Source organism: Stegodyphus dumicola, chromosome 12 (genome assembly GCF_044657685.1).
Source record: "Stegodyphus dumicola isolate Sdum_Otavi_A_Nest chromosome 12, ASM4465768v1".
NCBI classification, from domain to species: Eukaryota; Metazoa; Arthropoda; class Arachnida; order Araneae; family Eresidae; genus Stegodyphus; species Stegodyphus dumicola.
Window position 1 is genome coordinate 4,434,138 of NC_140779.1, and position 119,520 is coordinate 4,553,657.

General features: G+C 33.1%; 1 protein-coding gene across 3 annotated transcripts; it reads left to right on the forward strand.

The window, feature by feature from the left end:
- The first annotated feature begins 31,538 nt into the window (after positions 1-31,538).
- On the forward strand, positions 31,539-117,852 carry LOC118196758 (influenza virus NS1A-binding protein homolog). 3 transcript variants are annotated; one of them, XM_085827445.1, is made up of 12 exons: positions 31,539-31,692; positions 83,172-83,364; positions 87,786-87,967; positions 88,101-88,225; positions 89,075-89,148; positions 94,504-94,686; positions 98,976-99,252; positions 101,295-101,501; positions 104,116-104,361; positions 110,150-110,275; positions 114,592-114,765; positions 116,885-117,852. In XM_085827445.1, the coding sequence occupies exons 2-12, from the start codon at positions 83,200-83,202 to the stop codon at positions 117,226-117,228; spliced, it is 2,103 nt and encodes a 700-aa protein (XP_085683571.1). In that variant the 5' UTR covers positions 31,539-31,692; positions 83,172-83,199; the 3' UTR covers positions 117,229-117,852. The 3 variants fall into 3 exon arrangements, with proteins under 3 accessions (XP_085683571.1, XP_035224106.1, XP_035224105.1); XM_035368215.2 differs by lacking the exon at positions 31,539-31,692 and adding an exon at positions 70,450-70,708; XM_035368214.2 differs by lacking the exon at positions 31,539-31,692 and adding an exon at positions 80,846-81,005.
- The last annotated feature ends 1,668 nt before the right edge of the window (positions 117,853-119,520 follow it).

A 119,520-nucleotide genomic window follows, 5' to 3' on the forward strand; every position in this document is an offset into this window, starting at 1 on the left:
GCTCAGAGGCAGAAGATGGATGAGAAGATATCCAGCCCGAAGGGACAAAATAAAGTGGTAGAAACATGTTCCATCGGAAAAAGGTATTGAGATCTTTACGGACGGCTCGAAAAACAAGGACAGAATCGAAGCAGCATTTATAGCTTATAATAATACCCAAACCATAGAGACTCATAAACTAAGATTGAACAGCACAGGCTCAGCCTCCAAGCGAAAGCCGTAGCTCTCAGAGTAGCATATATGGGCCAATGATTATCTCAAAGACAACAGAGCCATTTACGTATTCTCGAATAGGCGTTCTAAGAGCGCTTAGCAAGAACACAATGCTCATATCATAGAACTCCATGAACTAATTAACACGAAAAGTAAGCTTCACCCAAGTCAAGCTAAACTGGATAAGAGGGCACATAAGTAGTTGATGGCAATGAGCTAAAATTAATCAACGAGGCTGCCGACCAAGCACCGAAGGAAGCTGCAGGAAAGCAAAGTGTGGATTGTGAACTTCCAGTTTCAAGATTGGTGGCTGAGAATCAGATTACAAAAGACGCATTTGAGGAATGAAAAGAAAGTTGGGATGCTAGTTGTTGTTGACAGAGAAAGTTGGGACATAGCTAGGCTCACACACGAGTATTACCCAAAGGTTTCACTAAAGAGATAGAGAGCAGACTCTTCCCTTCTGATGGCTGCAGCGAATCATGGGAAATACCCTAGTTATTTCAAGCGTTTCCTCAAAAGAAAAATGAACGTGATGTGGTGTGGCAGCAGAGACAGCGAACGCCAAGCACCACTTCTGTATGACTGCCCACTACTCTCAATACTAAAGAAGGAGCACCTTCCGAGCTTCGCAACAATAATTCCGAAAGTGCACTTGCTCTATAATTCCAGATGTGCAACTGGGATAAAGATAACCATGAAATATGTATTGGACAACGAGGATAAATTAATTGTAAAAAGACGATCAGCTATCCGTGTGTGAAACTAACTCGTCCTGTATAACCAAGAAGAATTGTAATTAGGGCTCGTGATATTAAGCGTACGACCGATAGTTTATTTCGGCTTACAAATTTCAGCAAGTGGTGTTAAAAATTTTTTTCCCCGTTGTGTTCTTGATTGAACGAGGCGAAACACTCAGAATTATTTAGTTATCCCGGTATATCTCTCGGCAGTCTTTTATTGTAATGACTCGGATCTGTACCTTGGCAGTCTCGGCACCGAGGGATAAAAATACGTGCCTGGGGATTCCAGGACCTCTGTAGTTGGAGGGTCATGTGCCTGAAAACACTAGCAATTACTGGCTCACGGTAGTCACTCGCTGTATATCGTATTTTTTGTATTAATATCATGTATCTCATTATTTCTTGTAATTAATAAAATGTATTATGTATTGTACTTTTCTTATTCCCCACCTACTCGTCATGAGCAGCACTATACAAATTCAGATTATCCACTTTGTCTTCGCCTCTCATGGTCTACGGCTTTAGTCTGCTAATTCTCCACTTGTGATGTCCTGCAGTCACCTTCCTCTTCCCAATTCCAATCCTCCTGCTACCTAGTCCTGACATGTCACCGTCATGCGCCCTCCGGCCAAAGTGTCAAGAGCCGGACATATTGCGTAAAAACTGCAATATTTTTTCTGGCAATAGTGATAATGAATGAATGAAAGCATTTAGATGACTTGTCAGATCTTCAGGCTTATAGGAGCCGCTACCCATAATGGTCTCTGGTCGCCAGGAGTGATGACTCCGGTTGAACAATTCAACCATGGGGTTAGAGAGACTTCTAGATTTTGTCATCTGTAAGTTCCCCCCCCCGGGGGTTGACTCAGGCGAAAGCCTGGGAAGTAATGGTTAAGATCTGTACCTAGGCAGTCTCAACCACGGGGTATATAATTTGACTTCACAGGACTAGAGCCCGAGTATTGTACTCAGGTTGGTTCAGGCTTGGCAGGGACCGTACTGGTACTGTCGTGTCTGTTCCTCTGGCTGTGGTGGAGCTATATTAAAGATCGTCGACTAAGTCCCGGGGTTCGACCCCATTCAGTTCTCGTGGCGAGGACTGACAGAGTAAACAAAGCACCGACTAACATTGAAATTTTGCCGATGGAGTGGTGCTCGGAGGCAAGGTGACAGAGTTTTTCAATTTGCAATGTTTTAGTTCTGCCGAATGCTTTGTAAAAGCCTGGCGTGGACTGCGGGGTTTCGCCCGCGAGGACGAGGTCCCAGTGGGGCGATGGATATTCCAAACTGTAAGGGTTCCGTATAACGAGAACCTGGTTCGGAGGTCCTTCGTCTGGTGTGTCTGTCATCTGTAAGTGTGGGACGGATGGCAGCAAAGTGAATGCAATTACACTCTTGGTAGTGGCAAATTTGCCTGATAGACCCACCTCCTGCCTAATATGGAGGTCTTAAGATTTCATGTTGTATTAAACCTGAGTTTGCTTAAGCGCCTGCCTGTGCGCCTAAGCAAACTTAGGTTTAATACAACATGAAAATAAGAGATAACCGGGATTATTTAGCAAAAGAAACTTGTTTTATTAAGTGCCTAGGTGGTGGGAAAATATTACTAAGAAGCAAAATTTGTTTTAAATGGTTCACTTTGCTATGTTAATAAATTACTTATTATTAATATATCTATTTATATATAAAAGGAAGAGTCTGTCTGTCTGCGTGCCTTTCGTTCGTGCTGCGCGTAAGGTAATAGACCCAGGGCTACGAAATTTTGATACATAAGTGCATCTAGACAACAACCACTACACCTCGAAGCGATTTTTTTCAAAAATTCGAATGAAATTTTTTTTTATTTTATGTTTTTTGATGAAATCGCATCAAATCAATAATTCTCTCTAATCAGCAAAAATGGAAATTGTTGCTGATATATCACTGTTGCCACTCGTAAAAATGAGGCCGATAATTCTGCACAGTTTTTAAATTTAATGTTTCTCTTGAATGCTGGACGTTTGTCGAGAGAAGGCAACGGGAAGTTGGTTAATTTATTTATTATAATAATTAATATTTATATTAAGGGATAGTGCTTATTTCATTGTAATTTTTTTATATGTAATACATTCTTTTTGAAATTTGTGGATTTTTTTTTTTTTTTTTTTGGATAAAACTATTCTGCAAAGTAAAATGCTGTACAGTTTTTAAATTTAATGTTTGGTGTTTCTTTTAAGTATTTTTCCTGTAATTTAAAAGCCAGACGAAGGCTGGTTAATAATAAAATTAATAATGTAATCATTTCAAAAATAAATGAAGAAATCTTATTTGTACGGTTTAGTAACATTCCTATTTTGTTTGAGCAATTTTGTCAAAGCAAAAACAATCTTTGGTGTAAAATATTTTTCTTGCTGTCTCCTTTCATATCAAATATCTCGCAATTCCTATTTAACGAAGAAGTGAATGATACAGATTCTTCAGGCCACCTGAAAGCAAACCGAAACAATATTCCGTAACCTTGAATGTGTGAAGAATATGACGGTGCCGTGAAACATGAGTCAGATGATGTGAGTCACGGGTGCTTGAGTTCGGATACTTATGTCATCTTCCCTTCTGCCTTTTTCTGGCAATAATCCAAAATTCTCAATAATTTTAGTCCCAGCTGGTTTACGTGCGTGCAAGTAAAAATCTTAGAACCAGAAATATGAAATAAAGTGTTTCGCAAAAGTTTTGCAAGGCTTTTATGTACATTGTTAAAACGTAACTGACTAGTGTTACTAGTAAAAATGCTACATTCTTGTTAAAAATTCTTAAAATGTGGTTTAAAGTCATAATTAGGTACATATTAGTGTAGATGTTCATAATTTTCCATGATGAATGATCATAAAAATTTTAGATGATGAGTATGTATTTCCTGCTTTTAATGAAGAATAGCGTGCACAGAACTTAAATTACTCTTCAGATAACTATAATTCCACCAGAAAATCTTTTTGATTTCGGAAACCTTTTTTTGGTAATAAGTTAACCTTAAAAATCGATTCTTCCCCAACCCTTCTGAAATGTTCTATTTGACAGCTGAAGGGCATCCTGGTCTGAAAGTGCTACTCTTTTCCCTTTTTTCACGCCTATACATTTCCTTTAAAATTTCCTTCCGTACTATCGTACTGTTTCTAAGATGCTCTCTATTGTCCTTAGTGACGCTTTTTAAGCTTTTAAATTTTTTCATTAAGCTGGGGAAAAAATTATATTTGTTTCTATTCATTTATTAAAATAGCCCATTGTACTGTAAATGCAGAGCTTAAAATTCATCAGCACGAGTCCGAATGGGGTTTCTTAGCTTTCGAATGAAATTAAAATTGCAGCCGAAGCCCCAAATAAGATGAGGTCCAATATTTTATTTTATAATTATTCATTATTGATTTAATAATTTTTAAAATTTTTATTTATCTCCTTAGATTTTACTCAATTTTGATTAGCTATTACTTTATTACTTTAAATGTTAAATATTAGTCCAAAGAGCGTTAGCCCCAAAGGGCTGTTAGTCTCAAAACGGCATTTTGCGTCGTTTCACTCTTTGCGTTGATTCACTTTTCAAACTGTTGCCACAAAATATTATCGACATGTATTATATTTAAAGAAACTATATAATGAAGAATTTGCATGAATGTTTCTCGCATTGTGAAAAAACAACGGTACTTAGAGCCATGCAATTTTGAATAGCGTAGTCCTCCAACCGAACATGGGCAATTGGAAGCCCGAATTTTGAATTTCGAATTTGTTTTATTATCCATTTGAAATTTTGCAAAACTTTAATGATTGAGTAGCAAATTCAAATCGATTTTAAAGCGACCAATGTCAAAACTCTACGGGGGAAAAAAAAAAAAAAAAAAAATTCTCCAGCGCGCGAGACTGTGTATCGGAAATTCTAAAGATATGCTGTTTTTAAATATTCAGTGCTATTGCTGTTGAATTAAATTTTATGTGGTTTAGTTGCAAAGAACATGATATTTACTACTAAAGGTAACGGTTTGGTTTAGAGCAGTGGTTCTTAACCGGGGGTGCCCGCACTCCTGGGGGTGCGGGAGAAGCCCCTACTTAACCATAAAAATTATTAAATATCATTTATTAAATTTCTTAGAATAAAATATTTGAAATCTGTAATAGTGTCCCCAATATTGAAGCTCATAAAAATTGGTAGCACCTAGCTCACTTATCGGCAAAAGACACAAGAAAGAGCCGGTGCCGATGGGCGTATACACTACGCTACGAAAAGGCATAAAACGCTACAAACGAACGCGAACAGGCAGATAGGTGACGAAGAAAAGAAAAATACTTTGTGGGAATGCAAGCGGAGAACGTTATCCAAGCTTGCGCATGCGCTGAGTTCAATATGTGCTACTCCAATGAAATCTCGGATTCACAGTATCTGCATCTACTGCGCCTGTGTTAGGTTGAGTCAAAATGAGCCAACTATTGTGTCTGCGAAATGTGTAATGTGTATTCTGACTTCCAGAAACCTCTTGAGACTAATACATTCTTAATTGCCCGTTCAAGCCGAATAGGATTCGGTGATATTACAAACGACAATGGAACGATAAGTATGCCGGTTATGGATTTACCTGCACAACCGAAAAAGATGGCACGCAACGACCGCAATGCATCTTGTGTTCCAAAATATTTTCAAACAGCAATCTCAAACCATCAAAGTTATTAGAGCATTTCAACAATCTGCATGGTGGCGAAAAAGCGCATAGCATGAACAGCTTGAAGTGAAAGAAGGCTTGGTTTGATACCAGTGGAACTATTCTAAAATTGTGCGGACCAGCAATTCAAAAACCTTTATTAGAAGCGTCATATCAAGTGGAATATTTATGTGAAAAAAAAAAAAGAAAAGAAAAGAAAAGAAACCTCACACGATCGCTGAAGAGTTGATTAAACCTTCTGCTTTAATTATTGCTAAAACTAGATTCGGAAGCACATAAAAAAATCCAACATTCCATTATCGAATGATATTATACGATCTCGAACACAAGATCTCAGTGAAGATATTTTAATGCAAGTAATTGAAGACATAAAAATCAGTCCACTAATTAAAAGCATGCAACTGGATGAGTCAACTGATGTTGATAATTGTAGCCAACTTTTAGTATTTGTCAGGTATGTAAAAAAAGAAGAGGTGATAGAAGAATTTCTATTTTGTGAGCCACTAGATGTGAATACGAGATGAATTAATGTTTTCAATCGCATCAAAGATTTTTTTACTAAATATCAGTTACCAATGAATGTGATTGGCTCAATATGCACTGATGGTGCCCCAGCAATGTTAGGCAAAAATTCAGGATTTTATTCACACATGAAGAGAGAATTACCGGAAGTTATAATAGCGCATTGCATGTTGTATCGTCATGCACTTGCGTCGAAAGCATTGCCAGAAAGTTTAAAACAACATCTAACTACAGCAGTAAATGTAGTAAAATACATCAGAGGGCGAGCGCTTGATCATCGCATTTTGCGAAGAAATCGGTGCTGATCATGCCGTGCTACTATATCACACCGAAGTACGATGGTTATCTAAGGGTCGCATGCTTAACAGAGTTTTTGAATTGCGTGAGGAAATTATTCAGTTACTGACTGTTATTTAGTAAAAGATTTTGAAAGAAATGCTGAGGCTGGCCTACTTAGCAGACATATTTAGCCATTTAAATGAATAGAACCTATTAATGCAAAGATTTGGTATAAAAATAATAATATCTAGTGAAAGCCTTTTTACCGAAAATATTACCAAAACTCAGAGATGGATTGGATACTGGATCCATTTCTATTTAACTTTAATTTGATGGATGATAGTGATCTGAAAAAAGATCATCTTATTGAAATGCGAGAAAGTGGACATGTTCAAATGGAATTCGAACAATTAGAACTGCAGCAATTCTGGTGTTCACAGTTACAATATTATCCAGAATTGGCGAACGGAGCAGTGCATTTACTCTTACCTTTTGCTACCAACTACTTGTGCGAAATGGGATTTTCATCGCTTTTGCATATAAAAACTAAAGCGAGAAATCGCTTAAATGCAAATGAATGTCTTTCAAAGACGTGTATGTCTTTCAAAATAGGAACCTCGCTTCGCCAGTATAATAATGAACAAACAACAACAGACTAGTCATTAAAATAATATTGTTTTGTACTTATATAAAATGTACAATGTTTTTCAATAAACAATAAGTTTCGCAAAAAATGTATTTTTCTAGACTAAAAAAATTAAAACACATTTCTCAATGAGGTGCGGAGATATATTTTCAGATTCAATGGGGGTGCGACTCGCTAGAAACGTTAAGAAACACTGGTTTAGAGTATATGATTATGGCAAAGCCTGGACAGCTACTTGCCTAAGGGGAGGGATGCCTTCGTGGTGGATTTTCTGAGGAAAATTGGCTCGTATACACGTTACATGCGGAGAAAACCATGAAAACGCCCATGCATATCCAGCCCGTTCGTGGGATTCGAAACTCGGACCGAACTACCAGTGTTCAGCGATTTTACCACTGGGCCTCTGGTGTAAATAAATGTTTTTTAAAACATTTATTACGTTAAACAAAACGTATTAAACAAAACGTTAAAAAAATTTTTTTTAAGTCCCTTGGGACGTAATGTAAATTCTGAAAGTTTTTCTCTTTCACATTTATTTATTTACTTTTGTTTATCTTCCCTGACTGCTTTTTTAGGGCTTCGATGCTTCTAATTTTATAAATTAAACTCTGAGCGTACAGTGTAATAATAAGAAGAAAGATACAAAAACCTTGCTTTCTGAAGAGTTCAGATTACAGTCTAACAGCATAAGGAAGATTTTACCGTTAAATAAATGGAAAATAGTATATACTGCTATGGGCTGATAAAATTAAATTACTGTTAGGTAAGGTTGAACGTAGATTTCAATGTTCAAAACGCGGCTCTTAAGATAAAATGATGTAAATTGAAAACTATATCAGCCTATGAAAAAGAACATTACTTTAATTTTTTAATACGGTTTTAAACTTCAGATAGCTATGTAATTCCTTAAAGAAGAGTTCGCTGTTCACATTTCAAAAATACTAAAAAGTTTTAAAATTATATAAAAAAAATGAATACAATTTTCAGCTTCCAATATTACTCTCGTTACATGCCCGTATTTAAATTCCTTTTTGTGTTCCCAGAAACCTAAGTTACAGATCATGAAATCATATCAGTCACTCCCCTAATTTTAAGGGCCGGATCCTTTATTTGATAGCCATTAGCCTTGCGCCTCTACAAGGGCCGGAAGTGGTGTCCATTTCATTATGGAAGCACCTATTGCACGAGAGAAAATTTGGTGTAGCACCAGGGTTTCTGGGTCTAAGACCCCACCCCTAATTCAAAAATGGTGTAGTTTTCTACGAAAGATACAGGAAAATAATTAGTTAAAAAAATTAGTTAGAGTAATGTATGACTGTACCGCCTTAGAGGCTTAACAGGCCATACTGGTGCTATTCAAATATAGAAACATTGAAATCTAAAACAAGGCCTAAATCAGGCCCATAAGCAGCAGAATAACCACTATACTACCTGAAATAACTTTAAATAGAATTACAACTAAAATATGAACTTAAAGTCTGGAAGCTGGTGAGATAGCATGTATAAAATAACCCAGCAAAAAGTATAATTTATTTAAATTTCGAAGAATTCGATCATACTAGCTAGATTGAAATGTTTCATTATGTTAGTTACATGTGATATTTCTTGACTGAAATCACTTTTTGTGATCAGCATCATGAACTAAAAACCTGCGTTAAAAGAAATTTCTTCTTAAATTATAGTTTCGCTTTAAACAAATGTCATTTTTGCTTGAAATTTCACTGTAAATATAGACTGATTCAATCCGTTAATCACGATGTTGATTCATCTATTCCATTTTATACGACAAATTTCGAAATGCCGCACGATTTCCAATAAGCAGGTTAAACGTGACAAAGTTCCGAATTCCCATCAGGGACGTGGGGCTACATTGGGGGATTTAGCCCTCAGTGTGCTGCAGCAACAAAAGAAAAGGGAGGGAGGGCGCTCAGCTAGTGAGACGTTCACCCCATTGCGAAACACCCCTTGCGGCGCCTGCAGTGGAGGAAGAACCAGAACTTTCCAAATCGTATTTGTTCCCTGTGGCTATTCTTCGTCAAAAAGAAAACCGAGTAAGTAAATCGTTTGTCTTATAGAATATACGTCAGCATTTTCTAAAACGCTTATTAGTTATATAATGTAGCAAAACCTCCATGTTTATGGCAATTTTTATTTATTATTCGTACAAAATAATTTTTACCAGCGTAGGATTATATTTTCTACTTATGTAAATGAAAGCAATTTACTGGTAACTTCTTGAAGCGGATCAACTTTTTATCACTTGAAATAGAAAAAGTTGCAGTTTTAATGAATCGCAATTACAAATTGAATATAAAGAACAAAATATATAACGTCATGAATTGTTAGAATGTTTTAAGTATAGTTTTATTTTGAAATGTGCAACAGAAGGCAGATGAATTGATAACATAACATCGAGGATAAAAAAAAGGTATTTTCGGTCATCCCTAAGCAGCGTTCTCTTTATTTTAATGGAGCCGCAGCCCACGCATTTTACCAGACTATTTTAGGATAAATTCATTTTTTTTTTTTTTTTTTTTTTATTTTTAGCTAAGATTAATTTAGCTATAGAATCAAAGTTTGGTACGTTACGCATATAGGGCTAAAATTAGATAATGAATATGGTGAATGTAATAATTACATTTGTAGGAAAATTAACAATATGTTCGCAGTTTTAAAAAATTAAATTAAAATTTTAATTAAATTCCTTCATAAAAGTAAGGTGTCAGAGCTATACTGATATCAAATATTTTATTTCATCAAATTTTTTTAATTTTATTTATTAGCCCAAAGGGCCTCAGAAGGGCTGTTAATTTCGTTTTGGCATTTGGCGTTGAAAACTTTAAATGTTGGTTCACTTTTCAAATTGTTGCCACCAAATATTATCGCCCTGTATTATATTTAAAGAAATTAAATAATGAAGAATCTGCATAAATGTATGTATGTTTGTGATAAAACAGCGGTACCTAGAGCCATCCAATTTTGAATGACGTAATCCTCCTGCAAATATGGGCAACTGGAAGCTCAAATACGAAATTTGAAATTTGATTTATTATCTATTTTATATTTTGCAAAACTTTAAGGAATTTTTGATTAACAAATTCAAGGATTTCAAAGCGAGCAATAGCAACATTGTACGAAAAAAAAAAAAAAAAATTATCTCCAGCGCACGAGACTGTGTATTGGAAATTGCAAAGATATTCTCATTTTTAAATTATTTTGCGATATTGCTGTTGAACTGAATTTTATGGTTTAAATGGGAAGAACATGATATTTAATAAATAAAGGTAACCCACAAAACGTTAAAAACATGTCCCTTTGGGCGTAATGTAAAGTCTGAAAGCTTTCGGATTTTTTTTTAAATTGAAATCAAAGCAACTGCTATGAAATCTAAAATTCTGTACGTCATGATTAGTGCCGAGATATTAAAGATACCTCAGTGTTCAAAGCATACCCTAGATAAGAATTTAATGCAAAACTATTTGTTATTATTGCAGATGGTTATTTAAATTTTTGTTACACGAATTTAATATATCTAAATGTTCGTTGTACCCTTGGCGGAATTAACAGATCCACACCACTGAAATTTTTTCACCCGCTACAGCGAAGCAATTTTGCTTTAAATATTACGTTTGTAATTTTGAATATATATCCGATATATATATATATATATATCTTCAATTATATATATATATCCGATATATATATATATATCTTCAATTATTTATATATATATATATGTAATTGAAGAAAAAACTTTAAATAATAAAAACAGAGTGTATAAAATGTAAAAATATACTTTTAATTTAATAAGTCTAGTAACATTGTATTTTAAACAATTTTAAGACTGAACTTATTTATCATTAACAACAAAAATTAAACTGATTTCGAGCGCAAATGAAATTTAGTACTAATTTATGCAATATTAAATTTTTACAGCAATAATTTCAAAATAAAACTTACATTTCACATTTTTTTGCAAATAATCGTGCTGTGTTTACCAAAAACATGTTGCTCGAACATAGCGCAGCAAATTTGTGACGAATTTTTCAAAGGCATATCTTATCGGAGCTATTTTATTTATTTCTCTTCTATAAGGGTGATCTCTTATGTCATCCATTCTCAAACATCTCATTAGAAATAAAAAAACGTTTGTTAGACATTGTTTGATGAAAAATGTCAAGCACTGCTCCGTCAGTCACCCAAAGGTAGAGAACATTTTCGTGAGAAGCCTTGTGGAGTCCTCAAAAAATAAAGAAGACAGATAAATGCTATGATTACTGTAATATTTGTGGATCGAGCATTTCTCTATCTTCCAAATTTGACGGCAACGGTTTCGATATAAATGTTCGTACAATCTACTAGAATTTTTACTATTATTTTATCCATAAGCAGTTGCCAAGAATTCATAGGGGAGGACACAAATTTTGCTTCACAAACATTTCCGAGCAATTTTCTCACAATGTTGTGAGCAAGAGTTCTCACAGCAAGACTTGGTTCTTTTTCATTCCATTTTGTCACATTATATTTGCCAAGATAACAATTCGCTGACGGACACAAAATTACTTAATTCATCTCTTGAGTCTAATGTCTCTTCAGAATTCGATTGGGGATCACTAAACTGTTCTTCACCAACTATTTCTTCGTCCTCTTCATTAATTGTATCTTCATCAATCGACACTTCGGCTAATAGTGTCTGTAGTCTTTTCATTTCATCGTCATAACTTAATGGAATGCTTATGCTTTACTAGCCAAGAAAGCTTGGCTGTCGAAAGCTCTGCTGATGTAACGCCCTGAAGGCACTTCACATGGAAGCAAACATATGAATTCCCACAATGGGAGGATGCAATGAAGGAGAAAAAGAAGGGGAAAGCGGACCATGGTCCCTGAAGGAGTCACAAATAGACCTGACAAATGGGAGTAGGTAAATTAGCGAGGGAGGCAGTCAAGATGAAAACGTGTAATGTGAAATACTAGAACGGTCAGAAAACTCAATAACGTATGAACAGATACATGAAAAGTATATACAGGAATATGTTACAGACAATATATACTACAAATAAACAAATGCAAGCTCATGTATTCAAGAACGCATGCCAATTACGCATGAGAGATGAAGCAGCTTAGGTCACGAAATTATGGTCGCGCAATCTGTGCGCAGTAAATGGACGGATGGTTAAGTCCCTTCGGATCTATGCAGCAATTCAGTGTGGCACTAAAGTTTCCTGCGTCAGTAAGGAGTCCTTTTTTGAAAAATGGCTAATCTTTCGAATATGGTAACAGGTACTTTGGCGACATTTTGGTAAGGCGATAAAGGTTACTAGCTAGGACTTTAGCAGTGTACATAGATAAGTCAAGAGTGTGCGCAATGCCATTTTTGTGCAATTCTGGGATGTTTTTTTAAGTGAAAATAGGTCGACGTGTACATGAATGATACCGTGTATGTGCAATTCTTAAAAACGCGGCAAGCAGTGGGCTATCCTGCACTTTCTCTCAATTTCGCACCTAATCTTCGTCATGATTAAGCACTTTTGTTCCATAAAAGTTCTAGCATAAGCGTAATTTAAAAAAAAAAAAAAAAAACATGCCTTTACTTCGTGAAAACAAAATGGCGTCCAAAAAAAAAAAAAAGAACTAGCAGGTTGCTGAGCAGAGTTGGTCGCCAAATTTTCGCAAAAATATCGCCAAGTTACCATAATCCGAAGATAAGCCTGAAACATTTATCATTGAGTCTATGCAGATCTTCATAACTCAAATAGCAAGACCTTTTTGTAACTGCCTGATATCTTTCACAATGTTAAATGACAATGCGAGCGCGCGCCTCGGGCCTGGGAAGCCCGGTTATTCAGTTTCTGAGATAAGATGAAGGGTTAAATTCAGGAAATGCTTGTGAATGACAAGTACATGACCTAAACGCAGCTACTGAGATGGTCGAAAAATTTCACCAAGGGAGAGATTTTTGTATTACGTTTTTGTAACTACCGAGCCTCGCAGGCCCGACGCGCCTTCTCGCGGGTTAAATATGCATTTTACTACTTTTATTAAATACTTGTAATTCGACCATCATTCTACTACATCTGGAAGTGAAATCACATGCGTGAATAAGCAAATCGTTTGCAATTTGGAATTTGCAAATATTAAAATTATTAGACGCGAAAACAATTACAACTGAAATCTCATTGCCAGGTATTAAGTATTTAATAAGGGAGTTTATATTTTTAAAAATTCCCAGCATGTAGTATTTAATTTTCTGCCTTTCCCATTTTCTTGTTAGGAGTTTTCGGTGTAGTAACCGCGTGAAAATAAGAGTTTTTTTTTTACTTTTGAGATTAAGAAATCAATGAACCTTTAAATTTGGTTTGGGTTATTGAGATTACGGCAAAGCACACTAGAGCTATTTGCCTGAGAGATGACTTCCTGGAGGACTTTCTAAGAGAACTGGCTTGTATAAGTTACCGTGAAAGACCGAGATTGGAGAATGTCGACTTTCACCAGAGAATATCAACATTCACCAAATACGTCGGTGAAAGATCGAATATTGCATTACATTCTTCTACATTCGGACCCTCACCGGTGTGTGTCGACAATCGCAGATATGCTCTGGTGTAGGTCGAAAAGAGAGGTCATAAAGTGTCATAATAGTTTAAGTTGTTGCAATAAATAAGATTTGAATCACATAATTTAATAAGTTTTTTATTACTGTTATTTTATTTTCTCATTTAGAACATACTGTATAATTAAGTAAGTTTTTGACTTCTATTATTTTCCTTTCTTTGTTTGAATGTACTGTGTGTTTTAAGTTCTTATATTCTTAAGTTCTTATTTTAAGTTTCAAGTGCGTTTTTTCGCGACTGAGTTACGGAGAAGAAAATATAATATTCTTATATGTTCAACTTTCACCATTAGTACATGGTGAATGTCGACATTGACCGGTGTAAGTCAGAAATAAGAGTATTTGGAAAATATTTCGGACATACACCAAGTGACTATGTGAATGTTGACATTCACCGGTGAATGTCGACATTCTCCAGATTTCGGTGTTTCACCGTAACATATACACATTATACATGGGAAAAGCTCAAAAACGCCCATGCAGCCAGCAGGGCGGACTGAACAGCGTTTTAACACCAGCGGCTCGGCCGCTGGTGGGCAGCTTTGAGAGCTAAGAATTTCGAGTGAACTTCATTAGGGATATCCAAGGTTATTGTTGTTATCGTTTTGTCCACATTACATGGAACAATGGTTGCCAGAGACTACTCAAAATGAGGTTGGACTTCTATTTTTCACCCCCCCCCAATTTTGAGGGAAAGCAGCCCGGAAATACTACCAAAATGACCATCGACCCTAGGACCTAACGAGTCTCGGTGTAATTATCGCCGTAATGTGTAATTATCATGTTGGCAGATGCCATCTAATACCTGTTATCCGTGGTTACAGCTAGCAGGCAGGATGGCATTTTTAACAATTCTCCAAAGGGTTGCAGTGCCACATATACATACAGTTTTGCATAAACATTTTTACGTATAAAACTATACATTTTCGATGCTAGGATGTTAAATACAGTTGTTTGTTACGACTTACTTAGCTTAGCAGTTAAATTTCCTATTTATTGGGTATTACTAAAGATTCATTTTACTCAACAATTTCAAGAGGTAACTTTGCAAAAGGTTTACAGAGCACATTACTAATTAAATGCAAAATTTAAAGTTGCACAAGGTTAATAGATCCCGTTATGAAATAAATACTAGATTCACACTTTTATACAAACAAATAGTTATAACAGAATCGATTAAAATTAGTATACTCAAATGACCAAAGTAAATGCACTTATTACATGCACCTCTTCCCTACCCCAATCCACACGAGAGGGCTTACGGCTCGTAGTATATTTAGAGTGCCGCCATGCCGCACCGACACTATACATTTACAAATACCCATGTCTTCTCCGGGATCCCACAGAGATTACATCAGGTGAGAAAATGGCTAGCGTCAGCCCTGTATATAATACATTAAGACATATTAGATGTTGTTGTAGACGCGAGTTGGCCATCCCTGATATATTAGATATATCAGGGATGGTCAACTCGCGGCAGGCAGTGAAACTTATTGAAAAATTAATAATATCGTCTGTATCAACTCCTTCGATAGATACACACATAAACACGTTATAATAAATCTACGAACTCTTTGAATTTCAATTTAGGTTTATTTCACTATGGTGCTGTTTTCCAACTAAACTGTTCAATTAAACTGAATAACAGAATTTAAGGAAGTGTGTTTAAAATATCTGGAAGAAAACAATGAGTGACTGCCCAGTAACAACTGCCCTGTGAGTGCCTGCTGCTCGAAAATGAAGATTGGCTATGGGATTTAGCTTTCCTCACCGATATTACGAGACATATAAATAATTTAAATTTAGGATTACAGGGAGAAGATTGTACATTTTATACCCTAGTTAGTCATACATTTTCTTTGTGAACTTTTGCTTTTTTGTCTCGATTTCGGAGAAAAAAGATTAACACGTTTCACATTAATGCAGGAACTAGCTATTAAAGTCAATAACGCTCCGAACTATGATAGATTTAAGAATTTAATATCCATTTTGCAGGATTCGCAGTGGTAGGTTTGGTGATTTTCAAGATGATACAAAATTCCTGATCTTCTCACAAATCCTTTTCCACTTTCTCTGCAAGACGTTAACTGTTACCCAACTGAAATCCAAATCGAAGTTATTGATCTACAGAAACATACTACACTGAAAATCAAATGTAAGGAACTTGTTAACTTGTTTCAACTGCGAGTGATCCATATTATATTGAATTTTAGAAATTTGTACAAATAAGTAATTTTCTAAATTTACACGATTTGGTTCTCAGATATTGTAGTAGGTTTGGATAAACATAGATGTTTGTGAACAAATATTTACCATTATGAGCATAATAAAATCAAAATATCGTTCAAGGTTAACTGATATGCACCTAAAACACCTGATTTTGTTAGCTTCTTCAAGAACTAATCCTGTTATAGACGACTTGGGGTAAAAAAACTACTGACCCAACCTTTAAAAATGTTTATTAACAATAAAACCCTAGTTGTACGTTTGTTTTATTTATTATATTAATTTTTAAATGTCCACTACTCAGACTTACCTTTGAAAAAATTCCCATAATCAAAATAGCATTTTTTCATCTTTTCGTGTTTTTTACTATGTTGGAAAAGATGGGAGGTGGCGTGCATAACCTTTTTTTTTTTTTTTTTTTTTTTTTTTCAGCTCGTGGCATTCTTCCCAAAATATTTGGCCACCCCTGATGTAATGCATCGAGGATATTTTTTTTTTTTTTTTTTTTTTTTTTTTTTTTTTTTTTTTTTTTTCCCATGACCCACGCTATACTCACACTACTGGGTCATTGACAGTTCGCTACAATTGTGAATAGCGTCACTAAGCGCTTCTCATAGTTTCTCAACTTTTTTACTTATCAGCCCTTTTTCGAAGTTTTTTTTTTCTCAACGCCCACCTTCGTGTTTGTTCTGCCCCCTATCTTTGCAGTTGTTGTATACCTATTAGATGTCTTTTGAATGCCATCAGTAGACGTTGAACGTGCATTGAAATTTTTAGATTTCACTGCACTTAGCACTACATAGCTTATCACGCAATTTTAAAGGCGACTGGTAATAATTAAATGCTTTTTTTCAAATCCTTCTCCATAATTAATGTAATAACTTATGCATAGATTCCGACCATGTGACGATAAAAGATAGCAAACTTTGCTTACCTTTTGTTCCTGGGTCCGGCAGTACATGTTTAAACTCCGAATAAAATCTTATAGTCAGGATGTTTCATCATGTATCAATCATCTTGTTTCATCATGCACAAATCATACCTATTCAAATTTTGATTAAAATCGTAAGAAGCGACGATTGCATTAAAGATATATACAAGCACACAAGTGAGAACAATAAAAATTAAGGATAGAAAAAATGGCTCATGGGATATCGTTTTTAGCCGCGGTTGGAGCGTTTCCTGGCGCTGTTTGGGTTACTAGAAAAATGAGTTACAAAGATATTTTTCAAAATGCTCGATTAATTTACAACAATCACCCCTTTAATCATGCACTTGGGAAAAGGGTGGAAATTAGATTTAGCTCACTTTTTAATTTCAGGGATTTGGGTTTGGGTAATGGCTTGGTAAAAATATCTGCCATCATGGAATTTGTATTGCCAATATATTATCTCGAATATTTTATTCTCTTCCATTTCTCTAAAAATGAAATATTTAACATTAATATGTTTTAGCTTGGTATTTATTTTTCGATGTTGGATAAGCGTCATTGTGTACTTATTGCCCTCAGATATCTTAATGGGTAGTTTCTGGGCAGTCCAAAATCTTTAAGGAGGTATAATATCCATCTAAGTTCTTTAGTAGGAGTAGCTGCAGAAATAAGCTCGGACTCGATAGATAATCGCAATTTTGTCTCCTTGTGAACCAAAATATTGAGCGGTTTCCTAAGAAAAATAGATTTCTCCCAGTTCATCGTCTAGTGGTTAAATCAGATGCATAATCAGCATCCGTTATAACAGAAAAGTGTTGGCGGGCTACCAGAGTCAGTATGAAGATAAATGTCCTTTGTAAATTTCAGATATTTGATGACTTTTATAACTATTTTCCAGTCCTAGGCGTTGTGGTGTTTCCCTTCGTTTTCCTTTTTGATTGTCTTGGCTCTTTTTCGGATTATAATTTAAGCTTTCTTCTGAGTTTCTTCGTCGTTTTCATTGTCTTCAAAGATCGACTTTGGGACAGCAGGCATCCGGTCATCTCAGTGACGCTTCTATTTTTTTCACTCACATCGTTCTGTGGAGGTGAAAACGGAACGGTAAGTTGATGTTTGATGCCGTTACTCGATAGAAATTCTTCCAATTCTTTACTGATATATTCACCGCCGTTGTCGGTTCAGAGAAACTGTATGGTTCTTCCAAATTTGTTTCTTGGTATACAGGTAAAGTCTTTTAATTTAATAATAGTGAACGAATTAAAGTAGTGAACGTGCGGGACATACATTGTCCGACCAAAAATATTTGAACATTTCCCTAAAGAAACGGATCTGGCAGGTGACGTAATTTGATGTCTAACCGAAAGTTATAAAAGTGTTTATAGTGGTTAAACACGTTTACACATTTGGAAGACACATGCAGCCACCCCTTTCGCGGGATTCGAACCTCAGGTCGAACTACCAGTTATCAGCGACTTTACCGCTCTGCCGCTGGTGGTCCCTCTAAAGTAAATGTGAGCAACAAAAATTAAAGTAATATGTGGTGTCAACGTGTTAATGATGGTGAATGTAAACAACTTTCGTTTTCTTGAAACAGTGACATCTTCACACAATTAACAAGCAACATTTTTTTTCCCTTTAATCAATGATGATGTGTTTTATTCAGCTAATCTGCAATATTATTTGCCAGTGTTGATAATGTCTACTAGTGTTTACAATTATATTTTCACCAGTCGATGAGGCCAACCAAATGATTTTATCAACAGAGATGTATTGATATCATTTATTGTAAAACTATTTACGACAAATTCAGCATTCTTGCATCGAATTTTCAATTAGCGTTGTGCGAATTATCCGTATGTCATTGTAATCAATCAATTACTGTTGATCACGTTATCAGAATCCATTGGCAAATGCAGGTTCTATTATAATCATAAATTTTGTTAGAAAACAAAAAAAATTAATTACTTTTACCTTGTTGACAGAGACTGTTTAATAAACTGTGGTGTTCTCTTAGCTGGAAAAAAAAAGTCTTGTTTTAAACGAAACACAGTTTATTTCTGCCGTTACGGGCACATCATGTAGCAGCACTGAAAGAAAAACAAATATTTAAATATTGTTTCGTGAGTACCACAGCAGTAATAATTGTGCTAGTTCCCGTCGGAATGCCGTTGATTTGTTTAAAAAAAGCTTTATTAAATGCAATGTAGTTATTAAAAAGAATAATTTTTAAATACAGCTGCCATTCTTCTTTGGTAATAATAGTAAGAATTTTATATATACTTTTGGCGCTGTCGGTTTGAACCAAAAAGTAAGGTTCACAGCTACATGTTATAGCAATCCTATATACTAAATTTCAACTTTCTAAGGCTACTCGCTTTTGAGTTATGGGAGATACATACTTACATAAGTACAGATGTCACGAAAAAAATCTCTTTTGAATCCATTTTATAATCCGTTTTGGGAAAAAGAGTCCTTTATTCTGTCCTTATGTACAGATGTCACGCAAAAACATTGTTAAATTGCAATCGATATTGGTCAAAATGGATTTTTTTAAAAAATTATTATTTTTAGTCCAAAGGGATTTGAATCCCGAAGGACTATTAGTTTCGTTTTGGCATTTTGCGTCGGACTCATAAATGTCGGTTCACTTTTCAAACTGTTGCCACAAAATGTTAGAGTCCTGCATTATATTTGAAGAAATTAAATAGTGAAAAATCTGCATAAATGTATGTATATTTTTCGTATTGTGATAAAACAACGGTACATAGAGTCATCGAATTTTGAATAACGTAATCCTCCAACGAATATGAGCATGTGGAAGACCAAATTTGAAATCTGAAATTTGTTTTATGATCGATTTCCTATTTTTTAAAACTTTGACGAATTTTTGATTAACAAACTCAAGGATTTCAAAGCGAGCAATGGCAACGTTGTGCAGAAAAAACATTTTTATCTCCAGCGCGTGAGTCTCTGTATCGGAAATTCTAAAGATATACTCGTTTTAAAACTATTTTGCGATATTGCTGTTGCACTGGATCTTATGGTTTAAGTGCGAGGAACATGATATTTAATAAAGAAAGGTAACACACAAAATGTTAAACACAAAATGTTAAAAAACGCCCCTTTGGACGTAATTTAAAATCTGAAGCATTTCAGATTTTTTTTTTTTTTTTTAAATTTTTATTTATTTATTTATTTATTTATTTTTTTTAAGTATGGCACCCGAAATTTTTCGTGATTACAATACAAGGAGGTAAAAATGAATTTTTATCAGCTAATCACATGCCGGTAAACATTTAGTTTCAATTTCACTTGTTATTCTTAAATAAAGCAAATTCAGTTTTTGATGAAATTTAAGCCAAATATTCTGTAGAATATTTTTCTTGTTTAAAGAAGGAGAAAACTTAAATTTGTTGAAATACATGGAAGATTTATCTAAAATTAATACCAGTCTCAGTTTTAGAAGCCTGCTTTGAATGCTCGGTTTATTTTAATCTAAAGCCACTGATTGCATCTTAAGAGGATTAAAAATGCAAAAACATAAATGGCTTGTAATCCATACAGGTTAATGGACTATAAAAACTGCGATTTTCCTAGCTCTACCTATAAATAACCGGTTGTTACTTACTACGTAAGAAACTACTCTGAATTCTGGGCTGTCTTCCGTTTTCTGACACGTGACGAGATGCAACACGTGCTTTCTAAAGCAGTCATGCAACTCGGTAATGATTTCAGGTACGAGAAGTTTTCTGGAGTATTGAAAATAAGAGTTTTAATGCAGCAATTTTACTCCATCACAGTCAACTTCTAGTAGCAGAAAGGGCATTGACATAACAAAAGAGGGGGGGGGGCAAAAATATAATAATTAACAAGATTTTAAAATTTTTACATAAAATCAGATATTTGATAATTCAAAGCATATTTACTGTTGTGGAAAGCAATCCAACCCATCTAAGGAAATCTGTCCATCTTAACAGAAGTTTGGACAAAAGATTTTGATTTAATAACTATATTATCTCGTTTTAAAATTTATCGAAAATTTCGAGATTTTTCCATTTATTGAATTTATGTCATGTCTAGTGTTTAACTTTTTCTGATTTTATTAAGAAGAAAATTAAAAAAATTAGCTACTAACGAAAATGTCATTTTTTTTAATACTGCCTAGTTTGATACTTTTGCATCCAAAAGTTAAGCATGCGACGGTAAAATCAGTAAAAAATGGAAAAGTAAAGCTATGATGATCGACACCAAATTGCACATGAAGGTGGCAAATGTGTTTATGCATGATCGAAAACAAGCATTACTCAGAAATATGAAAACAATGTTAAATTTTCATATATAATATGATGACGTCACATTTAGGTTATTATTAAATTGATGTTTAATCTAAAAATAAGCAAACACAATTTTCATTAATAAAGTGAGTGACCATTCCGGCCTTCGTACAAACTTTACAGTGGTGTCCCGTTCTTTAAATGAGGTGATGCCCCATTTCAGATGCTAACAAATATAATTCTTTTATTAGGGTAGTTTCCAACTGTTTGAGATTAGCTGAAGGAGGTAAACGTGCAGAGACAGCACGACCGAGGACATCCCGAAGATTTTCAATGGGATTAAGGTTGGGGGAAAATGGCAGCCACTTCATGCAAGAAATACCCTTACTCTCCAGGTATTCATTAACGATGTTGGCTCGGTGGGATTTGCTTTATCATCCATTAGGAGGAAATCAGGACCAACTGCTGCAGCGTAGAGTCTCAAAATGGAGTTAAGACCCCATCACGATACAGCGCTGCCATCACAGAACCGTTATCAAAGATTAACTATTCCGTTCAAATGGATATTCCTGGGTCCAATGTCTCACTGAAATTCCAAACCACACTATAATGCCTTCACTTCAGAATGCGTTATGTTCGAGGATTCTCTGAGACTAATTCCATGCGCCTCGTTCTCTTCAGAACCTCCGCGCTTGTCACCTGATTTTATGATAAATCAGGACTTATCCGTGAAAAGGACATTTCGGTAGTTGTTAAGTGAGATGTTGACGATGCTACTTTAATCTTGTCCTCCAGAGTGAACGGTTAGTGAACATACAGCCCCTTTATGTAAAGTCTTCGGCGCACAGTAATAGCAGATAGCTTGTTACCAAGTGACGCGGCAGGTCAGGTGACGAAGTCACAGTATCAGCAATATCTTCTTAGAGAATCTCCTTAGAGATTCTTTGGTATCAGGTTCCTGGATATCGCTTACCCTGTGTGAAAGAATTTTGAGCATATCTTTTTGTGAGCATAGCATAGTCCAGGTATGTGAATTGAATGCGAAGCATTCGAAGAAAATCAGTAGTATATAAGTCGAAATATGTAGGACAGTAGTTAGCAATTATTCGTCGGTGTTGATAGCAATAGTGAAGCAATTAATGGCAAAATAGGGATAATCTGAATGAAGGAAGGTCGAACTTGAAACTAAATGACGCTACAGTCAGAGCTGTTATTAGGTGTAGAAGTCACTCATTGATTCTACTTGGCTACTGTAGCAATATACAGATGTTTAGGAGGTTCTCTGATTGACTGTCCTGTTTCAGTGCATCTGATGCACGTACTAGAGCTCAGTATCTGGCTCACTATCATTCGTCATTCAGCCATAGAAACGCGAATGTCATCAAAATTTATCCTCCGAAAGTTACAAACACTTCGTATCACCATTTAAATGAACCTTTTCAGACCCTTCAAAATGCTGGTGACTGCTTAATTTGCATACGTTAGGACATTCAATCGTGATTGACTGTAACATACGTTATTTGCACACAGTCATCTGCATTCGCAGTAACTTTTAGCCACGCAAATCCAACTGCGCTCTTGAAAATTGCTAATTTGTATTTTGTGCTTAACTTTTGGTAGCCAGCTGACTTCTAAAATGAGTTTGCGTTTATATTAAACGGAACATATGTTCCGTTTATTACGAACGTTTATATTCCGTTTATATTTATATTTATATTACGAACCTATTGCGTTTATATTAAACGAACAAAAATTAAAAAAATATTCCTTCATTTATCTTTTTTTCTGGGAGCACGGCGATCGTTAGCAAATTTCGAGTGAAATTATCACATTTAATGAATTAGATAATCGTTACGGTATTATATTGCACAGTACATCTGATTTTCACATATGAATTGAAAATCTGAAGGAATTCATTGCGCAAAAATTGAGATTAAAGAAGTAATTAAGACACAATAACACGCCGAATAAATACTAATTCAAAAGTCAAACAACAAAAATCAGCGTTATACCTACAAAATTTTCACAGGACTAGTTTCGATGGTTTTACCGAACCATCATCTTCAGCTGCAAAACCGCAAATGAACAAGATAGGAAATAATGATTAGATAAGATAAGAAAGTCTGGACAAGAATAAGCAAGTGGCGCCATCTGTTGGCGAAACCAGAACTAAAACATAATTTCTCTAAAAGCCGAAGGCAAATTTGGATTGGAATTAGGATCGTTAACTAGAACAGAAAGATTTTTATGAATGTGAAATGCCTCTAGAAAATCCAGTTCTCCAATGGAAGATGTTTTTTGAATAATTTTGGCAGCAGAAAAATTGAAAGTGTGATTTTCGGACCAACAATGTTGAGCAACAGAAGACCTCTGTGTTTCCTTTTTTCTAACATATGCCTCATGTTCTTTGACGCGAAATTTTAAGGCTCTCTTAGATTGGCCAATATAAATTAAACCACACTGGCAAGGAATCCTATAAATACCCCAGGAATTCATATCCGGAATGGGGTCCTTGAGTATAGAAGTTGGAATTTTATTGATGGGAGAAAAAACAACCCGAAAGTTAAATTTCTGCAAAATATGTGCAACTTTATAGCTAATTGATGGAAAGAAGGGAATGACAACAGAATTTTTATAATCTCCTAAAATAAAAGTGTGGCTTTTAGTGTGTTGAGATGAGAATTTTTTAACTGCTTGATTAATAATGTTGGGTGAAAAGCCCCTGTCAATAGCTATTGCTTTTAAATAATTTAGTTCTTCATCAAGGGCTAGTTTGCAGGAGCAAACTTGAAGAGCACGGAAAACATAGGAATAAAATGAAGCTAACTTTTGTTTAGTCGGATGACACGATTTAAAGTGTGGTGGAAGGCAAACCGATGAATGTTTACGGTAAACTGTAGTACTGAAGTTGGATGTGTTACGTGTGACCAGAATGTCGAGAAACGGAAGAGAATTGCAAGTCTCAAGTTCAAAAGTGAACTGAATAGCAGGATCAATAGAATTCATTGTTGAAAGAACTTTATTTAAATCATCTTTATTACCTTCAAACAGGGTAAAAGTATCGTCTACGTAGCGGAACCATGCCGGGAAGTTTAAAGTTTCAAACAATTTTGATTCATAATAATGCATGTAGATATCAGCCAGGATGGGACTGAGGGGACTTCCCATGGCTAATCCCTCAGTTTGCTTGTAATATTTATTTTGGAAAACAAAATGTTTGTTTCAAACAGAGTTGAGTGAGAGAAATTAGCTCATCAATTTCGATGCAAGAGAAATGAAATTCGCGAAGTCTGGTTTCTAGACATCTTAATGCCTATCTTGTTCATTTGCGGTTTTGCAGCTGAAGATGATGGTTCGGTAAAACCATCGAAACTAGTCCTGTGAAAATTTTGTAGGTATAACGCTGATTTTTGTTGTTTGACTTCTGAATTAAAGAAGTAGTTTGGAATTTCCCGCTTTGTAAGGGATTAATAAGAGATGCCAAAGGATATTACGGCTAAATACCTAAGGGGTGCGATGATTTCGTGGGAAATATTTTTAAGGGAAATTGGCAGGTATTTACGTTACACATAGGAAAACCACGACAGCTCCTATGTAGTCAGGACTTAACCCAACTTTTACAGGATTGGGTAAATGTGATTAGTGTGATTGCTATTTGCTTAAAAGAAGAATTCCTCCGTGGCGAGCTTTTGAAGGGAAACTGGCTTGCATTCACTATACACATGGAGAATACTACGCAAATTATAAGAGAAAGAAAGGCATGCTGTTCGCAGCACAAGTTTCAGCTTTGGTGTTAAAAAAAATTGGTAATCTTACTTTGACTCTACAAAGGAGGACCACTGATCTGAATTTTTCTCGAAAAGACTTTCAGTCTGGCAGAAACTATTTAGACTCCTCTAAAAGAAGGATTAGCTAGACACAATCAAGAGAAGTGTTAGCAGACTAGATGGCATTCATTTCAGTTTTCAAAATACATATATTTACAGCCACATTAGTTTATAACATATGTCAAATATCGTACATCGTACATACTTTCACATCATACATACATAATTAACATAGTATATAAATCTATGATACTTAAGTCTGTGAAATGTTCATGATATGTAAGTATTTTCCAACAAGCATTTTTATAATATTCATAGAGTCTATTAACATCTAAGTTCTATGATTTACATCTAATAAATTGTAGTCAGATGATTTCATTATATTCTTGTATTCTATTTATATTTTATATTGCATTCTATTTATATCTCACAAACATAAATTTATCCAATCAGAGGTAGATCTTACGGTGACTAGTACAGTTCTGCATAATATTGTAAGAAAAGACTTACACTTTTACATACTACTATATATTCTGTTTTAACATACTATACACATTTCCTCATAAATACCCGAATTTTTTTTATATATTGTACATACCGTTATTATTTACAAAGTTCTACATAGCATTCTCATTAAACAGAATCTGTTAATGTCAAATGCATATTCTTGCATAATCCAAAGTTACATTGTCTTTTACTATACAGTTACAATGTATTAATACTATATGCAATTAACTGAACATCAAATATTACATTAAGGTTAACTCAAATCACTAAATATAAAACATTGTACATTAATTTACGATTTGTGAGCGACAACATGCTAAAAAATTGCTTTCGGTGGGGCTAAAAATAAAATGATCCGCAGAACATTCTTATTTATAAAAGTGGTCCCCACTTGGGAAAAGTTTGAGAAACGCTGCCATAGAAAAATAGATATGTTCAGCTTTGAAATGTTTCAAATTTATTACCAAGAAATGCATAAAAAGTGATTTATGCTTGATCTAAAAAAAAGGGTTGAAATACAACAAAATATACCATTTTAATTCATTCTTTTCAAATAATCGTGAATTTATTAGTCAGAACATTATACTAATTCAGAAGTCAAACAACAAAAATCAGCGTTATACCTACAAAATTTTCACAGGACTAGTTTCGATGGTTTTACCGAACCATCATCTTCAGCTGCAAAACCGCAAATGAACAAGATAGGAAATAATGATTAGATAAGATAAGAAAGTCTGGACAAGAATAAGCAAGTGGCGCCATCTGTTGGCGAAACCAGAACTAAAACATAATTTCTCTAAAAGCCGAAGGCAAATTTGGATTGGAATTAGGATCGTTAACTAGAACAGAAAGATTTTTATGAATGTGAAATGCCTCTAGAAAATCCAGTTCTCCAATGGAAGATGTTTTTTGAATAATTTTGGCAGCAGAAAAATTGAAAGTGTGATTTTCGGACCAACAATGTTGAGCAACAGAAGACCTCTGTGTTTCCTTTTTTCTAACATATGCCTCATGTTCTTTGACGCGAAATTTTAAGGCTTTCTTAGTTTGGCCAATATAAATTAAACCACACTGGCAAGGAATCCTATAAATACCCCAGGAATTCATATCCGGAATGGGGTCCTTGAGTATAGAAGTTGGAATTTTATTGATGGGAGAAAAAACAACCCGAAAGTTAAATTTCTGCAAAATATGTGCAACTTTATAGCTAATTGATGGAAAGAAGGGAATGACAACAGAATTTTTATAATCTCCTAAAATAAGAGTGTGGCTTTTAGTGTGTTGAGATGAGAATTTTTTAACTGCTTGATTAATAATGTTGGGTGAAAAGTCCCTGTCAATAGCTATTGCTTTTAAATAATTTAGTTCTTCATCAAGGGCTAGTTTGCAGGAGCAAACTTGAAGAGCACGGAAAACATAGGAATAAAATGAAGCTAACTTTTGTTTAGTCGGATGACACGATTTAAAGTGTGGTGGAAGGCAAACCGATGAATGTTTACGGTAAACTGTAGTACTGAAGTTGGATGTGTTACGTGTGACCAGAATGTCGAGAAACGGAAGAGAATTGCAAGTCTCAAGTTCAAAAGTGAACTGAATAGCAGGATCAATAGAATTCATTGTTAAAAGAACTTTATTTAAATCATCTTTATTACCTTCAAACAGGGTAAAAGTATCGTCTACGTAGCGGAACCATGCCGGGAAGTTTAAAGTTTCAAACAATTTTGATTCATAATAATGCATGTAGATATCAGCCAGGATGGGACTGAGGGGACCTTCCCATGGCTAATCCCTCAGTTTGCTTGTAATATTTATTTTGGAAAACAAAATGTGTTTGTTTCAAACAGAGTTGAGTGAGAGAAATTAGCTCATCAATTTCGATGCAAGAGAAATGAAATTCGCGAAGTCTGGTTTCTAGACATCTTAATGCACCCTCCATTATAATTTTATAGACGTTTGCTTTACCGCAAGCCCAAAAAGTTCGAATGCTAATCTTAAGTTTAAAAAAAAAAAAAAAAAAAAAAAAAATCGAATCCTTTATAAAAAAATTAATAAATAAAATGTGTTTGATAAATAAAAAAACTCTGAAAAGTTTCAGATTTTATGATCGCGCAAAAGGGTTTGTTACGGTTTTTTTACGTTCTCGCTGAACTCGTAGTTTACCAATGTGCTTGCTGCACTTACTCCTGCTAAGGCTCTCCTTTTTATTTTTATTTTTATTTATTTATTTATTCATTTGTCTTTTAGGTTTATTATTAAGCATCGTTTTCAAACAAACAAAACGATCAAAACAGCAAAATCATAAAAATTTTAAAACCAACATAAGCAGTATATGTTTAGAGTTCATGCAGCGTTAAGTGTGGCATGTACTTTTCTGGTTTTTTCAATCTTTTCTCAATTTATCATATCAATGTTTAGTTTTCTTACTAAGATGGCTGTACAAAACTTTCTTTTTATAACTAACGTTTCATGTGCTAACTTTTTTCATTTAAATACCAGGTTCTTCGCATTTATGCCACATAAAATTCAATTCAACTGCAAAATCCCGAAATATTTAAAAACAGCACATCTTTAAAATTTCTGATAGACAGTCTCAGGTGTTGGATATAAAAATGTTTTATTCCGTACAGTGTTTGCACTGTTCACTTTCAGGTCGTTAAGTTTCTTAGTCAAAAATTCATTAAAGGTTTACAAAACATGAAATAAATAATTGAAAAATATATAACGTCATTTTGTGAAATTAATGAATCAGGTCAGAACACCAGTGTTCAGCGACTAGCTGGTAAGCCTCGAATGAAAAAGTGAAGGGACGCATTGCTAGTGATTTTACGCCAAAATCCCACTTCGTGCCCCTTTTATTTCTTTGAAAAAAATTCATGAAATTCTAAATATTTTTGGAAAATCTGAGCAGTTCGTATTAAATATACAACTTGCAATTTTTAAATAATATTGTCGTGTTTCTACGCGTTCGTGTAATTCAGTGATTAACGACAACACTTGATGAAAAATGAAAACACAATTTATTCATTCAGGACAGCTCCAACAACATGTTTACAGTTGTCGAAAAACTACGACAAACACAGCAACACAGCCTTCAGGCTATCAGGCTATAACGGTGAAGACAGCTTCCCGGCAAAAAAACTGAAGTACAGCTTCGGACTCGGTCGATCGCTCTCGAAGCTCAACACGCTTAATATAAAACTCGACCATACACTGACGAGACACTCGATAGCCTCAACGACGCACTAACTCGCGGTACACTGACGAGACACCTGGACACTAGATTGCTACTCCACGTACAGGCAGGGTTTATACAGCTTTTTGGCCTGCCTTGGAGAACATTCTGGGCCAACCCATTCTATCCCATTCTATATTGATCATTGTAAATAGAATTCAGTAAAGATGTTGGTGAGGGCAACAACATCTTCCAGTCAGAAGACTTCAAAATTATATGCTAGGGTTCAAAAAATTTAATAATAGTTTTTCTTTAGCGTTTCGTCTGAATTATAAGATTTATAACTTAGCTTATGGCTCCGATGATACCTCTGCTCTGAGGTGAGGATTGGAAAATTAATTTTTATGTTGTTTTTAAATTGATTCAGATCGCTTCGAAAGCTGCAGTTGGGTCCTACGAAGTGCCGGCAAGTGTAGGTATCAATATGTATGTTTATCTGGGGGACGAAATTAGGGGCCGGAGCAAAATTTATTACAAAACCTTCCTCGTATAATTTTTTTATACGCAGCAGATAATATTGATGCGGATTAGTCTTATAATAATAAAAGCAAGTGTAATGTGTCTGTCTGTCTGTCTGACCGAGCTCTCCAGCCAAATCTATCGCACGCAGGGACCTGGAATTTTTTATACGGAAGCACAAAGGGGCTGGCCACCAGACCTCGAAGCCCGATTTTCGATTTTTGAATTAGAAAAATTTTAAAAAAATTATTTATAATTAATTAATCACGGTTTTTTTTGACTCACTGATATTATTATTTGTTTTCAAATAACGTTCGATTGTAACAATTGATTTCTTTATTCTAGCGTTAGTTTGCTGTTTTGACGATACATTAAATCGATTAATTACAATTCATTTCTTTTTTGTAGCTTGTGGGGGGGGGAAGAGAGAGAGACAGTCTACATGTCCTACACTACTATTCCTGCGCTATTCACTTATCTGCATTTTCTAAATGCACGGGCAACGCCGGGCGGGTACACCTAGTATTTCATAAAATAATAATATAATTAATAATAAATATTAAGTATTTCATAAAATATTCTATTACTTCAGCGTAATTCCATTTTAAGCTATTTTAAACGAAAAAAATGTTTAACTTTTTGTTCTTTTTGTGTGGTTTGTATGTTTTGTGTTGTATAAGATAAAAGCGTATACATTTTTAATCAGGCATTTTTTAGGGGGGTGATGATGAGAAAAACTGGAAAAGAAAAGAACAAAATAATTATTATTGATTTTATAACAAACCTTAATTAATTTAAACACAGAGATAAGATCAAAAAAGCAATTGGTTAAAAAATTCATGATAAAGTGTATGAATTAATTGTAGAATTAAAAAATTCCCTTTCGTTCCATACTGGCAAAAATAATTTCTTTTGATGGTCCCTCCTTCCAGTCCCAATTGAGGAAGAAAAATTCACCATTGTACTTTAAAAATTATGAAAATACGTAGTAACTTAAACATGAACAATTGATTAAACTCCTCATAGTAGCATTAGATCACCTGAATTTTAATAATCTACTATCAAATCATTAACCTCCCCCCCAAAAAAAAACTGAGCTAACGACCTTTATGTACTCTCCTGCAAAGTTTTCTCTTTACAAAATCATTTATTACGTCGACGTAATTTAATTTGGATATTATATTTCATTCCAATGATAATTAAGGTGGAAGGAAAGTTTATGAAAGCAGAATTTCCATTACACTAAACGTGTTGCATATTTTTAAGGTGTCCAACTGCTTCCCCCCCCCATATTTTTAGCCCAAAGGGCGTTAGATCAGAAGGGCTATTAATTTCAAAACGTCATTTTGCGTCGATTCACTTTTCAAACTGTTGCCACCAAATATTATAACCATGTATTATATTTAAAGAAACTAAATAATGAAGAATCTGCATGAATGCATAAATGTTTCTGGCATTGTGAAAAAACAACGCTACCTAGAATCGTTACATTCTGAATAACGTAGTCCTCCAGCCGAACAGGGACACTCGGAAGCACGAATTTTGAATTTCAAATTTGTTTTATTATCAATTTAATATTTTGTAACATTTTAGCAAATTTTTCATTAACAAACTCAACGATTTCCCAGCTAGCAGTGGCAACACTGTACGAAAAAAAAAAAAAAAAAAAAAAAACATTTTTGTCTCCAGAGCGCGAGGCTTTGTATCGGAAATTCTAGTTATGCTGTTTTGCAATATTTCGTGATATTGCTGTTGAACTGAACTTTATGTTTTAAGTGCGAAGAACATGATATTTAATAAATAAAGGTAATACACAAAACGTTAAAAATTGTCCCTTTGAGTTTAATATAAAATCTCTTTCAGATTTTTTTTTTTTTTTTTTTAGTAGGAATGAAAATTCATGCACAAAATCATCACCTAGATACGACAAATGGGATTTGGTGACTCCCTTGGAAATGAAGCCCGAGGTAGATGTCGCATGTGCTCTTATGTAAATGAGACTTTTGTCATGTCCCTAATTTTCTGCATCTAGTGTTCTTATCAAAAAATCACTCTTTTTCCTGTTTGCAATTTTTGCCATAGCTCACAAGTAGCGAAAATGTGCCTCAAGAAGATTACTGCGAGAAAAGTAAACTGAGAGGAAATCCTGATCGAAAGGGACAATACCAGAGTATCCGTGAATGAAAGTACTGCATAGAATTCAAAGAAATCACCTTGCATAGGCCAACCACAAAATAATAAAACTGTTTATTTATTTATAGATAGTCCTCTTTCTTTGAGCAGAATTCATTCTTGAATGATAGCAATCTGTTCCGGGACAATATTCTACATTTTCCGTCCATTTACCCTGCACCCTTTTATCATAAATAGCTGGTAAGACGCTGATATGCAATGAAATCATCTCTTATCTCTGTTATCCTGTCCCAACATGCGTAGGTCAAGTGCCAGGCTCTGCTGCTAACTTTCCATAAACGTTCATTTCAGATACAAGAGGCCTTCGTAATAGGTTGTACTTCGGCGAGCCAAGTAGCTGCTGCAAAGGTATGTTGAAAATTTTTCGTTTATTGGCCAACATTAAACATAAATTTAATTCATTCATTTAATACACTTCCGTAGCTTTTCATGTTAATAGGATAATAAGATGCATTAAATGTGTCTGCATTTAGATTACGTTCAGAGCTATCAAGAGCGTCAACAAGCTCTTTTATTTCGCAGTGGTTAATTTTCGATTTGTTTAGCTAATTGCTTTTAAATATATCTCTAGAAATTGTTATATGGTATAGAACTGGCTGCAATCGAAGTTTTTTAATGTTAATTTTCTATGACATAAGCATCTTTGCTTATGAAATCCGAGAACAATCTAGTGGTAAAGTCGGGATTTATGCTATAGCTGATGCAACTTAATTGTCTCATGTTTTATGGTGCAAATGAAGTGTTTCTAACTCCGTTGCATTCGCGCGTTATTAATTTGGGTACTAATGAAAGTTTAGCTGCATGGAATTTTGTTATTTAAAAATATCATTTCATGATTTCATCAGACGGCTCTTGAAGAGGAGGTATCTCGCTTTTTGAAATGTTTTACTAGAGTACAAAATGTAATCAAAATAAAATGTAAGAAACAGAAGAAAAACTGAAACTGTACTTACTAAATATAAATCTGAGTCATTTAATATAGAAAGAATTTCTAGATGAAATAGTTATCATAGTTTTAAAAATTTCTAATGTAAAATTAAAATATTTCTGCTGATTAAATAACAGATTGTTCTTTGAATACGAAGATAACTGTTGATCATATATTAGGAATTTTTAACTAGGCTAAATTCTTGATTACGTATACTAATACACGAATATGAAGTCATAATTTTTTTAAATCAACCTCAAGTAGTTTTAGTTCGGAATAATAAAAATAAAAAAAAAAGTAATTAGTCTTTTTACTTTCGTCCTGAAATACTTCAAAAATTTATGTTTTATGAATTATTGTTTAATGCCTCTTCGTAGCTATTTTTCAAAGTGAGTTTAATTGAAGAATATGTAAATAAGGTGGAAATTTTCAGGCATGTATTTTATTTGATTTTATCTCAAGAAATTCAACCAATTTTTCTTTACCAAAAATAATTTGTAAATTCCCTAACATTTTAATGATAAATCTTTCGAGTTCTATAGAATATGTTTTGTTTAAAGAATTATTATTAATCGGATTCTTAATGTTATATTAATAATTCTTAATATGATGAACTAATTGAATATTTATGTTTCTTTTCGTTTCCTTTAAAGAATGCTGAGATTGAGAAATGTACTTTATTTAACTTGTAACGATTTGGTTTAAAAAAAAAAAAGTATCGAATTGAAAGGAAAAGAATAATGTTAATTGTTAAAAGGTAATAGTTCTAAATAGTATGAACAGTTTTGAAAATTATTACTTAAATTTTATTTTATTGTTCCAGATTTGTTAGTGCTGCAAATGAGTATATCGTAAAATTACACGTTTTACCATCATTTTTAGGATAAACTAAGCTCTTTATCACAATGAAAGAAATTTCACCAGGATATATATGTCATTATTTTCTTTAGTTTCATGTATAATGCTTCTAAAGCCAGCTAAGTCACGATACAAAAAAGAATTTCTTCTTTTCCCATTCTTATCTTGTGGGTTGAAGACAACCTTCAGAACTTACAACACAATGCGTGGCCATAGCAACCGTCTCTTGGTCTCTCAGTTCCTACATTATGACCTTGAGAACCTCTGCACAGATCGGCTACTTTGGAACAATCAATACAGTCAGGATAATAAAAACGTATGCTCCTAGAGCCAGATTTTTATTGTAATTGGGAAAGTATTTCAAGAACTGGGATGTTCTTGGTTTGGAATAGCCGATAATGAAAAAAAAAGAACTTATCATTAAACTTTCAGTTATGACCTGTGTTAACAAAAAGAAATAAGTACTGTATCTGAATACAATCATCTAAACAATACAGACTCAGCTTTTGACTGTGCGCCTGAATTTTAGAGTAGCTTTTGTCGCGTATAGTGCATAATTGTAAATGCAGATATTTCTTCCCAGTTTAAGAATTGACCATTCTTTTGGTGTATTATTATTTCAGAAAGTCATTATCTTAATTAGATACAGGGCCGTTCGCAGGCCAATGGCTGCCCGCGTACTTTCCTAAGATTGCTGCCACCAAATTAAAAAAAAAAGAGCTTAGTGGTTAATATAATTTTTATTTCATACTCAAGTACTTACGTATGACAAATTATATAAAATGTACTTGCAATGAATTTAAAATATTTAGGTGTGGTATCGCGAGAATTCGGCCGCCCGCGTACTTAATAAGCGCTGCACCCCTGCTAAGAACGGCCCTCATTAGATACCATGTGCATAAAAGTCCTACGCTGCACCCCCGCTAAGAACGGCCCACATTAGATACCATGTGCATAAAAGTCCTTGTTTTTGCATGAACTTTTATTTTTTGAGCCGGTAGTTGCAGGCATATACTTTCAATTGAAATATTTAAAATGACACAAATATTTATGTTCTGGCATTTTTAAAGTTTAAAACGTCAATTCTGTAAAAACCGTTGTTGTTTCAAATGGCCGGAACTTGCAACTTAATGCATTCGTCTGTAATAGCCTATCAATCATTTAAAATTCACATCACCGAGGATATTGCCCATGGTGCATCACAAGGGACATTTGATATTGCACCCGATAGAACGGGGAAGTTCCGCTTCAATTTTTTTTTTTATGGAGAACACCCCGGAGGACGGATCCGATGATCTCGCGGTCCTCTTCCCCAACCAGCACATCTTGCTATTAGGAAAGATCATTATATAATTAGGTACATTTGTCAAGTGTTTTTCCCCAAAAAAATAACCAAATAAAATAAATGAAATTATAACTATGACAGCAAAACCACTAGGGACACAGAAGACATGTTAAAAATTTAAAATGTTAAATTTGTTTAAGAGGGTTAAGTAGGATTAACTTTTGTGATTATAAAAACATTAAATCAAGTTTTTGCAGTATAATTGCTCTTTTATTTATGTATCATGATTTTTTTTCTGTGATGGTTTGTTTTTCAGCTTATTTGTTTGTATTGATGTTTATTTGTTTGATTGGAAATGTCCAAAATAACAGATTACTGTTCGATTCGATTATGATAAAAAAATCAGTTATCATGCGAAGTTCGCATGTATTAGGGATGGAACTAAGTATTTTTAATTCATTAAGGAAATACAGTATCAATCTCAAAGAGAAAATTTTAGATTTTGTTACGTTATCAAAAACATGCCCTAATATTCGATACTCGTATTATTTGTAACTATGAGGGAAAACTTGACGTTTTCATTAGTAAATGTAATTGTTCTACATATTCAGTTTTCTGTTACGAGGGAAGAAATATGTTGAGAGTGTTTTTTAACGAGAAGAAGGGCAAAAATAAAATAAGATTTGTAGAAATAATCTCTTTACTGGAAATACTCACTATCAGTACCAGGACTTTTTTTTTAAAGTTTGTTTTATGGTAGTCTCCTTCCTTTTATTCTTATCTGAAACTTTGTAATTTCAAAACACTGCGTTGCTATGGCGTCAGAATAGTATATCTTGTTATTACATCTGCCTGTGATGTAACTCTTGTAAGACTTAAAAATTTCTTGCTTCCTCATTTATTTTTCTCCCCCCTTTTTTTTATTGTAATCGCGGAAAATTTCGGGTGTCATATTTCAACGAATATATCCATTTTGACAGCTCTCGAGTCCACCCGAACGATGCTTTTGTGTGACATCTGTATGTACGAACAGAATAAAGGTCTCTTTTTTCCCAAACGAATCAAAAATGAATTCAGAAGAGGGTTTTTTTTTTTTGTGTGTGTGTGTGTGTGTGTGTGTGTGCGTGTGTGTGGTGACGTCTGTACGTAGGTATTTATCTATGTATCTCGCATAACTCTAAAACGAGTAGCCTCAGAACGTGAGTTTCTTTATGGGACAGTATCCGAGTGGGATCAAAAGTAAACTTTCAATTTTGTGCACTGAAAAATATGCCTTCGTGCCCGTCGGCCGAATCGCTCGTTTTCGAGTAGAAACTCTTAATTTTAATTGTAAAACATTTTTTAAACTGTATTTGGTGTTTTGCGTTTTTTAATATATTTTTCAATTTTAAATGTTTTTAGTTTTTATGTATTTTTTCCTTATCGCGAAGTGAGAACTGAATTAATTGAATGAGAAAGATATCTCTAATGAAATTCGAGGAAATAAGTTTAAATGAAATGTAGTAAAAATGTGTATAATTTAATAGCAGCGCAAGGAAGTCTTGTGGTGTCCATATTTTTTTAATTGATTTACTAATCTGTTTTGGTAGTTTCCTACTACAGAAACTTTCTTTTACAGATTTTTTTTTTTTTTTTTTTTTTCCTGTGCGAAGAAGGTGTATTGTTTTTATACTTAAGATGTAAAATTACATAAAAGCCAAATAAAATCCGTAGCTACGAATATTTATGGCTTGGAAACAGACAGCTCAAAGAAACGTTTATTGCTCGTGTATCGTACCAAGTATTGTTCTAACACCTTTAATTTATCTTCACGAGTATAGCAAGGTCTCCGAGTGTTGCTATTCGGGAAAATATAATATCTGTAATTTATCTTTCCTCCTCCTGAATATAGATGAAGGTGTCGTCTTCTGGTCTTCTGTTCACGACTTAGCAAACTGACCGCCTCGCAGAATGAAGTCACTCCTGACTTTTTGACCAACAACCATACAGTAACTGCATATCGCTTTCCTTCTGAAGCTTGCTATCGACGGATTCTGCATTTCAATTGCTGCACCATTCATATACCATCAAGGACTTAAGGATAAGGATTTCAGCCCGTGAGCTGGAATACATTAATTAGTTCATGAAATTTCTTTCAAATTTAATCTGTCTGTTATTTAGTAACGAACTGAGTGATTTAAAAGCAAATAAAACGCATTTCATAATAATTTCAAACTATTTTAATTTTTTAATAATACATTTAACTAATATAAATTAAATTGCATTAATTTTATGATATAGCCAACGGATAACTTTTAGAATATTTGCAGATTTGTTGTTATTAATAAATGATGCTTCTAACGCCGTGTGTTACGTAACCGGCAATTAAAAATTTTTTTTCGGTGCTTGACATTTTTTAATAATTAATTTTTTTTATTAAAATTTTTTTCTTTCTTTCGTTTTTTTTCATCGTTTTTGAGCCTGATGTTTTGCATTTCATTAAAATTCAAGATGATATGATAGAAACTTAAGGACTTGGGTTTCTCAAGCTCATTAAACGTATTCTTAAATAATTAATTACTAAGTGTACACTAACGTAACACATTACGTTATCATGGCATTAAGTAATAAACAAATTTAACTTTTCATACGAGTTATATAATTTGATATTTTTCATGAAAAGTTATTGAATATAAGTACAATTATATAATTTGATATTTTTCATGAAAAGTTATTGAATATAAGTACAATTATATAATTTGATATTTTTCATGAAAAGTTATTGAATATAAGTACAATTATATAATTTGATATTTTTCATGAAAAGTTATTGAATGTAAGTACAATTAAAAATTGCCCGCCAGGCAGACAGATTAAAACCTTGAAGCACGTTTACTTTCCTGAAATCAGTTTCCATGCTTCGTCTTCATCTTTCCCCACAAATACTCTAAAATCCAAACTGCGAGAATCAAGGTTCCCGACCCTTGTCTGCCCACGGCCCAACTGCGTGAATAATTTTCCTCTCTGGGAATTTAACGACCTCATTCTGAAGAATATCCCTCCCTTTCAAAAGGCTGAGGTACAAAACTTACTAGATAGTTAAGTTCATAGGCTCATAATTAGGAATGCTTACGTGAAGTTGGAAAGTCACTATGTTCTTATTGTGGTTAGTACTGTTAGAGATAATGTAAATGGATGTATTTCCTCTGTTCTTTAACGATATATATTTTGCAGTTGATATAAAAATTTGATTAAAAAGAACTACTGAGTAATAATAATACTTACACCCATGCATTTTTATTATAATTATCCGAAATAACGGGTTTCGTGATTTCGGGTACTAAATTTTTTATGGTTGTAGGGTTTATGTTTATTTTAACTAACATTTATTTTAAGTTTAAACTACCTTTCCTGTCAAGCCTTACTTTTCCCCTGGAACTGCCAATGCCAGAGTATGTAAATTTGAGTAGAACGCGCAAGGATTCAAATTATCAGCGGAAGTATTCTGAGTTAAATAGAAAGGAAACGAGTTCGAGATGTGCTGTTCTTACTTCACGAGCGCGGAGGTAGTTAGCCAGAAATTGAAGAACCCCGCGTTTCGGCCTGTGTGCTGGCCTGGAAGAATTGTTAATCGTTCAAGTGATCTTCAAGTTTGCTGAATTAGCAGCGGTATTGTAAAACGCGGTGAGGTTAGTTATTTTTAGAGAGCCTCGTAGTTAGAGTCTTGTCTTTAGTTTCTTTTCAGGTTATTATTTTTATTTGACCGCCGAGTTGGCGCAGTTTGTGAGCGTCAAGAGCACGCACTTGTAATTTATTACATTGAATAAAAAGGGACTTAAACCCTTAACAAGACTCTGTCTTTTATCCAGTTTCAACAGTCACCTCTTGGTTGCGTGCAAGTTGGAGGCACGCAACGCTACATGGTAACCAGGTTTATCTGATGATTGATTACAAATTAGAGCCAATACACACAGCTTACGTATGTGTGTGTATATAATATATGATTAAGTACATAACTGCTATTGGAAATTAAGTACATAGTTAATACGTGTAAATAAATAGCGATTTTGTAAATGTGAAAAATGCCAAATCTGAAGAAACGATGAAATAGGAAGTGCCGTATACACAGAATTTAGAGAACTACTTCACTGTGAAAGCAATCTCAGATCTTTGTTGAAATCTTGACAAAATTCAAATAAATATTATCTAATTTTGTTTAAGGTTTTTTATAAAATGACGTAAATTAAAGAAAAATGTAAACTATAATGAAATTTTCTCTATTATTCATGTCGATTACTTGTTACATTCGCATCTCATCATGAAAGTCAAAATTATAAAAATAAAAAATAAAAATTTATTTCCTCCGACCAAACATCACGTCTCATTTTCCTCATCGAAAGTTATCTTCCTCTTTCTTTTTATCGTCGCCCTGGCATAGCGCTTGTACTTACGAAGCCACTGCTGCAATTTTAAGTTATTAGCAGTTTTGGGCCACTTCTATAATGTCACGTCATTACTAGCTTTTGCGGGAGTATTCTGGAAGAGATGCCATTTTCTTTCCTTGAAGCGAAACATATTTATATACTATAGTTCCGATTTATCTAAGAATTTTTATTCTTACTATACTTTTTTCATCGTAGTCTTTTGATTTGAAATGTTCCGTATTGTGTTGTTACGCTTGGTTGGTTACTTTTGCAATTTGTTAACAATTATTTGTTTTTGTTAAACTCTTTTTTATTATTATTTTATACGACTTTTTTTTTTTTTTTGAATTACTTGGACCTTTTACAGAACTTTAAAAAGTTGCCACTGGAATGTTTTACAAAATGATTTGATATGTGAAGTATTACGGTTGCCCTGATTTTGCTTTTTTGAGTGTCTTGTTGAGCTGTCTGCATTGTTCCTATGCTAGCTGCATTTCATGAATTAAAAAATCTGATGTGTACACCACATGACTTCCTTGTATTGGATTGAATTAAATTTAAATCTACTTCGCCGACAGTGAATAAACCACAATAGAATAAATGCATTCTTTAAAATTCATTGCAGTATTTGTTTACCATAGCGACATTCTGGCGCTAGATTCACTTAATAGTATTATATTTCGTTCATATTATAACTCATAATGCACAAAATTTATATCATTTAAAGAATAGAATTATCTAATCGTTGCCACATGTTCTATTCAAATACTTTAATAAAGCTAGAACTATGTATAAAAGAAATTAAGCAAACAAAACAAAAAGAAACAGTTTTTCACAGACGACTGAGTATTTCTCAATCAATTAATTCAGTTATCACTTCGCGACAAGGCAAAAATACATAAAAACTCAAAATATCTGTATTAAAAATTAAGAAGTAAGTCTTAAACACTTATTTCCACGAAAAAATTACAGAAAGGATTAAGCATGATTTAATTCGCAATAATAAATGAAGGCGTTATCTTTGTTGTTGCTCTCTCGTTTCTCTAGATTGGCAACAAATCCACTACTCTGCTGTTTCAAATGTAAACAAGCAATGGCCGGCATCAAAAAAATTGTTAGGCTTAGCGGCACTTAAACAACTTTAAAATTGTTGATAATTCTAAAAATATTGCACACAGATTTAATAAAGGCATAAAAACCTTAATCGGAAGATAAAAACAACATAATTCAATCATTTTTAAAGCAAAAAATTGTACAATTTACAAACATATACGATTAAAGAAACTGAGATCACTGAGCCGGGTAACAGAGTGGATATATTTATAAATATATTTATATACGTTTGGCGCGGCCGATTGCAACTAAAATACGAGGTGCACATCTACATGTTATAGCAGTCCTATATACGAAATTTGAACGTTCTGAGGCTACTTGTTTTTGAGTTATGCGAGATACGTACGTACGCACGCACGTACGTACATACGTTCGTACAGACGCCACGAAAAATTCTCTTCAGAATTCATTTTAAAGCAGTTTTATAATTTTTTTAAAGCAGTTTTATAATCTTCAGAATTCATTTAAAGCAGTTTTTGGAGGAAACGAGTCTTTTATTCTGTCCTTAAGTACAGATATTACGCAAAAACGTCGTTAAATTGCATTCGATAGCGGTCAAAATGGATATTTTCGTTGAAATATGCTGCCTGAAACTTTTCGCGATTGCAATACTTCCTTTTTACTTTGTACAAGGAAGTAAAAATCATTTACGGGATTGATCTTTTCCGTTATAGAACCACATTCACCAAATAATTTTTTACAAAAAGTCATAGTGCCAACGTTAACGATGTGTGCCTTCATAACGTTTTCAAGGTAAATACTGTCTTTAAAAAGGAATAATATTGTTTATTGAAATAACTAGCCTAAGAGATGTACTGCTTAGGTTTAGAAAATTTTTACTTCAATTTAATTGGTTCTTATAATGAAATGTGTTTTCTTGTTGGACTTACCAAGATGGGGTATGTTTCTTTTTAGAAAAAACTTATACTCTTATGATTTTTTGTAACCACTATTTTTATACGTTTCGTTTTTCTTATTTTTTGGATGCTGATCTAAATATATTTTAACATATATTTCTGTGAGTGTTTTCACTACGTGGAAATTTTCGCGTTTTTCCTCACTTGTAAACTGAATAGGAGTCAGTTTCCTTACAAAGTCTTCCACGAAGTCCTCTCTTGCTCAAATAAGCTGTTTTCTCCCACTTCCGATGAAGAAATTTCAGCACGATGAAGTCTTGACGATACTTCTTTTTGTTGCCGAACAAAAAAGTTGCCATTTGCTTTAAATATTTTATCATTTATAAATACCAATAATTTTATTTACGATATGAGTGACAATATATTTAACATTTAACTAATTTTCTAATTATAGGTTTCCTTATGGATTTATATATGTTTTGCAATCATAACTGTAATTATTAAGAAATTCAGATGTTTGAAAATAAAGGTTTATTAAAGTCCAAGAAGAATTTGAATTTGCTTTTTCGCATTCTTGTACATTTTCTATTCTTTATTGCTTAGCTTTGACGGGAGGAGGCAGAACTTCGAATTATTTGAAGAATATTCCTATTTTTCTGTTTTAAAGCTATGATTCCATCAGATTTCCACTTAGGTGATCTGAATAACAATTAACAGTGTGAGTGCATATAACTTTTGCATGTCATAAAAGGAAAAGAAACTGCACTTTAGGCAAATAAGAGTTAATGCAAAACTAGAAAATTAAAAGAAATTAGAAAACAAAAATAAAGATTACCGCGAACGAGAACTATATGGTTTCTATTGATTATCTGGATTACGGCAAAGCACACGAGAGGTACCTATCTAAAGGATAGGATGCCTTCATGAAGGACTTTTTAAGGGAAACTGGCTCATATTCCCATTACGCATGGGAAAATTTCTCGTACAGCCAGCCCGTTAACTGAAATTTGACCAGGAATCAAACTAAGTGTTCAGCAATCTTACCGTGCCAATTGTTAGGCAACCGTGCCAATCTTTAGCAATCTTACCGCCACAGTTGTTAGGCATGAGACTCTCAAATAGAGCCTAATCTTTTTATTGCATCGATTAATAAATTATGCACAGTTTAAACTTTTCTGAAAAATCATACTTAAAAATGTTTAGTTGAAAGCAAAGCGTTGCATAAACGACTCTTAATCTGAATATTATTTCTTCAGAGAAATATTAAATTTCGTTTTCAAGAATTGTTTAGTTTAGGCTGGTTGGCAGACTGATTGCAAAACATCAAGCTACAGCTGAGGAGAGGATGACTTTGTGGAAGACCTTTCTAAGGGAAACTGACTCATATTCATGTTACACATGAGCTCACCAGCAGCCGAGCGGTAAAGTCGCTGAACACTGGTAGTTCGGTCCAAGGTTCGAATCTCGCGAACGTGCTGGCTGTATGAGCGTTTTCGTGCTTTTCCCCATGTGTAACATGTATACGAGCCAGTTTTCCTTAGAAAGTCCTCCGCGAAGGCATCCCTTCCCTTAGGCAGATAGCCCTAGTGTGCTTTGCCATAATTAAATAAACCAATCATGTTACACATGAGTAAAAATCATGTTACACATGAGTAAAAAACACCAATGTTACACATGAGTAAAAATTAAGAAAGTCTTATGCTGCTAGCTCGTTCCGTCAATGAACTTGGAACGCTAGAGCAAATTATCAAGGTTCTGCGGTTTTAGTTATTCAGCCTTTGGTAAGGACAGTAGAAATATTTATTAAATGCCTTTTCTTATAATCTTTATTTGCTAGATGCTGTTCTCATAAAACTTTCTTTTCTCACTTAAGTTTTGTTAAACTTCAAATGTTTTTTGTAGTAAAACCTGGTTATGTTTCACTGTACTACTTTTTTATTTAAATCTGAATGGAAGCATTGATTGTAAACAATTTTTAATCACACAAGTATCTGTTTTTTTTTTTTTTTTTCTTTGGCTAAGTCTTTTCAGCACAGCGCGGCCGAGCGGTAAAGTCGCTGAACACTGGTAGTTCGGTCCGAGGTTCGAATCCCGCGAACGGGCTGGCTGCATGGGCGTTTTCGTGTTTTTCCCCATGTGTAACGTGTATACGAGCCAGTTTCCCTTAGAAAGTCCTCCACGAAGGCATCCCTTCCCTTAGGCAGAGAGCCCTCGAGGCTTTGCCATAATCACACACACACACTTTTCAGCACAGCCTGCCCTGATGAATCGAGTTCGACATAGACAGAATTTTTCAGAATTTCTGAAACAGTTTCAGTGTTTTTAATGGAATTATTAAGTTTGAATTAATTACCCAGTTGAGCTGGTAACCGAAAGTGCAAGAAGTTCGTATTATATTCCATTTATCTGATATATTCAGAACAATCCATGAACAATCCATTCAGAACAATCCATTCAGAACTATCATATCAAGGAGGGCAGTTTTTGCATTTGTTGTTTGGTATGAGCCTTGAGCGCCATACAGCTGACAACTTTTGCACAGTTCCTCCTAAATTTTGAGAGAGCACCCCGAGGATGGGTCCGTAGGTCCTCCGTCCCTCTTCCGCCACATTCAAACCGCACGAGCAGACTTTCGACTCGCCATGTATTTGGAGTGCTACAAAGCCATTACACATAATACAACATGCCTTTTTCGTGATTCGAACCCGGGCCTTTCGGTACGGCAGTCAGTGTGAATAACCACTATTTCGTTTGGGTGGCAAGGCAAGAAGTAGAGGTGTTTTTAAAGGCTGTTGTTTTTTATTCTTTCAGGGATATTATGACAAGACTGTGTTACGCATAAATTTTAACCCTTTATACGTTTGTCGTTAAAAATGAGCAATTAAAAACTCATTTTATCGTTATTAGTCAAAATGCAATTTAAATGGTTCGTAACACTTATCTTGAAAAGGAGAATTGTAAATTTTGAGTGCACATCTTAATCCAAATTGGAAATTTTAAGTCTCCGATGAGATTTCTGGAGCAGTATATTTTGTTCGATTTTCCAGGAAAAATAGTCCATCAGATGTTCATTTCTGTTTTAAAGAATTTCATCAATAATTAAAAGGAAACGATAAGAGAAAGTCGAGTATTATTTTATTTACAACCAAAATAAATTTTCATATAAGAAAAGTAACAAAATATTAATCTTCTTTTTTAGGGGAAAAATTCTTAGCTAATTACCCCCCCCCCATTTATGTAACCTAATAAATCCACTTCTGGCAGCGACACTTCTGTCTTTGGAATAAATAAAACTTGTTGCCAAAACTTCTACACGTCAGTGAATCCCAATTCAATGAAAACTCTAATATTCTAGATACCTTATTTTAAAACTGTAAGTATAGTATTTTGCTGTAAATAGTGATATAAACACTATTTCTGATCCTAAGAAATATTGAAATATTGCGCAAATTGTTTGTAAGAAATCATCTCTGTAAGGTTGTTGTGCAACCAGATGCAATTCGAGTCTATGCGATTTCTTGAATTCGTAAGTTGCGCAATTTTAGCATCCTTAAATTCAAGGAATTGCTTAATCTCTGAGAATGAAAAAAATCGATACAAACTGCTCCTCGTACAGCTAACAGGAATTCATTACTGGAGGAAGTTGACCTCTTCGCTAAATGAGCCTCTTAAAATGAAAGCAAATGCTAAAATCTGAATCTGCTAACAATCATAACTAATAACCTTTCTGTCGAACTTGAGATTCAGAACACCTAGAGTAAAAGGTTTTTGGGAAGACAAATACTGTGTTGCCAAAACTTCAATATTCATACACTCTCCGGTTTATTAAATCTATATGTATAATTTTCAACATTGTTTAAACACCACATAATAATTCAAATACTGAAACATCCGATTTTTGAACTAGAAACTACGTCACATATCATGTGGTTTGGATTCTGGTCCAGATATTCAAAGAAAGATAAATAAGATAAATTTGAATTTGAATTGAAGATAAATTTAAAACACTGTGGCTCAAATTTCTTCTTAAGTCTTAAGAGAGTAATCTAATGTAGTCTAACGGAAGACAAAAATAAAATATGTAATAATTTATTGTTGTGCATCAACAAATGTGCGGTTTTAATTTTAATAAGTTTTCGCAATAATTCATTTTTAAATTAAGGTGGACTTGAAATTTTTTACCTAGATTTCATTTAAAGTGAAAGAAAAAAAAAAGACAGAAAATCTGAGCGCTTTCAGATTTTATATTATGCCCCAAAAGCGACCGATTTAGACTTGATTATTTGAGAGAGAGAGAGAGAGAGAGAAATACTGGTAGAGAATGATGATATAAAGGATTCCCTAACTGATAACCCTCTGAAAGAAAACTTTAAATTCTGACTCTGCCAGCAAAACTTCTGTATAGTATTTTACAGTTTGTAATGCATTCTTTTTGAAGACAGGATATGACCAATTTGGAATTCTAATTTATCTACCGTACATTCACTCCTAAAAGCCTCATTCTGTGCAAACAGTTGTTTAAACTAAATACTATACATGCATTTCCTATGCTGTTTTCATTTGATTTTTCTAAAACCTCATTAAGAGTTTAGATTTCCCTTAGAAGACTTTTTACAAGAAAAGATCTGCGATTTCCTTTACTTATTACAACTTTTTCTACGAAAAGGAAACTACACAGGAAGTAAAGTTTCATGTAAATAGACTTGATGATGGAACACGTGACATAAGGAAACTCTATACTTAGAAAGTGATAACTGTATCACTTAGAAAGTGATAACTGTGATAACTGTACTGAGAGTTAGGCTATTTAGGGAAAATACATGTATCTAATTTAAATTACGAGTAAAATGTAGAAAGCTAGGAAAAAGTTCGCACTAAAGTGTGTGGCTTAAATATAAATGTATTTGCAGCTCATGCGGCCAAATTTGTAGAAATAATTTTAAAAATTCTAAAAAAGTATCTAAGAGGAAACACTATCAAAAAGATATTAGAGAAGACACCGTCATTTGTTAACATTTGAAAGTTTTAGTAGAACAGTGAATTAAGTCAGTTTGTTCACCAACATCAGTGTCTTTTTGCCGAGTAAGACCAAAAGTAAACTTTCAATTTTGTGTATCGAAAAATCTGTCTTCTTGCCAGCTGGCCGAATTGCTCGTTTTTGCTTAGAAACTAACTTTAATTGCAAATATTGTTTTTTTTTTAAACCCTTTTTAACTGTATTTGACGTTTTATATTTTTCTATATTTTACAGTGTTTAATGAAGATGCTTTGAGGTTTTATGTTTTTTTTTTTTTGATTGCCGCGAAGTAAGAACTGAATTCATTGAATGAGAATTATATCTCTAATGAAATTCGAGTAAATCATTTTAAATGAAATGCAACAAAAACTCTTACAAGAAAGTAATGTTTTCTAAAACGTCATATTTTATAAATTCTAGAGATTTTTTCTAAAACGGATTGTAAAATGGATTTTTTTCGTGGCGACGGTACGTACGCACGTATGTATGTATCTCGCATAACTCAAAAGCAATTAGTCGTAGAGCTTTGATATTTTGTATACGGAACTGCTATAACGTCTAGTTGTGTACGTCCCTTTTTTATTGCATTCTGCCTCGCCGTATTCCCACCCTGTATCATCGATCGGTTAGCTCTGTTGTTTTATTCTTACAAGTTGGTAAATTGTGCATTTTTTTAAGTGATTGACTTATCTTTTCCGTATGTTTCGGTTAAGGTTTTTGTGACTTTAGTTCATCTGCATGCGATAGCTGTAGAATTACCAACAATTTAAAAGTGTAAAAGGAGATATGTCTAACGTGGCGGCTGTTTACTTACATTTGAAACTCTTAATTCGTATAATGAATTAACTCAGCTGCTGCACCAGCTTGTCTTTTTCCCCAAGTGGGAACCAAAGTTTACTTTACATTTACATTGAATTTGAGGAAATACGTTTGTGCATCAGAAATGTGTATTCTGTACAAAGAAAATCGTGGTATCCACATCAGAATTTTTTTTTTTAAATGTAGTAAAGCCATTTATTCAGCTATTCAATCAGCGAGGAACAGGGAAACAAATTGACAGGGTCTACCATTTCCTGCTCGGCGTTAGGATCAAATTTTAAATTTTCATATTAACCTAAATTTTTATGAGCCTTATGTAATGTAGTGAACGCTCGGAACATGTACGTTCCCAGCCCCCAGGGAAAGGTAAAGTTTGGTCTCTATGGCAATGCAAGAAAAGGTAGACTTTACCGTCATATTTACATTAAAAAATTGCTCTTATTAAGAAGAATTTTGATATATGCTATCTATTGAGTTGTGCGATATTTGCATTTTTGTTAGGTCTACCATCTGCTACGGAAACAGTGAAACAAATGCCGTTTTGCTTTTATATCTACTTTGATAGAGAAAAATGTACCCCTGCATTTTTACGACATTGGAATAAATATCTAGACTTGCTTCTGTCTGCGTGTATTTTTCTGGCGTCAGAAAACACGTGCTGCAGAAAAGCTGCGTCAGTGTTTATTAACAGGATTTCCCCGGAAAGCTTCTAAGAACAATGAATCAGTTGCATAAACATCCTTTTCTTGCTACTTAAAAAAGTAAAGCAGTTCTACGTAACGCCTTACCTATACGTAAGAAGAAAACCTTTGGAGCTGGAAGACAGCAAAAAGAGAGAGGTTTGAGAAAATTAATCTCTAAATCTTAGTCATAGTTTAGTTTTTATAATACTGTTAACAGCTTTCGGTAAGAGAGTCAGAACATGCATTCATTACAATAATTCTGTCATAAAAATTTAAAGGCATTTAACAAAGGCATCATTAGAACTGTAATAAAGTCTCGAATTATTATGTAAATTTTTTAAAAAAGGAATTTTTATTTGCATTGAAATGAGTAATTCAAAAAGTGCAAAGTGATATTTTAAAACCACAAATTTCATATAGGCAAACCATCTGACATTTTCTTTTTAATAATTTTTAGATTATAAGGTATTTCTCCCGCCTTCTTATCATTTTGTTCAGCACACTCGACGCGTATTCGAGAGGTCCGTGATTCCAGTCCCGAAAGCATTGCTCATTTCTTCAGTTTTCCGCTTTCAAAAAATCCTTATGTCTCTACACTGGCGCCCGAACTAAAAAAAGGTGGTGAATGATGATTCTCCACCACCAGGATTTGGCAACTAGGTACCCTAATCATCAGTCGCCCTTTAAAAGGGGGTGTACATAAGGTATTTCTCCTGCCTTCTTAGCATGCCTTCGTGGTGTAGTGGTCAGCACACCCGACGCGTATTCAAGAGGTCCGTGGTTCCAGTCCCGGCGAGGGCATTGCTCATTTCTTCAGTTTCCTCCTTTAAAAAAATCCCAATGTCCCTACGAGATGATTTAAAAAACAGCAGCATTTTATTCCAAACTCTTTCAATGTTCAGTTACGTATGCATCAGGTAAAATCCAGTACTATATATCTGATCGCAAAACTTTCAGTGTACCTTTTTTCAGTGTATGATGTTTTCTGTCACACTTAAGTAAAATTCTAGAAGTATTTCTGGATATATCGCGAATATTATTATCTCTTACATTTCTGCTTTGTTGCCATATGTTCTCTCTATAAATTATCTCAATAAAAAAGATATATGAGGTTCATTTGTGTCTCATTTTAACCTTATCACTTAAGCCATCAATGTCATTTGGCTTATCTGCGCGAGACTTTCTTATGGCTGCTTCTTTAAGATAAACATCAGATACGTTAAAAGCGCAGATACACTTTTTCGAGATTCTATTCCAGTCATACACCCGGAAGCTTACCAAAAAAATAATTTGCGTCATAGATTGAAGCGGCCATTTTTCGGATAGCATATTGTATATAAAACTCCTCGGGTTTAATAAAATAATTATAAATTAAATAATAAAGAAATATGAAAGGTTTCCGATTTTAACGGTCGAAACAAAAGAGTTCGTTGAGATTTTTTATTAAACATCGTTTCCTTCACACAAAATCAAAAAATTTTTAACAGCAATATAGCAGCATATGTTTAGAATTCTAGATGCATATTAAGTGTTAGCATACATATTTTCTACTTTTTTCAATCTTTTCTCAGTTGTCAATGTACAGTTATCTTACTAAGATGGCTTACAAAACTTTTTGTTGTCTTTTTATTATTAATATTTTATAGGTTAATTTTATTTATTATTATCACAGTGTTGACAACAGCTTGTTTTCAAATCGTTGAATCTGTTAATAAAAAATTCATAAATTTTTTAATATATCAAATAAATAATAAAGAATATATAACGTCCATCTGTGAAAATATTTAATATTTTTAATTAGATAGATTATGAATTAAATGGATTTTAGCCCAAAGGGCGTTACCCCAGAAGGGCTATCAATTTCAAAACTGCATTTTGCGTCGATTCACTTTTGAAACTGTTGCCACCAAATATTATCGCATATTTAAAGAAACTAATACTGAAGAATCTGCATGAATGTTTCTCGCATTGTGAAGGCACAACGGTACCTAGAACCACCCAGTTTTGAACAACGCAGTTCTCCAACCGAACATGGACACTGGGAAGCCCTAATTTATAATATCGAATTTGCTTTATCATCTATTTCAAATTTTGTAAAACTTTAACGAATTTTTGATTAACAAACTCAACGTTTTCAAAGCGAGAAGTGGCAACACTATAGAGAAAAAAACATTTTTATCTCCAGCGCGCGAGACTATGTATCGGAAATTCTAAAGATGCGCTGTTTTAAAATATTTTGCGATATTGCTGTTGAAATGAATTTTATGTTTTTATGAGCGAAGAACATGATATTTAATCAATAAGGTTAACGCACAAAACGTTAAAAAACGACCTTTTGGGCGTAATATAACATCTGAAAGCATTCAGATTTTTTAAAATTATTATTTTGCAATAGTAAACTATTATTTTGCATTTTTTGAAGAATTATTCATACATCAAGTAAAATCATGGCTTTCTAGTAATAATTTTCTCTACAAAAGGAATGGATGGTGTGTATTATCTCTGAAAGTGTCTTGATTCATTTTATTTAACATATCCTCCAAAAAATTCTGCGAACTGACAAATTTTAAATTTGCATTTCTAATAGTTAAGCTTGGGTTTTACTGAAAATAATCATAATAAGTAATTGATATTTAAAAAAAAAATTAACATGATAGATTAATTCAGTTCTACCGGTTGTTAAAATGGTAAACAAAGTCACAGTGTCTTATAAACTGAAACTGAACTTCATAACAGTTTCAATATTTACGAAGATTAAGTTTAACATTTAAACAAATAGAAAAAGAAACATTTTTGGAACACTTTAATTTTAGCGTTTCCGCATATCACTTTATCGTTACAAAACGTCACAATCTATCACATACTAGTAATTAGACAAACTACATTTTTTTTTTAAATTTTAAACTTAAGCATTATTGTAAAAAGGAAAAGAAACTTTCAAATCACTGTTTCTTAAATTCCTATATCACGTTATTACGTATACTAGAATTCTATACATTAATAATCCAAAAAATCTAATTTCCTACGATAAGAAAAATAGTAAAAATTACGTATTTGGAAAAATAAGCAATGCTTCAAGTAGAACACATATTATGAACTGCAATTACGATAGCATTAAAATTAATATGGTAAAAGTTCCTTATCGGGTCCAAGTTTGCAGTTTTTCTACTGTTCTTAAAAAGATCGTCGAACTATCGATATTTAAATCGGAAAACATTATCAACATATGAAAAAAAAAAAAAAAAAAAAAAAAAAAAAAAAACAATTAAAAAAACACAACGTAAATATAAAACGTCATGATTAAAATGGAATTTACAATACACAAACGGTATATTAAACATGCATATAATATGCGATGTATTACTATTGTTCACAACGATCTGTTATTGCTTAAAAAATCAGAGTTGCACAAACTCGGCAATGACAGTTTACGCAACAATCTAGTTTCACTTAAAAAAATATCAGAAAATTGCACGAACTTGGCATCGCGCACAATCAACTCCCTTGATTCAAGTTAACAAAAAATAACCTTTCCAGAGAAACGACCCAACGACGAAAATGAAGCTACCATAATATTGTCGTTACCTAACAATGCAAATAATGTCATAACTAAATAAATGAAACTTACCTTCAGTCTTCTGCTTTTGTGGAATGGATTGTCGACATCTCATTCAAATTTCTTCGCAAACCATTAATAGTTTCAAACAGACCTTGTAATTCGATGCTAACACTTGTCATCCATAATTCTTGCCCATCCACTTAAAACCATTTGTACAGTTCTTTCGCCGTACTAGTTTCATATTCATTTCACAATCAGACGCTTTTTTTTAAATTTTGCTACAAATGGTTTTAAAAAAAGTCTTAATTCAGATATTCACCTGTACTGGAGGAATCGCCAATATCACACGCATTCACTCATCAGTGATAAAAATGTTCTTTGAGCAAAAGAATTCTGTATTTTGAGCTGTTACGGTTATAAATTTTAAATCATTCATTCATTATTTTGAATCGTTTGGTAAATCTTATTGCATTTGGAGAGCTAATTCGTTGTATAAATTGTTAACATTAGCACAAAACACAGAGTAAAGTATATTTTCTAATTAAAAAAAAAAAAAAAAAAGCTTTTTAACGGTTTGTGTGTTTATTTTAATTTTAAAATATCACGTACGCCACATAAAATTCGATTCAACAGCAAAACGACAAAAAGTAGAAATAGCATTTTCTTAGAATTTCCGCTAGATAGTCTCGCATGCTGGAGATAAAAATGTTTAAAACCAAGCAAATGTTTAAATGGTTATAATTTTCAGGATACTGGTTAGAACTCTTTGTAGTTAATGCCAGCTGTAAAGATAAGATCTAAGATCTCTAAAAAGTTTTATTCCGTTTATTGTTGCCACTGCTTGCTTTGAAATCTTTGAGTTTGTTAATCTAAAATTTGTTAACGTCTTACAAAATATGGAATAGATAATAAAACAAATTCGAAATTATGGAAATGTTCTGCATAAATATACTTTTTCTAATTGGATATTTTGTTTCAAAGCCTTGGACAGAGCTGTTTGTTGTTTTGAAGGGGATAAAAGATTAAATATTGTCAGTATGTTATTTTTTTTTTTAAATCAAAATGTATGGACAGAGATGAAATTTAGTTATTAAGTATTTTGACACAAAATCGGACTTTTTCTGAAATGACATGCCATTTTTTTTCATAGTTCGATTCTACGACTCAAATTATGCCAAACTCCCAAATTTTGTAAAAATCGCACTAGCAGTTTTTAAAAAATTAGCTCTCAAAATTTTAGCTCCTCAGTGTTAATTGAATTTGGTATATAGTATTTATTCTCTCTCTCTCTCTCTCTCTTTTTTTTTTTTTTTTTTTTTTTAATTAAACTTATTTTATTCTTCCTTTCAGTTCACATTTCGAAATTTAGGTTCATTCCAAATAAAATTCGCAAATTTTTTTTTACGATTTATTTTTTAAATTTTTATAAATTTTTCGAAAAAACTTTTCACTTAAAATGTATAAAATTTTATCATCATCTTAAAGTAGACGTATTTATAAGCATATCAGCAAAAATTACTGTTTTTTATTCAAAATTTGTGAAGATATACGTCAATTTATATATTGGCGCGTTTTGAAATTCGGCATATTTGTTGAAAGTAATAATAACATGAAATGTGGTTTAGGCGCTTTGTTAAAATTATTTGAACGGGGTCTCTTTTTTCTGTTCATGCAGAATGTAAAAAGGGAAAGGAAACTAGGTTGCCATATATTAAGAAGTTCGACAATTGAATTATTCTTGGCGCGAACTGAAAAAAATGCTACAAGATAATTTCTTGAATTTCTCCTTAAATTTCGAGCCAAATTTTACAAAATTTAATATTTAGGCATAATTTGAGTCGTAGAATCGAAATTTGGAAAAAAATTGCATGCCATTTTAGAAAAAGTCCGATTTAATGTCAAAAGACCTTTTCGTACATTTTTTGTTTCTGTTTTCTTTACTTTACTTTTACTTTTTGATACTGCACTTACTGGGGGGATTTATACACTATTTAAAATTTTTATTTAAATTATTTTTGATTTTTAAAATATATTAAAAAATTAATATATTTTTTTCAATGTAAGACATCGTAATAGTGTATGGTTCCAAGAAAGTTATGAAAATTTTTATAAGGCAAAAATCTTCTCTCGCTTTTTTGCGTTCTAAATGAACTCTATTCCCTCAGCACAGAATGATTCATCCTTGCGTACACATATTTTGCTCTAGCAATACCGTTCACATGCCAAGATAAGATGGGGCTGAGATATAGAACCAAGATGTAAAAGAAAAAAGGCCGAGAAAATATTTGTGACTGTTTACTTTCCCGCACTTAATGTTTAGACTTTTTTTTTTTTCTTTTAATAAGAAAAGTGCTTTTACTATCTCTCACTGTTGTTACAAAATCGCACAAAACTATGATCCAGAATGTTTTTGTGCATTTCACAGATAGAGGATTTATCTTCTTCATTCTCTAGTAATAAGCTCAGTGAAATAAAAAAAAAAAAAAAAAGTTTTAAGTTTATTTACTTGTTATGCTAACTAATTTACAATCGCTATAGTTATAATTTTTCAGTTTTAATTATAATATGTTTTAAATAAATCCCAAAAAAAATTTTTTTTTGAATGAGTTTTGAAAATTTGTGATTTAACTACTAAATCTCCAGCCAAATCCTTTCAGTTTTGTTAGTCCAAAGAATCTTTGTCCCTGAGGAACTATTGTTTTCATTTTACGATTTTGCGTCGAATCACTTTGAATGTCCGTTTCACTTTTCAAACTGTTGCCACACAATATTATAGTCCTGTATTATATCAAAAAAATTAAATAATGAAGAATCTGCATAAATGTATGTATGTTTGTCGCATTGTGATAAAACAACGGTATCTAGAGCCGTCAAAATTTGAATAACGCAATCTTCGATAGAATATGGGCATGTGGAAGCCCTAATTTGAATTTGAATTTTTTTTTTTTATATATATTTCATATTTTGTAGAACTTTAAGAATTTTTGATTAACAAACTCAACGATTTCAAAGCTAGCAATGGCAACATTGTACCAAAAAAGAAACATTTTTATCTCCAGCGCGCGAGACTGTGTATCGGAAATTCTAAAGATATTCTCTTCTCTTAAATTAATTTGCGATGTTGCTGTTGAATTGAATTTTTTGATTTTAATGCAAAGAACATGATATTTATTAAATAAAGATAACACGTAAAACGTTAAAGAAACACCCCTTTGCGTAATATAATGTCTGAAAGCTTTCAGATTTTTTTTTTTCCCTTCTTGAAGATGTGATCGTCTTCAAAACTTACTACTTGCTTTTTTTTTGGTGCCTAATTTTGCCCACCAGCGGCCGAGCGGTAACGTCGCTGAACACTGGTAGTTCGGTCTCAGGTTCGAATCCCGCGAACGGGCTGGCTGCATGGGCATTTTCGTGGTTTTCCCCATGTGTAACGTGTATACGAGTCAGTTTCCCTTAGAAAGTCTTCCACGAAGGCATCCCTCCCTTAAGGCAGATAGCCCTCGAGTGCTTTGCCGTAATCTAATAAATACATAATACATAATTGTTTTGCCTAATTTTAAATGGTTGATTAAAATTTGAAAGCAAACTGCTTGTCGAAATAAAATCCCTTATTTAGGGGCATTTCTCTGTTATTTGGGAATTTTTATAATCCATTTTGATCGTATTTGATGACTTTACTTCAGTTTAAAACAAATTTATTCTGTATGATCATATTAACCGAATTGTTCATCACAATAAGCGATGTATTTTTCATGTTTTCGTATGCAAAAGTGTGGAACTCTTGCAATTCGATTGGACTAAGCTTATCTCTTGTCTTACCTTATCGGTTTTACCTTATCTCGTGTCGGGGGATACTGTCTTTCTCACTATCAACAAACCTCGTGAATTTTACTAGAACATAATTTTAAAAGCTGAGTTTGTAGAGACATTAGGATTTTTTAAAAGCAGGAGATGTGAAAAATGAGCAATACCTTCGCCGAGACTCGAACCGCGGACCTCTCAAATTCGCTTCGAGCGTGCTGATCACTACACCACGAAGGCATGCTTAGAAGGCGGTAGAAATACCTTGTATACTACCCCTTTTAAAGGGTGACTGGGGTTTTAGGGGACCCAATCGCCAAATCCTGGTAGTGAAGATTCATCATTCACCACCTTTTAGTTCGGAAGCCACGGTAGAGACATTAGGTTTTTTGAAAATCAAGAGAGATGAAACTGAGCAATCGAATCGGAAATCGAACCACGGACTCTCGAATACGTGTCGAGCATGCTAACCACTACGATACACTACGAAGGAATGCTAAGAAGTGGGAGAAATACCTTACATGCTCCCTCTTTTAAAGGGCGACAGGGGTTTAGGGAATCCAATCGCCAAATCCTGGTGGCGGAGAATTATCATCCATCACCTTTTTTAGTTCGGACACCACTTTAGAGACGTTAGGAAGACGATTTTTAGAAGCAGGAGATATGAAAAATGAGCAATGCCTTCGCCGAGACTCGAACCACGGACCTCTCGAATTCGCGTCGAGCGTGCTGACCACTACACTATGAAGGCATGCTAACAAGGCGGTAGAAATATATTATAAACTACACTATTGGATTCATAAACATTTTATAGTTAATTTAATATTTGATAAAAATTCTATTAATTTGTTGGAAATCTTATATTTTTTGTAATATAATACCAGGAGAGTTTTTACATTAAAATAAAAAAAAATAATTTGTTCTCATAGTAATTTTGGGAAATTTGTGCTTTCATAGCGAAAACCCTGGCCTCTCAGAGGGTTAATAGCATGCTAAGAAGGTGGGAGAAATACCTTATAATTTGTCTTATGTATATGTTAGTGAAATTCTGAAAGTTACATAAGCATTTTTACAACGCCTAAAAAAATGTGTAGCTTTTTAAGTAAAGCCATTTTTAAGATCGTGGCAGGAAGAAAATCTTGTCAAGCTCAATTCAGATTTTCAATAGAATATTAGAATCAGTTTAAGGTATTATTTCAAAAGTATTATTTAAGATTTTCTGCCCCTCTCCAATCCACCCGTCTTTCTTTTCTTTTCTTTTCTTTTTTTTTTTTTTAACTCATCGAAGATAAAGGTCGCGGGAATGGTGAAATCATGCATTACAGTGTGTAACGTAGCTGAAAATAAAAGACATGCAGCTTAATCGGCGTTTTGCAATTGTAGTCATCGTTCCTATCTGGGTTTCGAGGTCAAAACACGGTAGCCATGGTAGCCAAACACAACTAACGCAAACAAAACAAATATCTCATAAATGATAAAAACAATAATTGAATTCCATGGTTTCATAAACGAAGGATTCATTACGCTGCTAAAAATGGAGCATAATTCCTCTTAGCTTTTGCATAAATAATATTTTAATCAAATAATAATAAAATGAATGCGTTTATATGGCAGGATCTTTAGGCAGAAGGAGAAATTTTCGTGATAGCGAAAGAAAGAAAAATCTTTAAAAGGAAATTTTTATTCAAAATGTTGGGGAAAATAACCATTTTTAAAATTTTTAATCACCCCACAGGAGTTATTTGTTCAGAAGGGCTATTAATTTCGTTTTGGCATTTTGCGTTGATTCACTATAAACGGTGAATCACTTTTTAAATTGTTGCCTCCAAACAGTACAGCCCTGTACTATATTTAAAGAAATTAAATAATGAAGAATCTGCATGAAGGTATGTATGTTTTTCGCATTGTGATAAAACAACGGTACCTAGAGTCATCAAATTTTGTTGTAGTTGCCTCGTGAGGTGTTGTTGATCGTAGCGAATTCGCGATGAGATTGAGTTATCTTTCTCTGCGATTTGGATTGCGTTCTATTTAACGTTTTAGTAGTATAAAATATAGGTACTGCGTGACATTGTGCGATATTGTACGAATATCTTTGAGGAAAAATCCAGCATTTTGTTACATTTCTTGTGAATAAGAAAAGATTTTATTAACTTTTTATCGGATTTGTGCATTCATTCTATTACAAACGCACGCAACAATATATATGCCCTCGAGCATTTTATGTGTTGTCGGTCAAAGGGAGAGCGAACTGATATTTACTTCACATATGATGAAAAATCCATGCAGCCAGCTGCTTTCCATTTTCTCCCGGCCGAGCGGAAAAGTAGCTGAACACTGGTAGTTCGGTCCGAGCTTCGAATCCTGCGAATGGGCTTACTGCATGGCCTTTTTTCCCATGTGCAACGTGTATATGAGCCAGTTTCCCTTAGAAAAACCTCCACGAAGGCATCTCTCTCCTTAGGCAGAGAGCCCTCGAGGTTTGCCATTATTAAATAAACCAAAACGTTTCTTCTTTCTCAGAACTGAAACTCGGATTAAGGTTTGTTTTGATTTGGTTTATTAGATTACGGCAAAGCACTCGAGGACTATCTGCATTAAGGGAGGGATGCATTCGTGGAGGACTTTTTAAGGGAAACTGGCTCATATACACTTAACACATGGGGAAAACCACAAAACCACCCATTCAGCCAGCTTGTTTGCGGGATTCGAACCTCGGATCGAACTATTCTTTTTCAAAGAATTCAGCTGCCATTAGATCAGCGATGTTACCGCTCGGCCGCTGGTGGGCCAACTCGGTAATTGATTCATATGAGTAATTAATTCATATGTAATTGATTCATATGAGCCAGGTTCTCTTTAAAATTCCTCCACGAAAGTATCTCTTCCCACATACAGATAGCCCTCGAGTAGCTTTGCCTTAATCAGTGTACCTAACCTAATGTAACTCATAGAATTTAGAATCCTATTACACAGTATTTTGAAAGAATGACAAAATTATGTACTGTTTAACGCCACAAAGACATCTACATAGAAATGGTATTTGTATAATGATGCTTTTGAATAAAACCTGGCGAACTAAATTCTAAATCATAATGACTACGAACAGCAGACTTATGCAAAAGATAGCGGATATGTAGAGGATTCTAACAGATGAAACTTTGATGGTTGCAGCTTACCATAATTGGCTTAAGAATAGACTATTAGTCAGTTGTAGCTGCATATTATTGGAAAACAAATTTATTTAATTTTTGTGTTTCAACTATCTAAAATTAAATGATTAGATGTCTAGTTTTCATAAGGTTGTTATTATGACAGATTTTGTTTTTTACTGAAAAACAAATATGCGTGACTGCATACGTTCTCCCCCTTCTTCTGATGCAAAAGCACAGTACCAGTTGTCGAGTGGTTAAGACCGCTGAATACCGGGAGTTCGACCCGAGTTCGATCCCGGACGAACGGTGTGTTTTTCCCAATGTGCCACATGAATACGAGCCAGTTTTCTTTAGAAAGTCCACTACTTAGGCGTCCCACTATTTCCCTTTAGGCAGATAGCATCATAAGCTTTTACATATTCAAATAAGAAAAACCTAACCTAATTTGATACAAAAGTGGAAGTGAGATAATCATATTAAGGAAGTTTACAGATAAGTTAGTGAGTGCTAATAAGACTTTTGTACAAGAAAACGGATAAAATCCTTATTTACTCTATAGAACGGAAGGAAACGAAAGGAGGAAAGACATAGCAATGGAGCTGGTGAAACTTAGTAGAATGGAGCTGTAATAAAGATAAGATATGGTAAGGTGCAATCAAAAGCTCACTTCGTTTGGGTAGAGGCAACATATAAATTACAGCAGCGAGAACAAAATACAATACAATAGATACTATATAATATAATCTGGAGAAGCAAAATTATACAGATACAATATTGTGCAGATGCAAAATACACGAGTAATTACATGATCCAGGTATTTAAGATAGCCAGTAGCCTATTTATATTGTTTAGGTCATTGTAATCATAATTTGCAGTTTTGGTGACAGGATTGTCAATTTGTTGCTGCCTTTCATGAAATTTTCTAGCCAGATTATAATAATGTATTCTTCATTGAACTACCCTTAGTTTCTCATGTATTCTATTCTTACGAATATGCCGTTCATAATTGGTAATCTGGGGAGGGACGCAATTTTCAGAAACGTATATTATTCTCTTATTTAACTCCCAAACTGGATTTGTATAACAGAGCATAGGACGCAGAATAGATTCATAAATGAGTAACTTATTATGTATAGATAAAACACTGTTTCCAGCAATTGAGGGGTACAGTCTAGCTTTACGTGCTCGAAACTTCTGTATTATAAATGTGATATATGGGGACCATGTGAGAGTATTGTTGAGAATCACCCCAAGATGGAGAATCAAATCCTTATTTGAAATCGGAGAAAGTTCTGAGAAGATAGTACGTTTCTTTTTTCTAGCTCGTAACATTTGCTTCCCGAGGCTACTTCTTTTTCAAGGTTGATTTTTTTTACAGTGACGTCAATCGTGTTGGTTGACCTTCAACTGCTACTTTCTCGCCGGAGCCATGAACTTCAACTGCAGCTAGAAGCTCAGATAAAGGTTATTCGAAAACAGCTAAACGTCCGGTTTGTAGAGAGTTAAACGAGATCCCGTTTAATCTTCGACAATTTGAAGAACCACGCCCAATAGTGAGGTATGTTAAGTTTGCTGGAGGTTTGTTCAACCTCAGAAGCATACAACTGTCTCCTGAGCGCACAAAGTATTTAATTTGTTAATCAAATAAATAATATTCGGAGTAATATGGTAAGATGAAGCCAGTGGCGTAGCGAGCATAACTGGCGCCCCCCCCCAAAAAAAAACACTTACAGTAATATAATGTATAGAATATATCCGTAATAAGAAAATAATGCAAATAATAATAAAACGCTGAATCTTCCATAAAATACTATAAAATATATTAAGAACAGTCACTACCTAACTACACTAGCATTGGATTCGGAAAATGTATCTGTGTCGGCGGAAAAATCAGTTTTTAAACAATTAAAAGTTTAATATATATTATAGATAAGTAGATATATTTATTAATAAAAATATAGTATTATAATACATTAATATAATTAATTACTATGTATACATTTTTCTTGTCTTGGATGAAGCAAATTTATCAATTACTTCATCAAAGTCGGTCATTTTAAATTTTTCTCTTTCCGCATTTAAAAATGCTAGGTGGCAATCTTGTCCTATTGTTGATTGTAAATATGTCAAAATTTATTTTAATTTGCTGAACGAACGTTCATAGCCAGCATTTGATACTGAAATAGTAAGGAGTATTTGAAGTGCTACTCTTTGGTTTGAAAAAACATTTTCTCCATAGATCTGTAATGGAGTTTTAGGTTCAGTTTCTTTTCTACTGCGGAATAACATCTTGCAGACATACACTGCTCAAAAGAATTAGGGGACATTGCGAGTTCGGTATTAAATAAACATATAATCGACAACCTCTTTAACAAAAATAGAAAAGATTATAAAGGAAAATTATAACGTTTACTAAGTTGGGAATATGCAAATTTAGCCTGTGACGTCGGAAACTATGCGTTTTAGATAAGGAATAAGGAGCGACCTGCAACATTCTTTTTTAGTAGGAGACTAAAAACAACTGACACGCGTTGAATGCTTTGTAGCAGTGAATGTACGATGTCTCAGCAAGATGACTTAGTTTAATCAGTAACCAGGAAGACCATCAATCGTTTACAAGATAGTCAAACGCTATCCATTGTAGCGGAAGCGTTACGAGTTTCCCAAAATATCATTTCCAGACTATGGAATCGGTTTTTTTAGAAACTGGATAAGTTTGAGGAATCCGGGACAAGGTCGTGTTATCGTTTTAAAATAAAAAAACGGGAGTTATACGTACATTTTGTTTAAAAAAAATAAAAATATATCTCTGTTTTAGATAAATAAAGTGGTCAGAAAGAACGTTTTGTATGCGGAGATATTTGGTTGATGTACTGCAAGCATTTTATTACACATTTTGTCAGACAAATCAAGAAAATAAGTAATTAATTATATTACAATAATTATTAATTTTAAATATATTTTCCAGAAATCAATCGAAATAAAAACTGAAATGTTCTGGAAAATCTTGTTTGGAGAACATTTGGCGCCCCTCTGCGAGCGGCGCCCGGGGCATCATACACCCCCTTGCCCCCCCTTCGCTACGCCACTGTATTTGAAGCTCTGTATTTGATGAGTTACTGTATCATTAGTGAAACACATTCCTTAAAGCACGCTAATCAGCGAGAGATTATAGCTCAAGAATCATTTCGTTTCCTTTACCTGACTATCAGTGGCAAATAGGCAAAAAAACTATTTTGTTAGTTATAGCTTATGTCTCCTATCAACTGCCAAACTTTGTGAATATTGGTAGTTCGACTGGTTTGGATTCCAGGCAAACGACCGGCTGCATAGGCGTTATTGTGTTTTTCCTCATGCGTTACGTAGATACGAGCTATTTCCATTAGTAAGATCATCCACGAAGGCATCCGTTCCCCTTAGGCAAATAGTCATAGTGTGCTTTGCCATTTTCAAATAAACCAAAATGTGCGGCTTTTATTCGAGACGGAATGAGTAGTTGTAGAGTTCTATCATTTTCATCCGCGTATAACATAAACGCGAGAAATTTCGAGTTATTTTCGAGAAAGTACAAGACAATTTTTAATCGCTTGTACACTTCTTCATAAGCAATTATAGCGCCCACCAGCGGCCGAGCGGTAAAGTCGCTGAACACTGGTAGTTCGGTCCGAGGTTCGAATCCCGCGAACGGGCTGGCTGCATGGGCGTTTTCGTGGTTTTCCCCATGTGTAACGTGTATACGAGCCAGTTTCCCTTAGAAAGTCCTCCACGAAGGCATCCCTCCTCTTAGGCAGATAGCCCTCGAGGCTTTGCCATACTCAAAAACACACACACACAAAACACACATAAGCAATTATATATCGTGTACATTTCTTATTTTCTGAACAAGTTTCTGGTAGTTCGAATCCTGGAACGTGAGTGCTCTCATGTGAATTTTCGTGATTATCCTCATGTTTAACGTGGATACGAGCATATTCTCCTTGACCACTTTCGCTTCACGGTTGTGGTGCCGTGCGCTACAATATAACAAGCGGTAAAGTGTCTCATTTACACCGCTCCGCGTCTGCGAGTGCGCGACTGCTCGAGAAATAAACAATCTTTTTTTAGGCGACGTGTGCACCACGTTGTTTTCATTTTTGCAATAAATGCCTATCGACGTGGTGTTCACGTCGCTGGCGGTTTGAGACAAAAGCATCTTGACGTGCGTGGCACGTCTTTTTAGCGCAAGTGGTTAAAGTTCTCCACGAAAGCATCCTTCACCATATGCCCACCAGTGGGCGAGCGGTGAAGTCGCTGAACAGTGATAGCTTGATCCGAGGCTCGAGCCCCAGGAAACGGTGGCTGCACGGGCATTTTCATGGTTTTCCCTATGTAACGTGTATGCGAGCCAATTTCACTTAGAATGTCCTCCACGAAGGCATCCTTACCTTGAGCGAGATAGCCCTCGCAGCCTTTTCCATTAAACAAACCAAGCCTTCCCCATAACGATAGCCTGCTAGTAATTTTGCCTCAAACCAATTAATTTAATCTTGTTTTCTACAAACATTATATTATCTGCACCTAATCAATCTTTAAAAGCAAAAATGTCCATTTAAATATAAATTATTAGTGATTAAATATAAAAATTTTATCTCTATAAATGATTATAATAAATTAATTTATACCAGTAACACAAACTTCATTCGAAGATAATTCATACATTGCACACAAACATTAAATAAACGTCATAACAAAAATCCGAAGCATTATAGCACAAGAAGTCATGCTAGCGAAAGCGTTATTAAAGATGGACCCAAAAGGCTCTTTTTATATATGGTTGCTAAAACCATAATGCTAAAACCAGATGCTAGTTAGGCAATAAAAGCGAGAAAAGATAATGCGAATTCAGCCGGCTGGAAATGTTCGTTTCCTCTGTTTCAGTTTCGAATGGTTTTAAATACTTCTACAGCACTGCGGATCATTTCAGACTAAATAATGACATAAGTGACGCAGTACAGACTTTTTTAAGGGAACGTATCCGAAATAAAATCAGGAATTAAAAAGCTAGCTAATTAAATTATTATTTAGCTATTGCTAAATTAAATTAGTAATTTTCTAGTAATTTAATTTCATATTTTATATCTTACAAACACGCAAACATATATATATGTCATAATAAAAGCAAAGGAAATGACGGAACACTGTAGATGCGTGCTTAGATCCATATTGAAGAAGAATTTTGATTGCGTAGTATGCTAGTAATGCTAACTTGGTAATATCTAAAGAACTTGGCAGTCGAGGCAGTTTTAATTCCATTTTTATTTTCAATTGATATTTGTGGCCACAATCACTTGGCACTCTAGTCGTGCCTTTCCACAGAAGATTTACATTTTTGATATTGTTGAGATAGCAAGAAAGCAAGCCAGCGAAATTACATCTTAGCACAGTAGAGAGCAAAAGCTGAAGTGCGTCGTTATGAAAGATGGAAGCACGCGAAGAGAAAAGTTTTGGTTTACAAAGGCAGTTTCAGTTCTTAATTATTACGTCATCAGAGTTGCGCGGGCCATAGAATGATCTAGAAATGACGCAATGTAGAGAAGTTAAGATTTTAGAATAGAGAGGAAGAATTAATGTTTATAGTTATATCATAATTCTGATTCATATAATTTTATCTTACATATACAGGGGTTGGACAAAAATATGGAAACACCTTTAAAAAAACATGTTTCTTTGCTTAATATGGTGTAGGAAACCCGTTGGCATCCAAAACAGCTTGCAGTCTTCTCGGAATGGATAAATACAGTTCCTGTATGTTTGCCAAGCGAATATTATACCATTCTTCCTGCAAAACGGTGGCAAGTTCAGATAACGATGTTGGCGGTGGATAACGAGAACGCACTTTCCGTTCCAATGTAGACCACAAAGGTTCGATAATATTCAGGTCTGGTGACTGTGGTGGCCAGGGGAGATGGGACAACTCATCCTCGTGCTCAGAAAACCAGTCCTGGACAATGTCAGCTGTGTGAACAGGGCCTTTGTCGTCTTGGAAGACACCATCACCATCGGGGAACAAAGTTTGTACCATGGGATGAACTTGATCGGCCAAAATGTTCACATAAGTCTTGGCAGTCATGTGCCCTGACACAGTTATCATGGGGCTAGCAGAGAACCACGATATGGCTGGCCAAACCATAACAGAACCCCCGCCATGTTTCACTCTTGGCAACAAGCAGTCTGTATTATAGGCTTGAGATGGCGTTCTCCAGACGTAAACTCGGCCAGAAGTGGGAAACAATGTGAAAGAAGACTCGTCAGACCACATTACTTGCTTCCACTGCTCTATAGTCCAGGCCTTTATGACTTAAACACCACCTTTTCCTGTTACGGGCATTAGCATCACTGATGAGTGGCTTCTCAATTGCAGCACGGCCAGCAATTCCCTGTTTATGAAGCTTCCTTCTAATTGTTTTGGTACTCACAGGGTTCGGTAACACAACATTCATTTCAGCAGTAACTTTTGCAGCTGTGGTCTTCTTATTTTTCGTCACAATTGCCCTTAATGATCGTCTGTCACGATCACTCAGGACACACTTTCGTCCGCGCTGTGATTTAGCAGATGATGATTTTCCGCTTTTCAAATATGCGGAATAAATCTTCGATACAGTACCTCTTGAAACACTAAACACCTCGGTTACCTTGCTTACGGAAGCACCTACCATACGTGCTCCAACAATTTGCCCACGTTCGAAGTCTGTTAACTCTGGCAATGACAACCTCACATAACAGTACTCCGACAACAACTGAACTGTTTAGCACATTTACGAAGTTGTATAGGTAGCGTCAGTAGTCAAAAACGCCAGCGCCACCTACATATTTCATTAAAATCAATCTTTCTTTTCAAACATGCATTTCACAAGGTGTTTCCATATTTTTGGTCCATCCACTGTATGTATATATTACAAGCTTATAGGAGGATTAGAATGCACCCAGACAACTCAGAACCGCAAAACAATGCAGCTTCGGAGATGCTTAATGATCCCCGATGCGTTAGGTGGCGTTAGCTCACCTACATGGAAGCTTCATTTCCCATACAAACCCAGAGATAGAAGAATAGATAATTACCGAACTCAGACTTAAACGATATGCAGTTGGTAAATGGAACCACCCGGCTGTTAAATTTGGCGAACAATGATTGGACGTGATGGTCCCGTGCATTGGCCTGCTCGATCTTCGGACCTGTCCAAGCCTTCATTACTTCTTTTGGGGTCATATAAAAACACTGCCTCCCCCCGAGGAATTTCGAGACGTGCCCTAAATCTTCTAGAATATTCCGAATTAAATGCGCTGGAGATGCGGAAGTCTGCATAACAGCTCGCGGAGGATACTTCCACCACCTTCTTCTATCTACTACGTTTCCGAATGCACGTTTATTATTAAAATGTATATTATTCCAGAGCATTTGTCTTGTCCAATGGACGCTGAACTCAATAATTATACTTTTTTGTTACAACTTAAAATGGTACTTACGTACTAGAGCAAACACCTTGGCCGAGTGTGAATTTTTTTTAGAAAGAAAAAGAATGATGATTTAGAGTTGTAAAAAATATTTATTATATGCATGCATATTATTACATACATATTTTGCGTCTGAATTAGGTATTTATTCCAAAAATCTATGAATAAAACTACTTAAAAAGCCAGTTTTTTTTCTTTTGATTTGGTGGAAATTCTGTGGCGATCACTTTAAGAATAGATTTTCAAAAACGTTTTTCCTTTTAGCGATTCTATGGTAAAATAATGTATTGTTACAGAAATTTCACTGTCAGTTTTTTTTTTTTTTCCATTGCAGGTTAATTCCAATAGCATATATTTTAAAACTGAGGTTAAGACCAAAAACATCGTGTTAGAATTTTAAATACAATAAATAAAGAAAAAGAAAAATGGTGACGCTGCTTGTTAAAACTGATGAATTTTTATACGCATGGTTATCAGAATTTGGCATATTTCGAGAATTCGGCGAATTTTATTGAGGCAGGTTCGCTAATACGTAAGGAAACTTCAAAGCTGTAATCACTCGTTGTAATACTTGTTTTAGGTTTTAAACGAATTTGGGCAATTCATGCAAACTGTCTTAACATAACTTCATGAAATGAGCCTACGGATTAAGTTCCGGGCTGCATGGGAGCCATTAAATACACCATTTCCAAAAACTTCCTCACCTTATCTGAGCTAATTATTCTTTTAGTTTTGGTTGGTTGTTTTGAAACGCATGATCTGCTTACGGAAACAAGCATTAAGTGCAAATTCTGTTTTCAATACCAATTGGTAATTCTCTTGAGTGACAACACTTTTTACGAGTATTGAAGCAGTTCGGATTCTGTGAGTGCAGTATTGACACTTTAGTTCCCGGTATCATCATTCTTGATTGTTATTATCGTTACGAAATGCTCAGCTGCGGTAAGATAGCTTCCTCGCAAAGCGGGTTTAGGCTTGCCAGAAATTGGAATGGAAAAGTAGGGTTGCCAGACTTGGTGCGAAATCGCCCATTTGGTGACAAAATTAGCGATAAGTCATAGAACATTCTAGAACGAATTCTTAACGGTTTTCCCCAGGATGTTCTCGAATGTTCTTCTTATTAAGCTAGCATTTATTTTGCGAAAATTAGAGAGTAATTTTCAAGCCTTATTATAAACGGATTCTATTTGTAAGATTTTATGATGTAACGAGGTTAAAGTTTTATACTAAAAAATTAAATGGTAAGATTTTTTAGTTAATTAGGAATTCTTATTTGCGAGTGCAATTGTTATCAAAACCGAAATGCAAGTTTTAATTAATAAATCTGGAATTGAAACATTTCTGTTTGAGACTTGGCTTTTATATATGGATGCATTACTCGGGTATAACACTTTTCTCGATCATCAAAGATGAAATGCATGAATTTATCGAACGTTGTGTAAAAAGAGACGACTGCATGAAGTTTTCATGGATTTTTTTTATTGTTTATCAAGCAGTCTCTTTATAGGTGTTTTTAAATATGTACATTCTTTGCATAACTTTGTAGATATGCCATGTGCTAAAAGCAGGATTATGACATTTTCTGCGATAACATTATTAGCCCAAAGGACATTACCCCAAAAGGGCTATTAATTTCTCTTTGGCATTTTGCGTTGAAAAATTCAAATGTCCGCTTCACTTTTCATATTGTTGCCACCAAATATTATCGCCCTGTTTTATATTTAAAGAAATTAAATGATGAAGTATCTGCACAAAAGTATGTAAGTTTCTCCCATTGTGATAAAACGACGGGAAGTCCTAATTTAGAATTTGGAATTTGTTTTATTATCGATTTTATTTTTTGTAACACTAACGAAATTAACAAACTCAACGATTTTAAAGCAAGCAATGGCAACACTGTACGGGGGAAAAAAAAAAAAAATTCCAGCGCGCAAGATTGTATATCGGAAGTTCTAAAGATGTGGTCATTTTAAAATTATTTTGCGATATTGCTGTTGAACTGAATTTTATGGCTTCAGTGCGAAGAGCATGATATTTAATAAATAAAGGTAACATAAAGTACCTTAAAAAAACGCCCCTTTGAGCGTAATATAAAATCTGATAAGTCTTTTCTCGTACTTCGGGAAGCACATTTTCTTTTTCTTGACATTCTGATATCACCTGCATCTGGAAATATTCGAAGTAAAATGGTTCATTATATTTACTCTGTGACAAACCCTTTAATATTGGCAGCTGCAGTTATACTACGCGGAAGATGTTAGGAGAATTCAAACTGTATGAGTCATTATATTTTCAGCTTTTCTTGGAATACTCTTACAGACAAGATGTCTGCCTTGAGATCCATGCATACTGATTTTATTTATCGAGTGCTGTTTGATTTTTCTCTTTGCGGACGAACAGTTGCTACTGACTGAACCATGAAATAAATGTTTCTCTGAAATTTGTAGTATTCTAATCATAGAAAAACCATTCCTAAATCTAGGATCATTCAGCTGAGAAAAAATTATACGCAGATTTTTAATTAGGCATATAATACACAAAATTCTCTTTTCCTAGATGTGATTTTTTTCAAACATGTAAAAATTTCATAATAAATGTCAGTGAAATGAGAAAGAGCAGCTGATTTAGAATATTGTCAGCTGAGTTAAAAATAAATAAATAAATAAATAAATAACGCCTTAGACACCTGTTTCAAGATACAACTTTCTTTCTTTACGTGTTAAATAAAATTGAGTTAATGCATTGAAGCAGGAAAGTAAATTTAGAGCTAATTTTAGAAGACAGAATATAAAAAAATATAACAGTAATTATTAATTTATTTAGTTTTAAAGGAAAAAATTAACTTAACGTTCCATCAGAATGGACTCTTTAATAACAACATATTGACATTTTAACATGATACTTTTTAGGAGAGTGAATTGAAATGAAATATTATAAGTAATGAACTTAATAATAGACGCAAAGAAAAGCATTTGCGTATTTAAGGCGTTATTATTATTATTTTTAACTTAGTTAATGTGATTCTAAATCAGATTTTCTTTCTGATTTCACTAGCATTTATCAACAAAATTGAACAAAATTTCAGTGCGATTACACTCACATTTATGAAGACCGATTCACCAAAGGGCTGAGGTCACTCTAGCGGCCGGGCGGCAAAGTTGATGCACACTGTAGTTCAATCCGAGGTTCGAATCCCTCGAACGGGCTGGCTGCATGGGCGTTTTCATAGTTCTCCCCATGTGTAACGTGTATACGAGCCTGTTTTCCTTAGAAAGTCCTCCACGAAGTCATCCCTCCTCTTAGGCAGATAGCCCTAGTTTGCTTTGCCATACTTAAATAAACCAAACCAAAAACCCAATCACCAAAGGCTGAATTGCTACAGTTAGCTGAATATGGCAAAACACACAAGTACTAAGGAGAAGGATGCCTTCGTTGAGGACTTTCCAAGGGAAACTGGTTAATATTAACGTTAGGCATAATATAGAAAAACTATGAAAACATCTGTGCAGCCGACCTAATTGCCGGATTCGAACTTGGATTTAACTACCAGTATCCACCGGTCATATCATTTCAGCCACTGATATGGACACCGAATCACCAAAGACACAGAACAGTAATTTTTCATACCGAATTCCATCCTAGAGCTGATTTGTACCCTTGGTAAACAAACAAACCAATCATACAATAATCGTGAAACTAATGATGAAAATCAGTGTCCTTTCTATCTTATTCTTTTATTGAATAAGATAATAAGGTGTGTGATAACTGTTAGAATATCTAAATTATTCCATCTATAGCAACATTTTCATGTTCAATTTTCATCGTAAACCCTTTTGTATTTCACAATGCATAAATGCATCAAATCACAATGCATCGAAATCCCTAATTTTTTAAAGAAACAAAAATTTTCCCCTTGTTATATAAGTATCTGTCGGGGAAGGTGAGAGAAAGATGTTTTGCTCGCAATTAAATGACAATTGTGATGATGATTCTTTGCTTGATATCATTCACATAAAAATTGCAGTAACATATACATTATTGAGCAAAGTATGTAAATAATTGACATATTGTAATATATTTCTTTAAATAAAGGAAAAGAGAAAGAGGTCCTTACGATTTAATTGCTGTTGTTGCATTGTCTTACATGTAGTCGCATGAAAGCCGTTTTGATTCTTCGCGGGAATCCAGTTCCGCATATTTTCGAGCCGGGTATGGCAACAGGATTTTAATATACAAAGTGCCATGTAATAAAATGATCAAGTATTGTATGCATAAATCTAACTGCAACATATTAAACTTTGAATATATATATATATGTAATTTTTGAATATTTTCGGGGTATCCTTAATTTTACGTCGAAGATTCGCGAAGTTCTCTGAAAATAATCTCTCTCTATTTGGAAAACGCCGTTCTCTAATTCAAAAATTATATTGAAAATAATAAAATTGTTTGAGATAGAGGCTATTGTAGTGAAAAAGAGAGTATTTTAAATTTAAGTCCATTTTTTTTATAATTCAGTACATTTTCGTTTTGCTAAATTTTTCTCTTATTTTTTTATTTTTCTCAAATGATGGTGGACTTAACAAGCAACCTTAAATGTAGTATTTCATACAGATTATGAAATAGAATTAATAAAAGAAATAATTATATTTTTAATTTTCTCAGCCATAATAAATAATTTTTTACCCGCAGAAGCATTTGCACAATTTCTATATATATAATTCGATTGCAATGAGTATTGTATATATGAGACTTTAAAAATGAACTACCGTAATGAATTATCCTCAAACATGTAATTTTTCAAGAATATAGTAACCAGTAGTTGTAATTATAACATTTTTTATGTTCTGTGGAAACCTTTATAACTGAATCCGCCATACTTATTATTTAATAACATCAATTATTTTTATTTATTTATTTATTCTAGGACATTATAATATTTACTTGGTTTAACAGGAATGTGATTCATTAATTTTTAAAAAATTGGGATATTTATTATATTCCTAAGCTATTCACGAATTTGCCTGGAATGAATTGGCAAAACGCCAACTGCGAACTTAGGTATGCCATCTAGCGGACAGAATAGACGCGCAATATATGAAGTTCGAAAAATCGATAAATCAGTCGCCAAAGCCGGCGCCTGTCCTGTAACCGTTCTGAAGGGTGAGAGCATTTTTAACCGGATTATTAAAGTACGTTCGCTGATTTTTCTGATAAATTCAAATAAAAGCACCGGAAAACCGTCAATATTTTATACTTCTAACAACTAAATATTGTGCAAGGCGTACTTTAAAACGCTTTACAATTCATAATTACGTAATTTTGCTTCTTCATGGTAATATGGATGCTTGACCCAGGTTTATCAGCTGGCTTAGCTAGCTATTATTTTCATCAGGTAAGAAAATATTTCTTGTATCACTTGTTGCATTATTCGTAGTCTTAATTAAGCATTGTTTTTCTCCCTCTATGTTTACGTATATGATCACTTAATGTTCTACCGCTATATTTACATTTATTTTCTGTACTACAGGTGTTTAAAATTATCGCCTTCTGGAGGCAGTATGCCGTAAACATTTATGAAAAGTATTTTGTGTCAATGTACCTAAAAAAGAAAAAGAAACTGTTCATCTTGAAATTTTTATTCAAACATTTCATCTCATGGGTTAAATTTTTTAAATTTTCATTTTTGTACGAGATTGCGCGAAAATTGCTTTATAATGTATTTTTTCGTCTGCCATCTTGTTAAATCTGTGATGCTTAATTTTAATGAAGAATTATTTAATATGCTTTCATTTATATAGAACATAGACTCTGATACCAGTGATGCAAATAATTCAGAATTTTACACATCTTGCTTCCGTGATTACGTTTTTTTGTTTCCATCCTTGGTTGTACCTGATTAATATATAAAATTTTAAGAATACTAGTTTAATTTTATGCAGGATGAACTTGTAATATATATGCTTGAAATATGAAGCTTGATTATATTTTAATGCTATTGAAATAAAGAAAAATTTAATGTAAATATTTAATTGAAAATAATTTTTGTTGAAAGCATAATTTTACCTGAGCAGTGAGAGTAAATAGTTGACAAATGCAGGGTTGTATTAAGTGTAGATTATACCTTATATAATTCCTTAGTATAAGAGGTGAATGATTATTAATTAAAACAAAAGGTGGAAAGCAATAGTCCTTCAGCATAATGTAATATAGGTGATGATTATTGGTTTTTTAATAAAATTACTGAAATAATTAAGTTATAAATTTTGATACTAGTTTCAATTGTATAGTTATAAAATAAAGACATTATGATTTGACTGTTAACAATGTTTTCGAAGATTATGCAAAAAAATAGATTGAAAGTTGTCTAAATGTTAGGACTGACTATATTAATAGAAGTTTATAAATTGTGGAATAATAAGTTTTATAATAAGGCCATATTTGCAGTATCTTTAAGGATCATAACATACTCTACTTAACAGTAGCATATGAGTTATTTCTTTTGAGTGCAACTAAGAGTTAAAAGAATATAATACAATATGTAAATAATGAAGGGAATGCATTTTTAATTAATATGTATTCAAAAATAATTAGTGTGTAGTAGATTAATAAGATATACAGGTGATCCATAAAAATTTTTAAGTTTTAATGAAATTGAAAGTATATTGTGTATAGTAAATAATTTAATTATTAAATAATAAATATACAGTAATTAAAATAAGTATGTGTATATAATAATATAGTAAATTTTAAAAGTGTATATTGTGTGTGCTTTATGAAACTAAATATATATGCAATATGTTAGAAAAGTTCTAAAAAATTTTTCTGTTGAGAATATTAGTTATGCAATAATTTTTTAATAAAAAATAGTTATTTAGAGTGAAACCCTAATCTTTTTTTTAAATTAATAAATCACCATCACAAGAATTTGAGCATTTAAATCTCGTATATTCATATTATGAGCTATTTTTAATTCTAAAATTTAAATTTCTGTTCGGTGAAATTTAATATATTAGCTGAATGGTTTCTTAGATTTAAATACAGATTTTTCATTATTATTTTTACGTGTTTGATTATGTGGTGATATATCTATGTACATGCTATTTTCACTTAAAAAATTTTATTCAATCTAACTTCGTAAATTTTATAGTTAGTAGAAAAAATTTTACTTTGTACTTTTATAAACCACAAAATATATGAAATGAGAAAAATAGGTTTTCTTATTTGAAATAACTTCTTAAGAAAACTGCTGAAATAGAAGTAGAAATGTAGCATTTCATTGTTCTTAAAGGAGCCATTTTACAGTTAGGCCAATGCTAAATAAAATACTCTTAAATATAAATTGACATGTATGAGTTTAAGGTTAGCAAAAAATTAATTTAAATTCATTATTCTTAATTTAAATTACTCTTGTGATCTGGAGTTTATGAAAACAAACAATAAAGTAAATAATTATTTTGTAGAAATAAGTAGATGCAAAAGTTCTGAGATGGTTAATAATTCAAAGATTAATAATTATATTTAAATTTTGCCCACCAGCAACCGAGCGGTAAAGTCGAACACTGGTAGTTCGGTCCGAGGTTCGAATCCCGCGAATGGGCTGGCTGCATGGGCGTTTTTGTGGTTTTCCCCATGTGTAATGTGTATACGAGCCAGTTTCCCTTAGAAAGTCCTCCACGAAGGCATCCCTCCTCTTAGGCAGATAGCCCTCGAGGCTTTGCCATAATCACACACACACACACATATTTAAATTTTACACACTAAATTATCATAATCCATTGATCATTTGTCTATAGAATTCCAAATATACTTTATGGTAATGCTTCCTTAAGAAATAATTCATCATTTTAAAATTAAGTTAGCATCTGGTCATATAATGAACAGAGATGGCTGGGCATCCAGAATTGCAGTAGTCTGTTGTCTACATACATTTTTGAGCAAGGGTTCTCAACCAGTGGTATGCAAAGGAAACATATTTTTAACTATTAAATTAAAAAATCTCGGGAAGAAAAATAATTGATAGAAATTTCCTGTGATCGAACTCGAACTGAAGATTTCAAAAACAATACACTTGTTAACTTTTGCCTGAACCAAAAAATAACTTTAAAGGCATTTCAAATAAAGCTCTTAAAGTTTTATTGCCTTTTTGCACAACTTATTTGTGTGAATAAGGATTTTCTTCCATGTTATATTTAAACATTAAATACAGAACAAAATTAAAAGTGGATCCTAATTTACGATTAAAACTGAGTGAAATAAGACCAGACACAAAGAAATTTGTCTCTCAGGCCCAAATTTCATACTAAATTCTAGAATTAAAGTATTTTAACTTAAATTTTGATAATAAAAATGATAACCCATTAATCTAAAATATTTTTATGTATTCATATTTAATACAAATAGTTAGTAGGTTGTGCAAATGGCAAAATATATTTATTTTTAATATTTCTATTGAGAGCTTAAAATAATCATTATAAAATGTAGCATTGGTACTTAAAATTTTCAGTCTTTATTCAGATGGTATGCGTTAGTCGAAAGGTTGAGAACCTAGGTGAGGATGCAAATGTGGGATAACTTTATGTAATTCAGTCACAAGTTTTATAGTTTTATATTAAATTTCCAGTAGCTCAGCTTTCTTTCTTCTTTGGAGAAGGAAAAAAAAAAAATGCTTCACTAATTTATATTTTAGAAAAAAAAAAAAAAAAATCAAATGTTTCTGTAAACAGCAGAAGTTTTCCTAACATATAAAATATTTCAGTACTGTTCTGTTCTCAGGATTGGATTCAGAAATGTATGTATGCATAAATTTATATCTCCATGTATGCAATGTATTTATGTAAGCATGAATGCATATGCTTGTATACATATACATATATCTGCACATACATACACATATGCAATACATTTCTTAATCCGGTCCGATAATGGAGCAGTACCAATATTTCAAAGCATGTATATGCCATAACAGTTTTGCTACATGGTTATAAAGGAAATGGTTTATATTTTGCATCTTAAAATGATTTTAAAGATAAGTGTTCACTAAATTTTCATGTCTCAAAAATAGTTAGAATTTCGAAATTTAATTTTAAAAGCAATTTTTGTTGAATACTTGGCTAATTAAAATAAAGGAATATGTTGTATTGGAAATTAACATATTTTGTTAACTAATTAAACAGAAGAATTTGTTATACAGATGTTGTGGTTTGAACTTGCACAAAAATTTTAAATAATGGTTAATGTTATTTCATTTGTTTTTGGAATAGCAACAAAAATATTATTCAATTTTGTTGTTCTAAAAATTGTTTGTTTGCTAAGAGTTTTAATAAAGATTAATTTTGAATTAAAAATGTGGATTAAAGATATTTAAAGAAACAGAGTTCTAATTATATAAAGATTAATTTGGAGGAATATATTATTCGTCAGTGTGGAGTTAAGATAAAATAGGTCTCTGCAGTATTTTTTGTTTTTTTAATTTATTTAAGCGCGGAATTGCAAATCCACGATTTGGTGGTTGAACTATTTGTAAACAAAATGTGATGAAACTGTTCCTGGGGAAATACCTGTCAAGGGTTACTGTAGACTAGGGGAGTAGAGGGGATGAAAGGACTCGAAAGTGGGGCATGACTTGTGTTATGTGAAGAGCGAAAATAGCGCGATTGTACGCTGTAAATATGAAGTTCATATGTGAATTTTCAATTATGCAAGCAGGTATATTGTATTGATTTAATGTGTCCATTCTTAACAACCCCCTTAAATTTCTCTTTACGCCGAGAAGCGGGGCGGCTGTAACAGTTATCCTTGTCTAGACGTCTGAGGGCATTTCCTTACGAGGTCACTGAACCTCCTATCGCATTAGACTGGCTCGTTAATTGATGATATGGGACCCGTTTAATGGTATACTTCTAGAGTTTGTAGTATTCCGTAGAAGTCTTTTTTGAAAATTTTTGTTTCGGAAGATTTTCTCTGTGGATTTCATGCCCCCTGTTCCAACCGAGATATTTTTAGTCGCACATATTTTTGTGATTTTTTATATTTAGAATTTGATATTCATTTCTGCGACGAAATTAACCTTTTTGATGCCAGATGTGGAAGCAATTTCGATTTTCGCGATCAAATACTTCCGGCTCTCGCCGTAGAAGGTCTTCGAATCTTGGAACTCTTTTTTTTTGTTTTTTTTTTTTTGTTTGTTTTCGTTTTGCGATTTTGCGTTGGTTCACTATATAGATGTGTCCGTTTCACTTTTCAAACTGTTGCCACCAAATGTTAGAGTCTTACATTATATTTGAAGAAATTAAATTATGAAAAATCTGCATAAATGTATATTTCTCGCATTGTGATTATGTGGAAGCCCAAATTTGGAATTTGTTTCATTATCGATTTCATATTTTGTAAAACTTTAAAAAATTTCGGATTTACAAACTTAAGGATTTCAAAGCGAGCAGTGGCAATATTGTACAGAAAAAACATTTTTATCTCCAAGGCGAGATTCTCTGTATCGGAAATTCTAAAGATATACTCAATTTAAAACTATTTTGCGATATTGCAGTTGAAAAGAACTTTATGGTCTAAGTGCGTAGAACGTGATATTTAATAGATAAAGATAACAGATAAAATGTTGAAAAAAACGCTCCTTTGGACGTAATTTAAAATCTGAAACCTTTCAATTTTTTTTTTAAATTTAATTTTATTCCTTTTTTCAAAAAAAAATGCTTATCTGAAATTACATAAGTTTAGTTACTAATGTTTTATAAATAAACGGTTGAAAATTGTAAAATAACGGTATTTTGGCAACTTTCCAAATTTTCAAGTCGTCGAACTGATTCGATTCAAGCTTTGAAAATACGATATGATAAACGATGAAAAAATAATAAGCGAAAGGTACATATTTTGGCTGTCAACTTTGAATGAGAGGTTGACGAAAAGTAATAAAAATTTAATCTTTGAAAAATTAGGCCAGATTACTAGAAATTGCATCTTATTGTGAAAGCTGATATTTTAACGCGATACTTTACTGGATAAGAAATGTCTGACTATATATAATACATATAGCATAGATAAGATACAGTTAAAAAAAATCAAAGCAGTAATCTGTTTCATAGAATTATTATTAGCGAATTGCAGCTTGAAAGTTTCAGAAATGCAAACCCAGAAGCAGTCAGCATTGGGGCTCAGTTCATTCCACTGGTTTTCAAATCGCCAGCGAACTGGTTATCAGGCATGGGAATTTTCGTGATTTTCCGCATGTGTAACGTGAGCACAAGTGAGAGTTTCCTTTGGGAAGGCATCTTTTTTTGTTTTTATACCGTCATCAGACTTTCGGAGCTCTTTCGTAATCAAGTAAACTGAATCAAACCAAATCAGGTATTCCTAATGCTCTTACCATAATCAATTTAAAGTTTAAGTAAGTGCAGATTGCAATATCTTTATTTAAAAACTGAGGAAGCGTTTTTGATAAAACGTTGGAAGTGTTTCGAAATAAAGCAGTACAAGAAAGATGCAGACGGTATCATTGTTCATTAGAAGCACATAATTTTTTGTATTAACTGCTAATTCTGTGTAAATAGGTATTCTATGTAAATCACAAAAATTATATTTGGTGATGCAGCCCTATTTTAGAGATTTTAGGAAATTTTAAAATTCTTCCGAATTTCGGTATTAAAGTTCGCCATAGACGATTAAAAAGTTCATATTTAATAATTTTTGTGGATTATGTATACAATATTAGCAACCTAATTTTTATTATGAGGTGAGAATTTGTAGGATTTTCCTAACTGGTCATATTTTTCTTCCTACTTGATATTTTTTTAATGTGCACACACGCGCATATTAGAAAAATTCATACTTATTAATTTTGTCATATTTAACTTTTATGTCATCTAATAATTTTATATAGAAATTAAATATAGGTAATTTTTGTATTGATGCCTAACCTAAACCGAATTACAGCAAAACATATTTAAAACATTAGATCTTCCCGATAGTCGCTGACAGGGATGTGAAAAATCTAGGCAACACTCAGTCTGGCAGAAGTTCGAACTCGCAAGGACGTTGTCTGCGCACTGTACAGGGAGTTTCTCGGATTTTCCTTGGCAGAGTCATCTACGCAGGCATATCTAGCTCGTTTGCCAGAAATAAAAAATCTTCGCCTTTTGGCGAAGGAAAAAAAGTTATTCTGCGAAATTGGTTCTTTTCTCATTTGGAAGTTTTTTAAACCCGTGAACTGCGGTTTACCGATTGCTCATGAAGTGTCGTACATTATGATATGTGCAATAGAATATATAATTTTCATATGCAGTATCGTGTAATTTGAAAAGTTGATGATTCTTTAAAATTTCAGAATGCTGCAACGAACGTAACATTATAGTATTTCACTTGAATGCCATTTAAAAATTACTTGTTAGAAGCACTTTGGATGCCTTATTTTCTGTTGTGTTTCGCATACTTAGAGTGCCCCTATGCCGCACGGATACTATGTACTTTTACAAACATCCATGTCTTCTCCCGGATTCGAACCTGGGTCTTTAGGCACCGCAGTAGGCTCCTCTAACTACTATACCGTCGGGAGACCCATTTTCTGTAATCGTTCTTTATTTCCTTTTAAAAAACAAAGGCTGTTTTTACGTGTATTGATAGACTATTCCCGAAGGAATTTTTCATCCGAAATTGAATGACATCTACAGCATTCAACAGAAAACGCAATGCAGAAACCATGAATCTTTGGAACTAAAAGGCTTCCCTAGTGGCCGAACAATTAAAGACAATGAATACTGGTTTTTAGTCCCAGATTCAAATCGAGAAAACGCGCTGTCTACATATTTGGTTTTTCTCAAGTGTTACATGAATACAAGCCAGTTCCCCGTAGAAAGACCTCCATGAAAGCATCCCTCCCCTCAGACAGATAGCCGTCGCGTGTTCACCGTATTGAGAATAACCAAACCAAATCTGGAACAAAAGTATTCGGAAAGCTCGCTAAACTTTGCGATTTAGTCTCGAGAAACGTTGACTGCCGGCTACAGAATGTCCACATTGAATCTTCCAAATTTTTGAACCGTGTTAAAATTCTGTTGATGAGAAGGAAAATAAGCATTGCATTTCTTCTTTCTTTAAAAGCAATATTTAGTCGAACTGTCTTATTTGTGAAGTATACATTAAAGGGTATGTAGGTCTCAGATGATGTGCCGTGTGTCAGGTCCTTTCTACTGATTATTTCAGTTTCGGGAATTCTGCCTTTCGAGAAAATTTGAAACTTCCCCCAATATATCAGAAGTAATGCCGTATGCAGCTTGAATTTTTAATTTAACGCAGGTATGGATGCTGTCCCCATTATAACCCGGTTAATCGAGAGTCTACTGGGATTGCGAACATTAATCTACTGTAGTACACTGGGAATTTTTCATTAATTTTCGTGCACAAACATTTGTCAGTCCAAAGGGGCAATTTGCCGTGAAGGACTATTAATTTCGTTTTGGCATTTTGCATTGAAAACTATAAACGGCGAATCACTTTTCAAATTGTTGACCACGAAATATTATCGTCCTTTATTATATTTAAAGAAATTAAATAATGAAGAATCAGCATGAATGTATGTATGTTTTTCGCATTGTGGTAAAACAACGATACCTAGAGCCACCAAAATTTGAATAACGTAATCTTCTATAGAATATGGGCATGTAGAAACCCTAATTTGAATTTGAAATTAGTTTTATTATCGATTTCATATTTTGTAACACTTCAACGAATTTTTGATTAACAAACTCAACGATTTTAAAGCGAGCAATGGCGACACTGTACGAAATTTTTTTTTTAAATTTCCAGCGCGCGAGACTGTATCGGAAATTCTAAAGATATGCTCATTTTAAAATTATTTTGCGATATTGCGAATTTTATGGTTTAATTGCGAAGAACATGTTATTTAATAAAAAAAGGTTACACACAAAATGTTATAAAAACGCCCCTTTGGACGTAATTTAAACTTTTTGTTTTTATTTCTACTTTGTTTTTTAAAATTTATATACATAGAGTGCTTGATACGATTTTTTATGTAATGAATCATTTTTAGAGAAGATAACTGCATTAAAATCTGCGCTTTTTTTTCAGTGATTCATTATGGTTTCATGAAAAATGTTAGATATTCCCTATTTTATGCGAATGTAATTTATTTTCTATCTTCATAATCAACTTAAAATGCATTGCTTCATTTACCATCGTGTAATTATTATTTACGTGTTCCTCCTAAGACACTACATGGAAGCGAGAGATCACTATATAAGGGAAACTGGAAAAAACCACGAAAACGCCCATGCAATCAGCGCGTTCGCGGGGTTCGAACCTCGGACCGAAACAGTTTTCCTGATAAGGGAAAAATCGCATTCCTTTGAATCCCGTAATAAAAATCTCAACTCTTCAAAATCAGTTACTGATTGTGGTTTATTTGATACCATAAATCTTTGACAAAATTCATTTCATTCAAAACACTGAATTTAAGTTGCAGTTTTGAGAGTTCCTTTCCATTCTTTTTGTCTTCAGGCCAATAATTTTCTACGTATCACTTTTAACTTAATCCAATTGTTGATACATCCAGAAACTGTAGTTCATCCGTACAGTTTTGGGCAAAGCAAACGATTCTTCTACCGTAGTGTTTGAAGCATTTATGTAATTTAAATAATGAGTAATGGAACTGTTAAATTGATGCTCACTTTTAAGTTTGGTTTGTTTGGCTATGGCAAAGCACGGAAGGAGTATGTGCCTTCGGGAGGTATTGCCTTTGTTGCACCCCCCCTTTTTTTTTTTGGAAGAAAAATGTGTTGATATTTTTTCAGTATTGATCTTTTTATATCGGAGTAATATCTTTAATCAAGCAGTCATTGAAATCAAAATATTTGTTTATAAAAACAGGAAACTTAATAGTTTTTGTATCTTTTTCTTCGGGGACGGGGAATTCCTAAAGTGAAGAAAATTATCCGACTTCTTTAGATCGAGATTCGAATGTTTTTACCTTTGTGTGCGCCGATCAAAATTAAAATGGATCTAAGATTGATAACTGATATGCTATTTGAAATTACTAATATTGATCAATTAAGGTATTTTCAGAGGTGAAGGTATTTTTGTGCTCTCTGCAGAGTTGCCTACTTGGGCCCTTTAATATAGTATTAATAGGAAACATAACTTATTTTATTTAAAATTACAGATAAGGAAGTCAAGGAGCGTTGCATTAAATATTAATCAATATGACGATGTTTAGAACATATTTTGATTTGTATTATATTTGGTGACACATTAGGCGTCAGGCGCATAGGCTGTCTCTTAACCCGGCATATACCTTGATGCCTTTTAGCATATGTGTCGAAATGCAAGGCAAAGTTTGTCGTTTGCTTTTAATCTAGAAAAGGAATCTTAAATGTTGGCTGCTTTGGCGAGTTTCATCCGCTCGAATATTTTTTCTCCTTGGCACATGTCTCCGCGCGTTCGGTAACACGTGTAAGTGGGACAAGTTGCCAGAATAGGGTATTTAATCCTATTTCTTTGCCGGCTTGTAATTAAGTTCACGGATCGACGTCTAACGTTCAGCTGTAGTAGTCCTAACGGATATGTGCCATTTACAAATCTTATAGTTGTGCTGAAATAAACATCAAAGTGTATTTTCTTCACGTAATCTGGTGGCTATTTCGATCCATTATGCCGTCTTCTAATAGGTAATATCGGATATTTTTATATATTCGTTTTACTCCTCTCTCTCTTTTCTTCTTCCCCTCCCTCCCCTTTTTAAAGAGTTCTGAGAATCCAATAATCATATTTTTATCTGAACTACCAAAATATTCCTAGTCTTGGAGTAGTGTGTTCTACCATACTCAGTATATAAATTTGTAATAGAATTATAAACTGTTAATGTTTGTTATTGTTATACATAACTGTAAAGTTTGCAGAAAATTTTAAAATTAAAGGAACTTTTTGTGCTCTCTGCTGAATAACAAATATTACTTTAAGAAAGAAGTTTTTAATTAAACTTTTATTTAATTATTTTAGAATCTTCTTAATATTTTTCTCCTCCCAGTTCCTTAGGAAATTCATTAAACTGGTTCAGCTGCATATTAAGATGAGATTTTCTTTTAAAAAGAATACATTCTTCCCCCCTCCCCCTCTGCTTTCCATGTCTCACATTTTTAATGCACATATGTGTTATTTTAAGTTGCATCAGACTACATCTCATAAACTTTCTTTTGAATACAGGTATAGGATTTAGTAATTCTGTTTTGATGAATATGAATAAATTGAGATCTCAAAAATATATATTATCAAAATTCATACATTTACAGTAACTATAGTAAAATGGAGTTAAAAAATTTCATCTTGTGACAAATTAATCTGTATATTATTGCTATGTATTTTATATTATATTTGAAATAATAAGTACAATATATTTTAAAATTTTATATTATTTATATAAATGAAACATATCACAAATTCTTTGCAATGATTATAAATGACTGTGCCTTCATAATAGGGTAAAAAAATTCATTAAATTAGACTACATAATTATTAAAAGTCATACCTTAATTATGAAGGTTTGTGAGGAGGAAATGGAATTAATTGTAAACAATTTGTTGCTTATATTCTAGAACAGAAAAGCTTCAGATTCTGAATTTCTAAGATGGTGCAATATGTTTAACAGTGGCTTTGAGAAGTTTTATTTTGTTTTCTCAACATCCATCCTATCCTGTCCATCCTCTTGAAAGAGAATGAATTGTATTAGGCATTAATTAATAAAGACTTAAACTGAGAAATATTAGCAATTGAATTTATTGATCTTGTGCATTTTTATTATAAATATCATGGGGTGTGCATCAGTCTTGTAACATTGAAATACTATTTTGAGTGTAGAAACTATCAGTTAGGATGAAATTTGTGTATTTAGTTTAAGGTTTATTAGTAACATTAGTAACTTTTATTACTCATCAGTAACTAGATTAAAATTTACCTGTCAAAATGTGTTAAATTATGCATCATTACATTGGAAGATTATGTTCCACCATCCAGTTGAAAGTTTTATGTTCCAGGAGAGCAGATAAGTGCAATCTTCCAGGTGACATATCAAGTCTTTTTCAGCGAGTTCATGAAAAACCTATTTATCAACCTTTTCGACTTTTTGAAATTCGAGTAGGTGATGGAAAAACTGTCGAATGCCGTATGCTGAGTTTCTGAATTGTATCCCTTATAGTTTAGTGAAACTCTACTTACATTTGTAGTTAGTTATTATCTTTGGCTGCTGGTCTATGCTACTTATTGTTAAAGATCATATCAGCAGACTAAAGTTGTCTAACCAATATTGTAGTGTTTGTTCATTCATGTGATCTTCAAATGTTCTATTGATGCTTTCTGTTGCTTCCATTTCAATTTGGCAAAGTATCCATTTCTTCCTGATTAGTTGATCTGATCATATATGAGTAAAGGTTACTTCCCTGTTATGGGCACCAGATTGATCTCGCTAACAGAAAAGTACCCAATAAAGAACTTAGAAAATTTTATAAGGACATACACTTTAAATTTCTTCTTTCAGTATACTAATACTAGTTAGCAGTGTTTCATGATATAAAAATCATTTTATCCTCACATGCAATATTTCATGTGAAATGACCTGTTATGTTTAACGAATATGTTGTCTTTTTTCTGAAAACTCAAACTTTGTTTAAAGAAGTATTATTACAAAAGTTAGCAAAAATTAATAGATTTCATAGATTAATCTCTTTTACTTTGATTAAAAGTTGTAATGAAACACAAAAATTGAAGCATAATGTGTGTTCTACTACTTATAATATGTATTACACCATTCACAGTCTGATTTTCCAACTTTAATGTTGCAGGCATAGTTCTCCTGTAAACGGTTTTGTGATGAATAGAACACCTTCAGTTGAAGCAATGGCAGTAAAAGAAAAGCAAAAGGATGTGCCACAGTCAAATATCTTTATCTTTGATGATACTGCTTATCGGGAAACAATATTTGACAACTTGAATAAGCTTCGCAAGAACAAACAATTTTGTGATGTTACTTTGCAGGTGAGATTTTTGTTTTTTTTTAGAAATTTTACATGAAATTTGTTGGATCATATGATAAAAGAACTCTTATGAAACATGTTATAGTGGTACTATTCAGTTTCGAGGGCCGTAAAAAATCACCAAACTATTGTTAATGCCAATGCTGCCAAAAATAATTGCGACAACCCTAATAATTGCGTCAAGAAAGGAAGTATAATAGTAAATAACTATTTAAGATTGATGTTTTAATTTAGATGAAAGGTTAATTTCATATAATACTTTTTTATTATTATAATTTATATGAAAAAGGCTAAACAGGACTGAATGAAAACATAAGTCAATAACTATTTCAAATCATTATTATAATTTATAAAAAAATTGCTAAACATAACTGAATGGATGCCTGCATCGCTATTTCGCTACTGACTTATCGCTAAAGCATAATTTCATCTCATTTTTTGTTCAAACGTAATTTTCTATAATGAATGATGCCTTTTCTTTGAAAATATTCTCGGTAAAGTGCAGAATCGCTCACTTACTTGTTTGCCGCTTTTTACAAGGGTAAAAAGCAATTGGATTTTTGTCAATTTTCTTTTACTTTTTAAGTGAACATAGGTCGATGTGTACATAGATAAAGTCAAGGGTGTGCGCAGTGCCATTTTTGTGCAATTCTGGGAATTTTTTTTAAAGTGAAAATAGGTCGATGTGCACATGGATACCGAGTATGTGCAATTCTAAAAAACGCGTCAAGCAGTGGGCGATTCTGCACTTTACCCAAAATTCTATTGTCGACTTTTCGTCATGGCAATTCCCATATTGTTAAATCCATAGGATATCAAAAAAGGATTTAAAATCAAAAAATGATTTAAAAATTAAACTAGTATTTCAATGGCGTCTTAAGAAATACAGAACTATATAAACTTACGCAATCTGTAGTTTAATATATGCAATACTTTATTAAATTATTGTTTTAAGTATATTTCGTATACTATATACCAGTTCTGTTTAAGATTGTAATCTTTGCATCCTGCTTGAATATTGGAATAGTCAGTCCAAAACACTTAATTTGGGTACACTAAATGAATATATTTTCAAAGATAAATGATTAGTGTTTTTTCTGTTATGTACCTGTGAAAGAAACATATGCCAAAAACAAACAACTGTACTAGAAATATGTTGATTAGTAGACCCAACAACTGTAACTAGGAATAAATATGTTGTATCTGTAAACTATTCTTATAACTGGAAATTGTTTACAATTACAAAAACGGGTGTTTGGCTTTTACAGCCAAAAAAACATGGCAGGTGAATAATGGAAAAGTACCCGTTTTTCAAAAGCTTTAAGTTATTTAGTTACAAGATAACTTGATATGTCTGATTCTACAGGAAAATGTAAAAATGGCTTTCAAACCTTTTTTCTGCTTCTGAGATGTATGCCATTAGTCTGTGTTGAATGCTCTGAACTGACTTTTATGTGTGCAGAAGAAACTTCGCTAAAGATTCGTTCAGGCATTGTGAAAGTCGGTAAAATATGCAATATATTGAGATTAAAATTTATATATTACATATTAAAGGAAGCAGCATATTTGTGACTGAAAAATAATAATTTTAGAATCTAGTCATCATAAATTAGTAAAATTCAAAACCACATTTAACTGACAGTTAAATTAAAAATTGCTTAAAAGTTATTCTGCTGAACTTCAGTAGTGTTAAAATTGTAATTTAAAATAAATAAAAAATAAATAAAAATACCATACAAAATGAAAAATGTAAAGATTTGCCTTTATTTCAACAGCATGTGCTGTTTCTTATTTTATTGATGCTTCTTCTCTAAATTTTGAAGCAGCATATATAATTTAAAATACTTGTCTTTGTCTTAATGAGTACAAAGCCTTTTTGTGTGTGTGTGTGGGGAGGGGGGTAATTGATAATTTTATTCCTTTAAATTTCCTCCAAACTAATAATTGATAGTTTATATTTGTAACATGTTAAACACCACACCGATCCTGATGGACTTGTGCTTTGACTTTCTGTTTACGCCTTGCCAGCCTCAGACTTTTCTTTCATGTTATTCCAGTGCACATGCAGGTCCTTGCATACAAGTGACACTAAGCATTTAATTTAGGTGACATCAGTTTTAAAGAATATAATACTTAAAAACATTAATTTAATTTAGTAAAACAAGGTAAACAAAGGTGGAGATTGTTTGTGCATTGAATTACAAGAGGTTGTAACTCTTAGTGTTAAATTTTTTGCCATCTCTGAACCTAGCATTTGTGAATTTATATTATTACATTTGGTGAATAACTTTATGTGGATTGCCTTTCTTTTTTTCATCAACAGACTTTTCCCTTGCATAATAATCTGTAACCATTTTTGGCTTAGTTACAGTTTTTGGTCTTTGCAAGTGCAAAGTGTAGGGCCTTTGTGGAATGGAATGTATTTTGCACAAATTCTTAGCAATATTCGTTGGCATCATGTTTACTTCGTCAGAAGGGATCATTGATTCATCAATATAAATCAATTTCATTGGATGATAATGTTTTTTAAAATTCTCATTTAACTTATAGATAATTGGCTGGATTTTCCACCACTGGAGACATCCGCTGTTTCATTATTTGTAAAATGTAGCATTCAAGAGGCTCTCGAATCGTTTCCTGCTGATTACTTTGTGTAGGAATGGATGATAACATATGTGTCAGATCCCTGGACTGGTATAAATTTATGCATGGATATTTGACCACGCAAATAAGCACTTTATTCCATCTTTATTTGTAAAGACACACCATCTATATGCATCGAAGTACTTGTTGATTGCTTTTGCATTGTGCACATTAAAGTTTTGTTTGCACTGTGTACATTATGTACATTCACCTATCTTCTGAAGCATTTCTTCCATAACAGTATCGCATAGAAGTCTTCCACGTCAAGACAATTTTGCAGTTCGATGTTATTTATATCGACACCACGTAAGCTCACAAAGGCTGTAACGTTAGGTCTCTTAGATCGAACCATTTTCGATTACCTGTTGTATTATTTATTATTGTTACTTTTTTTTTCTGACACCAGTTGTTACGTTATTTTCTTCTTTCACATTTGTACGGGTTTCGTGTGGATTTGGAGTTGATACAAATCCACTGAAGTACACTTTACTTGGCCACTATTAATCAGGACTGCTCCGAAGTCACTTTTTACACTTGTTGGAGATCTACTATAAACATGCTGGAACAATCAGCGACACAGCCGTCAGGCTATCACTGTGAAGACAGCTTCACCACAAAGCACCAGAGTAAAGCTCCTGACCCTGCTCGATCGTTCACGAAACCCACGTACTCTTGAGACTCTCCATGCTACAACTCACGATTCATTCGACGACACACAGAGCACAGCTCCCGACTCTTTGGTTCAGTCATTCCCTGAGCTCGACACACTCTCTCGACGATGCACAAACCACGGTACACTAAGAGGCTCCTTCGGTGCACTCGACAACCCACTCAGCACTCGCTGCCCGGCTGTCAACTCGATCGACTACACAAAGACTGACTAACTATCTCACACTTTCTGAATGCAGACCAGCAGGGTTTATATAGCTTTTGGGTTGTGTTCGAGAATATTCTGGGCTAAACCGGTAAGAATTTGTTCCAGAAGGTTTTCCATTCCTCCATGGCATATTGCCAATTTTGTCGCCAAATGGGCAATTTCTCGCCAAATGGGGCAACTCTGCCTTCCCTTGCCATTTTATGGCAACCATAAAACAGCTTTGCTGGGAAGTCATCTTACCGCGCCTGTACATTTCATAACATTATCCATATGCTCATTCTCTAATGAATTAACATCTTTGGATGCATGCAGTATTTAGCCATGATGATGTCTAGGCAGCAAAATTTGTTCGCATGTTGTATCACTTGCCCACTCATTCATTTTCAGGCTCCCAGCCCCCACCAAAAGGAATTTCCGGTCAACAAAGCACTTCATGAAAATCTTAACTGTACGAAACTAGACTAGACTTGTGTGTAACTGAAGATTCATTATGCGTTCAGGTGTCGTTAGGCTTCATATTTTGTTTTCCTATCTTCTATCAGGGAGAGGGAACTATGAGTGAACTTAGGATACAAATCCAAAACGGTATTTATCATGACTAGGGAAAAGTAAAGCCTTCAAGTGCAGCTCATCTGCAAGTGGAGAGGAAGCAGTATGCAGTCCGAAGTGGCCCGTTTCATGGTTGACTGTGATGAAAACAGCCTGGATGTTTAACATATTAATAAAATGATTGGACTGATATAAAATAAACCAAGAATAAACTGTTTTAATTTTTAATTGTGGTTTTTTTGGGGGGGGGCTATAAGCTCAAAATATGCTTTCATCATGAGTGCTTTGAAAAAATGAAGCTTGTATTCAATTTATCTTTCTTTGGTAATTGTTAATTTTTTTTATATGCTTAGGTTGGAGCATCTCAAGATGTGAGAGAAGTATATGCACACAGAGCTGTTTTAGCTTGTGCCAGTCCTTATTTGTTTGACTTATTTACTGCTGAAACAAAAGGCAGTAGGAACCAATATAAACTGAATGGCTCTTTTGATTTTGAGGCATTTGAATGCCTGGTGGATTATGCATATATAGGCAGGTAATTATAACCCCTCATGAGTAATTTTTAGGATTCTCATTTTTACGATTTTCATTTATTTATTATATAAGATTATCTGATTTATTTCAATGTGTATAATTTTTTTAATGTAATAAATTTTAATTTTTGAAAGGCTTGAGGTTCCTCCAAAGCTGGTAAAAGCTACATATGTTGCTGCAACTAAGCTTCGTATGTTTTCAGCTGCAAAGCAATGTGGCAAATACCTTGTGGAAAATATGACTCCAGATAATTGCATTGGTGAGTTGAAAATCAATGTATATTATGTTTTTGAATGTTTTTAGCATTTTTATCCAGTTCTATTAGCTGATGAGAGGTGCTAGTTTCTAGAACTAACACAAATACCTCAATTCTTTTTTGCAGCACATTGCTTTGATTATTTACTTTCAAATAATGAAAGTAAATTCATAATTGCATAAATAGAATTTTAGGAAATATCTAGACATGAAAGTTTATAAATGAAGTTTTATCTTGCATGTTGGGGTATGTCTGTATAGAAAGTACTAATCTTTTCAATTTTTACTATTTTGAATCAATTCATTAAAATAACTGGAAGATGCCCATATCTTTTGGAATGTATTTATTTGCTAAAGTATTTTAAATTCAGTATGTGTTCATCGTTAATTCTTGTCGGTTAGTGCTGTTCCAAATAGAAAAAAGAGAAGGCTGTGTGAAACTTGTTAGGAATTGTATTGAAAAGAAATCAAATAGTAGAATTCATGTCTATTTTATTACGTAGATTACAGTTCATCTGTTTTAATCATCTATTTATTCATCTTTATTTTATAATATAATTAAAAATTTTATGAAAGTAATATTATTAAATTGAATTTTAATATAATTCCTAGGACAATTTCTAATCCTAATAATAATAATTTAAACATGTTTTGAACTTCCTGAGTGTCATGACCACTTTTATCTGGCCATTAATTGTTTCATTTGGTATATATTAATGTTGGGTAAATTATTTTGTTTACATACTTTTACCATCCAAATGAATGGAAAATTATGAAATCAAAGGCTAAAATAAGTAAGTGCATAATAATAAATACTTTTTAAATAGTTAAAAAATAATATATTTATTTTTAGGTTTACGATCGCTTCCTGGCATAGCTTCCAACCCTGATCTTCTGATAAAAGTGGATAACTTCATTCGCCAGAACGTAAGCTTTAAACTGCTGTTTTTAACTTTTTTGTACTCTGTATGTCTGTGCAGTTACGAGCATGGGTAGCTGTAATAAGTTGTTTTTTTGTGTTCAATGCTAGACCTTATGTTTTTCTATCCCTAATATTCTTTTTGAGTTAATTTTGTTAAGTATAAAATTTATATGTTTGATTGCACAAATATAACTCAGTCTCTGAAAGGTAAAATCTAGATTTTTGTATTAGGTATGGGATACAGGTTGGTAATTGAGATGTGGCTGCCACTGCTGGCTAGGACTCATCCTTGACCGGTTTCACACATACTTTGGTGATGGAGGAATGTGTTACCCTCCTATGGACCATGCTTGTTAGTTTTTTCTTGTCTCTAGGGCACACCCCCTCATCTTCTCAAGATAAGATTGACAATGATTATTAAGCAGTTCTTATTTTATAAGCTTTTAATTCTTGATTTAAGGAAGAGATTTCAAATAAAGGAATTTTTTTTCCCTTGTGGATTGTTAGTTGTATTGCAAGTTTAGAACAAGACTTTGTATAAACTTGTTAAACAAAGAAGTCAAATTTTGTTGAGCAAATCTTTGTGTAGTTAATTTTGGGCTATTGCAAGGGCATTTATATATGACTTGGACTGTTGAATTTTTTCTGTAGTGACTCTTACAGCTCAGTCAATGACTTTAAATATTTGCCTTTTGACTCTCTGCCTTGGAGTCAGTTTGATGTGTCAGCAACATGTAACTACTATGGAAATGATGGGTGAGCAGGAATTGCCTCGATCTTTGGAGCAAAACTTTTCTGTTAAGTTTTTAGTAAGTGAAGATATCTGAAACTCAGAAATTTTGATCATGTTTTGTGGATAAAATGCAGAAAAATGTCAGATTTATGTAGGTGCTGTCACATACTGAGGTAGGATTAGGTGGGATTGTGCTTTCACATAGCTTGTTATTGTCCTGATACAGTCACCAATATATGGGCTTGGCAGAAATATGATCTTCAAAAGCAAATATGCACCAACTCAGACAGTTCCCAGGATGCTGAAAAAGTTGTATTGAAGTAGAGAGCAATTATTTAAATTAATGTTCTGCTTTGCATCTGCTCCATTTTTTCTTTCAGTCATTACATTTGTCCATTGTTTCAAGTGTATCCTTTAGAAAATATTTAAATGTTAAATACAAGTGATGACATGAGTTTATGTTGCTTTAATATATATATGTTTATTAATATGTTACATGAAACATATAAAAGATATAAGAAAATACAATAGCTGCTTTAAGAATAATTGGCAACCTCAAAAGTAATGATTGCATATTTGGTGCTTTCTCTTTAAATTTATCTGTTCTCCCAAATTCGAGATCATTCTATGTCATGTAACAACCACAAATTAACAAATCGTAGCTTGTCTCGCCGCTTTTCTTTTCAACTGCCTATGTCATTTCTTGTTAAAAACCAATATACATAAAAATTTATCATATTTCATTATGATTGAATTGTAGGAATGTATTGGATTTCATTATGATCGGATCAGTATCTACTGAGATGATTTTATATGCGTGGGAAAAAAAATTGTTAATTCGTATAATTCATTTTTGTGTTCGCTTCCCAGCCTGCCACTGTGCCATCACGAACTATGCTTCAGAAACATCACACACACACATATATTTATATTTCATATTTATACTTCACTGATAATGACTGAAGGAAAATAAAAAAAATCATATCTCTTTTCAAGTTCCAAGATCTGAATAATTGTAGTTGATAACAGAATATATGAAAGTTGGGTGTTGCTAGTCTTAATTTTTAATCTGTTTGTGATGGGTAGCTCATTCCCTGAAACGTTCTCTCGGGACAGTGTGCTAACCAGATACATACATTCTCTTGCAGGAACAGGTAATTCGCACTGGTAAGCCTAACTTTGGAAAACATTTTGCATAAATTAAATTTGTAATCCAATTTTTGGTTCATTATGGAAGGAGCACTCAGTTATCAGAATTAATTAAAAATTTTATCATATTTTATAAAATTTTTAAAAGAAAATGTCAGTTCTAGAGTAATGTAATTTTTGACTTACCTTAAATATATGGCAAAAACAGCCAGTCATTGATTTTAATCCAACATGTTAATAAAAAAATTGTTAAAAATCTTTTTCATAAAACTGAGCACATATAATTTTTGACTTACCTCTTGCTATAGCTATCACTTTCTATTTCTGCAAAAATATCATCATTGTCATCAGCATAAGAAAAGACTCATTTATCATTCATTTCCCTATAAAAATATTTATCCTAGGAGTAAAAATCTAAGAGCAATAAATAAAACCTGTGACCCAACAAAATATAAAACATTGCATAGAAATAAAGGTTAACATGTTTTGTTTTCTATAAATTTCCCCATAACAGATATACGGCTACATCTAATGGCAACAAAAAATACTAATTTATTCTATTTAAAAGTCATGTGGTACCTCCAACCACTGAGTGAATTAAACTTTGATTCATATATTATGATACACCCGATTTTAAGGTAACGTTGCTGGCAGTGCACATGTGACAGGCAAGTCCTGAACAGGTTAATGAGATATAATCATTTCTATTAATATTTGCGTGTAAGTACTGTGCCTCCTTTCTTTTTCAGGATTTCTGTTAAATGTGTTCATAGCCTGGTTACTGGCTGATCCCACCAGGTCTATATCTTTAGCCCCAATTCAAATCTCAAAATTATCCTGTAACTTCTCATAATGCTGTTTCCCTCTTACAAAAACAAACGGAAGTGAGCACTAGAGACCTCAGAATATTTTAATAAAGCTTTCAGTGTATCTGAAGAATTATGATAAAAGGTTTTCTGTGAAAGCATTTGAAGAGCTAGGTGAATAATTGTCCAAAAAAGACAGAAAAATTAATACGTTGAGCGCCACGCATATTTCTTGGGCAATCCCGTTCAGGCCACGCGCGCCGCTTAAAACGCTGGTATTGTAGGGTCAGGAGTAATGGCCAGAAAAAAGACTGAGAGTTGTCACATTTTGTAATAGCAGTAAGGGAGAACCATTTTTACGTTTACTGTGTTTCAATGAAATCCATTAGTCCTGTAATGAATCAAAATTAAGTAAATTTTAAATAATTTTTTCTGTAATTCCATAAAACAGTGTATATTGTATAGTTATAAATCATGATACATGCTGTCAGCCAGTGGCGGTCGACGCAGCCTAAACGGAAAGTCTAGTGTCGGCCACAGATGGCTGACGCGGCCTAAACGGAAAGTAGAGTGTCAACCACAGATGGCTGATGCAGCCTAAATGGAAAGTCGAGTGTCAGCCAAAAATGACTGACGGGACGCTCAAGGTGTTAAACTGGTTCTGTAATGCAAGTTTACAAATATAAGAAACCTCGTAGACTGTTCTGCTGCTTTTTCCTCTATGCTATGGAAGTTGTGATCATATGCCTATTAGTAGAAATCCAATTGGATTATATGTGCATTAAGAGTATCTTAAGCAGTTTCCTGTATGTATTGCATATGTAATAAATCTGTAGTGAGAAATAAATGATGGTCATTTTTTAAACATCATGTCAGATAAAGTGAAAATTTAATGCACATTAATATTAGGTTTAGCTCATTGAAGAAGGTACAAGCGGACCTCTTCAGTTGTAGGAGCATTAAATGATCATGGTCTTTTGGGAGGTTCTATGCAGAGACGAGACGTTAAAGAATTCATCATGTGCAAGAAGACTTTTACTAATGAAGGCCAGAAATCTTCTGCAGAATGATCATTAACAATCCGTATGTAATCTGCTCAGAAATGTTTTTGTATTGCATATGTCTGAAAAGACTTGTCTGTGATCTTTTATATATACTTAGAAAGATTTGCAAACTGGAAAATGATTTTGAACAATCTGGTTAAAGAAAGTTTTATTTCAGAATTTATTCCTTTTTGCTTTTCAGCTCATACTCTTGAGCTGTTATTGGATTGTACTATCAACTGCAGAGAAGTATAATGCTTGCATTAGTGTAATGCCAAAATCACAGTAATAATCAGATAAGCTGCCACACGGAATTCCATATTCAGTATTGCAAATGGAAGATTCTCCCCTTTTGTGTTCTGGACAATGCATCACGTGAATTTAACTTCATGATCCAAAGTCAAGCTATCATTTTGTTCTTATATCAAATGATCATTTTGGTGACCACACCAGTTAAAGATGTAATGTTTTCATATTTTACTGTAGTGTAATTAGTTTGTTCTATCTTTAAAACAGTTGCACCTGTTGCAGTTTAGCCTAGAAAAATAACAGCATTGCTTACTTGCAGTTATTCAATGTGAATAAAAAGTCTTGTTGCTTGCCATGTTTCTTGAAATGGTCTATAACAGAGATTCATAATTTTTTTACATCGACCTCTTTTATAGAAATGGTTTCCTTCATCAATTTCCTTTACAATCGTAATCCAAACACACATAAATAGCTTAAAATTAAAAATTTAGATTTAAGGATATAAATAAAAAAGTTTTGAAAAAATGGTTTTATCAGATTTGTTATTTTTGTATTCTTATTACTTTTAATTTTCAGAGGTAAACAGTTTTTCAGAAATAAAGGATATATTCTAACTACACAAATGTTCATTCTAACTGCATAGATGTTCACTTTTAATCAATATGATGCTCGCTCTTAGTGTGTTGATTTTTTTAAACATTTGGCATAAAGTTAATTTAAATTAATTTTTATACTACCCCATTTAAAAATATCCAAAATGTTTATTTTTCATTCAAGTTTTGCAGTCTTCGTGTTTCTTTATTGTGTTCTCTTGTCTTTTATTTTCTTATATTTCAGTTCTTGCTTAAAAATAATTTTTAAAATGAATGAAATAATTAAGTGTATTTTTCCCTTATACTTATTCATATTTCTTTCCTGACTGGAGCCTTCTTTCCTTAGTATGTAATAATACCTGTATATATTCCTTACTATGTAATATAGCTTTATATTAATAAACAATTTTATTAATACATTTTTTATGGTAATCAATGGATTTTTATTATGCCAATAGATTGCTGGTGCATATTTGGCGTCCTCTTTACTCTTTAAAGACCTTTTGATCCTCGTATTTTCAGTAACCCTGTTAAGAACCTTTGGTCTACAGCATTTTAATGTTTGAAACTTGCAACAAGTTTTGTATAAGTAATATGATAATGAATGATTTTTAAAGTATATAAAATCTTTATGTACTTCTTAAGGTAGGTGCATTTCCATTGGAGGATAACTGAAATTTATGTTTGTCATATTTTATTAAAATTTATCTGTTGATTTCACAGTATGAAGATATAGAAACACCATTTTTCATATTTGCTATTTAAACTCTTGTATTTTGCTTTTCAGATATCCGAAGTTGCAAAATCGAAAGAACTTCTTGCTTTACCAACCATTCCTGTAGAACTGTTGCAGAACAGCCATGAAGAGAAGATTGCTACTAATCTTAAACACATGTGTGATATGGTTCTTGATTGGGTTAAGGCTATAACTGATGACCAAGATATCAGTATTGATGATTTAACCCAAAAAGTAAATTTCATAAATTAATTTAACTGTTAAATTTTACAAATCATGGAGTAAAACTATTTAAATGTATATATGAAATTGTGTAAATTTTCAAAAATTGTCCAATTTCAAAACTCTGAGTCAAGCTCCTCAGTTTTTCTTAAAGGTTAAATTCTTACAATTTTAATTCATAAAGATTCTTTGGACTGCAAGTATTTTTCACTTGTAATTTAACACAAATAATGTTATGAGTTGGCTAAATGCTAATAATTGAAGCCTGATGGTATTTTCTAGAACATGAGTTCTATAAAAGGGTCAGTAAGATTCCTTTTTGAAAACATTTATAAAACCTTTTCTAAACTTGCATTTCATTTTTTGGTGTGCACAGATTTATATATTTTATTTTTCAACTTATGTATGACCCCTAAAATTTTATGAAACTTATCTCAAAGTCAGTTTTTTTCCTTGGTCAGTTTTTTAGAGGTATACTTTTCATATTGTTTTTGTCAAAATTACTGTAAATTTTTAATAAATGTAATATAAACTGGGAGAGGTAAAGAATTTTTAAAAAATGACACGATGGTAATTAAAATTCATTCAAAGTATTTCTGAAGAACTGAAAAAGATAACCAAGATTAAAATATATCGGTCATGTTTCTCCCTCTATTAAGACTTGCTAAAAATGCAACTTCATAATTTCCTATTTAACTACATGTGAGATTTCCTTTTAAGAACTTGATGTGATTGGGAGCGATGGGACATCATCTTTCAAACCACTAATTAATGCTGTTGTATGTATAATTAATGCAGTATTGTTGATGAGAGAAAATTGAGTTCTTAGACTCTATGGAAAACCAAATTGTATCAAATCCATCAGATCAAATTGTACATTGGGAGACCACTGCAGGGGGTTTTGTGTGTGTTTCTCTTACACTTTAATGAACTGCATTTCCTGTCATCTATTTCATCGCTTGGATATTCTTCCCACAGAGTTCAAAGCCTTTAGTGGACTGATTTGGAAAAGATTTGGTTGCTGTGAGAAACTTCTGCTGGTTTGCTTTGAACATGTTGAATACCCCAATCCTTAAGTTGAAAAAAAGTACTAAAGGATGATCAGGTAATACTTGATATTTCTGCAGCCTTAAAGCCAGATAGAATTTTAGAAGATTTAGCAGCTTGTGATCCTGGTCTGCTTTCACGTTCAGTATGGTTGATGAAAGTGAATTGAGTTCTTAAACTCTACGGAAAACCAAAGCCAGCAAAAGGTCGAAGGATAGCTATCGTGATGCTCTGACAACTTTAAAAATAACTCAAAATTTATTGCAAGTCGTCAATTCATGAAAGTTCTTTCTTTGCTCATTCCAAAAATTTGATTCTTGTAATAATTGTGAATAAAAGAAGGCATACAAGAGAACTAGTCTTTGCCAGCTGTTAAAAGCCTGATCACTTTTCATGGGAAAGGCTATTTGGAACTTAACCTTGTCAAAACTCTGCTTTTAAGGAACAGACTATGTTAATTAGATTTAGGGAGATAGTTGCAATTTCTCTCCTCTACCATTAAGGAACATCATAGATGAGGACATCAATAATCTGTCAAAGACTGGTACGTCGAAGCTGGATTTCCAAATCTTCTTTTGTCACACCCAAACTGTAGAAGGGTGTATCAAATATGTGGTGGCACTATAATGGTTTAATTAAGATGACTGTCCTGTCAGGCTGTGTTATGTTAGAATTTTTCCAAACATCTAACTTTAAGGTGCACTCTTTTGAATAACAGAATTAAAAATTATAAATGTATTCATTTTTTACTAAAAATTAAAAAGTAAAATTATCAAAAATTACAGAATATTAATATATTTATCCCCCTGAAAAAAATTCCTTTTTCTGCAAAACATATACAATTTGAAATTGCAGATTTTAAACATTTTTTTATGTTCATCAAGCTCCAAACGTAATATTAGAGACAACTGCATTTCATCGGCAGTTAATTTAATAATTACTGAATAACAGCAGAATTTTGTTATTTTTCAAAATTTTGAGTGTGATGTGTGAACAGAAGATGCATTTTGACATGACATTTTTCTTCATTTTACATAGCTAGGAGATGAGGTACTTTTCTGGGGTGTAGCAACAGACAAAAAAAAGTGGTTTTTAGCCCACTCTACTGTACAGTGTCTGTGTTAGTTATACTATGATTTATGTAATGTTATTAAGTGCTCCAGTTGTAATTAAATCATGGCTCAGAAAATGGGGACAAATTTTTATGCGATGTTAATCAGTGCTCCAGTTGTAATTAAATCATGGCTTAGGAAACTGGAGCAAATTTATTCTGATACATTGCATAGTCTATAAGAAATACCTATTATGTTTTGCAGAAGTTCTGCAGCTTTGGTGATACCATGTACTGCTTTCCAGTGGGTATTGAAACTGGATCTCAAACTGCACATTTATAAGATTCTGTTGATATAAGTTGTGTAAGATGTTCATATCTGTGGTTAAAGAAATATTCTTCAATAAATCAGATATCCCATGGATTGCAAGGAGTCTGGGTCCTACAACCCAATTAAAATATTTGTGTTGAGGTAAGCACAGTTTTGTGTCACATGTGTCAACGTGTTTTCCAAAATCTTTTTCATGCTAGACTGGAAGGGTATCAAAAACATGAAGGTGGCCATCTTGACACTATCATTAATACAGTCAAAAGTCGTTAATCCGGACTCGTCGGGACTTCGGCGATTCCGGATTATCGATTTTTCCGGATTATAGATCATCAGTTTAAATCTGGTAAGATGGCATGCAAAAATTACAAAATTAAAAATATGAAACCGTAATTTATGAAATAAAGAACAATTATGATCTAAAGGGTATCAAAATTTACAAAAAGAAAAAGCTTAATATTTATTTCTTTACTTTATTAAACATTTCCTTCAATGTAAGTTGCTTCATTTCATGTGATAATACTTTCTCTTTAATTCTATTAAACAGACATAATTTCTTTTTTAGTTACAAAGTTCGGCTGTTCAAGTCCTATAATTGCTGTGTTGAGAATACCCGAAATGTTTTCGTTTTCAATAACCTCTGGGTCACTGTCTTCACTATCTGAAGCGAATTATAATGACAGGAACTTGATTTAAATCATATCGAATTATAATGACAGGAACTTGATTTAAATCATATCAAAGAGGAGTAGAGTATATGGAGTGTGGAATTATAAACCAAATAAAATAAAAACATCTGCTCTGAAGATAAGGATAGTGCTGATAGATCAACTTCCAATCCAGCATAAAATTGATAAACAGATTTTGGATTTCAAAACATACTTTCGCTTTGTAGTGAATATATATCGGAAATTCTATTTGACATAATCGAAAGTTCAAGCTTACTTTTATAAAATTGCTCTAACAGTCTGCAAAAAATAATAAGCGGGATCGGATCAAGTTCGAAGATTAAGGAACAACGCAATCTGCAACATTAACTGAATTAGATAACTTTAGCTTAGCGTATAACTCCGTATAACTCCGTTACACATTAAACGCGCATGCGCACAAACATATTCGCAGCTGTAAGGGTCTTATGCGCTCTCGTAAACGCCTGTGCGCATGCGTGAACGCGACGCATGCGCAGAAAGTTTGTAGCTTTGAGGTCCGGATTATAGATCATTCCGGATTATGGGTGTCCGAATTAACGACTTTTGACTGTAATATGTTTTTGGATATGCTTATTGTAGTAGATAAAAATTTGGTAAGATAACCACATTTTTATTTATATAACCCAGAAATTTATAGCCCACATTCTACATAACCAACGGTTACAGAAATAAAGGACTTGTATGGTCACAGCGTATAATGTTAGTTTGTTTAAGTAGTTCTTCCTCGCTTTCAATATACCTTCTTGAGGAAAGGCAAATCTCTGTGGAAAATTTTCCATACAAGGATTCAATAAATTCCTATATCAGAATTTCAGAAATGTACGAGGGTAATTCAGAAAGAAAACACAGTAAACTTAATGAAATATGTAAACAAAGGAGTCTGTAATGATACTTATATGTAATTATACTGTAATTATAATTATAAGTTACTTTTTCACTTAGTCATTCTGAAGTATTTACTGTTGACTGTGAAAAAGTCTTTATTGCATCCGAATGACAGTTTTATCTGAAAGGATGTTAAACTTCATGAAATTTTGTGATTGTTTTCATGTATAAAAATTATGTTATAGTAATGATTGTATAGCTGACTTTTTATATAATATAAAATTTGTCCTTATTTTTTCAGACTTTCTTTTTTTTCTGAATAACGTTTATGTTTGTTTAGGTACATATGTTGTATTTAAACCCTGATCGTACTCTGCATGATTGTAATGATATTGAAAATGGAGATCTACAGGATTCAGAGGTTATTCAAGATTATAAGAAGTTGTCAAGGAAAGTTTCTGTGCCAGGTACTGGAAAAAGTCGACGCAAAATATCTCAAGCGCCTGCAAAACCCCGCCAGTTTTTGTATACAAAATCAGATTCTAGTTCTTCATTATCATCTCTCTCTGATGAAGAAGATAAAGATTGGAAACTTATTGTAACTACTAATAATGGAGGTAAATATCTTATCATATTTTTCATTTTAAATTATCGTTTTAACATCTATTTATAGCAAAAATGTGTTGTAATTTACATATGAGAAGTGTAAGCATGCAACATAGATAGCTCTTATGTTATAGTGAAGAAAAATGTTAAAAATAATAAAACTAAGAAAATTAACCCTCCAATCTTTACAGGTTTAGCCCAGAAATTTCATAGTTCCTTAGAATGTCATGAATAATTTGTATTTTCTTAATTATATTAAAAAAATTCTCTCACTTTGTATCTTGATTCCTTTTCTTTCAATATACATCCAAGCTGAAATCGGATACATTAAAAGTTGGCAGAAATTTTCATGTGTAAGGAATAAGAAAGCCACTGTTTCTATACGTAATTTTCCATCTGCAATGCTGATTGGGTTAATAAAAAGGTTAATCTGAAACTTTCAGATTTTTATATTACGCCTAAAGTGGCGATTCCCCCCCCCCAAAACAGTGTGAGAAACATGCCTATATTCATGCAGATTCTTCATTATTTTTTTAATATAATGCAGGGCAATAAGGTGGCAACAATTTGAAAAGTGATACAGCTGTTTATAGTGATTTAACAAAAAAAGGGCCATTTCGGTACCCTTTTGAATAATGCCCCTTCAGGCTTTAAAAAAAAAAGAGTAAATATGTATTCTGAATTTAAATTCTTTTGGGCTGTCCCATATCTTTAGAGTTTTAAGTACATAAAACTGAATGTAATTGGTAAATGTACAATAAAATTGTGTAAATGTGAATTGTAGTAATTTTTTGTATTGTCTTTATTATGTATTGGAATCACTGTGAAGAATATATAGGTTTAAAGAGCTGGGGTGATTTACCACAACTCTTTAAACCTATATATTAACCTAAACATTTAAATGTTTCTAGTTTGTGAGTTTAAATTTCATCTAATCTTTAAAGCCTGAATCATTTATGCAAAATAAACTTCTAGTTTAGCATACTACGCTAGAAGTCTTCTAATCTGGAAATACCGAAATATATTGTTTCAAACTGGTTGATTCTAGATTCAGGTACGTGCATATACCGCCTTAGCACAGTTTGGTGATTTTTTAGACAAAGGGGAAAAAAATCTAGTTAAAGATTTTATTACCTACAAGCATATTTTGCAAAATACTGTATTCTTGTAGGAATCTTACTGTACATTCTTTCATTGTGAACAAATCGTGCAAGTCCATGTATCTAAAAGACAAAAAGTATTACCATTTATCTGCAGAACTCATTAGAATGTAGAATACAGTGAAAGAATGCATATAAAAATTAATAGTTAGGATCATTGTCCAGAGTTGAATACATTCTGAAATTCTGGGCCCACCAGCGGCCGAGTGGTAAAGTCACTGAACACTGGTAGTTCGTTCCGAGGTTCGAATCCTGCAAACAGGCTGACTGCATGGGTTTTTCGTGGTTTTCCTCATGTGCAACATGTATACGAGCCAGTTTCCCTTAGAAAGTCCTCCATGAAGTTATCCCTCCCCCTTAGGCGGATAGCCCTCGAGGCTTTGCCATAATCACACACACACGCACACATTCTGAAATTCTGGAAACTTCTAATAAAGTGATTATGCTGGGGTATAAATAGCACAATAACCTAATTAGAAGTAGTCCAAATTGGCTACTTGGTAATCTGCTATGAGTAGTATGTAAGCATTGTACATGTTATAATTATTAATACCGTAATTGTAGTTTTCTCTGATTATATAAGATTGAAAGTAAGTTCACGTTGTGCACTAGCAAGTCAGAATTGCAAAAGATGAATTAGTGGAATGGTTAATTTATTAAGAATGAAAAAAACAAAAATCATACGAAAGAAAAATGATTTTCACTTATCCTTTTAAGAAACAGTTTGTAAAAAAAAAAAAGAAAGTCTGACAGTTGATATATTTTTAGTGTATCTCAAAGCATTCTAAAATGTTGTACTGTCCATAGAAAGTTTCTTCTTTTCTAAATGGTATGGATTGTTTTGTAAAATATGAGAAACTTTTGTTTTTCTTATCTGGCATTTTTTGTTTTAGAAAATAGTATGCTAGGTCTTGTAGCAGCATATGGGAAGCTGACAGTCTTATCAATCGTGCAGAGAGTTCACACTCCAAATCACAGTCCTCTTTCCTCGCGAAATTCATCTGTGGAAAAAATAAGCACCTATTCTGTCGTTCCTCCTATGAGTTCTGCAAGATGTGCAGTGGGAACAGCTGAACTGGAGGGAAAACTTCTAGTCTGTGGTAAGCTTCAAATGCAGATATCTGAAATAATTCTTTTTATAGAAAATCTAAATTTTATTATTAAGATTTGTTATTAAAAAGTTTTAATTTTTAGATAATGCTTAATAATTATGTATGCAATTTATTGCATGCGTGAAAGAATGCATGTTTAATATTTAACACATAAATAGCATTTAACCCCTTCGAGCTGCGTAGCGAAAACGCGCGCTTATCGCGGAGGCCGGCAGTGTCTTCCGCGAGTGTCTCTCCAGGGCCAAGGGCATTTTTGCTACTAAGCCTAAATCCATGAAATTTCCGAAGTATCAACGCATTGTTTAATAATGCTCTATAGAGTATTTAAACGGCTTATGCTTTATAAATATTTTTATATATGAACTTTAATTACCTTATTTCTTGTTTAAATGCATATTTTACACATTTTATTTTAATTACTCATCATTTTATGACTTTTAACATTATACATCTGAAAACTAAATATATTACTTAAAATTCTCTTTTCGTATGAAAAAAATTTTAAAACGGGGATCTACACACAGTCCTACATTACATTCCTTGAACTCATAACTCATTTGCCGTTTTGGAGGATTTTTCCGGGAATGTAAACAAACGAAGCATCGTCGTCTCATTTTCTTATCAGTCTCTTCTGAACAAAGTTTTGGAAAATGTCTTTCAGTTAATCTTTCAGAATCAATATCAGAATATCAAAATTTCAGAATCAATATCTGAAATATTTTGCATCATTTCTGCTATTTCATGCTCTGTTAAACATTTTCGACGCTTCGACATTTGAAACGGTAAAAACAGAAAGAATTCATGTCTAACAAGATCTAATTATTTTCTAAAAAACTGAACTGTAAACCGAAATACTCAACGCTTTAGCGCATATAAAACTTCTACTTACAATAAACAACTACCATGTGCGAATAAAGTGTGATTTAAAGAGACGTGATAAATCACGCCATTCGGAAACATTTAGTTCCCCGTTTGTTTATATAATCAAAAATATGTGTATGTGAGTCATGCTTCTCTCATTTCGAGTAGAAAGTCTAATGTACATGTATCTGAAACCATATGGACATACAGTGCCATCTTGTGGCAGAAATTATAGTTTGAAAAACATTCCAAGGTACTGGCACAAATACGTGACAGTCGGTAGTAAACGCAACAATGCTCTGGCGCGCCTGCGTGTCGGCCGGTAGATAAGTGTGTTCGTTGCTGGCATGTATACGTGACAGTCGGCGCGAAGGGGTTAAACTTGTTTGTGATATTTTTAGCTGACAGCTAGAATTCTTTTTGGATAGCAATACAGCCGGACATGACTTTTGATTTTTAGAAATCTGTTTTGCTAGCCACTGCCAATTTTTGATTTTCAGAATGCCACAAGTCTTTCTCAGGGCAGTCTGCTTTTAACTTAGGCTTTAGTTAGTTTGTCTGAAAATAATTTCTTAGCATCTTAATACAGATTTTATTGCTGGTTACCACTGGCATGCACAAAGTTTTAACAGGAGCAGAATTTGAAATGATGTGAATTCACATCTGTTCCTGGTTGCGGCTGACATGAATTCATGTCATTCCAAATCTTATTCCTGTTTGCCATTGAGGTGAATTCACATCCTGCTATTTATAATCGAACGCTAAAAATCTCGAGAAACACGAGGCATCCGACAATTTTGATGGGACATATACAGAAAATCATAATACATGATTATTCTTCAACTCTTCCAGCAGTCATGGCACCTTTCGTTTTTTCTTTTTCTTTTTTTTTCCAAAAATAATGGGAAGGCATAGATTCCTTCAAATTTTGCAAATTGTTATCGGATAACATGAAGAGTTCGTTATCTGTTGTATCTTGTGGCGTATCATCAAATTTTGCTTCATCTTCATTATTATTTTGATGCATAAATTAAATAGTCATTATCCCACCAACACCAAACATCCTTGCTGCAGCACAATTTCCATTTTCTTTTGCAAAATGAATGGACTGAATTTGCATTTGAAACCAGCACTGTCAATCTTTCTTTTCACAGAAGCCATATTTACTACTAAAGGGAGCACTAGATCAAGTGTTATTTCAACTGAAGCAAATGCGGTTTACTAAAGCCTTCAAATTTCACTTTAAAATCTCATCTTCAGATGACTATAGAAAAAGAAAACATCTAACTTTTAATTCCATGAAATACATTCAAGCTGGAAGTACTCTGCAATAGTTAATTCTTTAGGGAAGTGCATTCTTACTGTAAACTATATCCCCTTTTTCTGGAAATCTTGCAATAGCATTCTTTTGGACAGCTGCATTGAATACAATCCACCCTCTTTGCCAGAATATTTACTCTCTCAAGCATTTAACCCACACACATATTGTTTCCCTTATTGCTTGTCAGTGCAGTATACCATTTTTCAAAATGTTAGGACAAGTGTTCGAATAAGTGACCTCAAAAGATAAGAACATTAGACATGCATCTTTAAGGTTTCTTTGTGAAGAATCGACTGAATGCTATACAGCAATATACCTAAAAATTAGAAAAATGTAGCTTGAAATTATAGATGTGCATTATATGCTGGAAAATATGGTATACAGATGATTGAAATATACACATAATTTTATCTTTTGTAGGTGGCTATGATAGAGGAGAATGTTTAAAGACTGTTGAATCGTATGACTTTTCTACTAATAAGTGGACAACAATGCAGCCAATGAAAGTACCTAGAGGAAGGTTCAATGCTGCTGTGGTAAATAACAAAGTGTATGCTGTTGGAGGTTGTGATGGTCAAAAAGAATTAAGTTCTGCAGAATATTGGGACCCAGAGAATAACACATGGAAACAGCTACCAAATTTACCAGCTGTTAGGTCACATGCAGGTGAGACTTGACTTTACCTAACTAAATTCTAACCACTGTGATTTGATGTTTGTAAATCCTTCTTTTCTTGTTAATTAATTAAAAAGTATATCATAGGAGTTTAATTTTTCATTATAAAACCTGGTATTAAAACATTTCACTTGTGCTTATTTATTATCATAAATCCATATTTTTATGCTTAACATTTTAATTGAAAATTCTTAAATATAATTAAACAATACTACCCTACTTATTATAAGGACTAGAATTTTAAAATAATATGTTGTCTGTTTTCTGTCAACTATTATATGATTATCTCTTTTATAAATTTTGAATTAAAAGTAATAAGCCAGTAAACATTTGTAATCTTTTTATGAATAGCTATACAACTTTAATTTACTTAAAGGATATATTTTAATTGCTAAAAAGTATATTTTGTTTTTAACTTTTGGGGATTCTGTGGAATTTTTCAATTTATTTACAGAAGTCTTTAGGTAACAGTTAAAACCTGACTTGGAAGAATTTTTGGAACTTTAATATTTGGTTAGATATTCAGAGATGAAAGAAAACTTTGAAAGCAAGAATTCATAAATAAATTGGAAATTTTCCATTCAGTGAAAAGTTTTAAAATCATTTGTATATGTTAACATGTGCAGCATAAATATGTATGAAAAAAGGTGTGGCTAAAATTTACTATTTTATTTATCTGATATTAGAAGAGTTGCTTTGTATCTGTGACTAATACATCATTGGTTAGTTCATTAACTACAAGTTTAACCTTATGTTGACTGAAAAATTTCTCATTCATTATCTTTTGTATCTTAAAATGTTTGAGTAATGTATAAATAGTGTGAAAAATGTCATCAAAAATTGGAAAAAGAAAAGGAGTCTGCTTAAAAATTGTCCCATATCAAATTTTTAATTATCCTGAAAATGTAATTTAAAAAAGTTTTTCACTTGAAAGAGAGACCAAATGCAGTTGCATATTTTCTTTCTTATTCGCATATTGTTTTGTGTGGTATGCAAGGCCAACAATGGTATGTTGAAAGTGTTTCCTAATTTTAAAAATAAGTAAATGAAAAGAAACAGTTGAGGATATAAAAGTTCAGCTTCACTTGTTTAATGATTTAAAGTTATCAGGTTCTGTGTGAATCGTTATCCATGCAGGAGAAAGTATACTGTGTTTTGGAATACGCTAAAATGTCTTCATTTATTGGCATTCAAAAATATTTTCGCATAAAGTTTGGTAAAGAACTACCACATCGTCACAACATTAAACAGTGTGTAGAGCAGTCTCAGAACATGGGCTGTTTATGTAAGAAAAACCAGCCAAGGCTGAATAGCATCTAAAACCAAAGTGGTAGAAAAAATTAATGAAAATATTTTATGAAATCTCATAAAATAGAACTTGGTGTGCCTCATGTAATGGTGTGGCGTATATTACTGAAACGTCTACAATTCCAGCTATATACCTTTCAGATGGTGCAGTTGTTAAAACCTTCCAACAAATCATTGCATTACTTTTCCTGCGAGAATTTGCAAGATAAGCTGGAGATTAGGTGGTTTTGTGACCAGATTTATGTTTATGAATGAAGCCTTTCTGTCAAAGTTAATTGTCATAATTTACAATTTCGGGGCATGGAAAATCCACGTGGTGTAATGGAACATGAAAGTGATTCTCCAAAAGGTGAACATTTCCTTTGCCATTTCCAACAATTGCGTTTTTGGTTGTTTTTTCTGCGTGGTAAAATTGATTAATGAGTGCGCTTACCAAGATATGCTATCAAAGTGGTTGTTCCTTTCAGTTATAGAAAGCGGTTTTCGGCTTCATTTTGCAGCAAGACAATGCTACCCACATTGGCATAAAACATATGCCATTACCTGAAAAGTAGTCTACCGATTTGCTGGATTGGGATAGACTGCTGTTCAGTTGGTTATGTTGGGTCAAACAATATGTCATTGCTTTGTTGGCCACTGAGATCCCAGGTTTGATCCTTGAATCATAACAACGGATATTCTATCATGAGTGCTGAAGGAACTGGAATACTGCATAGCTATTTGACGTGTCACCAGAGGACATAGGACATCCATAATATAATCACTCATAGGACATCCATAATAGAAATTTGTATAATTATAGTTTCACTGTAAATTTGAATTATCAAAATAAAGCAATTGCACTGTTCACAGGTATGCTTTCTTTTTGTCCCATTCAATATGAAACACCCAGTACATACACACTTCTTTAATTACAACCTTAGTTTTGTAAACAGCATCAAGATTACTGATAATATAACCAGTGCAAACCATCTTCAAATGGCCAGTGAGTAATTTATAATTTGCTCATGACAAAAAGAGTTCTGAGTAAATCACATTATCATATTTTCTTTTTTCGTTTAAATGATAAAAATTCACTGTCATTCATCAGTCGGTCATCACAAGAAGAGTTCCGAGTCTTCCACATGTATTTTCTTTTTTCAAAAAAGAAATTTTAATTGTTTGATTTACTGAAGAATGAAAAAGATGCTGTGTCTTCCTTTTAAGAAAGTCATATTTTACCTCCCATTCAAATATGCAAAAATGATTATTGAATAAAACTATATATTGGTGAAGGCATTTGGAGATGCAAGTGAAGAAAAAGAGTACCTTTTGACAACTAGTTCAGTGGTTTCAGAATATCATTTGTTACAGAACGTCAATTTATTTACTGTTGGGCAATTAAGAGCAATCATGTGAACAAGGTTTCCACAAAGTGTATATGAGAAACAAATATGAACTTTGCGATAATCCTGGGGCTAACTTGGCTGCTATATCAGAGGCTGGAATAACAACCAGTTAAAAATATTCAGATCATACTGTAGATATTCTGGGGCTATTTTTCTTTTACATGTTCTGATAATAAATGACATTTTGTTATTTTATCTAGGTTTTACATATTTGGAAGTGAACAAACATATCCATGATGTCTTGTGTAGAGCTTAGATGCTCAAAAACGGTGATTATCTGTAGCAGTAGCAGTGCCATTAACTGTGAAGATTTAATGTTTGTTAGGAAGCAAGATGTAATCACATATTCTTATGTTGAAATAATAATTTGTCACAAAACTGTCTTGCTGTTCAGATTTAGAAATAACTGATATTTTTAGAATGCAGTAGGATTTACTTCAGAATCTTTCTCTCCTAATTTTGTTACTTTAATTTGAGAGTTAAATAATGCAAAAATTTGCATTTTGGATTTGAAATTTAGAGCATAAGAAAGGCTAATTAGTGTTATTGCTGAAAGTAAATACCTGAATCAAACATATTGTGTTTGAAGTTGTAGTAATGTCAGTGGTTAAATGTAATAATAGTTGTAGTATTGTCAGTGTTAAATGTCAGTGGTTAAATGTAAAATGATTAAAAACACAACTTGAAAGGATGTGGTAAATTCGATCATGTTTCTTATGACTGTCATGTAACTTAAAGTGAGAAGATATATAAACTGTATTTGCAAATTTATAAAAGCCTGTGACTACCTATTTTAAAATTGATTTGCTTATTATGGCCAACATGTTCAAAAAATATAGGGGTAAAATTTCAAATGCACAGTATGTATTTACTAACATAACATGCAAATTAATGAAAATTCGATATTGCTATTGATTAAGCGATATATTTATTTGTGATGTGAATATAGACTGCGATGAAGCTGCAAATTATGACATGGAGGAAGTGCAAAATGTATTGTTCACCTAAGAAGGAATCTCGTCTTCTACTAAAGTTCTACAAAACTTTTAAATTAAGTTTGAACTAGAAAGTGAACTGTTATGAATGATGTACATTAGCATTAAATATGAAAAGTTTAGTTCAAATTGATTGTTTCTTCAGCTGTGAAATGGATTGTATTTTGTGTGGCAGATACTTAATTTTTGGTCGTAATGATACCTAAAGCTGATTTTTAGTTAACAAAAATGTATATTGATTTGCATTTATATCTTGCTTAACCTGCAATGAAAGTTCTATAAACTTCAACAGTTGCATCTCTCACAGTAATGATTGAAAGTTGGTCAAAAGTAATTTTATTCATTAAAGCAGTTTGAAAATGACATTTATATAACTTTATTATTTCTAGTGAATTGAAAATATATAAAAAATGATTTCTACAACGAATGGTGATTACAGTCTACTGAGGTTAAACTTAATACTTAAAGCCCATGTTGTACGGGCTTTTAAGTAGATACTCGTGTTCAAAATATGCATCATATCATTAATGATATTTTGTATTTCTCACAGATATATAGTAACATGTTTATTGGTAAGAAAAGGGATTAAGTAGCATTTGTATCTTCTAGCTAGTCTGCTGATTTAGCTACATCTGAGTGTGATGATTGGAGGACAAGAGCAGTTGAAAAACTTAATTCTACCTTTCTCGTGTAATTTCAGGTTGTATATCCAACACTGTCATCCTACATAGGTGAAGCAAGCTCGATGCAGTGAAGATCACCCACGAAAGTCCCAACAATTTCACTATTCTTAGTGATTAGATTTCAGCTCTTCATGTCACTGCAGAAGATCTTTGTTTTAGCATGGCAGTGACCAGCTTTGCAGCAAAGATGTGTGAAAAATTATGGAGAAGTGACTGTGCCCACCTTAGATGACCATCCATCATACTTTTATATGTGAAAATTTTTACAAGAGACTCTTTTCAGCTGCAACTTTTTTTTTGGTGTTTATAAGTTGGAATCCTCACACTCTAAATTTGCATGCTTTTTATTGATGGAGCATTTGGCTTGTATGTATTTTAAAACAGGATTTAACTGAATTTCTAAACATATATTAACCATTTTGAGGCTATTTGATTTGTACTCGGCTGTTAAAACTTGAAGCATTGGGAATATTCAGAATGGAACCTGATGATTTTAAGGCTGTCTAGGTGAAATTGAAAATGCTTTTACACTTGAATAAATTTGAGGATCACCTTGATTTTTCGGGAAAAAATCATCAGTTCAAAATAAAACTCAAGTAATTTCGTGCTGCTTGAGTGTTAAATTTCGCAGACACTTGTCAAATGGCTTCACTTTTCTCTTTCATGGCTAGTACTTATATGAAATGGTTTTAGATTCATTAATATTAGCATTGTTTTCCTTTTATCTATCAGTAAATATCCATATGCATACAATGCAACCTACTCTTTTTGTTTGTAACATTTAATTTAGTAGCTTGTTGCCCCCTTTCATTTTTAGTGCGAATTATTTTCATAGATAAAAAAAATCTGAATTTTTTAGAATGTATCCTCATATTTTGAAAGTTTTTCTTTTATATTTTTTCAAATTTTATTTTTATGAGAACATTAGTTTACTAGTTTCATTCAACTGGTTTTAGGTTTACTACTATGCTGCTGCATTAGCTAATTTTCTTAGTTATTCTCAGAAGCTTCGCAGCAAAACATTCATGTTGTAGAACACACTGAAATTACATGGCAAGTTTTATGTAGTACTGGATGTTTATTATCACTGGTGGAATGCTTAGATAAATTTGCTTGACATCCAACCTAACAGCCTTGAAAGTTTCATATAAATTTACATTATAAGAATTAAATTTTTTTTTCATTTAACTGTTTATTGAATCTTGGTGAGTATGTTCCTGTTAGATGCTAAAAACTTGTCTTTCAAATTAACTTCCTTCTATGTTTATTTAAATCTGTGTTCATAATGCCCCCTAAAATTTTTTAATTAGTGATTTAACTTAAAATTGGGCTAAATATTTGTTTGCTATAGATGTTTCAAAGTAGTTTTGATTAGATTGTATTAATTTTTTTTCTTTCAATGTAGGTGTGTGTAGTATGGATAAAAAGTTGTATGTTATTGGTGGATGGAATGGTCAGCGTGGGATTACTCGTTGTGATATTTTTGATACAGAAAGTTGCTCGTGGTCCAATATGGCACCTCTTTCCACAGGTATGTTAGGTCTTTTCATGATGTAAGGTTACTTATATCTGAATTTATATTCAGTTTTCAATTTTTTTTTTTTCTTTTAAATTAAGTTTGGTGATTCTTTTCTAAGAAAAACACAGATCTAGAATATTTTGGTCCTCTCTGCAGGTTATTTCAGAGAAGTGCCAATATGTGTATTATGTTTATGCTATTCAACATTCTTGGAGTGTGTTGAAGAAAACTGATGAAATGCAATATTATGATTTTTAAGTATAAGTAGCCAATAAAAATATAATTTTTTCTTAATTCTGTATTGCTAGTGAGTATCTTATAAAACACAAAAAATTATTTTTTTGTTTAAAGCAACTACGAATACAGCTACAGGATATTACAAAAACTTTGCATTATAAATTTCATTTAATTTCAGAAATGCTCATTGGTCACTAAAATATTCATGCCATGAAATCTGCTTGCTATTTTTTCTTATTCTGAATCATATCGTATTAAAAGAAAAGCAGCTGGGATTTTTGCAGTGCTATTTTGGCAATAGTGTTAGCAGTTGAACCAGAAATATTGTGATGTTTAATTTTGTTTTGAGATTTTGCCAGACTGCAGTTGATTGATTGACTAGAGCAGGGATAGGCAAACTTTTTACTCGCGGGCCAAGGTACATTTTTCTAAAATTTTAAAAACAATATATAAGTATTACAATTTAAATATGTTAATGAGATGATTGAAATTGTGATTTCATTTTTAAAAGTTCCTTATATTGAGGTTCGAAGTGAGATGTACTGATTCTAGGGAACGAGGCTAGATGTTCATCTGTCAGTCTGCTTCTGAAATAATGCTTTCTAAAGTTCATAGTTGAAAACACTTTAGCACTGATTTTCTGAGTGTAAGATATTAAATTTGGGAAACTTACTTTTGGTAATAATTTGTAAAAGTCTTAACTTTGGCTTATTTAGAAACAACTGCTTCAGATGACTGTTAGATTGCAACTCGATTAATTTAAGCTGCAAATCTGACCTCACTGCTTCACAGTACTCCAATTCTGCTTGAATGGCTCTGAAATCTTGAAATCTGCGTTTGAACTCAAAATGCAGTTTTCAAGCCATCTTCATAATTCTTAAGCTTTTAATCATTTACTGAGGGTATTGAATTAACCCTTGGGAAATGAGACTAGCCGTTCTTAGCTAACTGCCCAGCAAACAGATTAAGTTTTAGTTTAAAAGCTTTGAGATAGGCCCAAATATTGCGATAAATTTATTTTCCCCTTGCATCTTTGCATTCAAGTTGCTCATGTGATAAAGAAGATTTGTGAAAAATGCAAAGTCCGAAAGCCATTCTGTGTCTTCTAACATTTCACACTCTGAAAAACACCATTTCTGATGGAAAAATGACACAGTGTCTTCTTTCAGCTATCAAACTGGCTCGAAAACACATCCTGCACTAAGCCACCTTACTTTCATGTAATACAGTACATTAGAGTATTCAGATAGCACGGACTGAAGAAAATCTCGAAATTGCCTGTGAGTAAGCCCACGAGATTGAATAGTATTTACAAGTATCATGACAAGTATCAAGCACAGGTTTCATATTCAGTGCAGATTTACACAGAGCATCTTGATGTAAAACAACATTGTTCTCAGGATAGTTTTGATTAAAGCTTTCAAGAAATCCATATTTGTTTCCTATCGTATTTGGTACTCCATCAGTCATAATATTACATATATTTGTTATAGGTAACTTAAAGTTAAAAGCCCTTCCTGAAATTCACGAAAAATATTACATACCGTTCTAGTTCCTTTTAAAGAATGCATGCACGTCACTTCTTCGGTAATTTCAAAGTTCTCATCAACAGCTTTTATAAAAATTACTAATTAAGCAGCATCATTTATTTTCATCCATAGCTATGAAGCAAAATTTAAACTGGCCTATAATTGTGATGTCAAATTTTTACCAATGTCTTCGATTCTAGAAGTCACCATTTTTCGAGATAAGCTTACAGTTTCAAAATTATATTTCTTGTCTGTACATAAAACATTACAAACTTAGAGCATGCATTGTTTAACGAACTACCCATCACTGAGAGCTTTATTATTTTTAGCAATATTGTAGGCTACAATGTAACTTGCATGTGTAGCTGCTTCTTGGATACTGTTTATTTTCTTGAAAAAATTTTGTCGACCTGGTAATTTTATACAAAGACTTTCTGCATTTTGTTTTCTTTCATATTCAACATTGATTCGTAATTGGAATTCTTATGATTGGATGGGAAATGTTATATTCTTTGAAGACTGTTACAGCTTCATTGCAGATGAGACACACTGGTTTATCTTTTACAACTGTAAAAAATATTTCCAGGTTCATATATCATTAAAACCACGGCACTCTGAATCAACTTTACGTTTTTAGTACCCATTTGAGGGTTGAAATATTTTACGAATAATCCAAACAAGCACTAGCTTTGCTATACTTTTAATAATTTTACCACTATTCACAATGATGCTATATGTCCACAATCTTTCCATACACAGTCAATAATATTAAGACTCGTACCAAAAGAAAAGCCGCTGGCTGGATCTTAAAATGCGCAGTCTGCCATATGTCAGGTCTAAATCACCTATATTGGATTCCCATATGTCTACTCCCTGAGGAAGAAATACGCTTGTTGGCGCCAATCTATAACTAACAAAGAACTTCTGCTTTTAACACTTTACCTATCGAAAGCTGTCTGTGCTTGCTATTTCCGTTGATTTATGTTTTGTAGAACAAAAATAGAGAAAGTAAAAAGATCATCAGTCCTTTAAAAAAAGCTCGATGTGTGCGAGATTTAAAAAATGTTAAGTATTGTTCAGCAAGAAGTACAACCATATGAAACTGTCAGAAAAGTCCTGTGGCTTGAATGTTAGTTATATCATGATAACTTTGACCTTTCATGTTAATTCTGATTTTCTGGAATAAAATAAAATCATTTAGCATCAGATCAAGTGAATATGGAGAGAAGTTAAGGACTGGCAAAATTTTTTTGCTCCGAAACTGCACCCCAACTCCAGCCATGTGAGCAGGTGCATTGTCATGCTGCAAGAAGAAATTGTTCTTCTTCGATCATTGTGGTGAACCTGCTGAATTTTCTTGCACGATTGATCCAAGATACCTGGGAATTGCGTTCCCAATTTTGTCTCATTTATGATTATATGCCAGGAAGAAAATCTGTCTGAGAATTTTCGGTAGACAGTTGTATTCTAAAAAAAGAAATAATTTTGCACACAGAATGTAATATATGGCATTAAAAGCATCTTTGATAAGTAATATTTGATATAAAGCTGTAGATGTTCATAAAATTATATTGTAAATTCAACATGTTTAATTTGAGTTTGGTGTAATGTTAAAAATGTTAAGATTCAAATTGGTAAATACATTTAATGCTTTAAATTGCTCTGTATTTTTAACAATACAGTTTGTAGAGTCGAAAGGCAGTTTAAAGATCTTATGTCATATTGAATAGCAGTGCTTTGGAAATAGGATATCATTCAAGCCATACTGAAAATACTTGTGCTGCATAGCTTACATGACAAAGGCAGCTGTTATACTGAACTGTAATCAGAATGACATCTTTCATATGCTTCATATGTAAGACATTGTGGCAGTTAAGGCAGTTTGCCAAATGAGGTGAAAGTCAATGCAAAACATGCTTCATCAGTGCTCTTCCCACCTTGTCCAGTGATAGCTATATGAGGCCAAGAATGGATGGCCCATGCATAATACATATATAACAAGGAACCCCAGGAAAATCTAAAATATAGGGTGGCCCCACTCTGTATTTATTGTATCGATTAACTTTAAAACTGTACCAATAGCGACATAACTGTATAAAGGGGTTAGTGATCATTTACATATTCAAAAATAATTTTGTGTATTAATTTTTTTTCGAATAATTTTCATTTTGTGTTCTCATATATTTGTACTGAAATCTGTCTGAAGAGCGATTAGAACAAGATTATGCTAAGTATTGCTCCATTTTCATTTTAATAAATTTTACTTGAAAAATGATGCCAGTTGTAGTAATTTGTTACAGGCATTTAAAGTTGCCATATTTGGAAGTTCTGTTTATATTGTAGATTATAAACGCATTATAAAACACGCTGGTTATTTAAACAACATTATAAAACCATTTTGTAAAACACAATGGAGTTCACTGGTGCATAATGCATAGGTTAATCATTTTATTAATAATGAAAACTTAACTTTTTATTCTTAGCAAAATTATAGAGTGTCGTGACTTTATCCTTCAGTGTTTTAAGTAACATTTTATTAATATTTTTTAAAATTTCATTTAGGTCGTTATCAAGCTGGAGTGGGTGCGATGAATGGCTATGTGTATGCAGTGGGTGGTTGCGATTCCTGGAATTGTTTAAGTTCTGTTGAGAAATACGATCCAGCGACAGATACATGGTGTGTTGTTGCTCCTCTTAATACAGCAAGACGTGGTTGTGGATTAGCTGTTTATGATGGTAATTATTGATTCTTAAAGTTCATAGTTTGTCATATTATTAAGAATTTTAAAAAATCATTACCAAGTAATGTCAATAAACTGGTAAATCTATTTGTGAATTTAAGTTGTGTAAAATGATCAATGCACAGCTGTTACTGTCATGCATCACTTACACACATCACAGGTAGAGAAAATATTCTTTATGCTGCATTAGTAGTATTGGTGATTTCTGAATATCAGAAAATAATAATTTTGTAAGAAAAATAATCTTTCGTACTATATCCTGCATTGTTCTGCCTACAATATATCCTTCTAATACTGAGAATCGTTTGCTACTTGGCAGTTTTGCTTTTATGCAAAATGTCACTTCTAAAGAAGCAATCAATGAAATCATTGTTTGTGCTCTTGCTGAAGAAAATTATTCATATCTAGCTATTAAAAACGTTGTGAAAGCCATGGTTTTCCAATATCTAAAGCTATGATATATAATGTTGTGAACAACAAAGGGGGGAAAGTCAGAATTTAGCTTCAAGTGGAAAAATTGTTCCAAATATGTATCAAAGAAAAAAACGGAATGTTGGAAAGGCAAGACCTTTAATGTTAAAAGAAAATTCACCAAGTCAAAGGACAGTTGCAAAGTCATTAAAATGTTCAATGTTAACTGTAAATCTTAAAAGCGCAAAAAAATATAATGCTCACCGTCTTTCTCCATGACATATTACCAAATGCAGAACGTGTTTCTCTCAGTACAGGAGTCATCATCCTATGAAAGTCCCTCTGATGACTGCACAAAACATTGCGCAACAATTAGCAGGGGCACAGGAAAATTGCCAGTGGAGCGTCGATTTTGGAAAATATTGCCTGGTGTAATGAGTCAAGATTAACTTTGGTAGTGCCAATAGCGGAGTACACGTCCACATGAAATGATGGATCCTTCATGTCATCAGAGGACTTTTCAAGCTGGTGTTCTTGTCTGGGGAGTGTTGACATGAACTGAAATGGGACTCCTGGTGTGTGTGACATCGTCTCTCATAGATGAACATTACTGGAATATCCTTGACCACCATCTGCTCCTGTATGTTCATTTTCGATGGCCCACTGCAGAGATTTATCTTTTAACAAGACAATTGCACCATACCATCTCTCCCGAATTGTATCTGAATGTTTGGATGAACATTCCACAGATATGCACGTTTTCCTGGGCACTGACCTTGATGCCTGAATCCGATCAAGTACATCTGGAATGCTACTGAGAGAGATGTTCGAAGCTCTGACCACCTTCCATCTAATCATGTACTGTGGGAGGTGTTTCATGGATACGTATAGCTTCCCATCACTTCAATTGTCTCGATTATAATACTTGGTCCTTAGATTAGTTAAATAATGATGTGGAGGAGAGAAATATTAATGCTGACATTGGCTTTAAATGCTTCAAGACACAACTAAGTTTACTAAGATTTTTAATTTTTTCTGATTTTCTAAATAATTACAATTTAATCATAATAAAATAAATATATGGTTATGTTGAGAGTTCCTTTCTAATTAAATAAATCAGTATAGATGAAATGTATGTAGTTACATAAATTAGTTACAATTTACTGATAAATATTAAGTTTTTAAATACTTGTATAAAATTCATATTTCTAATATAGAACAGCGAATTAGCTGTAAAGAAGTGTACTATGATAGCTCATCTCACCAATTATAGAACAGTATACCAGTTTACTTATAGTGTGATAGAATTAACTGACATGTGATGTTGGTGTTCTTAAATATTATATTGAGGTGATTTACATGTATAAATCGCATTTATTTAAATTTATTATTGTGTAAGGATTCTAATCATTGCAAACTCATGTGATGTGATTTAGAAGGAAGGTAATAGCAAGAATTAGAAAGAATTCTGAGATACTTTTATTTGCAACTGTGCTTATTGTAAGGGTGAGACAGTATAGGGATTTTAAGCATGCGATGTTGATTAGATTTTGGTGTTAAATTTTATGCATTTCTTTTTTTAATGTCTGCTTTATCGAGTGAATGTACGAGTTTTATTCATAGAGAAATTTCCTGTACGTAAAAGTCTTTAATTCTATTTAACAATTTTTGATATTTAAAATTTTTTTACATTAATTTTACAGGAAAACTGTATGCAGTTGGTGGTCATGATGGCATCCACTCTTTGTGCACTGTTGAAATCTATGAATCTGAGACAGATACCTGGATTGCTGGACCATCACTAACATGCTGTCGTGCAAATGTTGGCGTAAGTGTGGTGGGAAATCGCTTGTTTGCTGTAGGTGGCTTTAATGGAAAAACTTTCCTCAATACTGTTGAATATCTTGACCGTGAGAACAATGAATGGACTTCATTTGTGCCAAGAGAGCATGGTTCTTGTAATTCCACCATCAAAAATGGCTCTACAGACTGTGATTCAACTAATAATGGACTCAATGGAATTGTACATGATGAGCCAGCTCACTGATTAAGGTGTAGATGGAGCAGTAGTCATGCACTTAAAAACGTTCCATGCTGTTACAATCTCTTAACATTCAAGAGAATTTTGTTATTGTGAATATGTGTGATGTTGTTTGACACTCACTGTTACATGTTTATTATCTGAAGTAAAATATTTTTTTTTAACTTTGTTTTAAAGGCCTGAAGTACAGTCTGAAAAATATTCAATAGTGTTAATATGCAAATCATTCCACTGCAAGAAGTCTGTAATTCGATTTGTTCCTAGCCATACAGTGAAATAAGCCTATTTACTTGTATGTCCTTTTTGGTATTAATTTACATCCTCTAAAAAGATTTTATAATTTTACATAATAAAATGTTTTGGCTGATCTGTAGTAAAATTGAGGTATGAAAAAATACTCAGGTAATAATTTGTATGGCTTTTAACAAGATATTATGTGAATTTTTCAGAAGTTGAAGAAAGTCTTACTGTTTTTATATTCTTTGATATAGTCAGACGTTTGCTTGACTTGTTTTTATAACTTGATATGTTATCACGAGGATCAAGGAATGCTATTCTAATTGAAGGTTTTTATCTGTCACTGAATAAAATTAATTTCATTTTGACAAAATAAAAGCAATTTAAATTTGATTCCGAATTCTTTACCTTTTCAGTCATAAATGTCTCTCCAGTGATATGACTTTTTCTTAAAATTATCACATGTAAGGAGTTATATTTTTAATCATTGGGGAAGAAGTTATACCACAGACATAATATTACCTTATACAGAAATTGTGCACATCTGTAAGTCATGTTGGCTATAATCATCAAGGGTATAAACATCAATCAAATCAATCATGATCTGTTCGTGATGTTTCTATAAATGCAGGATTGCTGTGATTGAAAATTCATTACATTAAAATTATAAATGCACAATAGAAATATATAAAATAAGGTTATTTCAAAAAGAATTTATTTTTCGTATTAGTTCTAAAGTTTTTGGAATATTCTGAGTTTTAAGAACCTTGAAAGTAAAGGTTGTAGAATATGAACTTGTGTATATATTTAACAAATAAGTTGGGAAAATCACTATGATTTGGAAGGGAGCAAAATTTGCCAGATTTAATAATGTAATTAGGAGTGCCAAGTTGACACAACATTTGAAAATTAATCTGACAAGTTAACCTTCTCTCCTTTAATACCGGTTTTCCAGAAATCCATATATTTTCTGAAAACTGACAAATCTTAGGAGCAGAGGGACCACAAAATATCGGTAAAATGTTGTAAACATGACACCATAAGTTGCTAAAATGCTTGTTTCAGGTATGGAGATCTCAATATACGTGCATTTCATCAAATAAACAGTGAGAAAGACAGTTCACAATGGGTACATTTTACAAAAGCGACAGCCTCGCACTTATCATTTGTCAATAAATCGAAGCAGTAATCCATTGGTGCATTCCACGTTCATTATCCAAGTATCCGCCCTAATAAAAAGCATACTTATGAATATCCAGAGGCTGGATCTTTCCCGTACATCCTTCAGGTACCAATTCTTTTTGTAGGACTTGACCATCGGGTACTTCGAAAGCAGACAATGCATGAACATACGAGAAATAGAGACATCATTACAGTTTTTTTACTTGTGACATGAGTTTCAGAAAATGTATAGGTTTCTGGGAAACCGGTATCAAAGGAGAGAACGGTTACTTGTGAGTTTCATTAAATTGCTTATATATATCTACATAAGTATCAACCTGAAGATATTACTCTGTTGATCTCGTTCAGCTTTTCTTTATAACTTAAGTCTGGAATACAATCTAGAACTATTAAATAATATACCTTTCCTCTACCATTTTCGTAACATTGCGTAATTTTACATAACAGATAGTTCTATTAGAAATCAGTATTTTATTATGAATGTCCCTGCTAAATTGCATAACCAGTCCTTCAGATTTCATTACTCATTAAATATGCTGACTCAGCAAGCCTCTTAGTTGGTCTTTCATTTCACTTGTCTTGGAAAGTTCCCATTAATTAGATTTTCTAGCTCGACTGCCTTAGGAAAAAAGAACAAGCTCTCTAAAACTAATTTCCCTCCTTTTCTTTCTGTGTCACTTAATTTTGAGTTTGGGTTTATAGTCTCTCTGTGCATGCCTCACGAAAGAGCCGCCATTGAAATATTTGTTACAATTGCAATATTTAGCATATCTTTCCCATTTTTTGTGAGCATAATAAGCCAAAAATACTAATAATGTAGAAATAGCAATGTTAAACACTAAAACAACATACCATTTCTTGATCTAAAAATATATTTTA

Excerpts from the sequence above, each read along its gene's own strand:
- LOC118196758 (XM_035368214.2), top strand. Across the intron at positions 94,687-98,975 it reads TTGATGATTTAACCCAAAAA|GTACATATGTTGTATTTAAA; the intron begins GTAAATTTCATA and ends ATGTTTGTTTAG. Across the intron at positions 114,766-116,884 it reads TGGATTAGCTGTTTATGATG|GAAAACTGTATGCAGTTGGT; the intron begins GTAATTATTGAT and ends TTAATTTTACAG.